Here is a 144,179-nt window from a genome sequence, read left to right on the forward strand (position 1 = left end):
CTGAACCAGCAGGAGGTGGAAGAGCTGAACCAGTAGGAGGTGGAGGAGCTGAGGAAACACCTACAGCAGGTCATTGCCCTTGGTGGCCAAGGGGGTCCCAGTACGAAGCCAAAAGACTCATCTGCCCAACATCCCAGCTCAGGCATCTATAGACTTGGGGCTGTTGGTGTTACCAGAATAGCACCTGGAAGGTGCTGCAAGTGAGGGGATGGTTGCAGCCCACTATGGGGATTTGGAGGAGGTCCATCCACAACTGCGCACAGAGCCCCTCTGAACCAGGAGAGAAGTGTCCAAGTCCTTCTTAGCTTCTGAGATCTGATGACCAGGTCATTGGAGAGGGGTGGGAAATCACTGGGTGGGGGGGGGGACACTTGTAAATGGACTTTGCTATAACCAAGAGTCAGAAGAAAAATGCTATGGAAGTCATTTGAGTCCACTCATGGGAGCCTTTTAAAAAAACTGCTTGGGAGGCCACAATCTTCTGCCAGATCATAAGACAATCAGGATGTTTACAGCTGTCTCTAAGGCAGTTGTGTGTCAACCCAGAGTTGTGGAGGAGGTAAACAGTCACCCGGAAAGTAATGCCTGGAGTTGAGAAGTGACTCAGCACTTCTAGCCTGACAACAAAGACAGCCCGTTGTGTCCTTAAGCTTCCTTTTAATAAGATCACTTGGCTGCTGATCACCTGGAGCTCTCACAGCTGCCATATACTGTTACATTCTCTGCAAAAAAAAAACCCAGTTGTTTGCTTGGAGTCCCTTATGCATCCCACACCCAGATGTGGAGGGATCGTTCCTCTTTGCTGCAGATCAGGACTGCTGTTTGAACCAGCCTCCTGACTGACCCTGTAAATCCCAAAGTTAGGAGGCAACGTTAATGGAAAACTTCATCCTCTGTGCCCTGTTGTTGGCCCTCCAGAGGTACATCAGAAGAGTCTTGCTGGGTCAGTCCCGTGGTCCATCTAATCCAGCATCTCATCTCACACAGTGGCCAACCAGTTCTTCTGGAGGTCCATTGTAAGAACACCCTGCTGCATCAGACCAGTGCTCTACCTAATCCAGCATCCTGTCTCACAAAGTGGCCAACCAGTTCTTTGGGAGGTCCAACAATGTAAAATCTCCCTGCTGAATCAAACCAGTAGCCTATCTAGTCCAGCATCCTGACTCACACAGTGGCCAACCAGTTCTTCTCAAGGTCCAGTAACCTAAGAACCAGTAGATCAAACTAATGGTCCATCTAGACTGGTTTCCTGTGTCACATAGAGGACAACCAGTTCCTTTGGAGATCTGCAACAGGGCATAGAGCCCTACACCTCTTCTCCTGAGAAGAACATAAGCCCTGTTAGATCAGACGAGTGGTCCATCTAGTTCAGCAATCTGTTTCATACAGAGACCAACCAGCTGCCATAGAGGGCCAATGAACAGGGCATAGAGGTCAAGGCCTTCCCCTGATGTTGCCTACTAACACAGGGATCTAGAGATCTGCTATCTCTGAATATGTTTCCCTTTAGTGGTCAACCAGCTGCCATGGAGGACCAACAATCAGGGCACAGAGGCTGAGCACTTACCCTGATGTATTCCCCCAGTGCTGGGATTCAGAGGTGGACTGCTTCTGAATATGGCAGCTCCCCTTAGTCGCCATGGCTAGCAGACCTATCTTCCTTGAACTTGTTGAATCCCCTTCTAAAGCCACCTATGGCCTTCAAAACATCCCCTGGGAGTGCATTCCATGTTTTATTCACCCTCTGTGTGAAGAATTTCCTTTCCCTAGAGATTTTTGGGTGGGATTTGGGGAAGGAAGAGATCCCAGTGGGATTCCAGCTTCCATGGATCCCAGCTTCCAAAGCAGCCATGTTCTTGAGGGGGCCTGATCTATGTCATTGGGACATGCTGTTATTCGGAGAGGTTGGCAAAAAGCTAAAGGCTGGCAAAGTGAGCGCACGACCATCTTTGCCCAAGCCGAAACACTAAATTTGCTCCTGGCCCGTCTGCCATGTCTGCGTGCGTGAGGCATTTCTACTGATGATCGTTCCAGAGCTCAATCGAGTGAAGTCAGGCAAGCCATCTGTTGCACATTCCCTTGCTCCATATGGACTCGGTTCTAACATATTCAAATGCCGCGTCCCTCTGCAGCCTGCGTGGTGTTGCTTGCGCAGATGGGACTCTGCTAAGCACCTTTTTCCTTTCTATGTTTGCAAAGCTGGATCCGGCCCGGCTGGTTTAGAGAGAGGGACGCAGAGCAGCACTAAACATGGCCCTTTGGATTGGGTGAGAGAGGAGAGCAGAAAGGATGGCCTCTGGGGGACAAGAAGGCAAGAGAACGGCATCCTTGGCCGGAGGAGGCGGCGGGAAGGGCTCTCAAGTTGCCCCCACATTAGGATGACCCCACAGGGCTTTGGAGGAAAGAGATCAGCCTCTGCACTGTGACCTTGGACTTCCTCGGTGGTTTCCCTTCCACATGTTAAACGTGGCCAACCCAGCTTAGCGTCTGGGATCCGAAGATGCCAGGCTAGCCTGAGCCACCTAAAGGAATGTCATGCCTACTGTCCAAAAACATTTGGTGGACTTCTACTTGGACGCATAGAACACCCCTAGAAATAAGTGGAGGCTTATTGAGAGCCCTGCTCCTTCATTGCTAGGTTGATTTCTGTTGCAGCATCTCACATATTCACAGGAATATTGTTATTGTTATGTGCGAAGTTGTGTCCTACCCATCGCGACCCCATGGACAATGATCCTCCAGGCCTTCCTGTCCTCTACTATTCCCCGGAGTCCATTTAAGTTTGCCCCGACTGCTTCAGTGACTCCATCCATCCACCTCATTCTCTGTCGTCCCCTTCTTCTTTTGCCCTCGATCGCTCCCAGCATTAGGCTCTTCTCCAGGGAGTCCTTCCTTCTCATGAGGTGGCCAAAGTATGTGAGTTTCATCTTCTGGATCTGGCCTTCTAAGGAGCAGTTAGTGCTGATCTCTTCTAGGACTGACCGGTTTGTTCGCCTTGCAGTCCAAGGGACTCGCAAGAGTCTTCTCCAGCACCAGAGTTCAAAAGCCTCAATTCTTTGACGCTCGGCCTTCCTTATGGTCCAACTTTCGTAGCCATACATTGCAACTGGGAAGACCATAGCCTTGACTAAACGCACTTTTGTTGGCAGGGTGATGTCTCTGCTTTTTAGGATGCTGTCTAGATTTGCCATAGCTCTCCTTCCCAGGAGCAAGCGTCTTTTAATTTCTTTGCTGCAGTCCCCATCTGCAGTGATCTTGGAGCCCAGGAAAATAAAATCTGTCACTATCTCCATTTCTTCCCCATCTATTCAATGGAATGGAAAACAGGAATATTACAGAGTGTCTAAGCCAGCCTTTCTCAACTTCTTGCACCACTGGGATACCCCTGAAACATTCTTCAGGCTTCGGGAACCCCCAGAAGTGATGCGATTGTGCAGAACAGGGTTGGGAATCAGAGCTGTGTACCTGCCCACCAGAGCCCCTCCCCCTCCCACCCTGTCCAGGCCCATCAGCGGCCATTTTATGTATTTATTTATTTAGATTTTTAGACCGCCCCTTCCATAGGGCTCTGGGGGGGGGGTTGTCCTGCCTGCACCCCAGCCACTGTCGCAGGAGGAATCTGTATCACAATCATTGTACCTGGGCCACCAGCTCCACTGTTGCAGGACTCTGCTCTTGCGCCATCAGCTCTACTAATTTCAGAGCACGTGGCGGCGGAGGAGGAGCCAGGGTGTGCTGAGCAAGCTCTGAGCCTTGATTGGGCGGTGCACACACTGCCCTTTCTACCTGCTGGGCCCTGAACAGAGTCTGCATCTCCCTCCAGTTCGCTGGAGTGTAGAAGGCGGCTCATGGCCTGCTGTCAAAGTAGATGGGGGCCAGATGAGGGCACTTCAGCGGACGATGCCTGAGGCCGCAGTTAGCCAGCCAGTGGAAGTTGCTCTGAAGCAAGGCAGGGACAAAACCCTGGTTGAAAAAGCCTGGTCTGAGCTTTGCTTTGAGCAACTTTGGGCACAAATTGGATGCAGGCCTGAATGTAATATGAAAATAATATTAAAGAAATAACTAATATTTTATTTACCCATCACACACTTTGGTGGGCTATTGCCTACTTCACCAGATGCTGGTGGGACCATTAATGGTGAGTCCGGGAAATCTGTGGATGGAAGGCTTATGCGGGAACTGGGTCCTCCGTGGATGAGGGCTGGGTTCGGGGGAACGCAAGGGTACAAAGGCCAATGTTCCTTTTGAAACATTGCAAAGTGTGCGAAGAAACAGTAATGCCCCCTTAGCGAACCCAGATAAATTTCTGACTAAAGTCCTGTTGGATCTCCTCATGTTCCACATACTCACTTGAACATAGCTGCACAAGGGTGTCATCTTGGAGGTCTCTTATAGAATGACGCTGTGGGGGCTAGAACAGGCTTTATCAACCAGGGTTTCATGAAATTGGGGTTTCTTGACTGCCCTGGACGGGTTGCCCACCTTGACATCTTGTCCCCGGCGTGGAATTTGGGCGTGATTCTGGATGCCTCTCTGTCTGTGGAGGCCCAGGTCATGGGAGTAGGCCACATGGCTACATGGGAAGGAAGGAAGGAAGGAAGGAAGGAAGGAAGGAAGGAAGGAAGGAAGGAAGGAGGAAAGGAGGAAAGGAAGAAGGAAGGAAGGAAGGAGGGAGGGAGGAAAGGAAGGAAGGAAGGAAGGAAGGAAGGAAGGAAGGAAGGAAGGAAGGAAGGAAGGAAGGAAGGAAGGAAGGAAGGAAGGAAGGAAGGATTTTGGGGGGGTCTTGAATACACTGTTTCATTTGCTGCAGTAGATTAAAGGAGGAAAATGATGACGCTTTAAAGACAATATTAAAATTTGAGCCTGATCAGGTTTTAGACTTTAAATGTCTGTTTTTCTTGCAACAGGAATGTTTCTCTTGCCACAGGAAAGCTGAAGTTCTGCAGTGTTTGGACGCCTCCTTTTCTTTGGCATCAGTGCCCAGAGGCTTTCTTGGTACCATGACAGATCTCTTTGTTTTGGTGTTGGTTGAGGAGCCCTTAAATTATTTACAAAGGGGGGGGGGAGCCCCTCATGATTTTCTTGCACTGTTGTTATTTCAAAAGAAAAGCACTCCAAAGGAAAGTACACAAAAGTCCTGTGCCGATTGGTGCAGAAGAAGCGGGGGTGGAGGTGAGGCCTTCTGATGAAATCTTTAAGCGTGTCTATTTAGAGGGGACTTCCAAGGATCATCTAGTCCAACCCCCTGCACAATGCAGGTGCTTGTGAATTTCCTGCATAGTGCAGGGGGTTGGACTGGATGACCCTGGAGGTCCCTTCCAACTCTATGATTCTATGACCTCTGCTCCATAGGTTTATCCAGTCCCCTCTAGAAACTGTCCGTGCTTGTAACTGCCATAAATCCCTGTGGCAGTGCCAGCCACACGTGAAATACCGTTCTTATCTGCAACTCCATGCTGGCTCCTCCATGTACATCTTCCACCTCAAATTCCCATGCGCACTACATTCTGTGCATGCAGTGCCCATTCATTACAACGGGGCCCATTCCTATCATGCAAATTATCTTTTGCAGGGGAAAATCAAATCCTTCTATCTCAATGGAAAGCAAACTTCTAAGGTGGTAGGAACCTACATGGACGTTGGGACATTTGTGTCCTCAGCAGGACACCCAGATCAGACATTTCTTCCCATTCATTACAATGGGATGCAAAGGTTTGGTGGGAGCTTGTCTCAAGGCTTGACAGCTGGCACCTCCCCCTGTAGATGTACAGGAAGTCCATAAAGATGCCCTTGCTCATTTTTTTTTTCTTTTATTGATCTCCCCCAGGATTTTACATCTGAAAAGCAGGGAGACACTGTAACTGCAGACAAGCAAGTACCGTGACTTCAATGGAATGGAAAACGCATGGAGGAAGAGACCAATTGTAATGCACTAACTTACTAATTTTTATAAATTCTCTTGTCGTGTGAAGCCGGGGAAATGCTTGCTTGGCTAGCTCCGGCAGTACCGACATTTGCTATCATTAGTATATCTGGCTGCACCCTTGATTTTGAAGACATCGCACAGATGTTCTGCCTAAGAATGGGTTCTCATCAAATAATTTTTTTTCATCTTCAAACATCTTCCCCCAGTCACTTGGAGATGGAGTTTAATTCACGCCGCTGAACGTGGGAACGGTTTAGCAGGGCTTAGATTGGACTGGCAAAAAATCAGTCTGCTCTAGTTGGTTCATGACCCTTTATTGGGTCTCTGTATCAAGTTCCCCAGCTGAAGGAGATCCGTTCATGGACGGCGAAGGGCTCTGGCCATCTAAAGGGTGGGCCCCGCAACCAGTTTTGAGTCTATTAAGCCAACAGGTGGAGTCACCTGGAATAGAAAAAGAGCTGCTATGCCCTCTGTTTAGGTGAGGATCAAACCATACACCACGTCTCTAAATGACAGGAGGGGGATTTTTTTTTAAAGAAGAGTTAGTTCTTATATGCCACTTTTCTCTACGCGAAGGAGGCTCAAAGCGGCTTCCAATCACCTTCCCTTTCCTCTCCCCACAACAGACACCCTGTGAGGGAGGTGAGGCTGAGAGAGCCCTGAGATTACAGAAGAAGAAGAGTTTGTTCTTATATGCCGCTTTTCCCTACCCGAAGGAGGCTCAAAGCGGCTCCCAGTCGCCTTCCCTTTCCTCTCCCCACAACAGACACCCTGTGAGGGAGGTGAGGATGAGAGAGCCTGAGATTACAGAAGAAGAAGAGTTGGTTCTTATATGCCACTTTTCTCTACCTGAAGGAGTCTCAGTGGCTTACATTCGCCTTCCCTTTCCTCTCCCCACAACAGACCTCCCTGTGAGGGAGGCGAGGCTGAGAGAGCCCTGAACAGAACAGTGCTGTGGCGAGCCCAAGGTCACCCAGCTGGTTGCATGTGGAGGAGCGTGGAATCAAACGTGGCTCGCCAGATTAGAAGTCCGCACTCCTAACCACTACACCAAGCTGGCACTACACCTACATTATGAATATAATTACATCACTTCTGGGTATGACGGTAGCTCTAAAAATCGCCAGTGATGGCAGTAGCTCTAGGAATTTCCGGAAACTTTATAGTAAAACCATAGAGTTTCTGGAAATTCCTAGAATGACCACCGTCACTTCCAGGTCTTCCCCAGAAGTGATCTCACACTTGGGATTCCCCTCACCTCTGCTGCTTCCCACCCTGTGCTCCTGACGGTCAAAAACAGGGGTGGGGATGGAACTAGATGGACCCCAACATTCCAGAGAAGCTGAGCGAGCCCAACCATTTGGAGTCCTTTACGAGAGGCAGTAAATTAGAAACCTGAGCTCCAAAATTGCCAGAACGTCTAGTTACCAAGGAAGCTTGTTGTGATGGCAGCTATAAATTGCCTGGGTCTTCACGCTGGGAGCTTGTGACAGTTTCTTTTTACAATTCCCCCCAAACACATTATTCTTTGCCAGTTACATCACCGCGACAACATTTCAGAGGCGGTGAGCGGAGTGGATCCGGCGCTGTCAGAGGCAGCTATAAACTGGAGAGCAATCACCGACGCAAATTGCTGTGCTCCAGCCGATCGCAGCTTAATCCCAGCGATGCAATCACGGCCCGCTCGCTATCTTATGATTAACCTCCTTCTCTGTGGGCAAACTTTTGCTCACCCAAACAAAACATTTGTTATGCGTGTGGCGAGAAGGGTGTATTTTAAGACAACCGGGGAGAAAAGGGGGGGGGATGCCTCATGCTGCCGAACGATCGGTCCACCGTCCCATGGACGGACGTGTGGGAGGGGAGCAATGGTTGAAAAGGTGCGCATAGATCCCCGAGCCGCAGTCAATATGGCGTGAAGGCATCGGGCCACAGCATCCACCCCGCCGCCCCCGGAGAAATCAGCACAATGCTATCAGCTGTCATTCTAGGCTTGAGTCTCAGAGAGGGAGCATAAAGTTCTGGGTGGACTTGTAATGTATCACTATTGATCGCTTGTGTATATTTACCTTCCTCCCCCCACACATGGAGCTACTTTAAACTGACTGAGGCTATCTGTTCATCATGGTTGGCTTGGCCTATTCACATGGCAAGTGGCTCTCCAGAGTCTGAGGCTGAAGTCTTTCACATCACCTTCTACCTGGTCCTTTTAGCTAGACCTCTTCAAGCAAAGGTTGGATACGCACTTTTCTTGGATGCTTTAGAATGCTTAGGGCTAATCCTGCACTGAGCAGGAGATGGGACTAGATGGCCTGTCTGGCCCTTTCTAACTCTATGATTCTATGATTCTATGATTCTATGAGATGCTGGGGATTGAACCTGGGACTAGGGTTGTGCGATTCGGCTGGTTCGGCGGCCGTTCCCTCCGGGCGCAGCCAGCGCCACTCCGCGCGGGGGGGAGGGCGGTGCCGGCAGCGGCGTGACAGCGGGCGCGCTGCCGGCACCGCCCTCCCCCCCGCGCGGAGTGGCGCTGGCTGCGCCCGGAGGGAACGGCCGCCGAACCAGCCGAATCGCACAACCCTACCTGGGACCTTCTGCATGCCAAGTAGATGCTCTTCTTCCAAGCCACAGTCCCTCCCATGTCTTCCTTGTTACAATGCTCCAGATATGATTTTGGATCAACATGTCTTTTGAGGGAAGCGGTGGTGACACACGTATGTCCCATCAAGTCGCAACTAAGATAACAGTGATCCCCGTGGGTGAGAGGTCAGGCATCAACTTCTTCTGCAGAGTTTTCCTTGGTGGCCTCTCATTCAAGGCTTATGGTGAATTCCCAGGAAGGGAATTTCAAAGCAGGTGAGTAGAGGTGGTTTGTCATTGCTTTCCTCTATGGAGTGTTCCTTGGTGGTCTCTCATCGAGGGTTTACGGTGACTCCGGCCAGGGGTTTTCAAGGCAAATGAGAATGAGAGGTGGTTTGCCATTCCTATACAGAGTTTTCCTTGGTGGTGTCCCATCCAAGGATTATGGTGACCCAGCATAAAGGGGCTTTCAAGACAAGTGAGAATCAGAGGTGGCTCCCTCTGCAGAGTCTTCCTTGGTGGTCTTTCATCCAAGATTTATGGTGAACCCTGCAAAGGGCTTCCCAGGCGGGTGAGATGTAGAGGTATTTTGCCATTGCCTTCCTTTGTGGTATATTCCTTGGTGGTCTCCTGTCCAAGGACCAGCCCTGCATTGCTTCCAAAGTGCTTAGGGCCAGCACATGCGGGCAACTGAATCTGGGTGTAAAAATTAAGGCTGCTGATCCCTTGGGGGATCTCTTGGAATTACTACTGGTTTCCAGGCAACAGAGAAATTCCCCTGGTGAAAACGTCCACTTTAGAGGAAAGACTCTAAGGCAGGGGTAGTCAACCTGTGGTCCTCCAGATGTCCATGGACTACAATTCCCATGATCCCTTGCCAGCCTGATCAGAGGCATGGACATGTTGGCATGACTTCCCCTTAAATAAACCAGCGTTCTCAGCCCAAAGGAAGAAGGATTTGGTCTCATTGTCCCTCGGCCATGTTAGTTTCCTACGGAAGTAGATGTCCCTTTTCTTGAACCTCACCAGGCAATTCTTCTGTCCTGGTGCCAAAGAAATGTTGTTTGTTTCCTTTCCTCCCTCCTGCTACCTAGCTCCTCACGCCAAGGCATCATTTGGGCCCCTGAATGACATCAGAATAACTTCCAACATGTTCCTAGCGAGATCTTTCTTGTTGCGCACGCAGTCTAGACGGTTCACAAAGCAGCATTCCAGCTGACAAGGTTGTTAGATGCTATCGAGATGAAGACGACAGGAAAGGACACGGCTCCATCCTACGAAATGGGAACATTTCTCCGCCCAGCGATTCTGGCAAGTCTTCCATACAAACGCTGACAGCTCCTCTCCTTTCAGATACCATTTCGGTGGTTGAAGGGAAGGGAGAAGGCTTCCAGGTGATGGTAAATTGGGGAGAAAGGTAATTAAGAAAGAACAATGCCCGTGGACACCAAAGAGATCTTAGATCATTTAGGTAATTGGGCGCAAGGATGACAAAACAGAACTCAGGATGGGTGGATGTGAGATAATGAGTCTTGGGCTTGGCATACAAAGAGGACGCATGCAAATGAGGACATTTACTTTGCATATTAAACAGCAAGGGGATCCAGGCAGGCAAGTCGGCTCAGGCTTACTTGTCCACCACTGGATTTCGGGTGGGACTTTGAACAGGCAATCTGCAGACCTGGATGCTTCCCATCCTGGTTGGGAATGACGTTTTATTCAGGGGGCTAGTGGCAAAGCCCGCGGGCCTGGGTGAGTTTTGTTGGGTGAGGTCTGGAGCTCGGAATGGACAGTGTGGTGGGGATGCCAGTCCCCAGTTGCGGCCTTGGGAATCCCCCGGTTTTAAAGCTCAGCTCCAGGTGATAGAGGACAATCTTCCTGGAGAAAACAGATATAATGCCATGAAGTTCCCCCTCCAAAGCAGCCAATTTCTCCAGGAAGACTCATTTCTGTAGCTTGGAGATGAGCTGCAAACCTGGGGGATCCCCAGGACCTGGAATCATAGAATCATAGAGTTGGAAGGGACCTCCTGGGTCATCTAGTCCAACCCCCTGCACTATGCAGGATACTCCCAACCCTATCACTCATCCACTGTAACCCCCTTGAACCTTCACTGAATCAACCACCTCAACCTATCTGGAGGCATCTGTAGATCTAACGCTGTGAAGTTCCCTCTCCAAAGCAGCCATTTTCTCCAGGAGGACTGATCTTTGTTGCCAGGGGAGACCTCTGTGATTCTGGGAGACCTCCAGGCCAAAACTGGAGACTGCCAACCCAACTGGGCTTTTTGATCGTATCTCCAGCAGTAGGGGGATGTTGGAGCCCAAGTCCTGAACTGGGTGGCTGCTCATTCCTGGTCCTTTTGCCAGCTCTGGGTTGGCATTCATAAGGGAAAATTTGGCAGATGGGCCAGAAGTGGGCAGGATTTGGGGTGCGGTGGGACCTCGGTGGAATCTACTGCTTTGAAGTCCCGTTCTCCCCCTCCAAAGCAGTCACTGACTCAAGGGGCACTCTACCATTGAGCCATGGCTCCTGACGCTCCTTCCCACCTGCTCCACTCTCCAGCTAGGCTCAACACTCCTGGTTCCACGAGCATCTTTAAAGACAGCATTGCAAGCTGTGACTGCCCCTTGGAGCTCCCCAGACTCGTGCAAGATTCATAAGGGAGTTTGGGAAGTCCTGCACAGCTTCCTGTGCCGTCCTTGATGATGTCTGGAGGTCAAGGAGATACATCGAGATGGCTTACCGTGTTAGTCTCACTTTCTCAGATAGATCAAAATGAACAACTGTGTGACACTGCCTGTGTGAGTCCTGGAGCGCCTTAAAGACTAGCAGCAACATTTGTGGCAGGGGATGAGCTTTCACGAGTTGCTGCTCACTTCTTCACATATGGCTAGAATGTGAGTCCATCATTATATTTTGGAGAGTGGAATGGTTTCAGATGCCAAATGACAATAGCAGGCATGATTGGATTAGGTGTGCTATGCAGAAAGGTCAATAGGCATGGAGAAATCAGCACTGATAATGAGACAAGAGACCTAGATCTCGATTCAGTCCAGGAGGATGCATTGCCTCGAGCTTCATCATCTATTGCAATTTTTAGCCTTGTGAATCTCCCTGGAAAATTCCTTTGTAAAAGAACTGCTCACTTTCCTTAGGTCGGCTATTGAATATCCTGGACGTGAAGCTGTTTGCCCACTCCCGGAAAGCTTTTCAATCAAGGTAGGTCGTAATAGAATGGCTCAGGTAGTAAATAGCTCAAAATGACTGTAGTTTCACTTGTTTTATGAGAACAAGACATTCCACTGTACTTTTCATCATATGCTTTATGTTCTGAGGTTTGCTTTGTTTTTGGTTCCTTTCACATTCAATATGGGCCTTGTGTTTTTTAAAAAGAAAACGTGTCTTTTATGTCAAGGTTGCAATGGCCTTTGGCTATCAGCAATAAATAAACTTGACTTCTACTCAAGTAGACGTGTAAGGCGACCCACACATGTGGGAATTGTGAATGGGCAATAGTGCTCCAGTCCAAAGCCAGCTTGGTGGAGTGGTTAGGAGTGCTGACTTCTAATCTGGCAAGCCGGGTTTGATTCCGCTTTCCCCCACATGCAGCCAGCTGGGTGACCTTGGGCTCGCCACGGCACTGATAAAGCTGTTCTGACCGAGCAGGAATATCAGGGCTCTCTCAGCCTCACCCACCTCACAGGGAGTCAGTTGAGGGGAGAGGAAAGGGAAGGGGATTGTAAGCCGCTTTGAGACTCCTTCGGGAAGAGAAAAGCGGCATATAAGAACCAACTCTTCTTCTTCCTCAGTAATATCAGGGCTGTCTCAGCCTCACCTCCCTCACAGGTTATCTGTTGTTGGGAGAGGAAGGGAAGGCAAATGTAAGTTGCCTTGAGGCTCCTTTGGGTAGATAAAAATGCCAGAGGATGCAGCGATGGCCTCAGGAATAGATGGCTTTCAAAGTGGATGAGGTATATTTGTGGACTGAGGGCGTTGTGTTTTTTAAAACACATTTTAGATGCAGTATCCACCTTTAGATGCAGTAACCCTCAATCCCAGAGCCAGGAGGAAACAACCGGGGAAGGCCTCAGCCTCTCTGCCCTGTTGTTGGCCCTCCAGAGGAACTGGTTGGCCACTGTGTGAGACAGGAGGCTGGACTAGATGGACCTCTGGTCTGACCCAGCAGGGCTCTTCTGATGTTCTTATGAAGGCCTCAGCCTGTCTGCCCTGTTGTTGGATCTTCAGAGGAACTGGTTGGCCACTGTGTGAGATGCAATGCTGGACTAGATGGACCCCTGGTGTGATCCATCAGGGCTCTTCTGAGGTTCTTCTGTTCACCTTTGAGACAAACAAGATTTTTTTTTAGGGGGGGGGTATGATCTCTCAAGAGTCAAACCTCCCTTCATCAGATACTGGCAATAAGTCTTTATTTGAGGAAGGGGGCTTAGATTCTCGAAAGCTCCTCCCCTCCCCTCCAAATTTTGTTTGTTTCTAAGGTGCTGCTGGACACGAATGGAGCCGTCCCACTGCAGACTAACACGGCTCCCCCCAAAACACATATTCATTATTGACCCTTATCTCGTAATACATCCAACATATTTGCTCATTCGATTCATGGCCTCGTTCATACCCAGCTTTTCTCCCGAGGGGGCTGACCTTGTTCTCCTCTCCTCCCTTTTATCCTCACAAGAACCCTGCAAGGGAGGGGAGGCTGAGCGTCACCCAGCCGGCTTCCCTAGCAGAGTGGGGATTCGAACTTGAATTTCTCAGCTCCTGATTCAACTTTCCTCTTTTCAGATCTAGCTCTCAGGATCCTGCCTTACCTTTGGCTTCATTTCCCACCCGCTACAGGTATCAAAATGCACAGAACGTTCCTATGAACAAGCTCTCCCACTTCCAAATATTTTTAGAGGTATAAATGGCATCACATTCTTTCATTTCCATTCCCATTTCTGTGCTGATAGAAATTGGACCTGCTTGCGGAATCTGGCTGGGGCTATTCTTGCATAGATGAACCTCATTGTATCTTTCAAAAGGGATGCACCTTTTAGCTGTTGTTGAAGGGAATCCAAAGATGCTGCCATTAAAGGCCCCTGGAACTCGTCTCAATAGCTTTGAACGTTTCCCCGCAAGTACATTCCATCTAAGTACTTGGTGTACTCACACGGCACCAGCAAACTTTGAGACTGTTTTAACATGGATTCAGGTGTGTAGGCGACTTGGTCTGAAGCAGCAGGACAAAGTCTGAGTCCAGGGGCACCGTTGAGGACAGGTGCGTCTCAGCAGAGCATAATGCCATAGATTCCAACAACCTAAGTGGCTGTTTTCTCCAGGGGAACCAATCTGTATTGCCGACTTTCTCAATAGGGGTTTCGGGAAACCCTGGGGCTTCTTATTTTATTTTCCTGGGCTCCAAGATCACTGCAGATGGGGACTGCAGCAAAGAAATGAAAAGACGCTTGCTCCTGGGGAGGAAAGCTATGGCAAATCTAGACAGCATCCTAAAAAGCAGAGACATCACCCTGCCAGCAAAAGTGCGTTTAGTCAAGGCTATGGTCTTCCCAGTTGCAATGTATGGCTGCGAAAGTTGGACCATAAGGAAGGCCGAGCGTCAAAGAATTGAGGCTTTTGAACTCTGGTGCTGGAGAAGACTCTTGCGAGTCCCTTGGACTGCAAGGCGAACAAACCGGTCAGTCCTAGAGGAGATCAGCCCTGACTGCTCTTTAGAAGGCCAGATCCTGAAGATGAAGCTCAAATACTTTGGCCACCTCATGAGAAGGAAGGACTCCCTGGAGAAGAGCCTAATGCTGGGAGCGATTGAGGGCAAAAGAAGAAGGGGACGACAGAGAATGAGGTGGCTGAAGCAGTCGGTGCAAGCTTAAATGGACTCCGGGGAATGGTAGAGGACAGGAAGGCCTGGAGGATCATTGTCCATGGGGTCGCGATGGGTCGGACACGACTTCGCAACTAACAACAACAGTATATATATATATTTAAAATTAACATATCAGGTGATAGGACCAGGTATGGTTATGTCTTCCCGCCACCCCATGGCCAGTGATGGGCCAAGGAGGGGTGGAGAGGGGAGGGGCCCTGGTCGTAAAGATCCTTGCTGTCTGAGGCTCCTTGCATCTGGTAGCAACTAGAGCCGAGAGCTAAGTTCTCCCATTTTATCTTAACTGTGTGTGTGTGTGTGGGGGGGGTGGCGGTGGGCTAGGGAAGCCGTCGGGGTGACCCTGGACCAGCCACACAAACTCAGCCTCCCCTCCCTTGTAGGGTTCTTGTGAGGATGAAAACAGTTCCTCTGTAGGTCCAGCAACAGCGCAGAGAGGTCTTGCCCTTCCCCAGACAAGAAGAAGAAGAAGAAGAAGAAGAAGAAGAAGAAGAAGAAGAAGAAGAAGAAGAAGAAGAAGACGAAGACGAAGACGAAGACGAAGACGAAGACGAAGACGAAGACGAAGACGAAGACGAAGACGAAGACGAAGAGTTGATTCTTATATGCCGCTTTTCCCTACCCGAAGGAGGCTCAAAGCGGCTTACAGTCGCCTTCCCTTTCCTCTCCCCACAACAGACACCCTGTGAGGTGGGTGAAGCTGAGAGAGCCCTGATATTACTGCTCGGTCAGAACAGCTTTATCAGTGCCGTGCTGAGCCCAAGGTCACCCAACTTGCTGCCTGTGGGGGAGCGCAGAATTGAACCTGGCTCGTCAGATTAGAAGTCCGCACTCCTAACCACTACACCAAGCTGGCTCAAGAGACCCCTGCTGGATAAGACCAATAGTCTGTCTAGTCCAGCCTCCCGTCTCACACAGTGACCAACCCGTTGCGTCTGCAGGAATTAAGGATTGAGACAAGTTGAAATCTTCCAACAGCAAGCCGAACCTCCTATTGAGAAAACTAGAAGGAACCCAGAATGCAGGTTAATACTGGCTTTGTGCTTTCCTGATATTATTCAGGTTACAAACCCCTGGTAAACTTTGCTGTTGGTTTTGAAGCATGTTTTTTTTCCTGTTGTTGTTTCCTTACGGCTGCCAGTTTAGGATTGGAAATTTCTTGAGAGCTTGGTGGAGCTCTACAGAGACAGCGTGGTGCTGTGCTTAAGGACAGCAGACTGTAATTTGGAGAACTGGGTTCGATTCCCTGATACTCCTCCGCATGTAGCCAGCTGGGAGACCTTGAGCCAGTCCCAGTCCTCTCACTCAGCCCCTCTTACCTCACAGGGTGTCTGTTGTGGAGAGAGGAAGGGAGGGTGATTGGAAGCAGCTTTGAGACACATGAGATCTATTGGGTGACCTTGGAACTGCAGAGTAACAGAGACTTTTTAATGTGCGCAGCTGTTAGTTATCTTTCTGGATTTATTTATTATGTTTATAAACCTTCTCCCCGAAGGATGAGGAACAGATCCAGATTCACAGTACTTTGAGTTTTAAAAGAGAGTAATCTTCACTGGAAAGGTTATTTACAAATATATATCATATTCATCTGCTTCAGACTTCTTACTGAAACAGAGTACAAAAGCTTAAAGAGTAGTGCCAATAGCAACACACTGCAAGCCTCTTAGGTCTAGGCTGCAGGCAGACTACATGGAGAGAGCAGAGAGCCTAATGAACTCTGCTCCTTGCTTCTTCAGAGAACACACTGATCTGCTCTTCCTGAGGAAAGAGGAAATGAGGGGGGGGGCACCTTAAACAGAACAACCCACAGCCATATGCTTAGGATTTCCTCCCTGCAACCTCAGAATGGCCATTAGGCGTCACTAGTGAGCACACAGGTACAGCTCAGCTGCTTAACAACAGCCCTTCAGGGTTGCTTTCACCCAATTACTTGCTGATTGCGATTCCAATACTTAGCAAATGTCAGAGGCTTTCCCCCCAAGAGGTGCAGGACTTTATAACCAACTCTGGATAATGAAACAATTGGCTCTGTGAACCTGATCCGTGCATCCGGAGGGGATCTCATACCGGGAGTGCCGTAAGTCTTCATTCCCAATTACTGCCCACTTAGCACTGCTTCGCCCACCTCTCTCCCCCACCCCTTCTCTCCCTCTCGCCTTCCTATTTGTTTTAAGAGCTGGGATGCTTCGTTCCTGTCCTCCTAATCAAGCTGTTAACGAGTTTCTGTGGCTGTTTGTTCCCTTACGGCAGTTTGATAGGACTCTCCTTGGATCCCACCCCCCTTCCCCTCCCATCCTCCCCGGTGGGTGTTTTCATCACCGAAACGAGATGTTCCGGGCTTTGATATACAAGAGATGAGACACAGAACAGCTGCTGTGATATCCCGTAAATACTAATACTCAATTAAAAGACGATCAAACGCTCACTTTCTTCCTTAAGTGGCATGGTTTTCTTCCTGAAAAGGGAGCACATGACGCATCTCATGAGAAACAGGGCGTGGCAAGCCATCGGTGCTTCCTTCTGCTTGAACATATGCCTCACACAGGGGGGGACCGCTGGGCTTTCCCCGGTTGTCTCTGAAAGAGTCTTGAGATCGAGTCAGCAAACCTGCTCCGGATCCCTGGCCCCAAGGAGATGAAACTGGGCTCAACTAGGGCCAGGGCTTTTTCGGTCCCGGCCCCACGCTTGGTGGAACGCTTTACCGTATGAGATCAGTGCTGTGTGGAGGCGCCTCTTGTGGGGAGAGGAAGGCGATTGCCAGCTACTTTGAAACTCCTTCTGGTAGAAAAAAGTGGGCTGTAAGAAGAAGAAGAAGAAGAAGAAGAAGAAGAAGAAGAAGAAGAAGAAGAAGAAGAAGAAGAAGAAGAAGAAGAGTTGGTTCTAATATGCAGCTTTCCACTACCCAAAGGAGCCTCAAAATGGCTGACAGTCACCTTCCCTTCCTCTCCCCACAACAGACACCCTGTGAGGTACGTGAGGTGGAGAGAGCTCTGACAGAACTGCTCTGTGAAAACAATACTAACAGGAATGTGACTAACCCAGCTTGCCAGATTAGCGTCCACCGCTCCTAACCACTTCTTCCTCTTCTAACCTGTCTGACGGCAGACCCCTGGGGGGTACAGGCTGAGGTCTTTCCCATTCACCAACTAGCTGATCTTTTTAGGTGAGGTGCCAGGGGTTGAACTTTGGTGCACCACGCAGTTTTTGCAGGGGAAAGGGAGCGTGAGATGGCCCAACCTGGTCTGCTAATGGTGGTGTCCCCGCCCCCCACTGGATGGGCCTACATGAGCTTCAGCCATGTGTTTCGAGTAAGACTTGAGGCTGAGGCTCACATCCCTCCCTTTCCTGTCTGAATACCCTCCTTTCAGTGTTGCTTCGCCTTGTTCTCACACCATGTTCAGCTTCCTTTTTCTGGGAGCCAGCTTGGGGGGGGGGGGTGAAGAGCAGCGGGAGAGACGGTCTGAATAGAGAATACAGTTCTTTATGGGTCGAGGGTCTGAGTCAGTAGAGATCGACTTCATAACCCAGGCTTACAATTGGGCTTGTCATGGTCCTGCTAGAAGCTGTTTTCATAGTGCAGTTCTCTCAGAGCTCTCTTAGCCTCCCCTACCTCACAGGGTGTCTGTTGTGGGGAGAGGAAAGGGAAGGCGATTAGAAGCCGCTTTGAGATTCCTTGGGGTAGAGAAAAGCTGCATATTAGAACCAACTCTTCTTCTTCTTCTTCTTCAGTAATATCAGGGTTCTCTCAGCCTCCCCTCCTTCACAGGGTGTCTGTTGTGGGGAGAGGAAGGGAAGGCGACTGTAAGCCGCTTTGAGACGCCTTCGGGCAGTGAAAAGTGGGGTATAAAATCCTACTCTTCTTCTTCAAAGCTAAAATAATTTCCAGCTATTTGAGGGGGAAGGAAAAGGCTGCATGATCTTTAAAGTTACACGAAAACCATTTTCATGTATATTAAAATTGTTAATGCCAGCATTAAATCAATTGGCCCATTTTAATTGTTCTACTATTTAGAACAATAAAAAGGAGGAGCTGGGTTTTTTTTGTGTGTGTGTGTGCCTTCCCTTCCTTTCCCCACAACAGTCCCCCTGAGAGGTAGGTGGGGGAGAGGGACCTCTGAGAGAACTTTTCTGTGAGATCAGCCCTGACAGGACTGTAACTGGCCCAAGGTCACACAGCCGGCTGCATGTGGGGAAGCGGGGAATCAAACCTGGCTCACCAGATTAGAGGCCGCCTCTCTTAACCACTACACCTAGCTGACTCTCAGCTAAGAAGGGAGATCACCTGCCGGGGACATTTTAAGGAGCAAACGGAGAGATTTGTTCAGTTTCGGTTACGTTGTAAGATATAATGGATTGCCACAGATAACTCACAATGATTCATCGGGTTGACCTTTGCGGGGGAAGAAAGATATATGAGCCTGACGGATTTTTGCTCATTGCGACCCACGAGAGAGAAGAAATTCCTGGAAGCGCCCTCGGAGGGAAGAACCCACAAGGGGATGGGAACGAGGCCCTTGGTCATGAAGAGTTCTGGATGCGCCAAGGGAAGTCTTTCTCCATCGGAAGCCAATAGTGAACGAGACGTGCTCATTCATAAAAGCGTAGCATTTGGACAATGTCAAAGCGCACTTAGCCGCAATTTCGTCCTCTTCACGAACCTTACAGACCTGCGGCCGTCGGCTTGGCATTATGACCCTCTGACAGCACGAGGGGTGGACTGAGACAGAAAGAAGGGCTTGCCAAGCCGTGGATGGAGAGAGATCTGGTCTTTCCTGGGTCACAGCTCAGTCTCCTGGGAAGCAAACGACAGGAGACAGCTTGGTGTAGTGGTTCAGAGAGGTGACCTCTAATCTGGAGGGATTTGATTCCCTGCTCCTCCACGTGCAGCCAGCTCGGTGACCTTGAACGAGTCGCAGTCCTGTCAGAGTTGTTCTCACAGAACAATTCTCAGACAGCTCTCTCAGCTCCACCTACCTTACAGGGAGACTGTTGTGGGGAGATGAAGGAAGAATCTTTCTTAATACCTTCTAGTTGAGGACCTTAACTGGAGATACCAGGGAATGGAACCTTGGATGTTTGACAAGCAAAGCAACTACTCTACAGAGGAGCTAACCAACAGAACATGGAAGGAGAGGCATTTTTCCCCACATGAGCAGTGATTGCAGTAGCGTGACTTTAGGCATCCAAGACATGATAAAACCAATTCAGGCTACAACAGCGTAGACCAAGCCCTTTCTCTGAGAAGCTTCACTGGAGGAGTTCTTAGATATTTTTCTAGGAGGCAAGGAAACTTTCCCCCATGGGCCACATTGTCTAGTGACTCATGTTGAACTGACTTAGACTTGAGCCACCTGATGGAACCCATGAGAAGATAAACAAAGCCATGTTGGATCTGGCCAGTGACCCACTCAGTCTAACCCTCTTGTGTCCCACAGTGGCCAAACCCAGGTGCCACCAGGAGGTTCACCGGTAGAGCCAGAACTCCAGAAGTCCTCGCACTGTTGCTCTCCAAGCACCAAGAAGACAGGGCATCCCTGCCCCACACAAAGGTGTCTTCTACTTTGTTCAGACTCCTCATGCATTTAGGTCAGTATTGTCCACTAAGAATGGTCGTGAGTCTCAGGCAAGAGGTCTTTCATACCACCTACCTGATATTTTAAATGGGAGACGTCAGAAATCGAACCTGGGCCCTTCTACATGCCAAGCAGTTGCTCTACCACTGAGCCATACGCCCATCTCTAAAATGGTGTTTGTCAGTTGCAGGACAGACAAAGGCCTTCCTACATGTAAACAAAGAATATTCCTCATCTTTTGTGCTCTCCTGCACAAGGGTCTTAGAAGCGCCTCTGTTTACAGTGGTTTCCACCCTCGTCCTTTTTTAGCGGCGTTCTTCCCCGTGCCATTTCCCTCGTACGCTTTTGCCCTTGCGATCCGGTTTCCTTTCCCTACATAGCTGCTTAATCCCATTGGCCGTCAGTTGCGTGTTCATGACCTTGCGTGGCTTTGTCGATGAGGTCACAACACTATATTTGAAAGGATGATGTCAGAGATGCTCATCATCAAAAACGGACCAATGGGAGAGAAAGTCATGTGGGAGGAAATAAGGCCAAGGTCTCTGAAGAGAAAGGGACTGGAAAACAGCGGAGGGGGGAAATCAGCAGACAGGGGAACGAAAGCATACCGAACAGCAACGAAATAAGAATTTTCAGTAATCTGTTTAGCCGAATCTCCTTCTTCTTTTTCGGGGGGGGGGGCGGCAAACATCTAAATTAACGAACAGTCCGTGCGGCTGTAAAGAAAGCGAGACGAATTCCTCAAGGGTGCTTCCTAATTACAAGACATTGGATAATGTTGATCTTTTTTTCTCCCTTAGCAGTGCTAGTAGAATGAGAATTCCTCATCAGCCGCAGTCACTCCTCCTCCTGATTGAGTTTCCTATCAGACTAGCAACTCAATAGCCTGGTGTCAATCAATCGATTGGTGGGATGGGGCTGCCCACGTACTAGGTCAGGGTTTCTGCCTATTTGTTGGATTTCTCCAAGTGTGCCAGTGTGTGTGAAAGAAAACTTGCGTTAAAAAGTAAAAAATGCTAGAATGCAGCCTAAAAGGAATAGGATATTCTTACTGAGCTGCTTTTTTGCAGGGTATCTTCTCTTTCACCTAAGAATATCAGAAGAGCTCTGCTGGATCAGATGAGTGGTTCATCTAGTCCAGCATCCTGTCTCACACAGTGGCCAAACAGCTCCTCTGGAGGGCCAACAACAGGATATGGAAGTCGAGACCTTTCCCTGGTAAGGACACAAGAAGAGCCCTTTTGGATCAGATCAGTAGTTCACTTAGGCCAGTATCCTATCTCACCCAGTGGCCAACCAGTTCCTCTGGAGAGCCAACAACAGGGCAGAGAGGCCTTCTTAAGAACATCAGGAGAGCCCTGCTGGATCAGACCAGGGGTCCATCCTGTTCAGCATCCTGTCTCACATGGTGACCAACCAGTTCCTCTGGAGGACCAACTACAGGGCATGAAAACCAAATAAGAACCTTGTTGGATCAGAATAATGGTCCATCTAGTCCAGCATCCTGTCTCACATAGTGACCAACCAGTTCCTCTGGAGGGCTAACAATGGGGCATCAAGGCTAAGGCCCTCATAAAAACAAAATATGAACCCTGCTGGATCAGACCAGTGGTCCAGCTATTTTATATATTTATGTATTAATTAAATGTCTATACTGCCTTCTCGGGTTCAGACCCATTGACAGCGTGTATTATAAAACAATCACAATCCTTTAAAAAGCCCATTACAATTTACTAAAATCATTCAAATTAGAAGAATCACAGAATCATAGAGTTGGAAGGGACCTCCTGGGTCATCTAGTCCAACCCCCTGCACTATGCAGGACACTCACATCCCAATCGCTCATCTACTGTAACCTGCCACCCCCTTGAGCCTTCACATAATCAGCCTCTCCGTCAGATGGCTCTCCAGCCTCTGTTTAGTACAATTATGAAATCCTGTATTGTAATTTACCTCCCTAGCACAATTTCTTTTTTTTTTTTTTTGCTTAGTGTGATGTTCTCTTCAGGAGTAGAGTTGGGTGGAGACGGTAAAGTGGCAGTAAGATGGTTTGGTGCGCATACCATGTTATACTCTGGTCTACCGATGTATTGTGTGTGTCCAGTATCCTGTCTCATGCATTGGCCAACCAGTTACTCTGAACAGCCAACAGAGCAGAGAGGTCAAGGCCTTCCCCAGATGTTGCCTCTTGACACCAGCTTTTAGAGGTTTAGTGCCTCTGAATGTGGAGGTTCCCCTTAGTCACCATGTCTAGTAGCCGTTGATAGACTTATCCACCACTAATCTTGTCATCTCTTTTTTAAACTGTTCAAATCTTCTGGGAGAAAATGCCACATCCCACATTCTTAGGGGATTCCCCTAGGTAGGCAGCAAATTACACTTTCTGTATAAAGTAGTATTTCCTTTCCACTTACAAACTATTTGTGCTTGCGTACCTAGGAGATTGAGCCTCTTGTGGCGCAGAGTGGTAAGGCAGCAGACATGCAGTCTGGGAGTTCGATCCCAGCAGCCGGCTCAAGGTTGACTCAGCCTTCCATCCTTCCCAGGTTGGTAAAATGAGTACCCAGCTTGCTGGGGGGTAAACGGTAATGACTGGGGAAGGCACTGGCAAACCACCCCGTATTGAGTCTGCCATGAAAACGCTGGAGGGCATCACCCCAAGGGTCAGACATGACCCGGTGCTTGCACAGGGGATACCTTTACCTTTACTTAGGAGATTTGGGAATGGCTTCTAAAGTTCTGTAGCTCCCGGAGGATGATGGACCCTTTCCCTCTATGACTATCCTAATCACAGGGCTGTTGTTAGTGCAAAATTTAGGAATAGAAGAACCAGAGATCCCATCCTGGGCTCCTTAGAGGAAGGTGGAGTGATGGGATAGTAGATGTTCCCCTGCAGGGATGAGCAGAGACTGGTTCATGAGCCAAAATTTTGCATGAACTTAATCCAGTTTGTCGCCCCCTTCCCCCGCAACTGGGGAAGGCATGTTCTCCAAACATTTACTGGACTTTTGTCTGGTTCAGCTGGGCATTTAAGCCCAGCCACTGATTAAGGTAGGTCTTCTCGTCAGCTGTTGGGTTAAAAGAACTGTGAATTTGGGCTATAACATGTTGCCTTACTTCCAGAGTCAAGCCTATGCAATTTACTCAGTTCCTTGTAAGGATCTAATAGAAATGAGCTGGAATAAACCGACTGGAGTGGAAAGTAAATACGGTTAGCATCTAGGTGTGATTCTTATCAGCTTCTTTTCTCTGGATTCGGGGCTTCAATCGAGAGACATTCCTATTTGCAAAGCAAGAACATATAATATTTTAAAACCCCTGAATGACAGGGGTTTTATAACTGTAAAAATTCACCTTTTGTCCTATATTTCTTGCATTGATCAGCCAGAGCAGATAATTTACTTTAAAACAATGCAATCATCTTGAATTCATCAGGAAAGCATGCAGGAAAGGGGAGGGAGAAGAGGAGGAATCCTCTGTAGAAATTAGACTTAAACGAATTAATTTGTAAAAAGGATTTCTCCTTCCTCCACCACAGACCTCAGGAGCTACCTCATCAAAAGATATCCATTACTATAACCCTTTGGCAGGGAAAGCACTGGAAATTTTCATCACTGGCAGCACAAAAGCCTGACCCAGAGAGTTCTGTGTTCTCATGGGCTCCAGCTGGCTGCTCCATTGGCCGGAATCCCTGGCTTGAGATATCAGGAGTTTTCAACAATCACCATGGGAACCAGGAATGATTAAAAAAAAAACCCCCAAAAACCCACACTGGAATCATCCGATTCAAAGATGGCTTGGTTACTATGGAGACCAAAAACAGCATCCAAAACCAGAGGTGTGTTTTGTGTACCAATCGGGTTTGGGGGGGGGAAACTTTCATGTTTTTTTTAAGACAACCCTATACTTAGAAACATTCGGACAAAAGCAGAAGCCGGCAGGATGGCTAGTTTATTCTAGAGACACTCACACAATCTCACCTGTCCCTACTCTTTTTTTTTTTTTTTATAATGATTTTTTTTTATTTTCATAAAGATAGAAATATAATCATCATTTGAGAATATACGACCCCACATTGACTCCACAGTGATATAAACTTTTGCCCAAGACTCTAAGAGCCATGAGTCTAAGAGCCGTCCGCATTTCCACTACATTAAAAAAAAAGAAAAAAAAAAGGCCTGTTTAGATATACAAAAGAAAGGTTATACAATCTAAGAGCTATCCTAGCAGATATTTCTAGGTTTGAGTTAGATGCTTAACATTAAACATTTCTTATAGCACAGTATGAGTTTTGGCCCTGTATCAATACCCTGATGAAGGGAGAGGAAAGTAGGGCTTTGCCTTAAAGATGTACAAAGAAAAAAAATTACAAAAGGATTTCATAATTTCTCCTTATCCTTAATACAGATACATCTACAAACCATTTATACTTGACCCATTCTAAGAGCCATCCTGAAAGGTATAAGTTGAGAGCTTTGCATTTTCTACAGATCAATATGGGCTTTGGCCCTATAACAATACACCAATAATAAAAAATAATAATAAGGGGGGAAAGCCCCATTTTATATTTCCAACGCTAACGATTATATTACCTATATGCCTACTAAGAAAAAGAAACAAGAAAGAAAAAAGGCACTGCTTCCCCTTTTTCATAAAAGTAGCAATGTAGAATATAGTATATGTTGTTAATACAGAGAATAATAAGATTTCCAGGTTTAGATTAAATGCTTAACATTAAACATAAAACAATATAAGCTTTCAGTCTTCTATAGCTTCTCCTTATCCTTGGTTCTGATACATCTACAAAACAATTTATGCTTGACCCATTCTAAGAACCATCCTAACAGATATATTTTCAGATTTAAGTTGAAAGCTTAACATTAAACATTTTCTACAAGTCAGTGTAGGCTTTAGTCCTAGGACAATACACTAATAGAAGAAAGAAAAAATAAGGGGGGAGAACCCCATTTTACATTTTCAGCACTGATGGTTATATTACCTATATGCCTACAAAAGAAAAGAGACAAAAAAAAACAAGAGAGAAAGAGACACTGCTTTCCCTTTTTCATAAAAATGGAAATATAGAATACAGTATAACATTAAACATAAGACAATATGAGCTTTCGGTCTTCTTAAGGGGGTCTCATCTCGAGGCTTGCTACATCTTGTCGTTCCCGTAAAATTATATTCTGTCCCATTGGCCTTTGGCGTAGAAAGTGCAGTTGTACTCTTTCCCGCAGAGTATGCATCGATAAATCTTGAGGCCGTTGCACCTCCTGGACTCCAGTATCAATACAATTTTTTCCCCAGAGAGATCCTTTAAATCGGTTACTTTCACTGCAGATCCATATTTCTTTTGATTGATTTTTGTACACTGTTGCTTTGAGATGGCTATATGTCTTTTTAAAAAGGGTGTCCTTATTTGGGCTGCAGAACTCCGGCATCCCATTTTCCGTCTCCAGAATTTCAGATTTCTCTTCTACTGTTGGTTTTCCACCTTGTTTAGAGCTGTCATCAGCCACTGTTATTGATCCATTATTCCTGTTAAAGACGTCTTCCTTGGCATCTTGGATCTCCTTGAAGATATGAATTTCAGATTTCTCTTCTGCTGTTGGTTTTCCACCTTGTTTAAAGCTGTCATCAGTCACTGTTATTAATCCATCATTCCTATTGAAGACTTGTTCCTTGCCATCTTGAATCTCCTTGGAGATATTTTTGATCAATCCATCTAAGAATACTTTGTAATCTTGGGTTTGTATCTCTATTAGATGAGCCAATCTTTTTAACATAGACATGATTTTGACTTTTAAAAAACCCGGCCTCAAACAATTTTACAAGTGGCCAGTAGAGGTCCTCTGTTTTATCCTCTAATGTTCCGGCACAGGCATGTGACGTATTAGAGTCAGTTAAGGCACAGAGTTCTCGTGAGATTTTCACATTCACAGCTCTTATCTTCTTATCTTCGAAAACCAAAACAATTACAATAAGAGCTTTTGCCAATTAATTCGAGTTGATTTGAGTCCTTCTTCTGCTTAGTTAGGAGAATTAGCCTGCCTCTTAACGAGGTGGCTTCAGGCAGAGCAGAGTAAGAGGAGGGGGGAAACAAAAGGCTTTGATGCAGGAAGAAAGACGAAGAAAAAAAAAACGAGAGATACTTGCAGTAAATGATGTTTTGGAACTCAGCCGATGTCCTCCCCTCAGTTCAAAGCGTTCATTTGTAGTAAATCATCATGTAGGGTTGAAGCAGATACTTTAAGATTAAAGAAAGAAAAGAAAGTCCGAGGTAGAAAATGGCAGTCGTCCTCTGGACCTGGAACGCTGACAGCCTATAATCCAGGGAGATACACTCCCTAAAGGATTGGAGACGGCCCCAAGAACTTCCTGGGTAGAAAGGTGAGGTGGGGTTTGCGTACCCCTCCTCTTTTCTGCCAATTGCTTGCACAATTGACCCCTGTCAGGCTTCAGAGATAGCAGAGCAGATGCCCTGCCACCCTCTCAGGACGACATCTTTAGCCACACCCCCACCTGTCCCTACTCTTGAACATGGAAACAGGGATACTCTCTCCAAGTTAGAGAATCTCTCCAAGAGAAGAAAGTTGTTAGACTGCATAGGATCGGAGAGTAGAATGTTTCTTCCTTTGGAAAAATGGATTGGATTCTGTTTATCCATTCTTGCTACAGTTGAAGTCCGGTTCTCCAGATTAAAGACCACTGCATTTAACCGCTACACCAAGCTGGAAGCTATGCAGGTTCAACCTGGACAGCCCCTGGAGGCACCTCAAGATCTGCCGTGACTTTGTCCTCTAAATTCAGGGAGAGGGACCCCAAAAATACTAGTAGGAGCTCTCTAGGTCCTCCTAGTTTGTGTGTATGCTACCACTCCCTTGGGGGGAAAAAATGAAGCCTTTCCTTCGGGCAAGAAGACATTTTTTTGTTATGCCCCATTTTTCACCACCCAAAGGGCCCCTAACAGCTTACAAACACCCTTCTCTCCCTCTCCCCACAACAGACACCCTGTGAGATACGTGAGAACTGAGGCCCATTCCACAAACATCGGATAATGTACTTTTGCAGCTGTATTGCAAGAGAATACTCCAACATGTGCAGAATGGGCCACAGAGAGAGTGTTGAGATAACTGGTCGGCAAGGAAAGTTCTAAGACAACTGGGACTGGTCTGAGGTCACCCACCTGGCTGCATATGGAGAAGGAGTGGGGAATCAAATCCGGTTCTCCAGCTTAGAGGCTGCCATTCTTTGACCGTTTACACACAGGAGGGCTGCAGGCTGGAGTTTTAGTCATGGCAGGTTGCCCCACCTCTTCCTGCACCCACATGGGGGAGCATTTGGCCTGGTGCACCTCATCCGCCCCCGATTTCTGCTCCTGCACGGGAGCTGGGGCAGTGAAGTTCCCAGTGCATAAACGGTCTTAGCCACAAGAGCAAGCTGAAAGTTAAGCAGGTTCAGCCCTGGCAGCCCCTGGAGGTCCAAGCCCCCCCGAGGACCTCAAGATATGTCCTCTTCTTTGGACAAGGAAGCATCAGACCCCATCCCAACGATGTTTGGGTTGTTGTGACTTTGGGAGGGACTATTCATCTCCTTGCTCACGTTCTTCAATCTGGGCTCCGTTGGCTCAGACGGACACTATTCCTGAATCCCAGACAAAGAAGCCTGACTCAGTGTGCCTCAGGTATGGTTGGTATGCAGGTAGGACCTTCATGACATCACAGCAGCGGAGCCAGAGGAGGAGACGGTGCAAGGCAGAGAAATGACAACCGAGTTCTTAGCTTGTAGAATCAGGTGTGTGTATGTTTGCATGTAGGACTAAGCTCTCCGTTCTTGCAAAAATAAATATGGACAGACATAGGTGCTCTTTTCAAGAGCTTCTGATAAACAAGGAGAAGAAGGTGAGCTGCCAGCAACAGTGCAATTCTCCTGCGTGGATCAAAGAAGACTGACATGTGTTTAAAGAGGAGTTTTAGTTCCTCCCTTCCTCCTTTGACCTAGACGGCCCAACTAGCCTGATCTCATCAGGTCTTGGAAGGTAAGCAAGGTCAGCCCTGGTTACTACTTGGTTGGGGACCACCACAGAAGTCCAGGATAATGGACCAAGGCAGATAATGGGCCTGCAAAATGGAGCTATTCTGCTGGGTCTATGGTCGAGGCCAAAAATAACATCCACCGTAGTAGCTGGCTTTCCCGCTAGGAGAGGAAGGAGAGGAGATGGAAGATCTGCTCCTTCCAAACGTCCCCCATCTAGGATTTAGTTGAGGGCATGACTGGCTGAATTAGAATATTTTAATGTTTTAACTTTGTATGTGTTTTTAAGGCTGTAGCCTGCCCTGAGCATTGGAAGGGCAGGATATAAATTCTACTACTACTACTACTACTACTACTACTACTACTACTACTACTACTACTACTACTACTACTACTGGTGGTGGTGGTGGTGGTGGTGGTAGTGGTAGTGGTGGTGGTGGTGGTAGTGGTGGTGGTGGTAGTAGTAGTAGTAGTAGTAGTATTGACTGCAACTTAATGGCAGTTTCCACCACCTCCCATTGACTATTGAGATTTTATTTGGAAGGGGGTAGGGTAGATCAAGAAACTGTGTCCCATGGACAGAATATGCAAAGCACTCAATACTGTTCTTAAAAAAACCTCATAGCTTAAAGTGGAAGATGGAACATGGCTTGTTTTCGGAGCCTACCAGCTGGTCTCCTCCATGGAACTCCGATTTGTTTGCGTGCCTTTTAATAGAGCTTTTCAATCTGCCCGAAAACATTATTTCTCTTGCCAAGAACATGATAAAACAGCAACAGAAATCAACCGCCAGCTGACTCAGCAGACCAATAAATAAGGTTTTGCCATCTTATGACTTACAGTTTTGTTCCCTTTCGGAGCAGATAATGGGGCCGTGGCACAAACACAGGGCCGAAAATGCCGATTGCGTGCGGAAGGAGATGCGTCTCAGTACCGAGGACAGCTCCACGGTTACTCTGTATCCTAGGGGTAGTCAAACTGCGGCCCTCCAGATGTCTATGGACTACAATTCCCAAATGCTGGCAGGGGCTCATGGGAATTGTAGTCCATGGACATCTGGAGGGCCGCAGTTTGAGTACCCCTGCTCTATCCCCTCTTAATCTTCCCTCTCTACAGTTTACCTTTTTTTTGCTGCGTCCATCTGCCCCTCTCCTCTCTAAACCTTGCAAATGGGGGGAGGGGGGATACCAATAAGACTAGTAGGAGCTGTCCAGGTTTCCCTATCCTGTGACTTACAGGGCACGGTATCCCTGCTGGATCAAACCAGTCTCCTGTATCACAACGCGATCAACCAGTTCTCTTGAACGTCCAACATTGTCGTCTAGGGTCTGAGTACTTCTATGTTCTATGTTCCCTCCTGGCATTGAGTTCTTCCCAATTTTCATGTAAGCCAAGCTTCTATTCCTTCAGCAGGGTGGCCAGCATGCTACAAAGCTGAAACGAGCTTTTGATATTGCAACCTCCTACTTGTCCCTGCAAATATAACCTATTTTGACAAAGCCTTTCTTTTTGTTTCTAACAATAGGAGACCCTGCTCCTCCGATTTACTCAGCAGCTGTCCTTGTTATAGTTCCTTGTGTATTTACAAGCTGCCTTTGGTGCTACAAAACTGACGACTCAGTGGCCAAGCTATTCTCGGAATAGCGGTATATAAATATAATGAATGAATGAATGAATGAATGAATGAATGAATGAATGAATGAATATACTTATTTAATCGCAACGAAGACCAGGCCTCTCCCTTCTCCCCTACCCCTTTCATCCCATCAAATACCAGTCATGGCTGCCGCTTTATGGATAGAAAGGATGGGAGTGTCTAAAGCCCTTTTGATGATCATTAATTACTTGTTATCCCTAAAGAGTTTTTATCCCCCAGCTGTACAGAGGTTTGCTCTGGAAAGGAAGTTCCGCCATTTTGAACAGATCACTTCCTGAATAGCCCTAGGTGCAGGGGTGGTCAAACTGTGGCTCTCCAGATATCTATGGACTACAATTCCCATGGGAATTGCAGTCCATAGACATCTGAAGAGCCACGGTTAGGCTACCCCTGCCCTAGTTGATATGCTAAATCTACAGGTCCCTCTCTTCTCCTTTGACCTGGATGGCCCAGCTTCGGCCTCCTTAGCTTGAAGTAACTCAGGAGCTAGTCCTATGGATAATACTCTGGTTGGTTAAAAGTTGGACTTGTCTTCTTGCCCCATCTTTTTAAATGTCAGTGAAGTTTGTGTCCAGATGATGCACCACTGTACATAGGCTTCCAGCCTAGATACTACTACTACCACTACTACTACTACTTGTAGTAGCAGCAGTAGCGGTAGTGGTAGTGGTAGTAGCAGAAGTAGTAATGTAATAGTAGTCAAATTTATTGTCCCAAGACTCTCACATTATACAAACAACCATAAAAGACCCCCCATAAAACACCATAAATAAGCATATATGTTCAAACAATTAAAACTCTATCCATATTTCCCAAGCTCAAACAGGCAAGCATATAGCATCTATGTTAAAACACATAGAACTCTACACGTGTTTCCAAAATTCAGATGGATGGACTTTTCCTGTCTCATTGGAGAAGCCATGTGCCCAACTGCAGCATCCAGGAAATGAATGGAGTCTCTCAAATCCTCTGCAAACTTCTTCTGGTACCCTCTTGCTGAGCTCAGGTTTCTGTGTATTTTAGCGCCTAGGAGCTGCTAGCTCCAAAAGATGTAAGCTGAGCAAATGCAGGTAATTTTGAACTCCAAAGCTTTTTATCTCCTTAAAAATGAACACTTTCTTTAAATAGGTGTCCCCCACTTCCCCTTTTGAAGCACCCTGCTTTATTTCCAGTAATAGCGGTTAAAGGCAGATTTCCCCCGCTTGAAACCTTCGGCAGGAGAATAGCGAAGCAGTTGCAGAGCCAGTGGGCTGCGGTGGTCCAGCTCTTGGTCTCGGATCTAAGAGAACCAGGTTTGAATCTCGCTTTGCTATAGAACCTGAATGGATTAGAAATGGATTGTTAGAAACAAAAAGAAAGGCTTTGTTATACACTTTCTGTTTAATCCAACCTTTCTCAACTGTTTTACCATTGAGAACCCCCTGAAACATTCTTCAGGCTTCAATAAACCCCAGAAGAGGCGTGATCTTGCAAAATATGGTTGGCAAAGATGCCCAACAGGTCCCCCTGTTCCCACCGCTCCGGGGCAATCATTGGTTATTTTGGGAGGGGGGAGGCAGGTTGACATGAGCATATATGGTCATATCACCCAGAAATACGTTTAACTCATTAAAATATATATTAAAAATCAATTGACTCCCACCCATTTGGGAAACCCTTCCAGGGCCATCAATGAACCCTGGGGGTTCACAAAACCCTGGTTGAGAAAGCCTGGTGCAATCTGTCATTTTGCGGATTCAAGGGAGGAGAAGAGAACCATACAAGCTGCTTTGGGTTTCTACCAGGGAGAAAATGTGGGGCCTAAATGGAGTCCCCATGTCAACATTGCTACATTTGGATCCCTCCCAAGTACTGCATGGCTTGAAGAAGAGACTGATGTGATTGGTGATGTTCTCGGAGAGGTAGACCTGAAAGACATCTTGGCTTCGTTCCCCTGTTCTTGGAATGAAGCCCTCTGAATTGAGCCAGCCACAGTATATTGATGACATCTACATGTCTCTGTTGTGATAGGGATCTGCAAATTTAATCTTCCAGGCAGAGAAAAGACAGGGCCCTGGGTTTTATGTGGAACAAAGCAGCAGGTGTTATAGATAAAAGAACAGAACCAAGGGAATGAACTGGCTAGATGAGTGAGTGTGTTTGTGTGTGTGTGTGTGTGTGTGTGTGTGAAAAAGTGCTGTCAGGTTGCAGCAAACTTATGTTAACCCCAGCAAGGGGGCTTCCAAAGCAAGTGAGAAGCCATGGTAGTTGGCCAGTGCCTTCCTCTGCAGAGCCTTCCTGCAGATGGTGGTCTTCCATCCAGGAATTATTGTGGCCCCCACCAGGGACTTTGAAGTCAAGTGATAAGGAGAGTCACTGGCAGTCTTCAAGCAAAGGTTGGATACACACTTTTCTTGGATGCTTTAGGATGCTTAGGGCTGATCCTGCGTTGAGCAGGGGGTTGGACTAGATGGCCTCTATGGCCCCTTCCAACTCTATGATCCTGTGATTCTGTGATTCCGAGAGGCAGTTTGCCATTGTCTTCCTCTACTGAGTCATCCTTGGTGGTCTCACATCAAGGTACCAACCCTGCTTAGCTTCCCAAATCTGCTGAGATTAGGCTTTGCTGTGATACCTTCCCTCCTTAGACATTCCTTTGTGGGTGAGAAGTGCTGTCAAGTCACAGCTGATATCTGGTGATCCTGACCAGGGCTTTGAAGGCAAGTGAGAAACAGAGGTGGTTGGCCATTGCTTTTCTCAACAGAATCTTCCTTGGTGGTCTCCCATTCAAGACTTATGCTGACTCCAGCAAGGGGCGTTCAAGGCAAGTGAGAAGCAGAGGGGGTTGGCCATTGTCTTCCTCTGCAGAGTCTTCCTTGTTGGTCTCCATGCTTATGATGATCTCCATCAAGGGACTTACAAGGCAAACAACAAGAAGAAGAAGAGTTGGTTCTTATATGCTGCATTTCTCTACCCGAAGGAGTCTCAAAGTGGCTTCCACTCGCCTTCCCTTTCCTCTCCCCACGACAGACACCCTGTGATGTGGGTGAGGCTGAGAGAGCCCTGATATTATTGATCGGTCAGAACAGCTTTATCAGTGCCCTGGCGAGCCCAAGGTCACCCAGCATGTGGGGGAGTGCAGAATCGAACCCGGCATGGCAGATTAGAAATCCACACTCCTAACTACTACACTGAACTGGCAATGGTTCTCCTCCTCCTCCTCCTCCTCTGAAAGTCCATTTGTACTTGCTTTGTACAATGACACTGTCCCAATTAAATTTGTTGGTTGCCACACAGAGAGCACTGAATTCCTTAGCACAAACCATGCACGCAATATGCTACATGTAGCGGATGGTGCTGGGCGTCCTCGTAAAATCCCCCTTCTTTCCCCTCTCCAAAATCCCTTCCAACTCTTGCAGGCTACCTCTTCAGGAGGCCTTTGGCTGAAAGACCGAGAAAATGATGTCACCCTTCCTGCCACACACCCGCTCTGCAGAATGATACCAACCAACCAACCAACGATAAAAAAAAAAAAGCACGGGAATATAAAAATAGAACAAGAGAGACAATTCAGGCTCGACCAGATGCTCAGATTGCTGCCACCTAGGCCGATTTAGTCCTGGCATGCTTCAACGGCGGCGGGAGTTGGGTGGGGTGGGGGAGGGGAGGGGAGGAGACAAGAAATGATTAGTGCAAGCTGGACTGCAGCCTTGGAAGACTGCAATGGTAAAATTGTGCACGAAACCAAGCAGGAAAGATCCCTGATGGGGATTTCTTTTTTTTGGTGTTGTTTGACTAAACCTCAGCTTTGTAAGCAGATGCAGAACACTTGACTTATGGCGTTTAGAACCGCGTGATGGTTGGTTTGGAATCACAGAGGTGCTTGGCGCCTACCGAATCTCATTGTGTGAGCATTTGACCGGAGACTCTTGTCTTGAACTGTGCTTATCCCTCCCCTAAGACCCCTTTGTCCAAGGGAGCCAGCTTGCTGTGGATAGTCAGTGAGTGCTGAGAAAGCCCCGTGATGACCCAGCCCTGGTGGTTGGATCTCGAGAGGGCGTAGATGGGCATTGATGCTGAAGACCTTGACAGGTGAGTGATCTTGTTTTCTCTGAACATGTGGCTGGTGAGTGAGCCATATGCTTATTAGTTACGTGCTCATGTCTCTTTTCTGCTTTGCCCAAAGCAAAACTTCGCACTAAAAAATCCATCTAGAGTCCAGGGGAGGCCAAACTGTAGCTCTCCAGATGCCCGTGGACTACAATGACCATGATCCCCTGCCTGCATAGCCAATGGGCAGGGGCTCATGGGAATGGGAGTCCATGGACATCTGAAGAGCTACAATTCGCCCACCCCTGATCTAGACTACTATCCAATTTCCTAGTGATATGTATTTATTTCACGTGAAACTGCCCTCTACTGAATCAGAGCCCTGGTCCTTCAACTTCATTGTTTCTACTCAGATTGGGAGCAGCTCTCCACGGTCTCAGGCTGAGGTCTTTCACATGACCTGCTCTCAGGTCCTTTCTAACTGGAGATACCGGGGACTGAACTGGGGACCTTCCAGATGTCTTGCAGGTGCTCTCCCACTGAGCCACAGGTAGTCCCTGTCCCAGGAAGCCCCAGGAAGGTCAAAGATGCCGTCCTGCACCTGGACTCAGTTCCCTTTCCCCAGTGGCCCTGGAGCTGGAAGATTTACCTGGCCTGATGCTTTCAGAGGGAAGGAGAGGCACCAGGGAACAGGCTGATGTTCTTACAAAGGCCTCGGCTTCCATGCCCTGTTGTTGGCCCTCCAGAGGAGCTGGTTGGCCTCTGTGTGAGACAGGAAGCTGGACTAGATGGACCCTGGTCTGACCCAGCAGGGCTCTTCTTATGTTCTTAGGAAGGCCTCGGCCTCTGTGTCCTGTTTCTGGCCTTCCAGAGGAACTGGTTGGCCTCCGTGTGAGACAAGAGGCTGGACTGGCTGGACAATTGGTCTGATACAACAGACTTCTTATGTACAGCCCCCTGCTGTGCACTTCCAGTATCCTAGTTGGTCAGATCCAGCAAGAACAGCAGAGAATAAAGGTTGTGTGTCCTTCTTAGGTATGCTGCAAGCCTTTCTGCTTTCTTCCCCTGCTCCTCTGTTCCAACCTCGGTATCCGATGGATGCCAACCAATTCCGGGTTCCCTCCTTTCCCCCATCGGGAAACAGGCCAGAGGAAAAGGTTCTATAAATAGTTGGCAACCCTGGAGTAAAAGTTGTGGTGTGAATCAATAGCTCCCGGGGAGGAAAGGGCTCCAAATTACATCTCCCCGGGACAGAGGTGTCGAAGAGAATTGATAAATGAGTTGCAAATGCCGCGCCTGTCTTGTGTGTATCTAATTAACGGAGGGTGACCGGGGATCAATAGCGGGAGAAGGAGCCGGGCTAAAAATAGAAGGCAGCCGGGTAACGCAACCTGCGGGCAGCTGCCTGGAATGAAAATGTCCCCTTGAATGATGGCCCGTTTCTGTTCAGAAGGGAGCCTTGAAGGCTAGGAGGAGGCCCAGGCCGCAAATCACTCTGCGGAGCTCCCAGGGGGGATCTTCGGCGCAGTCCCGGGGGATACGGCACAGCATGTTCCCTTATCCGAGATAATGCCATCTTCTATCTCTTGTTTTCTTCCCTGGGGGGAAAAGCGCACTGCACACCAAGAGCTGACATCTCTCCTCTTCTCTCGGCTCCTTCGGGAGCATCAGATTACCCAGCTGGGCCGAGGATATTCTCCGGAGCAAAAGGCATAGATCGATCGATCGATCGGCGTAATTGGTTAATTGCAGATTGACAACATGGGCCTCCAAGGTTCTTGATGCGGGCTGGCCTCCGTAGCGGAGGAAAGCGCTCAGTTCCCATCCCACCTTTTCCCGAAAGCTTCTCCCCTGATACACTTGATAAAGGGGCATGATGGTGCAGAATACGGTCGGGAAGCACAGGTGTGGACATGCCCGCCTGGGGCCCCTCCCCTTCCTTCCCCCTCCAGGCCTATCACTGGCTGTTTTGGGAGGGGATGTGTGTCAACATGACCATATATGGTTCTATCACTCAGCAGATGTTTAACACATTTCAAAACTATATTAAAAATTAGTTAACTCCCACCCATTCGGGAAACCCTTCCAGGGCTGTCAAGAAACCCTGGTTGAGAAAGCATAATCTATAGATAATCTATTCTAGGGCAATGCAGGAGGAGGCGGCAGAGGAGAAATATATCCCACTTTTAATCACCCCAAAGAATACCAAATTGACGAACAAACACCACTCCCCACCAAAGACACCCTGGGAGGCAGGTCAGGCTGAGAGAGCTCTAAGAGAATCGCTCTGCAAAAACAGCTCTGAGAGAACTGTGACTCAGTCAAGACCACCTGGCTGGCTGCATGTGGAGGAGGGAACAAACCCAGTTCTACAGAACCATAGAGTTGGAAGGGACCTCCTGGGTCATCTAGTCCAACCCCCTGCACTATGCAGGACACTCACAACCCTATCGTTCATCCACTGTCACCTGCCACCCCCTTGAGCCTTCACAGAATCAGCCTCTCTGTCAGATGGTTCTCCAGCCTCTGTTTTAAAATTTTCAGATTAGAGTCCATTACTCTTTAACCCCTACACCGCACTAGTTCTTAATAGAGGGGGTTGTTTCCCTGTTTCCAATTCTTTTAATTTCTCAAAGGGCATGACGGTGTAGAATGGGCTCTGTTAGTATTCAATTAAGCAGCAGTGGGAAATAAAACCCACATCCCTTGCATTTCTCCTTTGTTCTGTTCCCTGGCTTCTCAGCAATGGGGTTGCTGAACGCATGGATTAAGCGGTGCGTTAATTGTAGGGACAGCCTGACACAGGGGCAGTGAAACTGCGGCCCTCCAGATGTCCATGGACCACAATTCCCAGAAGCCCCTGCCAGCGAATGCTGGCAGGGGCTTCTGGGAATTGTGGCCCATGGACATCTGGAGGGCCGCAGTTTGACTACCCCCCTGACACTTTGGATGCTGCTCATGTAAATGGAAGAAGAAAAACCGAGGGTGGAAATTCCACCGCCTTGAATTTCGTTATCAGCAAGGGAAGCAGAGTCCCAATTCAGAGTCGACGTGTGGGGTGAGCTCTGGGGGGGGTTCGTGGGGAATCCCCCCTCGCCTAGAGGAGTGCCGTGAAAACACCCAGGAAAGATGGTGAGATCTAAGAGGGCGGATCCTTCAATTTTAATAAAGCTTGCTGACGATGCAGAGTTTTGGAGCGCAAAAAATGTCAGGATTGCTCACAGGTCTTCATCATCGACTCTAAATTCACAGGGTTAGCCAAACTGGAGCTGATGTCTAAAGAAGAGTTGGTTCTTATATGCCGCTTTTCTCTACCTGAAGGAGTCTCAAAGCGGCTTACAATCTCCTTCCCTCTCCTCTCCCCACAACAGACACCCTGTAAGATGGGTGGGGCTGAAAGAGCCCTGATATTACTGAAGAAGAAAAAGAGTTGGTTCTTATATGCCGCTTTTCTCTAGCCAAAGGAGTCTCAAAGCGGCTTCCAATCGCCTTCCCTTTCCTCTCCCCACAACAGACACCCTGTGAGATGGGTGGGGCTGAAAGAGCCCTGATATTACTGAAGAAGGAGAAGAGTTGGTTCTTATATGCCACTTTACCTGAAGTAGTCTCAAAGCGGCTTACAATCGCAGGGACTCACAGAAGCTCTTCCGCTCCTGCAATTAAGTCTTTAGGGCAGGGATTCCCAACCAGGAGGCTGTGGACATCCAGGGCTCTGTGGGAGCTCCTGAGGGGGTCTGCGGTCTTTCCCCTCCTCAATGGACTCAGCCACAGGTTAGGGAACTAGCTGGTTCCATTGCTCTCCTGCCCTCCTGAGCATGATTTCTCTCCTGGTTTCTGTGCCTGGAAGGGGATGGAGCTGGCACACCTACTCCCACTGTGAACCACCTCCCATCTCTCCCCCCTCCATTGGTGATGTCACTTCCGGAGGTGTGTGTTAGGGAGGCGTGGCCAGCTGGCACCACATCCAAGGCTCCTCGAAGGCTGAAAAATTATTTCAGGGTCTCCTCCATGTTCAAAAGGTTGAAAAAGGCCCTACTTCAAGGTGCTGCTGGCCTCTGCCTCTTTTGTGCTGCTTCAGGCATCCTAGGGTGGCTATTCCTCTTGATCACTCTGAGGAAGGCCACTACTCTGCCGGACGTTTTGTTAGTCGTTAAGCGGCTGCAGGACTCCTTGCTCTTTTCTCCTGCTACAGAACCAGGTTGGCATAGGCGTTGCAGCACTGGGTTCGGGTCTGGGTCTAAGCCATCAAGACCCAGCTTCGAATCCTTGCTCTGCTGCAGAAGCATGCTGGTTTGTCACAGATCTCTCCGGGAAGTAGGCAGCCATCAAACTGTCCTGTTTCCCAGCTGCCAGCCGTTAACCCACCGGAAGATGGAGAGGCTCCATCAAATCGGATTATTCTCTTGCAGAATAAAAAAAGGATCCAAAGCATTGTGTCCTCCTGTGGCACATCTCGCTATAAAAAATAAGTGGCAGGTTTGAAGGGAGAAGAATGGAAAAAAGCACAGTGGATTCATTGGTGTCCTTTCAGTCTCTCTGCCCATTATTTTATCCCAAATACAGTTCTGGTGGCCTTAGAAAAGTGACAAGCCAACGTCTCAAAGGTGGTTCTAGACCTAACCCCAGACTTTTTTAAAAAAAATGCGATCATCAGATTGTTAGGTAAGGAGTATCTGAAAATATCAAACTTTGAAACTATCTGACCCCCTTTACAAGCTGTTTATTCCTTGGACCATCATGACACCCTCTGGCATCTAATTCCACATTTTAATCACTCTCTGTGTAAAGTGGTATTTCCTTTTGTCTGTCCTGAACCTACTGCCCATCGGCTTCATCAGGCACCCTTGTGTTTTAGGATTTTGGGAAAGAGCGGAAATTCTCTTTTTCTACTCTCTCCACCGCATGCGTGCTTTTATAAACCTCCATCATGTCTTTCTCCCCCCCCCCCCCCAATTAATTGTCTCTTTCTGCTACTAATAGCAATTCCGCAGTTGCAGTCCTGCCAAGAAACATTTTTATTCTGGCTTTTGGATTGCATGCATTAGCTAGTCCCAGGAATACTACCACCGGTTACAGTTTTTATAAACACCCACACCCGCTTATAAAGACGCCTGGTAAAATGTTTGTGCAAAAACAATGTCTTAGAAGCATTATAAAACACTTCTCTCCCGTGAACTGTCGGCCAGTTGCAGAATTCGGCTGGGGCGTTGAAGCAGAGAGATGGAATCAGTGCAAGATAACGTTTCATTCCTGGTGCTGGGATTCAAAGGTTGACTGCCTGTGAATGTGGAGGTTCTCTTTAGTCACCAGGGCTAGTAGACCCCTCCTCCACAACTCCAGTCTTCTGCCAGCACAGGGAAGGGACCTTTCCCCTGCTTTGGGCTGCTGAAGAAGCTGGAAGGTCACAGGACAAGGAGAAATGCTCCCCGATGCAGCCATGCCTTGGGATTGGGGGGAGGGGTGGCAGGGTCTTCCCCTGCTTGGGTGTACCTGTGACTCCCACCAAAGGGCCTCTCCCTTTCTACTGTTAGGAGCCTCTTGTTTAGATATTAAGGAGAAGCTTCTAATTATGGAAAGAGAGGTGGGACTTGTTGAGAGCCACTTGTAGACAGACAGATGTATACACACACACACACACACACACAGATGGATGGATGGATGGCCAGACAGACAGATGGAAAGATAGATGGCTGAACAGATGGATGGATGGACAGATGGATGGATAGATTGGCAGATGGACAGACAGATGGATGGATGGACGGACAGACAGACAAATGGACAGATGGCTGAACAGTTGGATCGACAGACAGATAAAAAGATGGATGGATGGATGGATGGATGGATGGACGGACGGATGGGCGAACGGACAGACAGATGGACAGATAGATGGCTGAACAGATGGACAGACAGACAGATGGAGAGATAGATGGCTGAACAGATGGATGGATGGACAGATGGACAGTTAGATGGATGGACAGACAGACAGACAGACAGACAGACAGACAGATGGACAGATAGATGGCTGAACAGATGGACAGACAGACAGATGGAGAGATAGATGGCTGAACAGATGGATGGATGGACAGATGGACAGTTAGATGGATGGACAGACAGACAGACAGATGGACAGATAGATGGCTGAACAGATGGACAGACAGACAGATGGAGAGATAGATGGCTGAACAGATGGATGGACGGATGGACAGATGGACAGTTAGATGGATGGACAGACAGACAGACAGATGGAGAGATGGATGGCTGAACAGATGGATGATGGATGGATGGATGGACAAAGGGGCAGGTAAATGGAGAGGTGGACGGATGGATTGAATGATAATAGATCCAAACGGGTAGCCCCATGTTAGCCTGTGATGAGCAGAAGAAAAGGGCCAGCGTCCAGGAGCACCTGAAAGACGGTCAGAATCGGCAGAAGGAGCCAGCGTGACTCAGGGAAGCTCCTCCCCTGCCACAAATGGTGTCGCCTGGAAGGTGCTCCGGGACTCTGGCTCTTTTCCACGGCTCAGTCTATCTATAGCTCCCCACGGAGAGATGCCTGGCTAAAAATAGCTCCACGTATAGACACAGGCATATATAGGCGGAGAGAGAGCGAGAGAGAGAGATCCACGCGCCTGGGCCCACAGGGAGGTTCGCGCGCAGCCCCCCCCCCCAGTGAAACATGAAAAGCGAAGGAGGGGGCGTGGCCGCCCCAGGGGGCGGGGCCCGAGGCGGAGAGGACGAGCCAGCGAGCCGGTGGAAGACCCAGCGAGCGCCCGGGGGGGAGGCAGCTGCTAGACGCGTCCGGCTTCTTCCAGACGAGGTGGGTGGACGAGAGGCGCCGGGAGAGGGAGGGAGGGAGGGGGGGGTCTCTTGGCTTGCTCTGCCTCCGGAGCGGCTCCGGGGACCCGAGGCGGGCGGGGGGCGGTGAGGGGGCTGGGGGGGGGTCAGCGCCTCTAGACCCCCAACTAAACCCCCCAACCTCCCCAGCCCACCCCTTACCTGGGAGACCCCCTCCCCACCCAGGCGCTTGCTGGCTCGGAGGGAAGGGGAGGGGGCAGGAGATGGGGAGGGGGGCTTCTCCCCCCGCCCCTCCTGCGGGAAGCAAAGGGCGGTGAGGCTTCGGCTTGACCCCCCCCCCGCAAGCGCCCCCACCCCAGAGACAAAGCGAGCCCCTCTCCCACCCTGGGGGTCTCTCCGCCGTCTGCCTCTGCGCTGACCAAGCCAAGGCGACCCCCTCTCCCCAAATCCACCCCACCCACCCACCTGCCACCCCCCTGACTGCGCCCCGCTCTTCCTTCCTTCCCCTCCGCGCAGCCGGAATGCGAGCGAGAGACCGTCCGCTGAGCCTCGCCAGCGCCGGGAGCCGGGCGCTTCCATGCGCCGCTGCCTGCCCGGAGGGCGACGCGGCGGGCGAGCCGGCCCTTTCCAGACGGCCCCCCGAGCCAGCGGCTGACTTCGTGCGTGGCCGGGAGACGCCTCTGCCGCGCCCGCCTCCGCCTCCCGCCGGCCGGCTCCGGCCCAAGCGCTTCCCGGCGCCCGTCTCGCCGCTCCTCGAGCCCAAGCGCCGCCACGCCAGGAGCCACAGTCGCGCCCGCCTGGACACCGGAGGAGGAGGAGGAGAAGTCTGAGCATGCCGGACCCGGCTCTCCTGCCGCCGGATCGGACCCCCGGAGGGGTCTTCTGAGCGCCCACCGACGGCTGGCAAAGAACGGAGCTCTTTCTCTCTCTCTCCCCCCCCCTCCAGCCCCTAACTTTTCTCCCCCTCCCCAGGCCAAGCAATTCCCCCTCCCCCTTTGGAAGAAGTCAGCCGGTCGAGTGGAAAGCAACCAAAGTTAGCCAGCTGGCTCACTTCGCTTGCCAATCCCGTTCCCACGCCAGCAAGCGGGGCTGCTCCGGATCCGAGACTCTGCGCCGCCCCACCTCGCCTTGCCTCTTCACGCGGCCTGGCCCAGTGGATCCCTTGCCTGGCCCTGAAATTGGCTCCTGGTCTTTGGGAAGGGCCGGGAAGAGGGAGGGAGCTCCTCTCCTTGCCCAGAAGTTCTTCTTCGATCCCCTTCCCCCAAAACAGATAGCGCCCCAATAGTCTCGCAACGCAACTGATGCTGTGCCCGGATCTGGACCGACCCCCGCTGGAGAAGACCCTCCCCGGCTCTTGGGGTTTCCGTTCGGCGCGCCCTCTGCGCCTTGCCCGGAGCGCAAGGGGTGTGCCGGTCCTCTGCCCCTCGCATGGGACCCCCGCAACCTTTCCCCCCACCCGGGGTCTGAAAAGAACTCTTTCAGAAGGGTCCTAAGAAGAAAGAAGGAAGGGAAGGGAAGGAAGCAGGGTAGTGAAAGGAGACTCCAGTCCCGGCCGGCACAGTTTGGACAGGTGGCCGGCAGTTGGGTAGTGGAGGGGTGGAGAGCGTTTCGGTGGGGGGGTGGGGGGTGGGCGGGGACGGGCTCGGCTCCGGTGCCTTCCCGGAGGGGCTTGAGGAGGCGCGCGCCCCCTCCCCTGGACTCCCCCGTCGGGCAACCTCTGGCTTCCCCCCGGAGGCGCCGTTGATGGCCCTGCGCGCCGGGACCGCTTGGTTTGGGCAGGTCTGGCTTAGAGTCGGCCGGCTCCGCGGTCCCTGGTCGAGGCGCTCCAGCAGCCTCTTGTGCCTGTCCGCCGCCCAGGAGTCCGAGCAGCCCGGCGGGGAGCCGCGGCGGCCGGTTCAGCACCAAGGACAGCAGCCGCCCCGCGGGCGCCTCCGCCGCCGTCTCCCTGCCCAGCTGGCCCCTGCCGGCGGCTGCCTCCGCCGCACCCTGTCGGACCCCCAGGAGGCCTTGGGGGGACATGGTCCCCTCCGAGGGGCCTTCCTGGCGGCCATGAAGAGGCAGAACGTGCGGACCCTGTCCCTCATCGTCTGCACCTTCACCTACCTGCTGGTGGGCGCCGCCGTCTTCGACGCCCTGGAGTCCGACTACGAGCTGCGCGAGGAGGAGCAGCTGAAGGCCGAGGAGACCCGGCTCAAAGGGAAGTACAACATCACCCACGAGGATTACCAGCAGCTGGAGCTGATCATCATGCAGTCCGAGCCCCACCGGGCAGGCGTCCAGTGGAAGTTCGCCGGATCCTTCTACTTCGCCATCACGGTCATCACCACCATTGGTGAGTGGGTGCCCCCTCCAAGAGGGACCGGGGTGAGAGAGGGGGGGAGGATGGAGGGAGAGGGCTGAGGCTCAAAGTTGGGGAGGGCCTGGAAAACCCCGGGGAAAGATTCTGTGTAGACCAGAACAGATGGCCTTCAAGAGTTGGACAACTGTCGGATTTCGAGGCTGGCACGGGGGAAGGCCTGCAAGGAGCTATTCTCTCCCTCCCCCCCCATCACAGGGTGGTTGGGTTGCCGAAAGATAAGCTGTGAGCACCCATGTACCCCTCTCTAGTTGACTTTCTGGCTTTCAAGGGCTATTTGTTGGGCTCGGAGTCTCTCCTCCGGCCCCGTCGAGGTTAAACTTATAACTGCCTTGGACGGGTTCTTGAGATGGAGTGGAAGACCATGCTGAGGGCTGCACACAGGGGGAGGGGGCTGTTAAAGAAGTGTTACAAGTAGCCCTCCCCCCCAACCAGGATGCAGTCGAGTGAAAGACCAACATGGGAAGTCTCAGGGGATTGCAGTTGGCCCAGAGTCCTTGGCCTGGAAGATGCTCGCCCAGACAATGTTGAAAGGAAAAGTGCTGGCGGCAGCATGTAAGGAAACTGGACTGTCTTCTTGTGATGCTTGAGAAGGGAGGAGTGGTCCCCAGAAGTCCCCCATTCCCCGCACATTTGTGGTGTGCACATGAGCAGGCCCTTCTTCCGCCTTCCGGGCTCACAGTCCCTCCAGTTTTGGGAAGGGAAAGTAACCAGTCCGGGGAGCCCTGCAGTCATTTGTGAGCGTGGCTGTCACTTTGCTTTGACTTGAAGCTCCAGAATACTCTGGAAGATTGGCCAACAGCGCCCAAAAAGGGGAGAGCTTTTTGCAAGGAGGGGGTGATAGGGTTGCTGGCAACATTGCCAGAGTCTTCGGAGAAAGTTTTGCAGAAAAGCTGACGTTGACTGACAGGTTGTCAAATCTGACACGTCTCCCGCTTTCTCCTGAAGACCCGTCGAGGTGGGAGCAGGCAGGTAAACTTCCGAAAACGTAGGGCATCCAGATGCTAGACTGTATCTGGCCCGATGGAACAGACCTCTTCTTCCTTGGCCGGTTCGTGGGCTTTGTGTGTTTTCAAGATGCGTGGCTCGGAGAGGCTGGCGGAGCACCAAGGGTGTCACTTGGGTGAGGGAGTTGGTTGAAAATGTGAACAGAGTGTCAGAGGCCAGAAAAATGTTATCAATCGGGACAGACAAAATCTTTGGACTGCTGGGTCTTCTTACCCCCACAATGGGACCGCGGCCATATGAATGATTATTTATTTGATTTATTATATATTTGAAGATGTCAGTTCTCAGTAGAGCACCCATCCACCTTTCCTGTCCAGTGGTCAGAAGCAGGTGCGTGCAAGGGCTAGGATTCAACTGACCAGTGGCCATGTATCTCAAGAGGGCATCCGGTACTGGAAGAGACTGTGTTTTTAAACACATACCCCATACCTTACTCAAAGTTTTCTTTGTAGGCTTGAAACAAGCGCTGTGAACTTTTTTTTTGGGCGGGGGTGTCGGTGGGAGTCATTTTTAAAAAGCACATTTCTTTCCTCCCCCCTCCCCCCTTTAGCACTTTACCATTCATTTTCACCCAGCAATAACACTTAAACAACTTCATATTGTGTGTTGCCATGAACGTACGCATTCACATTTGTACGCAATAGAGTCTTAAGAGAGCTGGCATGGTGTACTAACGAAGAGCAGCAGACTCTTTTATGGAGATGCAAGTTCGATTCCCCGCTCCTCCTCCTTCACAGGAAGCCAGCTGAGTGAACTTGATTTCAGATGCTGGATGACAATACCAGGTGAATGGGAAGAGCAGGTGTGATTGGATTAGGGTGTGATATGTATGGAGAAATCAGCGATGATCGTGAGAAAGGAAACCTAAGTCTTGATTCAGTCCAGGAGGATGCATTTCCTTGAAAGCCAGTTTCGTGTAGTGGTTAAGAGCCAGGTTTGATTCCCCACTCCTCCTTCACATGCAGCCAGCAGGTGATTTGGGGCCAGTCACAGGTCTTTCAAAGCTCTCTCATCCTCATCTAAATCACAGGTGTCTGTTGTGGGGAGAGGAAAAGAAGTCAATTGTAAACTGCTTTGAGACTCCTTTGGGTTGTGAAAAGAGGGTGCAAAAAACCAGCCCCCCTCCTTCTTCTTTTTCTTCTTCAATCTCATTTGTTCCTTTGGGGGCAACTAAGCCTGTTAGGCTCCAAATGAATGGGTCTTCAAGTGCTCAACTTAGTCAGGATTGGACCCACAGCCTTTCCTTCAGCCTATTTGTCAAATGACAGGTGCCAAGCCCTGTATCAGCCTGGAATTCATTGTGGGAGGGGTAGAAACCAGCTGTGTGTCATCCACCTGTGAGAGAAATATCCTCTGTGTATGCCCAGAAGCCTTGGTCTGCTTGTGAAAGTTTTAAAAGTCCCAGGAGTTTTGAATGAAGTTGGATTTTTGGGAATCTGAGCTGTTTTTTTTTTTGTATCCTGCTTTTCACTACCAGAGGAGTCTCAAAGAGGCTTCCTCTCCCCACAACAAACACCCTGGGAGGGAGGTGAGGCTGAGAGAGCTCTGAAAGAACTGTAACTGGCCCAAGGTCATCTGCTGGCTGCGTGTGAAGGCCGCCTCTCCACATCAGAGACTGTTGCTCTTAATGACGGCACCACACTGGCCGTGGATACCGAATGCTCCCTCCGATTATATATTTTGTTGAACTTTAGTACAAAATGCATGGACAGAGCTCGTGGTGGATGTAAGAATTCCCCCAGAACTTTCAACTAAGGGCCCAGATCCTTCCAAAGTGGCTTCTGGACAAAATGCCGAAGGACCAATGACCAGATTCAGCACAGAGCAGCTTCCCCAGCATTCGGAAGAAGTTTTTTCTAGATGAGTTGCATGTAGCAAAAAATCTCAGCTTGCAAGATGGGCTTCACGGGGTCTGAACCTGCTGAGAGCGAGAGGGGAAAAGATCTCGGGGTCGTAGTGGTGAGCAGAATGAGAGTGTCCAGCCAGCGTACTGCAGCAGTGAGAAAAAGGCAAATAATTAGCAAAGGGATGGGGAAGAAACCAGCTGATACAGCAGCGTCCCTGCCTAGATCTATGAGGCAGTCTCTTGTGAAATTCTGTGTGAAATTCTGGTCAACGTTTCTCAAAAACATGGCGGAGCTGGAAGAAGGACAGAGGAGGGCATGTGAGATGATTCAGGGGTTGCAGCCCCTTCCCTCTGAGGAAAGGTGGAAGAGTCCGGGACTTTTCAATTTAGAAAGTGGGGGGGGGGGAACATAGTATAGAGATGTATTAAATTGTTGATCGGGCAAAGAGTTGACAAAGAGGACTATTTCTCCCTCTCTCATCATCCAATGACACTGCTGGGCAGTAGGCCCAGGAAATACCACTTTACGCAGAGAGCGAACAAAATGTGGAAATCACTGCCAGAGGATGCAGTGATGGCCACGGGAGTAAACAACTTGAAAAGGGGGTGAGAGAGATTTGTGGAGGAGAAGTCTACCAATGGCTGCTAGCCATGGTGACTGAGGGGAGCCTCCAGTTTCAGAGGCAGTAAATCTTTGAATCCCTGTGCCAGGAGGCAACATCAGGGGAAGGCCTCGGCCTCCATGTCCTGTTGTTGGCCCTCCAAAGGAACAGTTTGGCCACCATGTGAGACAGGAGGCTGGACGAGGTGGACCCTCACTGGTCTGATCCAGCAGGGCTCTTCTGATGTTCTTCTGAATCTGGCTCAGACTGGGGCATGACTGGCTGCCTCAAGGGTAATTTGCTTCCTGAGATATCCCCTACTCCAGGGGTAGTCAACCTCTGGTCATCCAGATGTTCATGGACTACAGTTCCCATGAGCCCCTGCCAGCAAACAGAAACGATAGGTTGAGAGACTTGGGAATGTTCAGCCTGGAGAAAAGGAGGTTGAGAGGGGACATGATAGCCCTCTTTAAGTATTTGAAAGGTTGTCACTTGGAGGAGGGCAGGATGCTGTTTCCATTGGCTGCAGAGGAGAGGACACGCAGTAATGGGTTTAAACTTCAAGTACAACGATATAGGCTAGATATCAGGAAAGAAATTTCCACAGTCCGAGTAGTTCAGCAGTGGAATAGGCTGCCTAAGGAGGTGGTGAACTCCCCCTCACTGGCAGTCTTCAAACAAAGGTTGGATACACACTTTTCTTGGATGCTTTAGGATGCTTGGGGCTGATCCTGCGTTGAGCAGGGGGTTGGACTAGATGGCCTCTATGGCCCCTTCCAACTCTATGATTCTATGATTCTGTGACTCCCCCTGCCCTACTCCACTGAGATACTTGCCCTTTCTCACAGTGTTGGGCCAGCCCATATCAGAAGATACTTTCCTGTTTTCGGTCTTGCCTGGCTGCAATTTGAAAACCTTTCGAGGATATACTGTAAGAAATGTTTCTAAAAATACAGTGACAAGGTGGGTTCCTTCTCTCACGCTGTTAGCAGTTTTTTTGCAATGCACCCGAACATTGCTGCTCGCACACTTTCTCCCGAGCATTTCTCTCCTGCGTGAATTGAGCTGATTCCACCATGCTTGGTACCTCCAGATCCTTGATGAGAGTTCTTTGCAATCTTCCCTCCCTCCTTCTGGTGAGGATAAAGGGACACAGAGACCTTCCTTCCTACTCCTGTCTGACAAGGAGATCTTGGACTCCCGGAAGCTTTGACCCTGGGGAGCCAGCTTGGTGTAACGGTTAAGTGTGGCAGCTGGTAATCTGGAGAGCTGGGTTTGATTCCCTGCTCCTCCACCTGCAGCAGGCTGGGTGACCTCAGGCTGGTCACAGTCCTGTTCTCACAGAGCAGTTCTCTCAGCGCTTTCTCGGGCCCGCCTACCTCACAGGGTGTCTGTTGTGGGGAGAGGAAGGGAAGGCAATTGTCGGCCGCTCTGAGTTACTTCGGGTAGTGAAAAGCAAAGTATGAAAAATAACTCCTCTTCTTTTTCTTTTGAAACTCTGGTCAGTCTCTAAGTTGTGTCAGGAGTCGAATCTAACACCTTCTCCTCTCTCTCTGAAAGCACCCTGGAAGAATTCACGCTTTGTGTAATGATGCACCAGATGGGCCCGGCTACAGGAGCATTAGTGGTGGGGTGCTTTGTCGTCCTTCCAAATGTGCAATCTTTACAAACTATTAAGGAAGAGCAGTTTGGTTGCTGCACTCCCCCTGGCTCATTTTTAAAAGGTTAGGACGTGAAAAAGAGTCCCCCGTGGCCAAGGCGGGGATAATTGAGGAGATCTGCAGTGACAAAGTCAAAGGAACAAGATGAGTGACTTTGTTTGGCCTGGAAGCTTGTGCAACCAGTGGCCTTCTCCTGGCCTCACCTACCTCACAGGGTTGTTGTGATGATAAAATGAAGAATAACAAGAGCTGTTTTTATAAACCCCACTTTTCATGACCCAAAGGAGTCCCAAAGTGGCTTATAAACACCTCTCCCTTCCTCTTCCCATAACAGACACCCTGTGAGGTGGGTAGGGCTAAGAGAGCTCTAGGAGAACTGCTGTTTCAGAACAGCACTAAGAGGACTGTGACTGGCCCAAGGTCACCCAGCTGGCTGCTTGTGGAGGAGGAGTGGGGAATCAAACCCGGTTCTCCAGATTATAGCTGCTCTTCACCACTCCACCATCCTGACTCTCAAGGAGGGGAGAACTGTGCATTTCTTTGAGTTCCCGAGAGGAAAGGCAGAAAAAAGTATTCATTGGGCAGCATAGGCTCAGAATTCTCTATTTGACCGTGAAGATGACTGGTTAAGTTTTGGAGATTCCCAAGAGGGTGTTAAAAATAGCCTGAATGGTATCGGCACGTCTGAAATTGCAGCTTTTTAGAATGTTCTGAGTCCAGCCTGCCTTTAGCCTTCTATGCTGTGTCCCTTTGCTCACCTCCTAACCCTTTAATGCATTTCGTGCTTTACTGTATAAATCAAAAGGGGGCAGAGATTCCTATTCTACTGAGTGGCCACAAAGTAGTGGCTAGAGTTTGGGACTGGGATCTGGGTTCAAATTCCCACACTGCCACGGGAGCTTGATGTGCAAATGTGGGCCACTCACTCTTACCCTGTTTTATTGGCTCTGCAGGGTTGTTGTGAGGGTCAAAAGGAGGGAAGAAGAATGCTGCTCTAAGCCACTTGGGGGGGGGGTAAAATGCTGTATATATAAATATATAAAGAGAAAAGGGAAACTTGGGAATGGGTCGAAGAACATAATGAGGAAAGGAGACCTGAGATAACACTTAGCTAATGGGGGAGCATATTTGCTGAGTGAGGGAAAAAGTTCTTGGGGTCATGGCCGAGCCCTCGGTGTGCTGCAGTGGTGCAAAAGGCAAAGTGTATGCTAAGAATTATTAGGAAAAGGATCAAGAATAAAATGGCCGATATTGTAATGCCCCTGTACAGATCTATGGTGCGGCCTTGGTGGGCTTCTGAGTACAGTTCTGGTCACCGTAACTCAAAACGGACTTTGCAGAACTGGGGAAAGTACAGAGGAGGACAATCAAGGGAATTTGGGGGTTGGAGCACCTTCCCTAGGAGGAGAAGCGGAAGGACATTTAGGAAAGAGACAACTAAGAGGGCACATGAGAGAGGTTTATAAAGTGATGCGTGGGGTGGAGAGAGCGGCCAAAGAATTTTTTTTCTCACTCTCCCAAAATACTTGACCTCAAGGGCATCCCATGAAGCTGATGGGCAGTAGGCTCACTAAGGGCAAAAGGAAATACTACTTACATGATGATGAGCAAATAAAATTTGCTGGCAGAGGATGTAGCAGTTGCTGGATTAAATAATTTGAAAAGGGTGTTAGATTGCTTTATGGATAAAATGCCTACTAGCCATGATGACTAAGGGGAATCTCCATATTTAGAGGTGCTGAATCTCTGAGTCCCAATGCCAGAAGATAACATAAGGGGAAGGCCTCTGCCTCTATGACCTGTTGTTGGCTGTCCAGAGGAGCTGGTTGGCCACTGTGTGAGACAGGAGGCTGGACTGGATGGACAACTAGTCTGATCCAGCAGGGTTCTTCTTACATTCTATGAAGGTCTCGGCCTCTATGCCCTGTTGTTGGCCTTCCAGAGGAACTGGTTGGCCAGTGTGTGAGACGGGATGCTGGACTAGAAGGATCTTTAGTATGATCCAGCAGGGTTCTTCTGAAGTTCTTAGGAAGGCCTCTGCCTCTATGCCCTGTTGTTGATCCTCCAAAGGAACTGGTTGTCCACTGTGTGAGACAGGATGGACCACTGGTTTTATCTAGCAGGGCTCTTGTTATGTTCTTTAAAAGAGTGAGTGTAAATGGATGCCGTTCCACACACTTGGACTTTTTGGAGGTTGGACATGATGGCTGAGGCATTAAGCAAGGACTTTATCTAGACATAGAATCATAGAGTTGGAAGGGGCCATACAGGCCATCACTTCAAGAAGGACGTCGATAAAATTGAAAGGGTACAGAGGAGAGCGACGAGGATGATCTGGGGCCAAGGGACCAAGCCCTATGAAGATAGGTTGAGGGACTTGGGAATGTTCAGCCTGGAGAAAAGGAGGTTGAGAGGGGACATGATAGCGCTCTTTAAGTATTTGAAAGGTTGTCACTTGGAGGAGGGCAGGATGCTGTTTCTGCTGGCTGCAGAGGAGAGGACACGCAGTAATGGGTTTAAACTACAAGTACAACGATATAGGCTAGATATCAGGAAAAAGAAAGTACAACAACTACAAGTACAACTACAAGCTCACCACCTCCTTGGGCAGCCCATTCCACTGCTGAAGTACTCTGACTGTGATTTTTTCCTTGATATCCAGCTGGTACCATTCTACAGGTAGCTTCATTCCAGTGGGTGCTCTCCTCTGCTGCCAACAGGAACTGCTCCCTGCCCTCCTCCAAGTGGCAACCTTTCAAGAACATCCCCAGGTCCCACAGCCTTTCCTCAGAAGGCTTGGTTCCTAGGCCCCGGATCATCCTCATTGATCTTCTCTGCACTGTCTCCATTCTGTCCTTTTCCTTTTTGAAGTGAGGCCTCCCAAACTGCGCACAGGATTCCTAAGTGTCTCAGTTCTGGTGCTGAAATGGACAGCTCCCTGTCCTCTGTCCTCTGGGTGGAACAATAAAATTAGAGTCCAGTAGCACCTTTAAGACCAACAAAGATTTATTCAAGGCGTGAGCTTTTGAGTGCAAGCACTCACTGGAATCTATGCTTCTGGATGGAAGCCTTCACAGAGGTCCTTTCAGGAGGTCCTGCAACAAGAAAGGCCGCTGTTAATTCATTTAATCGTTCGCCCAGTTCCTATGAGGATGCAAATGAAGCAGGGGAGAACCGTCAAAAGCCTTCCAAGATGAATTGCAATAATAACGCTCAGCCAACTTTGTAGATTTAAGATGACCGAACCCTGCCCATGACTTTATTATTAACACAGGAGGGCAAGATCTCCAGCACGGAGGGGAGAGGAGAGTCTGGCGAGATCTGTTCACATTGGCAGTCAGGACAGCTCTAATCTGGGCGTGAAGTATTTATTCTGCGTCCTCAGGACCTTCCCCCCTCCCTTTACTCTGAACTTGAAGGTTTTTGTTTGTTTTTTTAATTCCAGTGTATTATGTCAAGAAGTTTGTGTGGGCTGGCGTCCAAAGCGCCCTTATCACTGTACAGAAAATAAATCATCGTAGGCCACTGGCTGTACAAGAAGTGACTTCTCATGAAATTTTCATTATTTGGTGGTTCTAAGTAGATCGTGAGCGATGAAAGGGGTTTGCTGTTCAAATTTATTCTGTTTTATTTTCTTCCTGCGTGCCGTCTTCTAACCAGTCCACTCCATCCCGCTGTTTCTCTCTCTCTTTCCGAGGATGGCTGGTTTCTCCCTGGTCTCCTGCCTACCTGTCTTCATATGGTTTATTCCCACCCCCCACCTCCCCGGGGGTTTAAAGTGAATTTTCCCTAAGAATTGCCTGGCTAAATTAGACCAAATTCCACTTTTCTGTTGCAGGCAATGGGAAGTCAGATTTTTGTGGCGATGCTCATAAGCAAGGATTCATTTTCAAGACATCTAGAAACATAGAATCACTGAGCTGGAAGGGACCTCCAGGGCCATCTAGTCCAGCCCCCTGCACAATGCAGGAACTCACAACTACCTGGCCACCCACAGTGACCCCAATTTCATGCCCATCCTTCAGGTAAAGAAAAGCGGCATATAAGAACCAACTCTTCTTCTTCTTCAGTAATATCTGCGTTCTCTCAGCCTTTCCTCCCCCACAGGGTGTCTGTTGTGGGGAGAGGAAAGGGAAGGGTGTTAGTAAGCTGCTTTGAGACTCCCTTGGATAGTGAAAAGTGGGGTATAAAAGAAGAGTTGATACTTATATGCCACTTTTCTGTACCCGAAGGAGTCTCAAAACGGCTTATAGCCACCTTCCTTTTCCTCTCCCCACAACAGACACCCTGTGAGGGAGGTGAGGCTGAGAGAGCCCTGAGATTACTGAAGATGAAGAAGAGTTGCTTCTTTTATACTGCTTTTCTCTACCCAAAGGAGTCTCAAAGCGGCTTACAGTCCTCTCTCAACAACAGATGTCCTGTGAGGTTGGGAGGGCTCAGAGAGCTCTGAGAGAACTGTGTCTAGCCCAGGGTCACCAACCTAGCTGCATGTGGAGGAGGAGGGGGGAATCAGACCTGGCTCTCTAGATTAGAGGCCAGTATTCTAAACCATGACCCCATGCTGGAAGACCAGGAGAGCCTGATCTTGTCCGAAACTGGAAGCCAAATGGGGTCGGGACCTTGGGGGAGGGGGGAGGGAGACCACCGAGGAAGTCCAGGGCTGCCATGCAGAGGCTGAGAATGGCAAACCACCTCTATTCTTCTCTTGCCTTGACAACCCTATGGTCTCACTGTCAGTCCGCTGAAATTTGTTGGCTTTTGTCTTAATGGTATACATTAATGATATGCATTGCGGCACTCATGGCTGAGCAAATGTTCGTATTTTGGGACTCTTGCCAAATCTCTCATTTGAAGATGTCAAGTGAGAAACAGCTGCCAGGCAGCACAGGCTTGGAGGACTGAAAACTGGCTTCTCCAAAGGGAGAGAGAGCACTCAGGGGTGCCCATTTCTGAATAGCAAAGAATGCCCCGCGCCTCCAACACTTGAAGTGTACTGGTCTGTCTGTCTGTCTGTCTGTCTGTCTATCTATCTATCTATCCACCCATCCACCCATCCATAACTCTCTGTCTATCCCCTCTCTTTATCCCTCTCTCTGTACCTCTGTCTCTGTCTCTCTCCCTCTCCATCTGTCTGTCCATCTATCCCCCTCTCAATCAATCAATCAATCAATCAATCAATCAGTCATCTCTCTGTAGAATCACATAATGCTAGAATCCTAGAAGCCTAGAGCTGAAAGGGGCCATACAGATCATCTAGTCCAACTCCTGCTCAATGCAGGATCAGACTAAAGCATCCATTGTAAGCATCTGTCCAGCTGCTGCTTGAGGACTGCCAGCAAGAGGGAGCTTAACTACCTCCTTAGGCCACCGATTTCATGGCTAAACTACTCTGGACTGTGAATTTTGCCCCCAATATATAGCCAGTACCATTCTTACATAGATTAAAGCCACTACTGTGAGTTCTCTCCTCTGCTTTCAAAGTGACCACTTCTCAAATACTTCAAGAGAGCCATCTTGACCCCTCTCATCTATCCGTCCGTCCGTCCGCCCATTCACCCACCCACCCGCCCGCCCATCCATCCATCCATCCATCCATCCATCCATCCATCCATCCATCCATCCATCCATCCATCCATCCATCCATCCATCCAACCAACCAACCAACCAACCAACCAACCAACCAAACATCCTTGTTTCTTTGTTGTGATATTTCACAACAAAGAAGAGATAGGTGTCTTAGGCTATGAGACCTTATGCAGTGATATATGGTCATATCACCCGATAAATGTTTAACACATTTTAAAAAATATATGGAAACCCTTCCAGGGCTATCAAGAAACCTCATGCCTGGTTTGGCAAATCATGTTTTACATATAAGGCCACGGGGTTCCTCCTCAAGGTATAAACTTCCATGTGCATGCTCATGAAAGTTTCTGTCCGGAATTAAATGTTGTTAGTCTTAAAAGTGCTCCTGGGCTCAAAGTCTGTCCTGCTGCCTTAGGCCAACACGGCGACCCACCTGGATCTACCTGGAGATCAATTGTGATCCAGCAGAGCTCAAGCAATTAGGGATAAAACCAGATATAGAAAAAGAGAAACAATGTATTATTAGAGCTCAAAAATGGTTAAAACCCATAAAAGAACATCTGTTCGGCACACATAAAACATCTCAGTGTGTACACCACAAATGCTCTCATTTTGGACCTTTTTGCAGAAAAACACACAGTAGGATCCTCCAACATCCAGGGGAGGCATAGGAAATGTTTGCTGGCTGAGGATTCTGCCAGTATGAATATTTTGCAGGACCAGAAGCAGCCATATCAGACCCCGCCCCCCGCTGTGAATTGGAAAACAAATCATTATATACAACTGTGTGTATCTATATATTGAACTCTGATAAAGGTCAGTATGATCAAAATGCATCAGGTTTGAGCTAGGTGCCATTGGTGGTGTCTACACAGAGGTGTTTTCTATGTGCCCAATAGAGATGATGTTCTTTTATGGTTTTTAAAGATTTTTGAGCTCTAATTATAAATGGTGCCTGCTCTTCTATATTTGGTTTTATCCCTAAATGTTGTGGTTCTCAGCTGTTCTCCAGGTTTTTATTTCCCCTTAATGTTATTTGTTGTCATCCAGGAGGTCTCCAGCCACCCCCTGGAAGTTGTCAACCATAGGGAACCACCAGCACAGCTTTCTTTTGGAGCAAGAGAAAGAGAGAGAGACAACACACTCTCTTTTCTTCGCATTCTCTACACAGGCTTCCAGAAATATTCACTAGAGCTGGGTGGTGTTAAAACAAGTAGAGCTATCGCCTCTAAAAGCCTGAGAAATGATCAAGTGACATTCGTGGGAATGTCTTCTAATGGTGTCACTTGCCCTCTTTAGACAATGACAGCTGGTAAAAGAACGAAAACGGCGTACTTGCAACTATAAATAGATTCTTCAGCTCTCGTCTCCTGAAATATTACAAATTCCCCCAAACTGAAAGTCAAATGTTATGGGCATGGAAGCACATAGATACAGAAATCTGCAGAGTCTTCCTTGGTGGTCTCCCATCCAAGATTCATGGTGACCCCAGCAAGGGACATTCCAGGAAAGTGAGGAGCAGAGATGGTTGGCCACTGCCTTCTTCTGCAGAGTCTTCCTTGGCAGTCTCCCATCCAAGATTTATGGTGACCCCAGCAAGGGGCTTTCCAGGCAAGTGAGAAACAAAGATGGTTGGCCACTGCCTTCTTCTGCAGAGTCTTCCTTGGTGGTCTCCCATCCAAGATTTATGGCGACCCCAGCAAGGGACTTTCCAGGCAAGGGAGGAGCAGAAATGGTTTGCCACTGCCTTCTTCTGCAGAGTCTTCCTTGGTGGTCTCCCATCCAAGATTTATGGTGACCCCAGCAAGGGACTTTCCAGGCAAGTGAGAAGCAGAGATGGTTGGCCACTGCCTTCTTCTGCAGAGTCTTCCTAGGTGGTCTGGCCTGATCTCATCATATCTCAGAAACTAAGCAGGGTCAGCCCTGGTTAGTACTTGGATGGGGGACCACCACAGATGTCCAGGGTTCATCTCTTTGACTGTGTAACTCAGGCTAGTCTGATCTCATCAGATTTTGGATGCTAAGTATGGTCAGCCCTCATCATTACTTGGATGGGAGACCATCAAGAAAATCCAGGGTTGCTACATTGAGGCAGGCAATTTCAAACCAACTCTATATGCCCCTTGTCTTGAAAGCCCTATGGAATTTCCATAAATTGGTTGTGACATGATGACATTTTCTGACTGTTCAAATCTGCCTGATTCATTTTTCAAGAGATCTCATCCTGCTTGTTCATAAGGTCCACCACTTGCTGGTAACTCATCGAGAGTTACCTTGGTCTAAAGGGTCCCCTCCCAGTCTGAATGGCATTTTCATCTGCATTGTTGACTGTGTGGGCAGAAAAGGGAGTGATATTTATTCTGGATTAAATAAAGGGCGTAGTCATGAGCATGTCCTGCAGATGTCCCAGATCTGGTCTGACAAGCAGACGGACAGTCCCAAAAGGTTATGCGGCACCCCAGGAGACAGGGAGCGATGACGAGAGATCTCGTCTTTCATAATTAGAGCTGGAAGCGATCAAAGATGAGAACATGGGAAGGGTTTAGAACTCTTGAATTTATACACAGATTGAGAGCTGCCTTTCCATTCCTTCTACAGTGAAAACGCACTTAGGTTGCCCCTAGTCTTTAACCGTTGAAGAAGAAGAAGAAGAAGAAGAAGAAGAAGAAGAAGAAGAAGAAGAAGAAGAAGAAGAAGAAGAAGAACTGGTTCTTATATGCCACTTTCCTCTACCCGAAGGAGTCTCAAAGTGGCTCACATTTGCTTTCCCTTTCCTACCTCCCCTGCAAGGTGGGTGAGGCTGAGAGAGCCCTGATATTCCTGCTCGGTCAGAACAGCTTTATCAGTTCTGTGGCGAGCCCAAGGTCACCCAGCTGGCTGCATGTGGGGAAGCAGGGAATCAAACCCAGCTCGCCAGATTAGAAGTCTGCACTCCTAACCACTACACCAAGCTGGCTCACCAACCTACTCAGGTTTCCTCTAGCCAAGCAGTGGCTTGGCTATATTTCATCTGTGCCCCTCTTCCCACCCCTTCTATTAGATATTACTGGGGGACTGAAAGTTGAAGGTTGTGCTATGCCGCCATGTTCTTTGTTGGTTTCTGTGGTATGTCCGTGGAAGGGAAGGCGATTGTAAGAAGGAAAGGCGATTGTAAGACATTCTGAGACTTCTTTGGGTAGAGAAAAGTGGCATATAAGAACCAACTCTTCTTCTTCTCAAGTAATATCAGAGCTCTCTCAGCCTCACCCACCTCACAGGGTGTCTGTCGTGGGGAAAGGAAAGGCGACCGTAAGCCGCTTTGAGACACCTTTGGGTAGAGAAAAGCAATAGAACAAGAACAGACTCTTCCTCTTCCTCTTCCTCTTCCTCTTCCTCTTCCTCTTCCTCTTCCTCTTCCTCTTCCTCTTCCTCTTCCTCTTCCTCTTCCTCTTCCTCTGTTCAAACCGAGCAGCAATCTCAGGGCTCTCTCAGCCTCCCCCACCTCACAGGGTGTCCGTTGTGGGGAGAGGAAAGGGAAGGCACTTTGAGGGCAGAGAAAAGCAGCATATAAGAACCAACTCTTCTTCTTCTTCTTGCATAACCTCCGGGTGGCAAGCGTCCAAACATTAGCAAAAAGTTTATGTAATGCTGCAAAGGGGTGTGTGTGTGGGGGGAGCAATAACTCTGGGGGGAAAAAACCACACTGAGATTCTTGGAGGCATTTGCATTGCTAAGTGGAAAGAGAAGATAGTACTTTCAAAGGACCGTTTAAAAATATATCTTGCCGTATCTCTGCTGAATTGAAGTGGGTGTGAGGACGTCGGGCCAACGGGGAGACAAGAGAACCGGGTTGAAAGGGAAGCGGCACGAAAGTTCATCTTTAGAATTTCCCTCTATTGAAAGTCTCCGGTTACGCAATTCTCGGTGTGGCGGGGGCGCATGCACTAGGGAGCTCGGGCTGATGGCCAGAAGTCAGAGCCAACTCCTCTTGAGACCTGTTCAGGGGCAAGGATCAATTGCTAATTTAGCTTCATTTCTGTCACTCTGGTGTCTTCCAAATGTGGAACCCGGAATGCAGCTAGAGGTGCTCTGTGTGGGTCCTGAGCAAGTTCTTTAACGACAGCAATGCTGCCATCTCTGAATGCTGATGTGGTGAAGTGGCTAGAGCACAGGTAGTCAACCTGTGGTCCTCCAGATGTGCATGGACTGCAATTCCCATGAGCTCCTGCCAGCATTTGCTGGCAGGAGCTCATGGGAATTGCAGTCCATGAACATCTGGTAGACCACAGGTTGACTACCCCTGGGATAGAGCATGGGTCCTCAACGGGGTGCCCGTGGGTGCCATGACTTCTACAGACGCCTTTTCTGGTGCCTGTCAAGGGTTTTTCGAAAGTGGGCCGGGCCAGGTGGGGTCTGTGCACAGGAGGACATTTGATAGGCAAAGGGGCATCTGGTGGCTTGGGTGAGTTCTCTCAGAGCTCTCTCATCCCCACCTACCTCCCAGTGTGTCTGCGGTGGGGAGAGGAAGGGAATGTGATTGGAAGCCACTCTGAGACTATTTAGGGTAGTAAAATGCGAGGTACGCAAACCCCAGTGCTTCTTCTTCTTCTTGATGTAGTGTGGTGGTTAAGAGCGGCAAATTCTAATCTGGTGAGCCAGGTTTCATTCCCCAGTCCTCCGGATGCAGCCAGTTGGGTGACCTTGGGCTAGTCACAGTCCTATTAGATCTGTTCTCACAGAGCAGTTCTCTCAGCCCCACCTACCTCCCAGGGTGTCTGCTGTGGAGAGAAGGGAAGGCGAACATAAGCCGCTTGGAGACTCCTTTGAGCAGTGAAAAATGGTGGATAAAAACCAACTTTTCTTCTTCTTCTGGTGTCCCTTCATCAGCTTTTGCTCTCAAATGCTCAGGGCCTGAAAATATTGTAAGTTTCTAAGATGCTGCTAGAGTAGGAATATCTGGAAGTATTCACTGAAGTTAATAGAGGTTTATACAAATCTGCATGGAGTGTAGAGAGTTGACAAAGAGGACTTCCTCTCCTGCTCCCAAAATAGAAGAACCGGTGGGGCATCCAGGAAAGCTGATGGGCAGCCCTTTCAGGACAGATAAAACAAATTAACTTCCTTATGATTCAAATGTGGCATTTGCGCTGCTACAGAAGCACTGTGGGGTAGGCATCTTTAAAAGGGGGGATTTAGACAGATTCCCAGAGAATGGCTCTGTCAGTGGCTACTAGCCCCAATGACTAAAGAGAACCTCCATGTTCAGAGGCAGTCAATCTCTGAATCTGGGTCCTGGGAAACCGCATCGGGAGAAAGCCTCATCCTCACGGCCTTGTTGTTGGGCCTCCAGAGGAGGGCTGCTGGTTGAGACGGAATGCTGGACTCGAAGGACCACTGCTGTGACCCAGCAGGGCTCTTCTGATGCTCTCATGTTCTTAAGATGCCTCCGTATTGGGACACATTGAAAAATACGGATGGCCAGGAACAGGCCGTTCGACGCAGAGGTTCTGAGCGTGGCTGTGGTCTTTGATTCGGGGGACTATCAAAGCGGGAGATGGATTTGTTGGCCCCCCGAGCCACGCCCCTCCGCCTCCAATGCTTAAGTCCATGCAGGACCCCCGCCCCATGAGATTGAGCAAGTTCCAAGCAACAGATAGTAGCGGCAGAAAGTTCTTTTTCTCCCTCCCTTCCTCCCTCTCTCTTTCTCTTTCTGCTTTGCACAACGGACACAATTTGGTTGCAGCTGAATGCCCCAGACCAGGGGTATTCAAACTGTGGCCCTCCAGATGTCCATGGACTACAATTCCCATGAGCCCCTGCCAGCAACCACTGGCAGGGGCTCATGGGAATTGTAGTACATGGACATCTGGATGGCCGCAGTTTGATTACCCCTGCCCCAGACACCTAATTTGCATATAATATTTGGTTCTACCTCATTCCCCGGGGTGTCTTTCAGGGAAATGGGATCTCTTTAGTCAGGCAGGGGTCAGAATCAGGATCATTCTGCGGGTGGGAAATGTCCGTGAAAGGTAGAAAGACAGCTGCTCTGGAGCACAAGGATTTTGTCATGGATGGGTTTGAGGTGACCAATCTCCAGGTGGTGCCTGGAGGTCTCCCATTGCAGAGGTCAGGCCCTTCCACCTGGAGAACATGGCTGCTTTGAAATCCTGGAGGGATGGACCAGAACCAAGAGGATGAAATTAATGCAAAATAAATTCTGTCTAAATATCCGGAAGAAGTTCCTGACAGTCAGAGCGGTTTCTCAGTGGAACAAGCTTCCTCGGGAGGTGGTGGGTTCTCCATCTTTGGTGATTTTTAAACAGAGGCTGGACAGCCATCTGACAGAGAGGCTGATTCTGTGAAGGTTCAAGGGGGCGGCAGGTGACAGTCGATGAGCGATTGGGATGTGAGTGTCCTGCCTAGTGCAGGGGGTTGGACTAGATGACTCATGAGGTCCCTTCCAACTCTGTTATTCTATGATTCATGGGCAAAGGTCCGTCCAATGGATGGGACACTCAGATCGTGCAGCTAAGCAAACTCCAACCCCCAAAGCATCTTTCTCTTGTTCGTTGAACTCTTATTATTTTTGTCCAAGACACGGGCCCTGATCGCAGCTCTGATGGAGCAAAGCCAAATGTACCTGGGGTGGTTTGGAAGGCTCGGCCGAAGTATGGGCAAGCCCAGGCAATGACCCTTGGCTTACATTGTCAGGCTCTTTTCTGAGCTGTGATTAGCTGGGGAGAAGGGGAGAAGTCACACCGAGGGGCAGAGCGAACTGACGAGGCACTCAGATAACGTTCTGCCAACACCACAAACCTGAAGAGAGCCCTCTGGGACAGGGGAGCAGGAGGTGAGCAGCTAGCTTAGAACAGATAAAAGGAACTCGTTTTTGACCCAAAGAGTAATGAATCTGTGGAATTCACTGCTGCAGGAAATAGTGATGGCTACCAGCATAGACAGCTTCAAGAGGGGGTTGGAGACCTGTAAGAGCAGAGGGCCATGAGTGGAACTTAGCAACACAGTATAGATGGGACACTCTGATTGGGGCAGTGATGTTCTGGATTCTTGTTGCTTGGGGGGGCAGTGTGAGGGCTTCTGGAGTTCTGACCCCACTGGTGGACCTCCTGGTGACCCAGAGTGTTGGGCTGGATGGGCCACCGGCCTGATCCAACATGGCTTCTCTTCTATTCTTATGTTTGTATCCATGCAGGAAGTTCATAACTACCTCCCCCCCCCCCCCGTAACCCCTTCTCTAGGCCCAGAGAAACCTTCAGGATCTCTGGGCCAGTCTGGCCTGGCTGAAAATTCCTTCCTGACCCCAAATTGATGAGCGGCATGACCCTGGGCATCCAAGATACATTCACAAGAGCTGGGCTGAACTCCTCCTTTCCTCTAATTCCAGAAGATCCCCAGGTCTTACCTGGAGGCTGGCTTCCTTACTCTCACCACCAAAATCAGGGGTGGCCAAACTGTGGCTTCCCAGATGTCCACAGACTACATTTACCATGAGCCCATGCCAATTGTTGACAGGGGCTCATGGTAATTGTAGTCCATGGGCCTCTGGAGGCCGCAGACGGAGAATTCCTAACACATTGGTTCTTTGGGCCCTTAAGATCCAGGGAGAAATGGGGGTGGGAAAATGTTGGGAGACAAAGAAAGACCCTGGGGGTTCTTACCAAGGCTTGTTCCATAACCTGACAAAGTTATGAAATATTTTGATCGTATTTAAAAGGGCACAGCTTATTACTAGCAGGGAAAGCAAATGAATCCAATTATTTAATACGACCAGCCGAGTACTGTATGCTCACAAGCAAGGTACAAATTGAGATGTAAAGATTTTCATGTAACCTACCTTGAAACTTCGGAAGAAGGCAAGCTATAAATTTAATATAACAACAACAACAACAACAATAATAGTCCAGAGGTGCAAGGTGGTCAGACCTAGGGAATCCAAACTGGACCAGGGTTCCACCAAGCATAGGATCAAGAGGATAAGACAAAGGCGTATTTCAAAATGGGTTTCTTTTATGGGAAAGCCCATAAAATTTAGGACAAAACCAATCAAACCAATTTGTCAATTAACAGTTGAACCAATGGAATCTCTGTTGTTAAGGTGTCAATCAAACCAATTTGTCAATTAACAATTGAACCAATGGAATCCCTATTGTTAAGGTGGAAGGTTAGCTAGAAGACCAATCAAGGACTGGCATGAAAAAGCAGACTTCATTGTGGCCCATCCTAGAAACAGGCCCTTTCCCTATAACACCTAATTGGCAACAGCTGAAGCCAGGAGTCTTGATCTTAGCATGGCCGGCTGGTGGAGCTTCGAGGTCCCAGGTGCAAGACTTCAAGGGTAAGAAGGAAGCCATAATTACACAGCAAGGCAATTTAGAGGCCTGGCTACAGATTCTTGCTTTTAAAGCCACTACACTGCCTGCCTCACAGAGTTTATGTTGCGGGGAGAGAAAGGAAAGGTGTTTTTAAGCCACTTTGGAACTTTTTTGGGTAGTGAAAAGTGGTGTATAAACAAACAGACCTTTTCCTTCTCCTCCCCTCTTACCTGGACTTGGAGCTGGAGCAAGTTAACTGTTTTGAAGTTAATCTGCTCTCAAGAAGTTAAATGTCCCCCGTGCGACTATGTCATGATGGATGTGCTTCTATTTTTGTAAGTAAAATTTCTTTCTCTTGTTACCAGTGGAGTCAGACCACCTTTGTCATTTTGTTTGAACAGCACTTTCCTCTTGACTGGGAAATGTGGCAGATGGGGGATACTGCGTAAGGATTTTTTACTTTCAAAGCAGATGATTTCTTTTGCGTTTTTCTTTTTGTTACATCCAACCCAGTGGCTACCTGGCACACTTCAGAGAGAGCACAGCTGTTCCACAGGACACCTGAGCGATACACAAGGACAGGGGTGATTTCTTGCCTAACCTCACCCTGTGGCAATTGGCATATGCCCTGAAGCATGGGATTCAATTATCCTCCTCATTATCTTAGCTACAAATGTTATTAGGAGCCATAAAATTACCCATTAAAGCCAGAGGGATTACTTGCGTGCATCAATAAAGAGGGAGAGGGGGAGATAATTCACTAAACAGGCTTAGAGCTGAAATTCCGTCTTTAATTATTTTTATTTAAGCAGGGACGCCCATAGCGGACATCATGTCCTCACCAAACAAACATGCCATGCAGCTGTTTGTCTTAATAAATTTAGCACCTGTGCCTTTAAAAAAAAGAGAGAGAGACCAAAGGACCCTAGAAGTGAATGCTTTGCATGGAAACAGGGGCTTGTGAGTGTGTGTAAGCCTAACTACACTTAGCTTTTGTTTATATAGCACTTCAGGCTGTACCAAGTATGTCTCTTTCTAGAGGGGCAGCTGTTTGCATCGAAAATAAACTGGAGTCTCATAGTGTTTTGATCCAGGGCCTGGGAACAAGCCCTACGAGGAAAGGCCGAAGGACTTGGGGATGTTCAGCATGGAGGAGAAGAGGCTGAGGGGGGACAGGATGGCTCTTGTGAAGTCTTTGAAAGGTGGTCGCTTGGAGGAGGGCAGGAAACAGTCCCTGTGGGCAGCAGGGGAGAGGACCTGCAATAATAGGGTAAGGCAGCAGGCATTCAGTCTGAAAGCTCTGACCATGAGGCTAGGAGTTCAATCCCAGCAGTCAGCTCAAGGTTGACTCAGCCTTCCATCCTTCCGAGGTCGGTAAAATGAGTACCCAGCTTGCTTGCTGGGGGGTAAACGGTAATGACTGGGGAAGGCACTGGCAAACCACCCTGAATTGAGTCTGCCATGAAAACGCTGGAGGGCGTCACCCCAAGGATCAGACATGACCCGGTGCTTGCACAGGGGATACCTTTACCTTTACCTTTAAAACAGTACTAGCTAGATATCAAGGGTAGCTCAGCAGTGGAATTAGCTGGCTAAGGAGGTGGGGAGCTCCCCCTCAATGGTGGTCTTCAAGCAGCGGCTTGATAGATCCTGATCCTGGATGCATCAGGTTCATCCTGCACTGAGCAGGGGGTGGGACTAGATGGCCTGCAAGACCCCTTCCCACTCTAGGATTCTAGGAGTCTAGTTCAGCAGTGGAAGGGGCTGTCTGAGGAGGTGGGGAGCTCCCCCTCACTGGCAGACTTCAAGCAGAGGCTGGACAGATCCTTCTACGGGACTCTTGTCTTGTGAGGGCAGCTGCTCTCAAAGCAAACAAATCTCCAATGGCCAATCAGAACCCTTGCTGGACAAAAGCCTATCTAGCTTTGCTCACTTTCTTAAGAACACCTGGCAGGCACCCGGAAAGATCTCTGTGGGTGCTAGGGATGCCCAACTCCATGTGGGGCTTTCCAGGAATTACAGCTCATTTCCCCGATACAGAGATCAGTTTGCCTGGAGAAAATAGATGAAAATAGACGCTTTGGACTGTACCCCATGGAAGTCCCTCTTCTCCCCAGGATCCATCCCCAAATCTCCCAACCTGGAGAGGGCAGCCTCGCCCCTGAAGCCTCTTCCAAACAGGAGCATCATAAGAGCTAAGCGAAGCCATGTTGGATCAGGCCAATGGGCCATCCAGTCTGACATCCTGTGGCCAAATCCCATTGGGCCAGAACTCCAATGTGGTCTCCAAGCACCAAGGTCCCTCAGCTGGCTGTATTTGAAGGAGACTTTGAGACTCCTTCGGAGAGTGAAAGGCCAGAGTGGAGAACTTGGCAACCCACAGAGGTGCCATGGGGCCCGAAGGACCATTTGGAACCCCCTGGTCAATCTATTTTTTCATTCCTGTACCCTGCATTCAAACCTGACCTCAGTCCTTAAAACTAGCCACATCAGAGGGCAAGAAATAATAATAATAATAATAATAATAATAATAATAATAATAATAATAATAATAATAATAATAATAATAATAATAATAATAATAATAATAATAATAATAATAATAATAGCTGGTTCTTATAACTGCAGCTTTTCCTAAGGATGTTCCAGGTAGGTAGCCAGGTGGGTCTGCTGGAGGAAGCTTTCTCTCCCAACGTCTCATCCCCTGAAAGATCTGTTCATCCTTAAGGTGCAACTAGGCCTTGATTCTTGCACACCTTCCTACAGGTCCATTCTCAAAGCCAGCCCTTTGCAAGCATTTGTCTGCCTCGTTCTTTCCAAATGGGCGATCGCGTCAATCGGCAGAAATGAAACGAAGCAGGAGACCTGCAGAAAAACCCAACCCCAATTCATTCTAGCTGCAGTTGAGGCTGGAATAAACATGGTTCGTCTCGAAGGTGCCACTGGACCCCTGCTCTTATTTAGCCTCCCATACCAAATCGGGGAAAACATGTGCCTCGGCGATCGGTCATTTGGGGGAAACGTTGATCCAAAGCGGCTTTGACAGCTGCCGGCTCAGTTTTTCCCTTTGCCTTTCCGATTCCCTTGCAAGCAAGCACTGGCCTGTGAGAGACCTCTGCTCCCAGGTGAAGGGAAAAGCAAACGGAGCCCGGAGCCTGCGTGCCTTCTGCTCAGCATAACGTGCGAGGCAGCAGCTGTGCTACCGTCCCGCGGCCTCCTCTGGCTCGATCGGTTTGCATGAATGGCAAATGCAGTGAATGGGCTGTTGGGCAGCCCATTCACACCAAACGCAGGACTCTGAATCCTTTGAAGGAACAGTTGAATCGCTTAGGGGAGGGAGGAAAAAACATGAATGGGGAAATAGCTCTTCCCAGGATTGGCATAGCGTTAAACAAACATCGGAATCTTTGTGGGGAGATTCAAATGTTGTTATGTTTTGTAATCTTCTTGCAGCTGGACTAAATTTTTTTAACGCAACAGTGCCAGTATATAGAAGGGCATTTATGCAGGTTAGGCTAAATGCTTTCCGTCATTGGTTACTGAGGGCCATGATGTGGGTTTTCCGTAATTGGATAGAAGATGTGAGTGCAGAAACAAGTCATATTGAGTCAGATGAAGACCCTGAAACTATTTTGCTGTTTTTTTGTTTGGGGGAGGATTTGAGGAAGAAATAGGCAGAGTTCTACATCTGGGTCACACAAATGAGAAGCAGGCATACTGGATGGGAGGGACACCTCTGGGTAGCAGTATGTGTGAACGTGATTTTGGGGTACTTGTGGACAGTAAGCTAAATCTGAGCAGACCATGTGATGTGGCAATAAAGAAGGCAAATGAAGTCTTGGGCTGTATCAACCGAGGCCTCACATCAAAATGCATTCATTCATTCATTCATTCATTCATTCATTCATTCATTCATTCATTCATTCATTCATTCATTCATTCATTCATTCATTCATTCATTCATTCATATACCACCCTCCCCTTGTGGCTCAGGGAGGTTTGCATAGAGCATAGGAGAACATGAAGATAAGTACATTATAATTCAGAACATCAAATGAACAACAGTAGTAACCGTTGTTCTACTGACATGACTGGCATGATATAACGAACCTAGCAAGATTAACATATTAACTATGACCCCAAAGGTTGGTCAGTTCAGGATTCAGTTCTGGGGGGGTCCAGTAGACGGTGTTGATTCAGTCTACCTCAGCCAAATGCAGGCCCTGAGGAACTGGACTAGCTCTGGCAGGTAGAGATGGACAAGGGCCAACTCATGGGCCTCTGCGAACCCAAGAAATTGAGTCATTCATGGTTTGAGAACTGGGCTCATATGGCCATGCCCCTGATGATGACAAATGACCACATACAGGTCTTACCTTTCTGTGTGCATTTGTAGGCTTCTTCAGGGGTAGAGTTTCCTCCCTTGGCCCACACATGTTGAGCGTGTGAAGCACGCAAAAATCTCTCTTCTGGCATAGACGGACGGGGCTTGGGAGGGTTGTCTTTTGGGTTACGTGGCTATTCTAATGATTACCCGTTTAGCTTCTCTTATGCCTAAGGCAGTGATACCTTGCATTCTTAGTGCTTAGGGCAGTATGGTAGGAAGACCTCAGGGTTCTGGCCCTGCTGGTGGACTTCCTGGAGGCACCTGGGTTTTGGCCATTGTGTGACACAAAGTGTTGGACTGGATGGGCTACTGGCATGATTCAACATGGCTCCTCTTATGCCTGGAGCAGTGATGCTTCTGTATTCTTGGTGCTTGGGGGTCAACAGCAGGAGGACTTCTGGAGGTCTGGATCTACTGGTTGATCTCCTGAAGACACCTGGGTTTTTCCCACTGTGTAACATGGAGTGTTGGATTGGGTATGCCATTGGCCAGATTCAACATGGCTTCTCTTATGTCTAAGGCAGTGATACCTTGCATTCTTAGTGCTTAGGGCAGTACGGTAGGAAGATAGGGTTCTGGCCCTGCTGGTGGACTTCCTGCTGGCCCTTGGGCTTTGGCCATTGTGTGACACAGAGTGGTGGACTGGATGGTATGATTCAACATGGCTCCTCTTACGTTCTTATGCCTGGAGCAGTGATGCTTCTGTATTCTTGGTGCTTGGGGGTCAACTGCAGGAGGGCCTCTGGAGGTCTGGCCCTACTGGTTGATCTCCTGAAGACCCCCAGGTTTTGGCCACTGTGCGAGACAGAGTTTTGGGCTGGAGGGGCCATTGGCTTGAGCCAACACAGCTTTTCCTATGTTCTTATGTCTGGAGCACGGTTCCTCTGTATTCTCTGGCACTGGAATCCACTTGGGCCTATCTCTTAAGGACAGTGCCTGGATCCCAGGATGGAAGAAAAGGTGGAATCCGAAGGGCAACAAAATGTTTCCTGAAAACGTTGTCCCCTAGAAAAGGCACGGTCTTGCCTAGCATTTGTTGACAGCAGTCCGGGACAGGTTTGCAGCTGTCTCCTGTCGTGGTGTTTTTATCTTGTTTAATTAAAATAATTAATGTGTCAATGACTAGTGCTTAATAAACAAATCTCAACCCACACAGCCTTTTAGGTGTCTAAATGAAAGCTGATTGCTTCTGAGAGGGGGGAGAAAGTGTGTCTCGGATTCAAGTGCCAATAATTAAAAAAAAAAGTTCTTTGAAAATCCTCTCCAAGAAACCCGAGTGATTAAAAACAGCAACGCTCCAGGGCAGAGCCGGTCTCTAAAAAAGGGACACCCACCTGTGCATCTCACGCTTTGAGAAGTGAAAGGAACCTTATTAGGATTCTAAATTGAGCGTGTCACTAGGTGGTCTGAGAACACCCGGCCTTTTCAGGGGGCCGAATTGACTTCTCCTGATGTGCTGATTTATTAACATAACCCACTAGTAGCTCGGTAGGGTTGCAAGACCTATTTCAGTGCTTGAAAACTGGGATTTTTAGGACCTGGATGGCAGAAAGTGCGATCAAGTTGAAGTTGACTTATGGCAATCCTGTAGGGTTTTCAAGACCCAGAGACTAATCGAGGTAGTTAACCACTGACTACTCTGAGTAGCAACCTGGGACTTCCTTAGTGGGGATGGTCCTGCTTACCTTTTGTGATCTGGTGAGACTGAGCTAGCCTAGACCAATGGTCCCCAGCTCCCTCTCCCCGCAGGGCTGCAGCAGACTGCACATGTTCGTTTGTGCCATGCGCGGCTGCAAATACGCATGCACAGCACTCCAGCTGGGTCGTGCATGCGCGTTTGCGCCATGCGATCGCCTTCCCTACCGCCGCCGGTCCGCAGCCTGAAGAAGGTTGTGGACCACTGGCCTAGACCATCCCACGTTTTGCACACGTTAGATAATGCGCTTTCAATGCGCTTTAGAAGTAGGTTATCCTGTTCTGCACAGGAAAATCTAGCTGCAAAAGCACATTGAAATTGCATTATCCAATGTAAGCAGAATGGGCACAGAGGTCAGTGCTTGGAGGATGTTATCATTCCTTTACTAGTGGCCAGCCCTTCTCTATAGTCAGGACCATGGACAGCTCACAACAGATACCAGCGGGGAAGGAGGCATCTTGAAATTATTATTCAAGATGATGACTAAAGATTTAGGGTGCAGTTCCATCCAGTTCCTCTGGATGTTCAACTACATTGGGTAGAGGTTGAGACCTTCATAAGAACATCAGAAGAGCCCTGCTGGATCAGACCAGTGAGGGTCCACCTCGTCCAGCCTCCTGTCTCACATGGTGGCCAAACTGTTCCTTTGGAGGGCCAACAACAGGGCATGGAGGCCGAGACCTTCCCCTGATGTTGCCTCCTGGCACAGGGATTCAAAGATTTACTGCCTCTGAAACTGGAGGCTCCCCTCAGTCACCATGGCTAGCAGCCATTGGTAGACTTCTCCTCCACAAATCTCTCTCACCCCCTTTTCAAGTTGTTTACTCCCGTGGCCATCACTGCATCCTCTGGCAGTGATTTCCACATTTTGTTCGCTCTCTGCGTAAAGTGGTATTTCCTGGGCCTACTGCCCAGCAGTGTCATTGGATGATGAGAAAGGGAGAAATAGTCCTCTTTGTCAACTCTTTGCCCGATCAACAATACACTGTGGCCAGCCAGTTCCTCTGGAGGGCCAACAAGAAGGCATGGAGACTGAGAACTTCTACTGAGATTGCCTCCCAGGACGTTCTCCTCCATTCCCTTAACTGCTAGCCATTGTTAACCTATAATCCATGAATCTGTTTACTCCTCTTTTAAAGCCATCTAAGCCTTTGGCCATCACAACCTATGCTGAGAGTGAATTCCACCTTGAAATCACTCTCTGTGTAAACTACTCATCAAGTTTGCTGATGACACCAAATTGGGAGGACTCGCAAATACTCCAGAAGATAGAGACAGAGTTCAACGAGATCTGAACACAATGGGAAAATGGGCAAATGAGAACAAGATGCAGTTTAATAAAGATAAGTGTAAAGTTCTGCATCTGGGTCAGAAAAATGAAAATCATGCTTACTGGATGGGGGATACACTTCTAGGTAACACTGTGTGTGAACGAGACCTTGGGGTACTTGTGGATTGTAAACTAAACATGAGCAGTCAGTGTGATGCAGCGGTAAAAAAGGCAAATGCCATTTTGGGCTGTATCAACAGGGGCATCACATCAAAATCACAAGATGTCATAGTCCCCTTGTATACGGCACTGGTCAGACCACACCTGGAGTACTGTGTGCAGTTCTGGAGGCCTCACTTCAAGAAGGACGTAGATAAAATTGAAAGGGTACAGAGGAGAGCGATGAGGATGATCTGGGGCCAAGGGACCAAGCCCTATGAAGATAGGTTGAGGGACTTGGGAATGTTCAGCCTGGAGAAAAGGAGGTTGAGAGGGGACATGATAGCCCTCTTTAAGTATTTGAAAGGTTGTCACTTGGAGGAGGGCAGGGTGCTGTTTCCGTTGGCTGCAGAGGAGAGGACACACAGCAATGGGTTTAAACTACAAGTACAACGATATAGGCTAGATATCAGGAAAAAAAATTCACACTCAGAGTAGTCCAGCAGTGGAATAGGCTGCCTAAGGAGGTGGTGAACTCCCCCTCACTGGCAGTCTTCAAGCAAAGGTTGGATACACACTTTTCTTGGATGCTTTAGGATGCTTAGGGCTGATCCTGCATTGAGCAGGGGGTTGGACTAGATGGCCTGTATGGCCCCTTCCAGTTCTATGATTCTATGATTCTATAAAGCAGTCTTTCCTTTTGTCCATCTTGAACCTCTTGCCTATCTGCTTCACTGGAATGCCCTTGAGTGCTGGTATTTTTTTTGGAGGGGGGAAATCTTCCTTCCTTCCTTCCTTCCTTCCTTCCTTCCTTCCTTCCTTCCTTCCTTCCTTCCTTCCTTCCTTCCTTCCTTCCTTCCTTCCTTCCTTCCTTCCTTCCTTCCTTCCTTTTCGATTTATATACCGCCATTCCCTGATGGGCTCATGGCAGTTTCCAACAATAAAATGCTCCCTACCCCCATGCACAATTCTGTAAACCTCTAATGTGTTTCTCCGTTGTTGCCTCTTTTCTAAACAGGAAAGTCCCAGACCCTTCCTCCATTCAGCATCACAAGAGTAAATGAAAGTGATCAGGAGTTGGCTTCTTTGTGCTTCCTTTCCTGCCCCCTCCCTGCCCACCCCGGATCCAGCCTTCGCTCTTCTGGCCAGTGCCTTCTGTTCCTTTGTGTAATTTGTTGCATCCGAATTCGGCCACTCTGGAAGGGAGTCCCAGTGACGTATTTCATTCGATCCGGCCTCACCTGTTCCACAAGCTTCGGGGGAGCCTCCCCTCCCCACCCACGTCCTGCTGGGTATCGACGCCTTTGCCAAAAAGGACCGCCCGTAAAAGAACAGTCAGTTCCTCCATGGGGTATAATCTAATGAACCAAGAGGAAGGAGAAAATTATAGATTAAAACATTCGGCTCCTTCAGACCTCCACGCTCCTCCGCATCAGAGTCTATCGCTAGGGCCAGACGGGGGTAGAGCGGCAATTCTGCCTAGCTTCATGCCCATGTAGATGGCCACCTGGGCTTCTAAAAACGGCTGGCATGCATGGCTATTCAGGGGGCCTGCATGAAATCCGCTGCCTCTTTTTAGCAAGTGCCTAAGGCGGCCTTTCCCTACCCTTTTCCCGTTGAGAACCCCCTGGAACACTCTCCGGCCTTTGAGAACCCCCGGAAATGAAGTTGGCAGGCTGCAGCTTCCTACCATGACCCCAGAAGTCACGCATCATGAGAAGTAACCTCCCCCAGATGCCCCCCAGTTGTTCTTCCAGCACATGGGTGGACGAGGAAGGAATGTGGGGCTACTTTGTAATGGCTAAGCTGTGTAGAATTGGTAACTCTTATTTGTTCATCTAGCACAGGGGTAGTCAAACTGCGGCCCTCCAGATGTCCATGGACTACAATTCCCAGGAGCCCCTGCCAGCGAACGCTGGCAGGGGCTCCTGGGAATTGTAGTCCATGGACATCTGGAGGGCCGCAGTTTGACTACCCCTGATCTAGCACATGCTACTGTCCCCACACTTCAAGGGGCTCCACGTGGTCCCCCCCCCCATGGATCAGGGCCATAGGCGCTCTTCTTCCCCCTTGTTCCTCTTTAAGGACACTTGGAATGATACCCCTTTCCATTGGGGGGAGGGCCCCTCCACCACGGCAATTGTATTCTTCCAGGGCTCTGCAAATCCTTAAGCCACTTCGGCTATTCTTCACTGTCTTGGAGAACAATTTGAACATTTGCAGGCCAAACCACCTCTGCTTCTCCTTTGCCTTAGGATCCCCTTGCCGGGGGAAGCTCTGCAGGGTCAGGACTTGGATGAGAGACCACCAAGGAAGACTCTGTAGAGGAGGTCAATAGCAAACCACCTCTGCTTCTCCTTTGCCTTAGGATCCCCTTGCCGGGGGAAGCTCTGCAGGGTCAGGACTTGGATGAGAGACCACCAAGGAAGACTCTGTAGAGGAGGTCAATGGCAAACCACCTCTGCTTCTCCTTTGCCTTAGGATCCCCTTGGCGGGGGAAGCTCTGCAGGGTCAGGACTTGGATGAGAGACCACCAAGGAAGACTCTGTAGAGGAGGTCAATGGCAAACCACCTCTGCTTCTCCTTTGCCTTAGGATCCCCTTGCCGGGGGAAGCTCTGCAGGGTCAGGACTTGGATGAGAGACCACCAAGGAAGACTCTGTAGAGGAAGTCAATGGCAAACCACCTCTGCTTCTCCCTTACCTTAGAAGCCCCCAGCTGGGATTGCCAAAAGTCAGCTGCACCTTGATGACACAGACCCAAACGCAGACACACGGGGATGGTTGGGCATGGCTGCTCCATATCAAGGAGTGCGCTTTAGATGCATTTCAAGCACGCCCAGAGGCGTCTCGTAACACGTGGCAACTAATGACCGACTATCCGTGTCTTCTGAAGGCAGAGATGGTTTTCCTTTGTGCTTTTATAGAAGAAAGCCTATTTTAACAACAGCAGCAAAACCACTGCTTTTATGAACTGTTCAAGAAGAGAAAGAAGGGGAAGGGAAGATTTATAGCTAATAAACTCTCTTTGGTTGAAACATCAAAGCTCTCGTGTGGATTTGAAGGGGGGGGATAGAATATGATGTGAAAGTTCTCCCCCAGGGAAGGAACTATGATTATAGAGCTCCCTCTAGGGGCTGCAAGGAGAATTGGCACAGCTAAACAGACCTGTCGGAACACCTGTCCCCAAAGGTTTAACGCAGGGGTAGTCAAACTGCGGCCCTCCAGATGTCCACGGACAGCGAATGCTGGCAGGGGCTCGTGGGAATTGTAGTCCATGGACATCTGGAGGGCCGCAGTTTGACTACCCCTGGTTTAACGGGATAAAAGCCACATGCAATGAGATTGCACATTCTCACAGAGGCAAATCCCACTGGATTCAACAGGAGTTCTTCCCAAGTGATTCCAGAACCATCCTGTCATGTTGCTTGACTGAAGGGAATCTTCAGAGGCACTAATTTTCTGAATCCCAGAACCATGAGGCAACATGAGGAGAAGGCCTTGGCCTCTATACCCTGTTGCTGGCTCTCCAGAGGCCCTGACTAGTCATGAGACAGGATGCTAGACTAGATGGACCACCGGTCTGACCCAGAAGTGCCCTTCTGTTGTTCTTATGAAGGTCTTGGCCTCTCTGCCCTGTTGTTGGCCCTCCAGAGGAACTGGTTGGCCACTGTGTGAGACAGGATGCTGGACTAGATGGACCCCTGGTCTGATCCAGCAGGGCTCTTCTTATGGAGACTTTGGCCTCTCTGCCCTGTGATTGGCCTTCCAGAGGAGCTGGTTGGCCACTGTGTGAGGCAGGATGCTGAACTGGATGGACCACTAGTCTGGCCCAGCAGGGCTCTTCTGATGTTCTTATCAGGGGATGATCTCAGTTCTATGCCCTGTCATTGGCCCTCTGGAGGAACTGGTTGGCCACTGTGATGGACAGGGTGCTGAACTGGATGGACCACCGGTCTGATCCAGCAGGGCTAGTCTGATGTGCTTATAAAGGCCTGTCTTTCTGCCCTGTTGCTGGCCCTACAGAGGAACTGGCACCGAATTGGTCCCCACAGGCACCGAATCGCAAATTCCTGATCTCCCCATCTTTGATTCTTATTTTGGGTTGATTATTACTGATTTGATTGATTGACTTGGCAGATGGTTTCTTTTTATTGCATTTCGCCTCGTAAGGCATTGTCAGCCGATGGTGTAAAAACAAACAGTGAAACGAAAGAAAATAAATTAAGAGACCCACCGAATCGGAAGACTTCCGTACTCCGTTTATTGCACGGAGGAGGAAAAATAATAATTGTCAAACCACAAAGCGACAGACGAGACAGTTTATTTTTGATCTTTTAAAAATTCCCCTCTAATTAGGTCAGATTGCCTAAGAAAAGAAAGTTCCAAAATAAGCTTTGATGGGTGCTATTTTAAGACTCAAGACAGTATTATTGCCTGCCCTTCCCCCACCCCACCCTTCCTGAGATGAATTAAATTCTGCTACAGAGCCCTTCATCTGGAGGATAAGAAGAGGAGGAGGAAGGAGGAAGGAGAGTTGGTTCTTGTATGCCGCTTTTCCCTACCCGAAGGAGGCTCAAAGCGGCTTCCAGTCACCTTCCCTTTCTTCTCCCCACAACAGACACCCTGTGGGGTGGGTGAGGCTGAGAAAGCCCTGATATCACAGCTCGGTAAGAACAGTTTTATCAGTGCTGTGGTGAGCCCAAGGTCCCCCAGTTGGCTGCATGTGGGGGAGCTCAGAATCGAACCTGGCATGCCAGATTGGAAGTCCACACTCCTAACCACTACACCAAACTAGAGCAGATCTTCAGTGGAACATGCTTCCTCAGGAGGTGGTGGGTTCTCCTTTGGAAGCTTTTAAGCAGAGGCTGGATAGTCTGTGATTCTGTGAACTTAGGCAGATTGTGAGTGGGTGAGCAGAAGGGACTGTGTCCATGCTTGGCTCTGGTGGCCCTTCCTTGCATGCCCAGGGAAATGCCAATCGCCATTTTGAGATTGGGAGGTGAATTTCTTCCAGGCTGGACTGGCCAAGGATTCTGTTATTTTTTGGGGGGTGGGAGCATCATCTGGGCCTGGAATTAGGGTCACTGTGGGTGGGCAGGTAGATATGAGTTTCCTGCCTTTTGCAGGCGGTTGGACTAGATGACCCTGGAGGTCCCTTCCAATTCTAAGATTCTATGATTTGTCCCTTCATCAGAAGATGCCGGCCACTCCCCTCCTATTATTGACATGATTTGACTATGCCGCAAATGACATCATGGAGTTGTAATTGGAACAGAGATCATTCTTGTGTGGTTCAAAGTCTAGCTGGGAAATATCACGCAGATGTCGTCAGTGGGTGAAGCATAAATAGAAGCTTCTTGTCCCCTGGAGGGGATGAGCCAAGTGTAGTTACAAGAGAGAGGAGGAAATATATGGATTTAATAAGGCACATTTGGACGGCGTGTTGCAACCATCTTGCCTGCTCTTGGTCCTCTGAATATTTAACAGATGCCTGACAGACCGTTGCTTTGGACGATTCATGGCCCCATCTGATGAACTGTTGTTCCTGCGAACAGCTGAGCCACAACAACCACAAGCGTTAAAGCCTCTTAAATCACTTTCGTAATTCAATTAAACGAGATGGAATTGGGCCCTGTGCCACTGAAGGCCACAGGGATCCACGAAGCTGCCTGAATCAGAACCTTGGCCCATTGAGGACAAAATTGTCTGTTCACACTGGTTGCAGATCTTTAGGTCTTTCACCTGGAGATGCCGGGAATTGAACTGGCAACGTTCTACATGCCAAGTAGATGTTCTACCACTGAAAGACAGTCCCTCCCCCACCAAGGAAAGGACGCGCAGTAATGGGTTTAAACTACAAGTACAACGATATAGGCTAGATATCAGGAAAAAAATTTCACAGTGAGAGTAGTTCAGCAGTGGAATAGGCTTCCTAAGGAGGTGGTGAGCTCCCCCTCACTGGCAGTCTTCAAGCAAAGGTTGGATACACACTTTTCTTGGATGCTTTAGGATGCTTAGGGCTGATCCTGCATTGAGCAGGGGGTTGGACTAGATGGCCTGTGTGGCCCCTTTCAACTCTATGATTCTATGATTCTATGTCCATGGACCAGGCCATCACTGGCAGTCTTCAAGCAAAGGTTGGATGCACACTTTTCTTGGATGCTTTAGGATGCTTTGGGCTGATCCTGCATTGAGCAGGGGGTTGGACTAGATGGCCTGTGTGGACCCTTCCAACTCTATGATTCTAATTGCTGGGGTGGAACCATGTTTAAGGCCCTTCGCGGTCTAGGACCCATGTGTCTGAGGGACCATTTGTCACCCTATGCCCCCTTCCCGCAGGGCTTTGCGCTCGGTGGGTTCCAACTTACTGGTCGTTCCTGGCCTTAGGGAGACTTGCCTGGCCTCGACCAGAGCCAGGGCCTTTTCGGTCCTGGCCCCGACCTGGTGGAATGAGCTCCCAGCAGACCTGCAGGCCCTGGGAGAGCTCTCAGCTTTTCCCAGGACCATCTAAACGGAGCTCTTCTGCCAGGTCTATAGTTGAGGCCAGTGCTGGCCCATGATCAAATGGGGCTCCTCCCCTGGAAGATATTCTCCCACGCTGGTCCAGCTATTGGCATGGCTGGTTGTCACACCCCTCCCCTAGCCTCCCCGGATGTTAGGGGGGGCTGTTAAGATGGTCTGTTATTGTTTCCGCCATATTTTTGTAATTTTATGGACACGAGCCAGCGTGTCCAAGGGTGGCAGGCAATAAATCAAACAACACCACGAATAATAATAATAATAATAATAATAATAATAATAATAATAATGGTAAAAGAGTTGAGAAAGTCTGCTCCAGGTTTTCTTTCAAGTCCCGATTATTTTCCTGGTGCCACTTTTGCCGCTTGCTCCTTACACCACTTTCATCAGGCCGCTCCTCGGGAGTCAGCCGTCCGACTGCGTGGACCACGGCTTCAGGGTTGCAAGCATGCGATGCCGATCTTGCGTGGGGGATTGACAAATCAATACACATCACGGGAGAAAGCAGATGCCTCTCTTCCCAAGGGGCACCGCTCATTTCTGCCCCGCAGAAAGATTTGGATGTGTCTTTTGATGGAGACAGGAAGGCACATTTCCATCCAGATTGTCGGTAGAAAGTCCTGTCAGGTCACAGCTGACATGACGACCCTGTGGGATATTTTTGTAGTGTGCATGATTCAGCAATGTCTGAACACTCTCCGACAGGGCGCATCGGGGGAGATGTGCAGTTAGGATATTTCGATTAGGAATTTCATGCTTTTTTTTTTTTCAAATCATCTCCTCCTGAATCCCGATAGGCTCGTTTGGAGACTTCCTGCTTCCTTAAGCACACTTCCTCCCTGCTTGCCCCCAGAACAGTTAATCAGCCAGACCGTTCGGATCGCTCTCTTCTTTACATGGCTGTTTTGCTTCTCAATGAACCTGCTTGTTCTTTAAGCAGCCAGTGCTGTGCTCCTCCTATGCAGCCCTTAGGCAGTTTCTATTATCTTTAAGATCTGGTCTATATTTCCCTGCCTGCCTCCTTCTATTTCACCATCCATCAGTTGTGCAACTAAGAAATCTGGTGGCCTAGGACAGGGGTAGTCAACCTGTGGTCCTCCAGATGTGCATGGACTACAATTCCCATGAGCCCCTGCCAGCGTTCATGGAGGACCACAGGTTGACTACCCCTAGCCTAGGATGCAAGCGGTTGATTTTTTCCTAACGTTTTCAGTTTGCTTTTATTGTCCTCTTTTGGAAAGAACATGGGATTAGATCTGCCCTTAAATTTCATCTCTGGTGGAGGAGATCAGACTCAGAACATTCACCAGGCGGTTTCAGAGACGATAAGTCCAAACATGTTTGGGAAGGAGACAGCCTTTGAGCCTGTACGTCTTAACTCGGCATCAAAAACCCTGTACTCAAATATGCAGTGACGTTTTGGGTTGGCTGGGGGTGCATTAATGAAGTCGATGGGATGCTTGTGATTCTTTCGACGGCTTTTGATGAATTTCAGAAGATGCTTGGCTGTCGGAAGTCCAGAAGCATTTTTTACATTATGGTCACATCTCAATAGATGTCCTGAAAAGGGAGTTGGTTTATCAAGATAGACCACATCAAATTCTCATTTTTGGCACAGGCTTTGGTTTTTTTTAGGGTATTTCCCCCCTTTCAGACTTTGAATGTGCCAACATCAGAAGAGCCCTTCTGAGCCAGGCCAGTAGTTGTTCATCTAGTCCCACATCCCATCTTACACAGCGGCTAACCAGTTCCTCTGTATGATCAACAACAGGGCATAGAGGCCCTTCATAAGAATGTAAGAGTCGGCTGGATCAGGCTAACAGTCCATCTAATCTAGCACCAATGGACAACCAGGTCCTCTGTATGGCCAGCGTGGTCACCTTGGGCTAGGCACAGTTCTGTTAGATCTCTTCTCACAGAGCAGTTTTCCCAGAGCTCTCTCAGTCTCATTTACCTAACTATTGTGGGGAGAGGAAGGGAAGATAACTGGAAGCCATTGTGAGACTCCTTTGGGTGGTGAAAAGCAAGGTATAAAAATCAACTCTTCTTCCTCCTCCTCCCAAAAACCTAAGAGCCCTGCTGGAACAGACTGACAGTCTATCTAGCACTGCATCCTGTTTCACACAGTTCCTCTGGACAGCCAACAACAGGGCATAAAGACCAAGGCCTTCCCCTGATGTTTCTCCCTGACTCCAGTATTCAGAGGATTAGTGCCTCTGAATGTGGAAGTTCTCCTCAACCACTATGCCCAGCAGCCACTGATAGACTTCTCCTCAAGGAATCCATCTAATCCCCTTCTAAAGCTTGTCACAGTTCTGTCACCTGCCTTATCAGGTGTGGGAAGATGACAGGAAGGGGACAGTATGTTGCTTTGAAACTCCTAAAGGTACAGAAAAGTGGGGTATAACAATAAACTCTTAACACAATAAAGGGCTTCTTAGAGATGCTTTACACCAGAGATGGCCAAATTGGGGTTCTCCAGATGTCTGTATGCTGGCAGGGGCTCATGGGAATTGTAGTCCATGGACATCTGGAGAAACCCCAGTTTGGCCACCTCTGCTTTACACAAAAGGGAAGGATAGAGGTGTGCAGTTGCTAGTAATCTATCAGTGAACCCTACCCAGATGTGTGACAGTGCACTAAAACAATTACACAAGGTCCTTCTGTGTGTATCTATTACTCGTTGTTCCAGGTGAATAGCCATGTTGGTCAGTAGTAAGCGACAAAATGGACTTTGACTCAGAAAAGCTAATACTGCGAATTACGGAGAAAGGAGTTAATTCAAAAAAAGCAAAAATCTGCACACTTACTGATGCTGGTTTTTCAAATATCGGGGGTTATATCCACTTTTAGATATCGCGGGGGTATGGTAGGGTCACTCCGGATCACTCATGTGTGTTGCAGAGGGAAAATTTAAAGTGCCCAAAATCAAAATAGAAATCTAATTCAGTGTAGATGGGAGGGATTTATTTGAGCTGGGACTGGGTAAAAAGCCCTGTGCAGACTACACCCAGCTTTATTTAGGACTAAGTCCAAGCTCTCCTCCCCTCCTTTACGTTCAGGGCACAGTCACTGAGAATTTCTAGAAACTCCATCTCTTTCTTCTGACTTGAACATGTATCGATCAACGTGGGGCTAGTTAAAATCACCCATTAGGACACGGTTATTTCCTCCACCTGCTTTTGTGAATTCTTTTGTTGGAGAGCCACCCCAGCCTAAATAAACTGCGCTGACTTTGATAGACCAGTGATTCTGTATTATGACAGTTTCATGCGCTCACAAAGAATGTCATGCACATCGAAGCGGATCTTCCTCTAGTACGACCCAGCAGTGTTCACTCCCCTCTTTGTACAACGATGCTTTTATGCCTTCTCCCCAGCTGCTTCATCATCTCTTGTTGTACATCCCTCTCGGTGTCAGGCAGAACTTTCATCTCCCTGGTGTGGGGCCAGAGTTGGAGCCCACCATTTCCCCGACTCTTTCAAGATGCTTTTGATCCAGACCTTCCCAGAAGGTCTCGGAGCGGCTTAGCAATTGCTGGCAAGAGGAGAAACAGAGCCAGGGATGTTTAAAACAGTGGTTAAGAGGCAGGGAACAAACAATAGGAGGGCAAGTTCAATTCTCAGCGTGATCAGAGGTTAATAGAAAGACACCCACAGGGATCAGCGTAGGCACCGGGAAGATGAGACAATAAATCTCAAGAACTGCCGGCATGGTGGCCGATGAATTTCAACCTCACCGAGCGCGAGGAAGTACGAAGGGAAAGGAGCAACTGGAGCCATGTGAGCATAGCGGCACACGCTTGCGTTGTGCATTGGGTTGCCAGCCTCCAGGTGGGGCCTGGAGATCTCCCAGAATTACAATTGGTCTTCGGATAACAGCAATCGGTTACCCGAGAGGAAACGACTAGCTTATGGTGTAGACCAGGGGTAGTCAACCTGTGGTCCTCCAGATGTTCATAGACTACAATTCCCATGAGCCCCTGCATTTGCTGGCAGGGGCTTATGGGAATTGTAGTCCATGAACATCTGGAGGGCCACAGGTTGACTACCCCTGGTGTAGACTCTATGGCAGGTCGGCCAAACTGTGGCTGTCTAGATGTCCACGGGGGAGGACCGGCATCTGTATCGAGCTTCCTCTTGCCTTCTGTTGTGGTAGTTCCTAAATTCTTGATGGAACTTGTGGATGACGGACTTTCAGCCCTGGGCAATCCAGATAGATCCTGTTTTTATGGATAGCTTTACCCCCTCTGATGACATTCCCAATTAACACCATAGCCACCTCTTTGAAGCTTTTGGTGTAATCTAGATCAGTGGTTCTCAACCTTCCTAATGCTGTGACCCTTTAATGCAGTTCCTCCTGTTGTGGTAACCCCCAACCATAAAATTACTCAAGTGTTCTTTCACAGAAATTAAACCGAAACTGACCAATGGCGTGAAGATCCATGATTGTATATAAACTGTTTTTTTCCCCCCTGGGGTTTCTCAGTTCAGTTCTGCCTCTTGTCCCACCAGGCCGATCTTGCTCTTTTCCGCTGCTCCAGACGGACAGACGCTCTATCTCGATCTACCCCACAAGGCTGTTGTGTGGATGTCCCCCCCCCAGCCAAGCTGCTTGCCCTGCCACAACCCTGATGAAAGGGTTGTTCAACTCCCAAAGGGGTCCCGACCCCCAAGTTGAGAACTACTGATCTAGAGCAGGGGTAGTCAACCTGTGGTCCTCCAGATGTCCATGGACTACAATTCCCATGAGCCCCTGCCAGCATTTGCTGGCAGGGGCTCATGGGAATTGTAGTCCATGGACATCTGGAGGACCACAGGTTGACTACCCCTGCTCTAGAGTATCTAGGAAGAAAAGGGTATTTTAAGTTGGTGGTTGAGGATTTTCTCGGCTGTGCGGTCATAGTCTGGTAGTTTTAGTTCCTGATACTTCGTCAGTAACTGTGGCTGACATCTTCTGAGCTTGGACACAGCAAGATGGGAATCTCTCCATGCCAAAGTGTGTCCTCTGAAGATGCCAGCAGAAGGAGAGTCGGTTTAGTGTAGTGGTTAAGAGCAGCAGCCTCTAATACGGACAGCCAGGTTTGTCTCCCTGCCCTTCCTCCATATGCAGCCAGCTGGGTGGCCTTGGGCTAGTCACAGTCCTGTTAGAGCTGTTCTCACAGAGCAGTTCTGTCAGGGTTCTCCCAGCCTCACCGCCCTCGCAGGGTGTCTGTTGTGGGGAGAGGAAGGGAAGGCGATTGGAAGCCTCTTTGAGACTCCTTCAAGCGGTGTAAAGCAGGGTACAAAAACCCACTCTTCTACTACTGGAGAAACACCAGGGACTAGATCATGGCCACACAACCCAGAAAACCCCCAGCAACTGGTTGACTGGCTGTGAAAGCCTTCGACAATGCATTTAATGTTATTTTTCTTTTAATTTAAATCTTTTGGCTTTCCAGTTAACTGTTGTCCAAACGACTTGCTTGGGTATCTTCTTTTTAAATTTGGTTTTATGATCTCTAAGATGTTGCCAGGAGTGATTTCAGAGGTTACCTGAGGTTAAGGAAAAAGGGTGGGGGGGGGGATTCTCTGAAAGGGAACAGCTGTTGAGGATGCTTGCTAAGCAATGCTTGGGCAGAGTTTGGTGACAGTGTATTTGTCTGCCTGAAGTCTTCCCTCCTCCCTCTGCTTTGTTAGTCAGGCTGCACTAATGTCCTCAGCCACCATGAAGCCAGTGTCTGTGCTTCCTGCGGAGTCGGTACAGCTTACAAACACCTTTTCTTTCCTCTCCCCTTAGCAGACACCCTGGGGAGGTCGGTGGGGCTGAGAGAGCCCTGACAGAACTGCCTTGTGAGAGCAGCTCTAAGAGAACTGTGACTAGCACAAGGTCACCCACCAGGCCACATGTGGAGGTAGAGTGGGGAATCAAACCCAGCTCTCCAGATTAGAGTCCACTGCACTTAACCACTATACCATGCTGGCCACCACACTGGCTTTCTTCAGACAAAAATTACTGGGGTCATGTTTTGTCCTTCTCTTAGTGTGGCCAGAGTAAAGAGCCCAGGGTCAGTTGGCTGTATAGCACAGTCCGGATTGTGGCTATGAATTTCTCCTTCTCCTTCTCCTCCTTCTCCTTCTCCTTCTCCTTCTCTTCCTCCTCCTCCTCCTCCTCCTCCTCCTTCTCCCTCTCCTCCTTCTCCTCCTTCCTCCTTCCTCCTTCTTCCTTCTTCCACTCCTGAGGCTGGCTCGTGGCGGGTTACAACGTCCGATAAACCCCCCATTAAATAAAACCCTTTTGCCCCTCACAGTCCAGTTTGTGGCTCTCCGTACTTGAGCCGTTCACCATCAAGGACCAAAGTAGCAAAGTCATAGAACCGGCATTACTGTCGGACTAATTGCCAGTGTGTAGGGGAAGAGCTGGAACGAGCATCTTTCCAAGACGATGGCTCACTCACCTGCCAAGCCCCCGAGCCCAGCTTCCTAGGATCATGAAGCTGCGTGTGTACCGCTCGTGATTCAAAGCATTTTGGGGAGGTGTGAGGGACAGTAAGCAGTAGATGCCATTTTAATGTGAGCTAATGTCAAATAGTCCGTCAGGTACAGCGCCGGGCCGTCTGTTTCTCCAAGCAGCCGCATAATGAGCCAGCTGGTATAGGGGATTTATCGGCTATTTATGGCAGCTTATACGACAAGAGGAGAATTCGGGTTTGATGGACGTGAAGCATTACTGTTCTGTCGTAGAATGGGTTGATGCGCGTGTTGCTCCCCCTGGTCACGTTGCCTGCAGCATAATGCGGCCCTTTCCCCTCGCTCGGGCGTCGATGTTCAAGAATACAGTGCATGCACATATTTTAAAGGATACGGGACCCAGGAATTGTTTTATTTGGATGCCTGTCATGAAAACGATATTGCTTTTAGCTCAGGCGGGAATTCGTTCCCTTCTGAATTTTATACCGAGGGCTCACCGCGAGGGCCGTAGTGTGGGATGCGGTTTTCGGATAGTGCTCCCGTAAAAGATTAAGAACGTAAGGACCTCGGGAGAGGCCTGCTGGATCTGATCAAGGGTCCAGCATCCATTCTTACACAGTGGTCAACTAGGTGAGAAACATCTTCATTAGGCTAAACTTAGGCAGATTGTAGGTGGGTTGGGCAGGAAGGGTTGTTGCTTGGCTCTTGTGGCCCTTTCTTGTATGCCCAGGGCAGTGCCAATCACCACCTTGGGATCAGGAAGTGAATTTCTTCCAGGCAAGCCTGGCCAGGGATCTTGGTTTGGGATGGACATCATCTGGGCATGGAATTGGGGTCACTGTGGGTGGGCAGGTAGTTGTGAATTTCCTGCATCTCTTCTGGGGTTTTACCATAGAGGTTCTGATAATTCCTAGAGAGGCATGACATCACTTCTGGGCCTAACCATAGAGTTTCTGACAATTCCTAGAGAGGGATGGCATCACTTCTGGGTTTGACCATGGATTTCCTGACCATTCCTTAAGAATTGGGGCCACTGTGGGTGGGCGGGTAGTTGTGAATTTCCTGCATTCTGCAGCAGGTTGGACTCGATGACCCTGGAGGACTCTTCCAACTCTATGGGCCTTTACGCACGGGGATCTTTGTTGCAAATTGTTTGCGGAATGAAAAATCGCCATTTAAAATAGTGGAATTCGTCGTTATGCATACCTGCCTTTGTAGTGGAATCAGTTGCGTTTTTTAGCGTTTCCCACAGGCTTCCGGTCTCGGCAGAAATCGCTAGAAAGGAAGCGCTATTGCCAAGCTCGTCCCGCCCCTGGCCGTCAAGCAGCCAATGGGCAGCCGTTAGCATGCTCCCAAACAGCCCCTTTCCCTTTAAGAAAGGTTTAAAAAAAAAAACAACAGACCCATAGCAACGAATCTAGGTAGATTCGTTGCAACGGAGAGACCCATCCAGCTGCCTAATGTGAGCTGTCGTTTGGTCATATGATCGTTGCCACGCTGCCTCGAGTGATAAAAAAAAAATCCCCCCCCTCTCACGGGCCCGATTTTCGGCTGAATTAATGTGTAAAAAATAAAGGGACTTTATTTCAGCAAACGGGCTTTTATGTGGTTTGTGCTTAGTGACTAAAGGTAAAGGACTGAAGCCAGGGAAGCCTCTAAACAGAAAGAGGCTCGCTGGTGCGTTTATCCCTGCTCGCTCGGAGAAAAAAAAATGGCGATCGCTTCGCCGGAAGTTTGGAGGACAGGCTCAGGAGGAGGGACTTTGAAGAAACCGCAACAATGGTAACGCACAGGTCTTTATCGCTAGTGTTACAGATTGTTTGCAAGAGTGTAGCGCTTTCCAGAGGGTGAATCCACTTTTTGGGATTCCCCTGAAAGCGCTACAACGAAGCGCTTTTTGCTGATCGGTTTCAGGAGTGTTGCAGATTGTCTACGACGTCGTGCGTTAAGGCAAATCAATAGCGTTTCCAATTAGCAACCATTGTGCGATTTTGAAGCCGTGCAAAAAGCCCCTATGATTCTGTGCTGCATATTTGTTGGATATTTTCATGATGCTCCTTATTAATTTACTGCTAAGTTACACTCTCCTTATATTTGCACTCTGATGACTCCTATTCCATTGTCCGAGGAAGTGTGCATGCACATGAAAGCTCACGCCTGGAATACCACTTGGTTGGTCTCAAAGGTGCCTTTGGACTGAAATTCAGTGGCCAACCAGGTCCTCTGGAGTGGACAACCAACAACAGAGGATAGAGGTTGAGGCCTTCCCCTGATGTTGCCTCCTGGCTTTGAGATTTAGTGCCCTTTACATTCCCTTGTAGCTAGTAGCCATTAATAAGACGTCCTCCGTGAATCAATCTAATCCCCTTTTAAAGCTATTAGACCTGCATTGTCTGTTGTTCCAGGTTAATAGACCTCAATGGCTAGGAATCCATCATAAAGATAAGGACATCATCATACAAATAAAGTCTGCAGTACTGAATTTGAATAGAGTCAATATTTGATTGGGGGCACAACAGAGCTCCTCTCTCTTGTGCTCCTCTGAGCGACTTCAAGGCCCTAACGATCCCTCATTATAAAAGAGCATTTATGCTTCTTCAGTTCAATTCTTTCCCCTCGGCCATAGAAGTAACCAATTTGCAGGCGTTGTGCATTTAGGCAGAGTTTGTAGCTGTAGATTGGGTCAGCTTGAGTCCTTAGAAGGAATTTTATTGTAATGTACAAGCTGGTCTGATTTGAGAGACAGAGATTTGTCCACCCATTTGTCAGAGTTCAGAGTTTAATTTATCAATCGTCCATTTCAAACAGATTAGAAAGGAATACACAGAATCGATCAAGAGCAGGGGTAGTCAACCTGTGGTCCTCCAGATGTTCATGGACCACAATTCCCATGAGCCCCTGCCAGCAAACGCTGGCAGGGGCTCTTGGGAATTGTAGTCCATGAACATCTGGAGGTCCACAGGTTGACTACCCCTAGCATATAGAATTTATAAGACAAGGAAAATTGAAATAAATTTCTTACAAGATAAAGTAAGATCGTGTACATAAAACCACAGAAAATATAAGATCCTCCTCCCTCTTAATGCATTCCGCAAATTCATCATCTCAACCAACTGGCCAGTTTCTCTTTGTAGGCCAGAAAACCACCTTAAGGGTTGGCTAAATATTAGGCTGCACAGATTGCCTGCAAGTGGATGGAATCACAGAATCATAGAGTGGGAAGGGGCCATGCAAGGCCATCTAGTCCAACCCCCTGCTCAATGCAGGATCAGCCAAAGCATCCTCAAGATCTTGTATTGTTCAAGGCCTTTGGGTCAGGAGAACAGTCAGATAAGAAGAAGATGATCCCAAGTTAATGTTCTTGGGCAGAATTCACAAATCTCTCTGGTGGACTTTCTGATGGCACCTGGGTTTTGGCCACTGTATGACACAGTGTTAGACTGGAAGGGCCACGGGCCTGATCCAACATGGCTTCTCTTATGTTCTGGTCTCTCTGGTGGACCTCCTGATGGCACCTGGGTTTGGGCCACTGGGTGACACAGGGTGTTGGAATGGATGGTCCACTGGCCTGTCCCAACATGGCTTCACATAGAAGAGAATAGAAGTTTATTTAAATGGTCATAGTCCAGAGCAACATGGCTTCTCTTATGTTCTTATGTCTGCAGCTGTGATGCTCAAGAAAGAGCTTGGTGTTTGGGGGACTCTGGCCTGATGCAACATATATTCTCTTGTGTCCTTATGTGGTGGGATTTTCCCCTGTTGGGTTATCCCTGGTTAGTAACTGGATGGGTGACTGTCAAGGCAGTCCAGGTTTTCAACCCAGGGGCAGGCCATGGCAAGTCATCTCACCTCAAGCCTTGAAAGCCCTATGGGGGTCACCAGAAGCTTGGTGGTTAAAAAACAAAAAGGACCACTTCTCTTTAAAAAAAAAGAAGAAGAGCCTTATGCATAACCCACTGGCTCCTGCCCTTGCTTCCCCCAGAGATTTTCACAGCTGCTTGGGGCCATTTGTCTTCAAGGGAATGGCAGAATGAAGTCTGGGAATTCTACCAGGAAACTGCAGCTGAGCTTTAACAGCTATGTTTAGGATGCAAAAGAGGCTGTTGTTTCTCTTCCTTTCTTTAATTATTGCAGTTTATTGACATAGCAATAATCCTGATTGCTTTGTGTCACTGTCAGACACAATGGGTTTGGGCAGAATGCCTAAGTCACTGGCTTCTAGCATGGTAGACATTGGCTGCTACTAATGCTCCTGGGTTTTTCGCTCAGCTTCCTTACTACCACTACTACCACCACTACTACTAGTACTACCACCACCATCACTACTACTACAGCTTTACTATAGCTTAATCCAGGACTTCATCAAGCGTGGGGATGCCACCCTGGAGGGTGTGCAATTAGAGACTGCACACATGGCCAGGAACTTGGGGGGTGATACTGGTGATACTGGCAGTCTTCAAGCAAAGGTTGGATGCACACTTTTCTTGGATGCTTTAGGATGCTTAGGGCTAATCCTGCGTAGAGCAGGGGGTTGGACTAGATGGCCTGTATGGCCCCTTCCAACTCTATGATTCTATGATTCTATGATTAAGTTGACCAGATTTTAACATTGGTAACGTGGGGCATCATTGACTGGGGGGGGGGTTCCTTGATTAAAATTTTGGTCTATATGGAGCAACAAAAATGTTCATAGAACTCTTTTTTTCCCAAGCTCCCTCCTGGCTGTCATTTCCAGTCTCCTCCTTGGTTTGCAGGCTCCCTTGGGGTTGAGCTTCAGTCGTGGTCAAAGTGACCGAGGCTGTAACTCATCTAGGGAAGGGAGCCTGGGGGAAGATCTATTGATGGTGGCCTGTGGGGCGAATTTCCAGTTTCTCTCTCTCCCCCCCCCCACTTTTATGAGGGTGACTCAGCTAGGATCCAGCTGATGGGCAGGAGAGTTATCTGAGAGTGACGAATGACTCAGCACTCTTGGGTCAGGCATGGCTCACCCTGGCCGCAGCCCGGACTAGACACCTGCTCCTCAGCTGGCGGAGAAGTTATTTTTATCTCCAAAACAGGGGCACCGGTTCAAGGCTTTGGGGGGGGGGGGTAGGGAGGGAGCAAGGAAGGATTTTTGGACAGCTTGAATGGCCTACAGTTGATGAGGATGAAAATGGGGGCGGGAAAAAAAAAGCAGCGCATTGTAAGAGGATTTGATTTCACTTTCCTTTTTTAGATCTCTGAATTACTGCAGCAACTAGGTTCATGTAGGTCGCTGTGTTGGTCTGAAGCAGCAGAACAAGGTTTGAGTCCAGCAGCACCATAGAATCATAGAGCTGGAAGGGACCTCTGGGGTCATCTAGTCCAACCCGCTGCACAATGCAGGAACTCACAACTACCTGCCTACCCACAATGACCCCAATTTCTTGCCCAAGTGATCTCCCTGAACAAAAATCTCCAGAATCCAGCCTGGCCTGGAGGGAATTTGCCTACCTTCCCACCGTGACGTTCAGCATTTCCCTGGGTATGCAAGGAAGGGCCACAAGAGACAAGCCTTTAAGGCCAACCAAGTTTTATTCAAGGTATACCCTTTCAAATGGAGGTGTACTTCTGATGAAGTGCATTTGCACACAAAAGCTTATAGCTTGAATAAAACTTTGTTGGTCTTAAAACGTGCCAGGCTCAGACCTTGTTCTATAGCAACTAAGTCATCAATCCTAGAGAGGACTGATGTGGCTTTGGTTTTACCATAGTGTTTCTGATGTTTCCTAGAGAGGAATGACATGACATCACTTCTGGGGTTTTACCATAGAGGTTCTGACAATTCCTAGAGAGGCATGACATCACTTCTGGGTTTTACCATAGAGTTTCTGACAATTCCTAGAGAGGCATGACATCACTTCTGGGTTTTACCATAGAGTTTCTGACAATTCCTAGAGAGGGATGGCATCACTTCTGGGTTTGACCATGGATTTCCTGACAATTCCTTAAGAGGTATGGCATCACTTGGGGAGTTTTGCCCAGAAATGATGTCACATTGTTGCTGACAGCTCCCCCCAGGCTTGGCAACCCAAATAGCAGCATCATTTATTAATTTGTCCATTGAAATATTTCTATCTTGTCTTTTCCTCCATCCAATACATTCCTGGTTCTCTACTCTCCTTTTAAAAACAAAAGGCTAAGTATATATGGTTATCAATAGGGTTGCCAGCTCTGGGTTGGGTAGTTCCTGGAGTCTTCCCTCCCAAGCAACCATTTTCTCCAAAAGAACTCATTCCTGTTGTCTGGAGATCACCTGAAATCACCTGGAGGCCAGTAGTTCTCCCAGAATTACAACAGGTCTCCAGTTCCCCTGGAGAAAATTTCAGCTTTGGAGGGTGTGGTCTCCGTGGCATCTCCATCATCTCCATCAAAGTCCATTTTCCTAAACTCTGCTCTTCGAAGCTATTGCCCGAAATCGCCATTAATTTTCCCAGTTGGAGCTAGCAACCCCAGAGGTCTGTCTTTTGCCTGATAATCATATTCTTTTAACATCAGAGCCCTGGGATATCCTGTCCTGTTTTGTTTTAGGTTGACCAAAAGACAGACATTTCTCCTTTTGGCTGCCGGAAAACTGTAGAAGTGCATCTGTCAAGCTTTCAAGCCCCTGGCAACCACATGGTAGGGGGTATATTTGGCCTATTTGAGCTGAAGAAATATCCAAAAATAATGTATTGGTATTTCTTTGGATATTTTTTCAGCTGGATTTAGATCGGACTGAATTCAGCTATCTATAATGGCCAAGGCTGAAAATCCTGAAAATATTCAGGATTTTTGGGGAGCACAGAATAGCTGTGGTTAAAATGCATTTAATAGGATTGCAGTCCTTCTGGGTGAATTCTCAACATGGAGAAAGCATTTAAAGGGATGGCACAGCCTTTAAAGGTGTTCAGAGTTCACTCCAAGCTAAAATAATGGCTTAGAGAAGGCCTTTAATGGAATCATGAGCCCTTTAAACACCTTCTGAGTTCACTCCAAGCTAAGCTGCAGCTTGGAGAAGGCATTTAAAGGGACCATATACTCACTAAATATAGAAAGTGACAGGAGTAGCTCTGAGAGCCATCAGAAACTCTATGGTTTTATCACAGAGCTTCCAGTGATTCTTAGATTAACCTCCAAGGTAGCTGTAGCAGCTACCTTTGCCATTTCCTTGGCATTGAATACACAAGGCTGTATTTTTAAAACTTTTTGCTGGGGTCCTATGTCCTCCAAACTGTCCACCAGTTGTAGTTTTGGTGCCATGACTGAAAAGGCCCTCTTCCAAGTTGTAGCTGGTCTATTCTCAGAAACCTAGGGCACATGAAGAAAATTATAGTCAAACAGGGCGTAGTGTTGCCAGCTCTGAGTTTGAAAATAACTGGAGATTTTGGGAATGGAGACTGGATAGGGTGGGGTCTGGAGACAGGAGGGTCCACTGCAGATTATACTGACATGACGTCGTTCCCAGGGGTAGTCAAACTGCGGCCCTCCAGATGTCCATGGACTACAATTCCCAGGAGCCCCCTGCCAGCATTTGCTGGCAGGGGGCTCCTGGGAATTGTAGTCCATGGACATCTGGAGGGCCGCAGTTTGACTACCCCTAAGCAACTATTTTCTCAAGGAGAACTGATTTGTCATGTGAGGATCAATTGTTTTAGCAGAATTGCTCAGGGTACCAGCTGGAAGTTGGCAACCTTGGCTTTGGTGGGTTCATAAGGGACTAGGCAGTCCTTCAGGTCTGTGGGTTCCAAACCATATAAGTCTTTGAAGGGCAATGCTAGCACCTTTTATTGGGCCCAGAAGCAAGAGGGCCAGTGTAAATGGGCCAAGACTGGAGTTATACAGTCCCTACCACCCACCCCGCTCCACATCCTGGCTGTGGTATTCCATAGTAAATGATACTGCTGGACATTTTTAGGGGCAGCCCCACGCTGAGTGCATTGCAGTAGTCTAATCTAGATGTAACCAAGGCGTCAAGCCACAGTGGCTGGACCATACGCGTGGAGATAAGGAGCTAAGTATATAGAGAAGAGAAACAGCTTCCTCACTTCATTTCTTCATTTCCTTCATTACTCATCAAATTTTGATGTTGAAATTCAAGGCAGATTACAGAGTTATCAAAATGGTGCAATAAAGACCTGTAGAATACAGCTAATGAATAATGTAAGAAAATTGGCTGCCACAACTGGAGAACAATGACGCTATAATACATCCAAATAGACATATAGGGGGTGGCAAGAAAGAATAACCTGCCTAAAATTTTTATGTGCCGTTAAAATTAGAACCCAAGTACCATTCCAGAAAGTGCCTTCTTGAATGACTGTGTTTCATAAGACCTCTATTCCCTTTTGTTAAAATGCACCCCTGAACACAGCTCTATTTTATACATTCTGCAGAAGAGTGTGTGTGTTTCTGTGTGTGTACGTGGACTTTCCTGAACTTGTCAGGCAAACCACAAAACGCTTAGGGGAGGACAGAGTTGCTACCGTTGGATTGGGAAATACCTGGGGGGTTTTTTTGCGGGGGGAAGGAACCTGGGGAGGGGGAGGTTTGGCGAGGGGAGAGAGTTTTGCCAAAGAGCCACAGTGTTGCCTCCCAATTTTCCCCGTGTGCCAACTCACTTCTGGGTCATAGAATCATAGAATCATAGAGTTGGAAGGGGCCATACAGGCCATCTAGTCCATCCCCCTGCTCAACGCAGGATCAGCCCGAAGCATCAAAGGGTCATGTCAGCATGCTATGGCATTCCTCCTTGCTTCTGGAAATTGCCCCTTACTGGTTTTCCAGCAGGAAAAATGGGTTAAAAATGCACTAGGTGTACAGACAGACAAGACAGCAGAGATAGACAGACTAGTGACAGCCCTCAATTTTGACAGTTTAAAGTTCTGAATTTTGCGTTGCTTTCTGCACCTAATTTTGCCCTTCCAGCTGCAGACCCGAATTGCAGGCTCACTTATCTTGCTGTTAATGACTCCTCCAGTGCAGTGATGTCATTTTAAAAGGCAGATTCTAATGTGGGTCTGCCCAATGGGGAAATCCTTGCATTTGGAGTTTTTTGTTTTTGTTTTTTGTTTACCCTGGAGGCCATTTTGAGTTGTTTGTGCACAACTCCCTTCCACACAACCCTCTTTCCATCCCTCCAGAGGTTGGGTGGGGGTTTGGGGAGTTTAAGGTATTACCTTGTTGGTCTGTTCTGTTACGATTTTGTTGTCCATTTTTAATGGGGGTTTTACTGAGGTTTTTAGTGGACATTCTGTAACCAGACACGTGGTCTCGGGAGTGGTAGGAAATAAATTGTATAATAACAATAACAATAACAAAAATAAAACATTTTTGATACACTTCAAATCATTAATGTTATTCAAAACCGTATTGGATAGCTGTAGACCGGTCATAAGATGGCTGCATCTCTCCAGCAATTCCTTCTTCGGGCACTTCTAAATGGGGGCCTTTCTGATAGATAGATGGATAGATGGATGGATGGATGGATGGATGGATGGATGGATGGATGGATAGATAGATGGATAGAAAGATGGATGGATGGATGGATGGATGGATGGATGGATGGATAGATGGATAGATGGATAGATGGATAGATAATGTGCACAGGAGAGTTAATCCACTCCAGGTGTGTCGTTTTGTCAATTGACATGGAGTGGCTAGGAAAGCAGAGATATTTCATAACGTTGCTGCTAAAATTCAGAACTCAGCATGTTTCTGGATTGTTTGAGCCCAAAACTCCCAGGGATGAGCCAAGCTACCTGTTTGCCTCATCTCCTTCTTGATTTTTGCCTGCCCTCTGTTTTTGTTCGCCACAATTGCATTGTTGTCCCTGATTTTGTTTTGCCTTTGTCATGCCTTTTATGCTGTTGTACGGTATTTTTGCCACGTGCCTTTCTTAATGACGTCGATAGAAAAATATCATGGAAAAATGAATTCATCATTTGGTAGCAAACTTGCAGCCCGGAGGAAAAAGGAATAGCATGAAAACAGGGACTGAGAGGATTTTCAAAGTACTGCTATTCCAACGGAAGCAGGGAACGTTCACATTTCAACCTCATCCCTATTGGGGCATTTGGTTAATACAGCAGAGTTCTGCCTGCTCACAGAAGCGTGATGCTGAATGCAGTAAATACATTTTCCAAGGAATATATTGCAAAAAGGGTAAACATACATTTGTTCAGGTAGCTCTAGCTAACATTCAGCTTGCAGCTGCAAGGAGAGAGAAAAAAACTGATCTAAAGAGATCTTTCCCTATCACATCAGGTGTGTGGAAGAATGAGGGTATTGTCCCGACAAGTATGGTCTGCAGAGAGGTGTGTCTCTATGGAAGGCCATGGAAGGAGAAGGAAAGGACAAAGAAAGAGAAGTGGGGTCACAGGGCAGCTTCCAGGTTAAGACAAAGAGAGGCATCCTTTTCAAGGCGATAACATCTATGCACCCTTAGAATGCTATAGCATCCCCCCCCCCTCCCATGTCCAGGCATGCTGAGTTGTTCACTCCGACAGTCCCTATGACATTTTCCACCTGATAACTCCCAGACCTGTTATGAGCTGAGCCCTCCTCTTGCTGAAATGTAAGCCCTCTGTGTACTTCCCCGGCTCTATAACATTCTGCCACCAGTCTCTCCTTTCCCCAGACCTTTAAAAAAAGTTATTATCAAGTTTTAGACCCTGCTTTTCTACTGGGTGGGCCTTTGAGGTAGCTTGCAAATAAGTTTCAGCAAAGAAGTTAAAGAAAAGCACCAGAGAACCACAATTGTTAACCATCCATCCAACATGTGTGCATGCTCACATTTTTTCCATAGAGTTTTTGGTAAATACTAGAGCGCCCCCTGTGTCACTAGGAAGTGACGCCATGGGATCCACCTTCCAAAGTGGTCATTTCCTCTGGGCGAACTGGTCTCTGCCCCCTGGATATCCGCTGTGGTAATGGAAGACCTCCAGCCCCCACCTGGAGATTCTTGTATCGTTTCTACGTTTTATGCATACTGCCCTGAGACTCTGGGGAGGGTGGTATATAAATATAATAAATAAATATATGCAAGAGCCTCTTGTGGCGCAGAGTGGTAAGGCAGCAGACATGCAGTCCGAAAGCTCCGCCCATAAGGCTGGGAGTTCGATCCCAGCAGCCGGCTCAACGTTGACTCAGCCTTCCATCCTTCCGAGGTCGGTAAAATGAGTACCCAGCTTGCTGCGGGGGGGTAAATGGTCATGACTGGGGAAGGCACTGGCAAACCACCCCGTATTGAGTCTGCCATGAAAACGCTGGAGGGCGTCACCCCAAGGGTCAGACATGACTCGGTGCTTGCACAGGGGATACCTTTACCTTTTACCTTTAAATATATACAGGCAAGAGAATTCTTTTCCTGCAGTCCCACCCTTTTCAGATGATGCCAAGGGGACAAGCACTGCCTCCCATAGCAGACGGGTCTCTTTCTGAATGCATCGAAATGCCTTTGATATCGCAGGGACTTCCTTTGGGCAGAAGCCCATGGTTTTGAGGAGAGAGAGTCTTGCAGCAGAGAGGAAGACGCACACCCCAAGATGGCAGCTCATGAGGACAGCTCAGTTCTAATGGCACATAAGTGCAGTACTTTTGCTTGGCCATTATCACCTCCGGAAAAGATGGGGGTCAGGACCATAAGTGCTTAAATAACAGGTAGAAAAATGTGTTGGAGAAGGGCTTGGAGGCAGAGGTGCATTGGAATTCTTGCTCTCCCTTGATGGCTGAGGATCTGCATTGTAATAGAGCAGGATTTGCAAGGAAAGCTTGTGAAATCCCCCTTTGTTTCTGGGCCAGACAATGAGCACTAGAAATAGTTCATTAGCTCATTATGACTTTGAAGTTCAAACAGTTTCACTCCCGGAGGTTAACGTCATTCCTCTCTGCTGCCATCTCTACATTAGCACTCTGCTAATTTCCTTCGACAATATTTTCACATCTGCTTTAAGTGCTGTATTATTAGGAATGATCTCTGAGACAACATGACCTGTCGAGTCCCGGAGGGACATTGGCCCACATGGCATCGAAGATGGTCCAGCTGTTCTCCAGAAGGCTTGCAACAGCTGCGGTGTGTTGCTTGTTTGAAACCCATGTTTGTGGAAACTCCCCTGATATGATACTTTAGGTTTGCCAGTTCCTTGGTGTTGGGATTTTTTACTTGGCTGGGTCCCGAGCCCCTCCAGGGAAATAGACCTACAGAGTAACAGAGCATGTTGAAAGTTTGCAGTTATTAGTTGCCCTTATGGAGGGTAACAGATCCAGATTCACAGTGATTTGAGGTTTAAAAGAGAGATAAATCTTTACTGGAAAAATAATTTACAGAAATATATCATATTCATCTGCTTCTGTCTCCTTACTGAAGCAGACTACAAAAGCTTGCAAGATGGTTACAAACGCATGGCAAGCCCCCATGGCTGGCTCAAGCCGACTACATGCCTACACATCTGCAGAGAGCCTTAATGGAGAATGCGGCTCCTTGTTACAGAGCACCCACACTGATCTCTTCCTGAATAGGCTGCCTAAGGAGGTGGTGAGCTCCCCCTCACTGGCAGTCTTCAAGCAAAGGTTGGATACACACTTTTCTTGGATGCTTTAGGATGCTTAGGGCTAATCCTGCGTCGAGCAGGGGGTTGGACTAGATGGCCTGTAAGACCCCTTCCAACTCTATGATTCTATGATTCTAAGAAAGAGAAAGTGGGCAGGAGCCCACCTTAAACAAAACAATGTCCAGGACATGTGCTCGGAGTTTTTTCAATTGCAACTTCACCTGTGACCACTTGACACACTAGTGAGCACACAGCTACAGCTCAACGCTCAAACAGCTTAACAACAGCCCTTCAAGGCTGACTTCACCAAATCACTTGCTGATTGCAATTCCATCACTTGAAAGATTCCTGAAGATCCGGGGGCAGATCCTGAAAGGAGGAGGGAACCTGAACAGAGAAGTGGTCCTATCAGCTCCACCCTCCAAAGCAGCCACTCCTTGAAGGGGAAATCATTGCTGTAGTCTGGAGGTCAGTTCTAATTAGGGTTGAGAGATTTTGGGAGTGGAAAGGAGGGTTTGGGGATGGGAGGGACCTCAGCCAGGTCCAAACCTCAGCCATAGAGTCCACCCACAGCTGAAGGTTCCTGCCAAGGCTTGTGGTTGCCCCCAAGCAGAGCCCCCTCATTGGACACAGACAACAGCCAATAGTAGGCTAGATCCTGCATGCCAGCTGATGTCAATTATACATCCCTGATGCTCGCGGTTTCTCAGTGGAACAGGCATCCTTGGGAGGTGGTGGGTTCTCCATCTTTGGAGGTTTTTAAACAGAGGCTGGAGAGCCATCTGACGGAGAGGCTGATTCTGTGAAGCTTCAAGGGGGTGGCAGGTGACAGTGGATGAGCGAGAGGGTTGTGAGTGTCCTGCATAGACTAGATGACCCAGGAGGTCCCTTCCAGCTCTATGATTCTATGTACATAGCTCTGCTTCTCATCCATATTCTGCACAATCACACCAGTTCTGGGGCTTCTTGAAGTCTGAAGACTGTTTCAGGGCTTTCTCAACCATAAAAAAGTTGAGAAAGGCTGAGATAGAGAATATCCCAACATTCCAAAGGAGAAATGCCTTTGTATTGGTAGCCAAGAGAAAATTAACCAGATTGGATGTTATATCTCAAATTGTTCCCTGTATAATAGGCTAAGTGCCAGGTTTTTGAAAGATATCCTTGACAGCTGTGATGGAGTGAAAGGAACAGACAAGATTTGTCTTTTGCTGCGTGCTCAGGATAAATGCAATCCTTACTGAGTCTTTTATTGTTTGCCTTGGCAGCTTTTCAGATCCATTATAAACTTGTTTAATCAATTGCTGCTCCTGGCCATTGAGACGATGTAATGTAATTATTACTGTGGAGTTGACCCGAGTGTAGTTTAATCTGAATATTGTCTGGTTGACCGTTTCTACCTTGGAAGAATCCGTTCTGTTTCTGTGATATTGCATTTATGGTTTTTAAACAAATTCATGTGAGCCAATAGACCCATTCCTGGGCCTAAAGGGACCTAAATCTAGTTATCAGATTGTAGACATCAAGCAGTGTCAATCCTGGTTAATAGCTGGATGGGAGACCATCAAAAATGTCCCAGGCTTGCTACATAGATGTTGAAGGTGGCAAAACACTTGCCTTGAAAATCCTATGGGACTGACTTGACTCTGCAGACTTGATGGTGGGTTCCAGAAGCAAGATCTTACGATCTTCTGTTAATACCCCATCTCCTTCCTTTCAGCAGTACTGGTGTAGAATTCTCAGGACTACTAGCTATTTAGGCACCAGCCAGTATAACATGGGAAAATGATACTCTATCTTCTTGGTGCTTGATGGCCAACAGTGGTGAACCTCACTGGTGGACCTCCTGATGACACCTGAGCTATGGCCACTGTTGAACTGGATAGGTCATTGACCTGATCCAACATGGCTTGTCTTATGTTCTTGTGTCTGGGGCAGTGATGCTCTGTATTCTTGGTTCTTGGTGGCAACAGTGGGAGGGCTTCTGGAGTCCTGGCCCTGCTGGTGGACCTCCTGATGGCACCTGGGTTTTGGCCACTGAGGGACACAGAGTGTTGGAATATTTGGGCCCACTGGCCTGATCCAACATGGCTTCTCTCACGTTCTTATGTATGGAGAGTGATGCTCTGTATTCTTGGTGCTGGGGGAAAAAGAGTGGATGTGATTCTGGAGTTCTGGCCCCACTGGTGGACCTCCCCAGGGCCCCTGGTTTTGTCTACTGTGTGACACAGAGTGTTGGACTGGACTGATCCAACATGACCTCTTATTTTCCTGTGCCTGGGGCAGTGATACTCGAGATTCTTGATGCTGGGGGGGGGGGCAAGAGTGGGAGGGTTTCTGGAATTCTAGCCCTGTTGGTGGACCTCTTGATGGTCCCTGGGTTTTGGCCACTGTGTGACACAGAGTGTTCAACTGGGTGGGCCGTTGTCCTGATCCAACATGGCTTCTCTTATGTCCTTATGTTAGTTGCGAGGTGATTAGAGCCTTGGAATAGAATCGAGGAGACCATAATCCAGAGGTGGTAGGTGCTGGTCCATGGATATCTGGAGAGCTAGAGTTTGGCCTCCCCTGCCAGAATCCATATCCTCATGCCTCTTTCAGTCTGACCTACCCACAGGGCTGTTGTTAGGATAATCCCCAACCCTTCCCCCTCCTCAGGCACCAATCTTAATATCTCCAGGAGTTTCACAACCCAAGGCCAGCTACCAGCTGCTACACAAAAGGCAAGCACGCACAGAGAGGTTCATTTTCAAAGACCCCTTTCTACTGAGTCATTTCCTGGCAGCAAGGGGTCGGCATGCAGAACTTGCCTAAGGCATGAGATAATGAGTCTTTGGACGGCACTGCTAATTCCGGGGAAGGAGAGATGTGTGGGCACACAGCTAAGGGTAATGGGGTAAATGGAGCAGAGAATGCAATGTGGGCTGTGTGGAAGGAAGATTTCCTAGCGGCAGGTGATGCGAGGAAGCAGAATAGATTTCCCTGAGGACTATGTTGAGGACTGCCATTAGAAGGAGAAGAGTCGGTTCTTATATCCCACTTTTCCCTACACGAAGGAGTCTCAAAGCGGCTTACAATAGCCTTCCCTTTCCTCTCCCCCCAACAGAGGCCCCCTGTGAGGGAGGGGAGGCTGAGAGAGCCCTGAGATTACTGAAGAAGAAGAAGAGTTGGTTCTTAGATGCCGCTTTTCTCTACCCAAAGGAGTCTCAAAGCGGCTTCTATTTGCCTTCCCTTTCCTCTCCCCACAACAGACACCCTGTAAGGGAGGTGAGGCTGAGAGAGCCCTGAGATTACTGAAGAAGAAGAAGAAGAGTTGGTTCTTAGATGCCGCTTTTCTCTACCCAAAGGAGTCTCAAAGCGGCTTACATTCGCCTTCCCTTTCCTCTCCCCACAACAGACACCCTGTGAGGTGGGTGAGGCTGAGAGAGCCCTGAGATTACTGAAGAAGAAGAAGAGTTGGTTCTTATATGCCACTTTTCCCTATGTGAAGGAGTCTCAAAACGGTTTACAGCCGCCTTCCCTTTCCTCTCCCCCCAACAGAGACCCCTGTGAAGTGGGTGAGGCTGAGAGAGCCCTGATATCACTGCTCGGTCAGAACAGTTTTATCAGTGCCATGGTGAGCCCAAGCTGCATGTGGCTGCATGTGGGGGAGTGCAGAATCGAACCCATCTTGCCAGATTAGAAATCCACACTCGTAACAACTGCACCAAGTATACCAAGGATTACCCCTGGCAAGGGCTCATGGTAGTTGTATTCCAGGGACATTTGGAGAGCTGTAGTTTGGCCAACCTTGGCACAGACCCAGGCTGGAAACCTCGAATGGGAGATCCATCCCATCTGCATTGACTCTTCTGGGCCCAATCGTGTTTTTCCCCAGACGCTGAGTGAGAAAATTCATTTAAAAAATTGAATTAATTTAAAAGCAGATTTGATCTGCCAGTTCCTTCGGATGCCTCCGTAGCTTACCTCATCAAAAAAAGTGGAGAAAGGAAATTTGTGCATGCAGAGAGATCCCGTTTTTGCTCGAGACCTAGTCCTCGTGGTCAAAGTTAGATTGCCAACGGTGGGCTCGGAAATTCCTGGAGCATTTGGGGGTGGAACAGAGTTGCAAGGTCCTGCCTGGCCATCAGGGGCAGTAGGGGGTAGGGTTGCCAGTGGGCTAGAGCAGGGGTAGTCAACCTGTGGTCCTCCAGAGGTTCATGGACTACAATTCCCATGAGCCCCTGCCAGCAAACGCTAGCAGGGGTTTATGGGAATTGTAGTCCATGAACCTCTGGAGGACCACAGGTTGACTACCCCTGGCCTAGAGGCCTACCAATGCTTCACGCCACTTGTTGCTACTGCTGGCTGAATTTCGCCCCACACCGCGGCCAGCAGCATGAGGCTGGAGTGGCCTGGCTCAGCCACTCTGGACCTTGGCAGGTGGATAGGCAGGCAGGCTAGAGGCCTACCCCAGCCTCTAAAGCAGGGGTGGGCAAGCTGTGGCCCTACAGATGTCTATGGACTACAATTCCCATGAGCCCCTGCCAGCATTCGCTGGCAGGGGCTCATGGGAATTGTAGTCCATGGACACCTGGAGTGGAGGGCCACAGTTTGCCCACCCCTGCCTCTAAAGCAGCAGTTTTCTCCAGTGGGAGTGTCTTGGTGATGTCACTTCTGCTGACATGTCACTTCTAGGAGGTGTGGCAGGGAGGCGTGGCCAGATGATATCACTTCCTGGTATCTTGAAGGCTGGAGACTATTTCAGCGCTACCTCCAAGGTCAAAAGGCTGAGAAAGGATGACGTGACCCAGGCTTTCTCGATGGCCCTGGAAGGGCTTCCCAAACAGCTGGGAGTTAATTAATTTTACACATTTTACGAAAAATGACCATATATGGCTATGTTGACTCGTTGCCTCCTTCCAAAAGGGCCTGGAGGAATGGAACGGGGAGGGGCCTTGGGTGGGCGTGTCCACAGCTCTGCTTCCCAACCATCTTCCTCACGATGACGCCACTTCTGGGGTTTCTGGAAGCCTGGGGAATGTTTCTGGGGTCTCTCAATGGAAAAACAAATCGAAGAAAGGTTGATCTAACCACTAGACCACAGATAACGCAAACCTCTTTCACACAGCAAACAATACGAATCTTGCACTATAATCCTTATGCTGTAACTGGCATGGCCAAAATGCAGATGCAAGCAATTATGGCTTCCAGAGTCACGTTCGCTCTGGTTCACACTGGCCTTCTATTTCTGCTCCTGCAGAGGCCTTTCCCTGCCCTGTGCTCTTCATTAGACAAGAATTGTGCTACAAGAAGTTTTGCTGACTCTGTGGGCCTCGACTCTATCTCTGCTGAGGCCTCCGGCTCTGCCTCTTTGCTCCTGTCTGCTTGGCTTGCCGAAAGGCATTTCCCAAAGTCAGTTTGCTTTGCTTCCAGGCCTCCCCATGCTGGGAGGGGGGGGGCAGTGGGGAGGATGGTGCATTTCAGGTGGAGGCAACCGACCTTCTTGTGACTCATGCTGCTGGGCCAAGAAGGAGCCTGGCCGTTGAGCCGTTAGAATCAAAAAGCTACGACCAGCGCCTGACTCCGCAGAGGGAAGAGCTGCAGCTCCTGCCATTGGTCCTCTAGACTAGAGAGAAGTTCTGTCCAGTTGAGGGCTAACTGAAACTTCATTTGGATCGGCTGGCGTGACCCCATGACTTGGCTAGGGAGGCTAAGACTATTCATTCCTGAAATCTGTCGACCTGTGCATCAACCAAAAGAGAGACTGCAGAGGTCTGTGAGGGGCTATTAGCCACAATGTACTGATGGGACACATTGTTTGAAGCAGTAATGCTCTGTCTTCTTGGTCCTTAGGGGGCAACAGTGGGTGGGCTTCTGGAGTTCTGGCCCTGCTGGTGGACCCCCAGTGGTCACCTGGGTTTTGGACACTGTGTGACACAAGTGTTCAACGGGGTGGGCCATTGTCCTGATCCAACATGGCTTCTCTTATATTCTTACGTTAGTCATTGGTCTGGGTGGGCTGCTGGATTGATACAACATGGCTTTTCTTAAGTTCTTATGTCTGTGGCAGTGATGTTTAATATTTTTGATGCTTGGGGTGGGGGTGGGAAAACAGCGTGAGGGCTTCTGGAGTTCTGGCCCCACTGGTGGACCTCCTGACGGTACATGGGTTTTGGCCACTGAGTGACACAGAGTGATGGTCTACTTGGGTCATAGGCCTGATCCAAGCCACAAATTTCAGATGGTTGGAAGCGGGGAGCAGGGAGTGGGGACCAGGCGTGGGGGCCAGAGAATCATCTCTGACATCTCTGATATGATGACTTCATTTGATATCAGCACATTGGGGAATTCCCCAAATCCATGCCCCCTGTTGCCAGACTGATTCTACCTGGCACCCTCTGTAGTAGACAGGGTTTGAAGAAGGGTGGGACCAATGGGGTTAAATGTGTTGAGACTTTTGGGCTTGGCTGGGTCCTGGGTCCCTCCAGAGAAACAGAGCTGCAGAATAACAGAGCATATGAAAGTATTCAGGCATTAGTTACTTTTGTGGATGAGGCACAGATCCAGATTCACGGCATTTTGAGGTTTAAAAGAGAAAATCTTTACTCAGAAAGATTATATACAAGAAAATATATTAATCTGCTTCAGTCTTCTTCTTGAAGCAGAGTGCAATAACTTAAAACGTAGCTACAAAGAAAACAGATTGCAATCCCCTATGGTTGGCTCAGGCAGACTACATGCCTACACATCAGCAGAATGGAAAGAGCAGAGAGCCTAAATGGCTGCTCCTTGCTTGCTTTACAGCACCCACTGAACTGCTCTTCTTCCTGAAGAAAGTGTCAGTGGGTGGTGGCCCCACTTAAACAGAGAGAGCTCCCAGGCATGTGCTTGGGATTTTTCCACTGACCACTGGCACCACTAGTGAGCACACAGGTATAGTTCAGCTACTTAAGCAGCTTAATAACAGCCCTTCAGGGCTGACTTCACCAAATTCCTTGTTGTTTGCAATTCTGACACAACAGCATAAAGCCCATCCACCATTTTCTGTCGACTCTGACGACTGCAGATCAGCTGAAAAAGCAGGCAACCTTCAGGCCCCACCTGGAGGTTGACCACCCTGTATAAGGCCGTTCCTCTCCAGCCACGGTGTTTCTCATCTGACCACATACTGGAACTTCACAATGCAGTGAAGCAGGGCGGTGTTTTCTGCCTGAGCAGATAGGAGGGCCTTCGCTGCTGAGTTGCAAAGAGACAATCGGATTATTCTGCATTGTGCTGCTGGTTCGTGTTTATCCGAGCTGGAGGCACATCAACACTATCCAGAGGGAGAGAAGCCTTATTCTGAGAGTCAAAGGACAGCAGGCAGGAAAAGAAGATTGTTTCATGTGTGACAAAGACCCCCTCTGAGGCTCGTCAGCCTTTAGGTGAGCAGGTCGGACCTGCTGCTGCATTCGATCTGCCAGGGACAGAGATCAGATCTGCCTTGGCTGCTTTGGAGGGGGGCTGTCACACCATTGTACCATGCGGAAGTCCCAGCCCTGCCCAAAGCATGCCCTCCCCAGGCTTCATCTCTCTCAAATCTCCAGGTGTTTCCTCCCCCAAAGCTTGTAACCCACCCCTCTCCTCTCTTGGCAAAAAGTGATTTCTTTTTGTACTTTCTAGCCAGGTTTTCCAACTGGATTCAAAACGCTGAAAGTGGATTCTGTCTCCAGCAGGGGGGCAGTAAGATAAAGGCTCTGCAGGGAATTGTGGGAGGAAGGAGATTAATTGGAAAACCCTCCCATATGTGAACAATCTCTCTTTCATACCGGATTTTTATAAATTCAACATTTGAGGAGGCTAATCCCAACCGTCCTCTCTTTTGGCAGAGTTCAAATATGCAAAGGAATGTTGCAGCACTGGCTGCTTAAAGAATTAAATAGCTTTATGCAGAATTGAAGCAACTTTATAACGGAGAGGGGGGAGAGAGAGAGAGAGAGACTCTTAGCAGTCTAACTGTCTAACTGTTTTTCGTCTGTAGGCAAACGGGGAGGAGGTGTGATCCAAGGATCAGGAAGTCCCCCACTGAGCTAATCAAGACACATGGGGAGATTATTTGAAAAAAAAGAAACCAAGAAAGTTTCTAATCTAGATATGTTAACTATGCATTCCTGATGACCCCTGTAATATATTCTTCATATGCTGTTAAATCATGCATGCTACAGATCTTGTAGATTCCAGCACTCTCCTGCCAATATTTGGGCTGTATCAACAGGGGCATCACATCAAAATCACAAGATGTCATAGTCCCATTGTATAAGGCACTGATCAGACCACACCTGGAGTACTGTGTGCAGTTCTGGAGGCCTCACTTCAAGAAGGACGTAGATAAAATTGAAAGGGTACAGAGGAGAGCGACGAGGATGATCTGGGGCCAAGGGACCAAGCCCTATGAAGATAGGTTGAGGGACTTGGGAATGTTCAGCCTGGAGAAAAGGAGGTTGAGAGGGGACATGATAGCCCTCTTTAAGTATTTGAAAGGTTGTCACTTGTAGGAGGGCAGGGTGCTGTTTCTGTTGGCTGCAGAGGAGAGGATATGCAGTAATGGGTTTAAACTTCAAGTACAACGATATAGGCTAGATATCAGGAAAAAAAGTTTTCCCAGTCAGAGTAGTTCAGCAGTGGAATAGGCTGCCTAGAGGTGGTGAGCTCCCCCTCACTGGCAGTCTTCAAGCAAAGGTTGGATACACACTTGTCTTGGATGCTTTAGGATGTTTAGGGCTGATCCTGCGTTGAGCAGGGGGTTGGACTAGATGGCCTGTATGGTCCCTTCCAACTCTATGATTCTATGATTCTATTCACCGTGCATTTTGGAGCATATTCACATATTCCTGCCTTTTATTCCCCTGTTTTGGGAGCTTTTATTGAATAATGATGATGATGATGATTTGATTTATTCCCTGCCACTCCCTGGCAGGCTCGTGGCGGGTTACAACATCTTATAAAATCCCCATTAAAACACCCATTAAAGCATAAAAACCCCACATGGCGGGAAACCCACTCCCAACCCCCACTGCTAGCGGGATGGAGAATAATAATTTCTGCAAATGCAATGAGTTCCCCCGTAGAAACCCCTACTCTGTCCGCTCAGTTTTGCTCTGTCTATGATTGACACAGAGAGCTACCTTTACGACTGGCTGTCGTTCTCGTATCCTGCTTTACAGGTGTCTTGTTAAAAGTTTATGGGGATAATGTGGGCAAATAGCTCGGTCTGCACTTGGGGTCGTTGAACTGAGCTTGTAAAGGTCTGAAAAGATTTGCTCCCAGATTGGCCTTGGGACAAGATTAGCAGAGCCACGTTTGAAGTAAGATGGAGTAGTTGTTTGAAGGACTAGGCGCAGGGGTGGCCAAACTGACACTCAGATGTCCAGGGATTACAGTTACCATGAGCCCTAGGAGAATGTCTCCACTGATCAGACACGTTTTGGTGTTACTGCCTTCATCAATGGTCAGCCATCAAATAAAACCAGCATGTGTGAAATATGCAATCAATACAAGAGGTTATAGCCAGTTAGGTGCTTTACATAAAAAAGATATATTCAGGACATTATGGATCTCTAGTCCATAGCCAGCTTGATGTAGTGGTTAGTGTGGACTTCTAATCCTCGTTCACATGCAGCCAGCTGGGTAACCTTGGGCTCACCACGGCACTGATAAAGCTGCTCTGACTGAGCAGTAAAATCAGGGCTCTCTCAGCCTCACCTCCCTCACAGGGTATCTGTTGCGGGGAGAGGAATGGGAAGGTGATTGGAAACCGCTTTGGGGAGAGAAAAGCAGCATATAAGAACCAACTCTTCTTCTTCAATTCTGTGAACCAGAAGGCCAGATAAAACTATTTGAGTCCTCCAACGTTTCAAAAACAGGCCCTTGTCAAGGCAAGCACTTTCAGCGTCTAATAAGTGTGTTGTTATCGGAAGCTAACCTTCATCCCGAGTTCGTTGCGGGTGAGGTTAGCTCTCCATTGAGTAAGGAGTTTCTGGATCAGCTTCATGCTCAATGTCACCCTGGCAGAACATCACATTGATTCAGATTTCCTTGCTAGCCTCTGTTACTAACTTCTCTTGTCTCTTTTGCCCCCAGGCTATGGGCATGCTGCCCCCGGGACCAACGCCGGGAAGGCCTTCTGCATGTGCTACGCTGCCTTGGGCATCCCTCTGACGCTGGTGATGTTCCAGAGCCTGGGTGAACGCATGAACACCTTCGTCAAATATCTCTTGCAACGGATGAAGAAGTGCTGCCGCATGCGGAGCACGGACGTCTCCATGGAGAACATGGTGGCCGTTGGGTTCTTCTCCTGCATCGGGACCCTGTGCATTGGGGCGGCCGCCTTTTCCCAGTGCGAGGAGTGGACTTTCTTCCAGGCCTTCTATTACTGCTTTATCACATTGACTACCATCGGGTTTGGGGATTATGTGGCCCTTCAGTCGAAAGGCGCTCTCCAGAAGAAGCCGCTCTACGTGGCCTTTAGCTTTATGTACATCCTGGTGGGGTTGACCGTCATCGGGGCCTTTCTCAATCTGGTTGTTCTCAGGTTGTTTATGAACATTGAGGAAGAGCGCCGGGAGGCCGAGGAACGGGCTTCCCTGGCCGGCAATCACAACAGCATGGTCATCCACATACAGGAGGAATCCCAGCACAGCCGGCCGCAGTACAAAGCGGAGGTGACGGACCTCCAGTCTGACTGTTCTTGCATGTGCTACCGGTCCCATGAATACACCAGCCGGGTGGTGTCCCACCAAAACTCCTTCAGCTCCAAGCTGAACCTCCAGTACTTTCACTCCATCTCCTACAAGATCGAGGAGATCTCGCCGAGCACATTAAAAAACAGCCTTTTCCCGTCTCCCGTCAGCTCAATCTCTCCTGGTTTGCACAGCTTTACAGACCGCCGGAGACTCATGAGACGGCGCAAGTCCATTTGAGGAGTCACTGGTCTTGGCGGGGGTTTTCTTGGTCTTTTTCTTTCCTGAGGTTGTTTTTAAAGGAATCCCTCGAGTGACCTCCAGTGAGGTTCACAAGGATCAAACCTAACGGGGGGATGGGAAAATAGAGACACTCCTCCTCTGAGACTCAACTCTGGAGCATGACGCATGGATGAACCCTATTTCCAGCAACGTATGCCTTACATTGATCCCCCCCTCGGTAGTCGGTAGATTCGAGGTGACGGGAAGTGGGTATCCAAATTCCAAAGTTGGGAGCCTTCATATGCCACATGGCACGCCTCCCTAATCAACTCCATCCCTGCCCCACCCCCCACCAGCAGGTCTCTCTGTGTGTGTGAGCAGGAGTGTGTATGTGTGGGTGGAGTGTGTGGGTGTGGGTGCGCACGCACAATGCCACAACTGGTGCCATGTGACTGACACAAGTCTTGATTGGAGCGTTGGGTGTTGGGTTTAATTTCTCTTTCTTTTTCTTCTGTCCATTTTTCCCCAGTCTGCTTTCTGGCTTCCAAAAGAAGGGGGGAGGGAGAGCTGCAATCACCATTACCATTATTATTATTATTATTATTATTATTATTATTGGTTTGCTGAATCAAGCATGCGCTATAAACAATCAATAGGCTGAGTATATCATGAGGACATTTTTTTTATGCTAGATTTTATTCGATTGTATTAACACGAAGGGGAGGAAAAAAAGGTGAAGCCAGGAAAGAATGACTCCTTTTGCTTGCCAGGTCAAGTCCTTCGAAAATATATGATAAACACCGCATGCATTTTTTTTGTAAAAACTGGTATGCATTTTGAAAACTCACAAAAGGGACATAAGGAAACGAGCAGTGGAAACTGGTGTGGGAGGGGTGGGGACAAGCAAATATTGTGGGTTTTTAAAAAACACAGTTGCTTTAACCCAGGTGTAGTCAACCTGTGGTCCTCCAGATGTCCATGTACTACAATTCCCATGAGCCCCTGCCAGCAGTTGCTGGCAGGGGCTCATGGGAATTGTAGTCCATGGACATCTGGAGGACCACAGGTTGACTACCCCTGCTTTAACCCTTTTTTTACGATTTTGACGATTTGCCACAATCGTAGAGATGTTTAGGGGGACAGGGGATGGCTGCGATCAAAGTGTGTCTTTTTGCTATTTCTTGGCTACACTTTCTGACGACAGTCCTAGTTTATTTTTGTTTCTGAGTGAGCGAGCATGTGTGTATGTTTGAGTGGGGAGCAACTACCTGCATAGGCAGTCGGGTTGCCAGCCTCCAGGTGGGACCTGGAGATCTCCCACAATTCTGACTGATCCCCAGGTGACAGGGATGTGTTGCCCTGGAGAAAACAGCTACTTGGGAAGGGGGAACTTTAGAGTAGGGGTCCCCAACCTTTTTGGACCCTGCCATCCTGATGCAGCACGATGGCTGCGGCCACAAAATGGCTGCTCCAAAATGGCTTTCGTGGGAGGAGGAGCCATTGACAAAATGGCTGCCGCGGTTTCCTTTCAGTCGCCTTGTATTGTGGTTGTGGCTGCTGCTAAAGCAAGGTTTAAAATCTGCACGGTTCGTCTATTCTCCAGTGGCCAATCAAAAGCCTTCCTGGTAAAAACTCCACGTGGCCCCACCCATGTTCTAGAAACTCTTTGTGGGCAGATGCTATAGGGCCCATGGGCACCCTTTTGGGGATCCCTGCTCTCAAGCATTGTATCATGCCGAAATCTCTCCCGTTTATAAGCTCCACCCTCCCTAGGCTCCGCCTCCCATTTATCCAGGAATTTCCCAACCTGGAGATGGCAACCTTAATGAACAGGATTCCTATTTCTGGAGGAATACTTGGATAAACCTGGCCTAAAGAGGTGGATGTATGTCTTTTTCCTTTACTTTTATAAACAAAGACAGGGCATTCTGTGTTTTCAGCTCTCAATCTTGGAATGGTCCCTAAATGCTTTTAATTTGTAAATAACGGGAAGCCTTTGTTGGTCTCAGGAAGAATTTGAGATGTCTGTTTTTTATGCTTTGGCCTTCTGGGAACTTAGGTACTTCTGGCTTTTTTTTTTTTTTTTTGCTTTGGCTGACATGGTTCTTGGAAGCAATGTCCAAACTTGTTCTGCTCCACCGTTTTGAAATGAGCTTGCTTTAACTAGAAGAGCACCAAACAGTAGCATCTCTCGTGGGTTTGTTTAGGGGGATTTTGTGTTTGGCCACATTCTGTTCAAGAAACAGGGAGTCTTTGCAGCACAGACTTAAGACTGAGTCGTCCCTTTCATGCAAGGATTGCCCAACCGTGGGAAAGGGCAAACAAGGTTTCTTTTAAAAGGTCTCCAGTGAGTCCTTGGGACCTCGCAGGCTGTGCACTGTGTCTCTGTCACTCCCTTTCTTCTTCTAATCAGCCTCGGCTGGAGACCATGCTAAAATTAGCAGGTTTGATGCAGCCAAACAAATGATCTCACCAAAAGCCAAGCAGCGATGTAATTTGGATGCTGCTCGTCGGCCTTCCGTCTCCCAGATGGCTGCTTCTTCTTGGCCCCCTTTTCTTTCTTGCCTTCGCTGTCCTGAACCTCAGTTGCCTGCACTGTCATTTGCCCTTAGTACTCTTGCCTCTTGCTGCATACCATCGAGATGTCCTATGTGGTTCGTTTACAAGCGTCCATGACTCTGGACAACCTTACGCAAAGGCAGAGAAGAAAATTGGTTTGTTTCCTCCTTCTGTTGATGGCCATCTGGAGTATCTTTAGCTGCTAGATAAAATCAGAGTCCGGTAGCACCTTGAAGACAAACAAAGATTTATTCAAGGCGTGAGGTTTTGAGTGCTTCCTCGGGAGGTGGTGGGTTCTCCATCTTTGGAAATTTTTAAACAGAGGCTGGATAGCCATCTGACGGAGAGGCTGATTCTGTGGAGGCTCAAGGGGGTGGCAGGTTACAGTGGAGGAGCGAGAGGGTTGTGAGTGTCCTGCATTGTGCAGGGGGTTGGACTAGATGACCCAGCAGGTCCCTTCCAACTCTATGATTCTAAGATGGGAATCTCTGTGTGCCAAAGTATGACATGTGTGAACAGTGCTGCACCACTCCCTCCCCCACAGAAGTAAATAAAATGCCCAGCAGCTCTTCACACAGTCCTCACTTTGGTAAGGAGAGTTTCACATCTTGCCATGTCCTACCTCTGCAGATGCTAGCCTCAGTGACTGGTGAAATGTCAGGGAGTAAAATAGGCATGTCAACCTCCAGGTGGGGCCTGGGGATCCCCTGGAATTCCAGCTCCTCTCCAGACTGCAGAGATCAGTTCCCCTGGAAGAAAGGGCTGCTTGGGAGGGGGAACTCTGTGGCCTTGGGCCCCACTGAGGGTCAGGGGTGCCAGCCTCCAGGGGGGGCCTGGGGATCCCCTGGAATTCCAGCTCCTCTCCAGACTGCAGAGATCAGTTCCCCTGGAGGAAAGGGCTGCTTGGGAGGGGGGACTCTGTGGCCTTGGGCCCCACTGAGGGTCAGGGATGCCAGCCTCCAGGTGGGGCCTGGGCATCCCCTGGAATTCCAGCTCCTCTCCAGACTGCAGAGATAAGTTCCCCTGGAGAAGAGGACTGCTTGGGAGGGGGGACTCTGTGGCCTTGGACCCCACTGAGGGTCAGGGATGCCAGCCTCCAGGTGGGGCCTGGGGATCCCCTGGAATTCCAGCTCCTCTCCAGACTGCAGAGATCAGTTCCCCTGGAGGAAAGGGCTGCTTTGACTTTGTGGCATTGTATCTTTTAGATCGGTGGGTTCAGAGACCAGGTCACTGAGAGTTCATTGTGACCCCAGCTCTAAGGTGCAAGAGGCCAAACTCAACTAGTCAACCCACGCAAACCCCAGATTTATATACATGACAGGACAAGAGGATCTTCCTTCCAGCATTTCAGTGGTCAGTTTCACTTTAAACTCACTGGATCCGGCAGATGGGATCCAGCCTCATGCTGGCCAATCACACGCTCAGGATTACGATCCTGCCTTGGACCTCAAGCTCAGTCTTTGGCAGGTCTACAACCCTAACAGTATCATGCTGAGGTTCAGGGATGCCAGCCTCCAGGTGGGGCCTGGGGGTCCCCTGGAATGACGGCTCATCTCCAGACTACAGAAATCCGTTCCCCTGGACAAAATGGGTGCTTCAGAGAGGACTATCGTGTCTTGTCCCGATGCCTCGACCCAAGGCTCTTGATTGGCCAGGGCTGATCCCCTTTCAAGGGAGGGGGAGGAGATGGCAGCAGCCAGGGCTCCGGCTGCGTTTATAATAATCGCCTTCTTAGGTGAATTGCTGCAAACGGCACCGTTTCTCCAAGATCAAGTGAGAGGTTACAATAATTCACTTTTTAAAAGGTTCCAAGAGAAACTGCCAGCTTTGGCTGACTGCTCACTGGGCAACTATAAAAGAAGCACGGAAAGTTGGAATGAACCTTGTATTTAAAATGAAGGAATCATTTCCAGGCCAGGAGATTCTGTTCAGAAATCAACATGGGCTCATTGAGCGGGGAAAATTGATATCACGAGTCTTGTTGTTTTTCAACTGTTCAGCATCCAATAGCGGAGGTGTGTGAATATTGGAGATTTCGGCTGATATTTCTGCTGCCTTGCTGTCAGGTGCCTAGTTCTTGCAGGGGGTGTGTAGTGAAGGGGGTACCAAGGCTGTATATGTGTAGGGATGAGCCCCCAGGGAGGGCGGTATATAAATATAATAAATAAATAAAATCAATAAATGTAGGAGGGGATCATGTGGCTGAACAGTGGTCGGGGCAAAAACGCCCCTCCTGTAGAAACGTAGCAAGTTTAATTCCAGGTGTATGCCTGGGGAGCTACTTTTCTCTGTGTGGGGATTTTCTTTTGGTAAGGAGGGACATTGAATTAGGCAAGCCCTAGGAGTAATTTCCTGCAATAGAGCCATGGCACCTTAGGTTGCCAACCTCCAAGAGGGAATTGGAGACCTCCCAGAATTACATTTGGGTTGATTCTACATTCCCCTTTTTCTGTGTGTTATCTGAGTTGTCGATCTACTTACCGTAGTCTTTCTCGACTTTTTTCAAGAAACCCTAGAAGTGGCGCGATCGTGCAGAATATGGTTTGGTAGCATAGCTGTGTACATATACACCTGGGGGCCTTTTCCTTCCCACCCCCTCCAGGCCCATCATTGGCCATTTTGAGAGGGGGAGGCGGGTCAGCATGACCATATATGGTCATACCGGATAAAAGTTTAACCCCTGATTGTATTGAGCACGAGATTGGACGAAATGGCCTGTCTGGCCCCTTCCAACTCCATGATTCTGAGCAGAAGGAAGAAAAGGTTGGAAATCTTGTTGGGGGGGGGGCGGGCAGAAATGCTCTTTGTATGACTGGAAGAAGGCTAAAAAGTCAACCCCCTGGTTCTAAGACTAATCATATCTGTTTCGTTATGTCGATGTTTTCTGATTTCATTACATTTAGGACATTTGTCATTCTGCCTTTCTGCTTGGCCAAAAGCATCCAAGTTGGCTTACGGTCAGGAAACTGCTCTTTGTCATCAGTCAAAATGTCAGCAATTAAAGTCGTGACGAACAGGCCTCAGTCATAAAACATCAAATCAGAGGCAGTCAGAACCAAGGAGCCCTTGCCCCTCAGCAAAGGCTTCTGGGAACAAGGACGTCTTCGCTTTCCACTGGAAGGCTAAGAGGAAGGCAGCAAACCGAATCTCAATTGGGAAAGCTTTCCATGAGCTCCCATGACGGGGAACACCTTGCTGTGTTTTCTTGGCATCTTCGAACATTTGTAGAATCCTAGAATCCTAGAGTTGGAAGGGACCTCCTGGGTCATCTAGTCCAACCCCCTGCACTCACAACCCTATTGCTCCACTGTCACCTGCCATCCCCTTGACCCTTCACAGAATCAGCCTCTCCAACAGATGGCTCTCCAGCCTCTGTTCAAAAATCTCTAAAGATGGAGAAGCCACAACTTCCTGAGGAAGCCTGTTTCACTGAGAAACCGCTCTAACTGTCAGGAACTTCTTCCGGATGTTTAGACAAACATTTTGGAGGCAAGCAGGGAGGAAGTGAGGTCAAAGAGGCAGGAAGTCTCCAAATGAACCAATCAGATTCTAAATGAACCAAACACAGGAGGAGAGGATTTGAAAAATATCATGAAGTTCCTAATCTAAATATGCTTAACTACACATCTCTTCCAGGGTCCCCTGTAGGATATTCTTCATTTGCTTTTGAATCATCCACACTGCGGATCTTGCAGATTCCAGCAGAGTCCCCGTGATCTATATTTCTTACAAGAAACCTCTGGGTGCCTGGAAAGAATGAAAACTCAAAGTGGTTATAATTAACTAGAAAGATCGATGAGAAGAGACAGCGTGGAGATGAGGGGAATTGTGTCCAGCTATTAAAACCATAGAGGCTGGCAGAAAAATTATGAGGGAAATAGACCAGATCTGAGGTTTATGGCATAATTTTACTTTGCATAACATTCTTCCTAATATCCAGGGTCTAATTAAGACATTCATTTAAAACCTTTTACTTGGGAATGGCAAACAGGGAGGGGTGCTGGAAAAAGTCCAGAGCACTAATGTTATGGACTTTTTAATATCGCTTTTAATGAGGTTCTCTTGCTGACTGGGATATTACGCAAATTTAAATCAAACCGTTGCTAATTTCGGTAATGTGGAACACAATATAATTTCAGTATTTGAAGGGAGGGGGGAAGAGAGAAATTGCCCATAGAATAGTAGCCAGTTAAAATATCAGCCTTGTTATTGGAAATTAAAGGAAGGAAACTTTGCAGGAGGCAGGAGGGGAGCGATAGAGACAGGCCGCAGAAAAACTGATTAAAAATTGAATAGACTCTGAACCCTTAGCTATTTTAGCCTGAATATTGCAAAGTATATCCTCATTATACTCTGACCTGGATGGCCTAGGCCAGGGGTAGTCAACCTGTTTGCTGGCAGGGGCTGATGGGAATTGTAGTCCATGAACATCTGGAGGACCACAGGTTGACTTCCCCTGGCCTAGGCTAGCCAGATCTTGTCAGATCTCAGAAGCTAAGCAGGGTCGGTCCTCGTTAGTGTTTGGATGGGAGTCCGCAAGGGAATACCAGTGCCATGACTCAAAGGCAGACCGTCTCTACGTGTCTCTTACCTTGAAAACTCTATTGCAGAGGTGGCCAAAGTGTGGCTCTCCAGGGTGTAGTCTGCATGGGGCTTTTTATCTACTCCCAGCCCAAATGATTCCCTCCCGTCTACAATGAATTCGATTTCCATTTTGATTTTGGGCCAGCGAATGCTGGCAGGGGCTTCTGGGAATTGTAGTCCATGGGCATCTGGAGGGCCGCAGTTTGACTACCCCTGTTTTAGCTTCTAGGGAGAGTTGATTCATTTTAGCTTCTAGGAAGTGGCTTGATTTGGTTTTGAACTCACTTCATGGAATCTGTAAAACTCTTCTCTGATGATCCATTTCAAAGGAATTGACTTTTTCCTGTAGCTGCAGCTGCAATATTCAGTGAAAAAGCAGACCAGTTGTTTTTTTTTAAAGCTCATGATACTGATTAGGAGATCAATTTCCAGCTGTCATTTGAAATGCAGTGTGTTACTAGTCCTCACGCTTTTAGAGGAAACTGGAAACAAGCATTTCCAAATTTTCTTGCATGAAAAATAGAAGAGTTTATTTGTGTACCCCTCTTTTCACTACCCAAGGGAGTCTCAAAGCGGCTTACTTTTGCCTTCCCTTTCCTCTCCCCACAACAGACACCCTGTGAGGCAGGTAAGGCCTGAGAGAGCGTAAAGAGAGCTCTAAGAGAATTGTGACTGGCCCAAGGTCATTTAGCTGGCTGCATGTGGAGGAGTGGGGAATGGAACCTGGTTCTACAGATTAGAAGCTGCAGCTCTGAACTACTACACCATATTGGAATTCAACAGAAGAAAAAGACCACTTCAAATCTAGAAAGAGAAGTAGAAATATCCTCTGTTGAGAATTGCAGCCTCTCTATACACCCTTTTCTCTGCTCCGTTTCCTTACGTCGATGATGATGAATGGAGTTGGTAATTAACCAAGATCTCATCTCTGCGCGTTTCATTTTTTGCTTAATTATTATGTCAACCTGTTTCCACCTTGTGAGCAGCTCATAGGTGGGTGACGCCCACATCAGATATTTCTCTCTGGAGACAGAGCGAGGGAGAGGCAGAAGGACCTAAACAGAGATTAATGGCGCGGTCGCCAGGGCGATTTAATATTCACTGTCGCAAGCCGTGTCGTCCGGGCTTCATTGGAGAAAGCAGATCCCATCCGGCGGAATGATGGGCTTTATCGTTGCTGGCTGCCAGGGAATTGATAGAGTTTGCGCCTTCTGTAATTGAAAATGCCTCCTGAAATGCATATTTCCCCTGCCCCCCCGACCACATGACTTTGGATGGTACTAGTCTGGTTGCTTTGATAAATACCCCATTCCGGCATGTGGAAGAACTGGTGGAAGGGTGTCCATGGGAAGCATAGGAAAGCCAAAACCAGATCCCTTTAATTAGGATACCTGATTGTTGCTTGGTTCTCCTATGGTGATTTTCTATTATTATTATATTATTATTATTATATCCCTCCACTTTCCGAAGACTCATGGTGGGTTACATCAGGGGTAGTCAACCTGTGGTCCTCCAGATGTCCATGGACTACAATTCCCATGAGCCCCTGCCAACAAATGCTGGCAGGGGCTCATGGGAACTGTAGTCCATGAACATCTGGAGGACCACAGGTTGACTACCCCTGGGTTACACAAAGACAGAATTAAAACCAATTAAAATAAATCATAATCCCCGATACCATTAAACCCATAAAATGGCATCATAATCCCCAGTCCTTCCCCAACTTACAGTCAAACCACCACAGGTTACAGGGATTGCAGTGTGGAATAGCGCTGCCCAGAGGAGTGACCCCAGTTTTCCCTGGAACCTGGCCTCAACCAAAGACCTGGCGGAAGAGCTCCAATTTATAGGCTCTGCAGAAGTGAGACAACTCCATCAGGGCCCTCAGATCTTCCGGGAGCTCATTCATCCAGGTCAGGACCAGGACCAGGACCGAAAAAGCCATCATGCCAAGCGCATGCTCTACCACTGAGCCACAGCCCCTGTTGACTTCCTTTTTAAATGTACAGTATTTGCTGGCGTATAAGACTACTTTCCCCCCCTGAAAAACATGCCTCCAAGTGGGGGGGTCGTCCTATATGCCGGGTGCACTTCAGTTGGGATAGACATAGCTGCCCATAGTGGCCCATAGTACTGTATTTTGAGTGGAAACGTTGGGGGGTCGTCTTATACGCCCAGTCGTCTTATACGCCGGCAAATACGGTACCCCTTTCCTTTCTCAAAAAGCAATGCAACTCACAGGGCAGTCCTGAGCTGCCAAAGCACATTGAAAGTGCATTATCCCATGTGTGCGGAATTGGCCCTAGATAGAGTGAGTCCGTTCGACACCTCTTGATTTCTGTGGGAGCCGCTCAGCTGAGGGGTTCCAAATATTGAATGCAACCCTTTGTAGATTAGAAACCTGGCAAAAAAAATCTTTAAAAACGCAAAGACAACACAAAAGCAGCCCAGTCCGAGGGCAGGACATTATTTCTTCATGGGATGCACAAAGGCAAATCAGTTAAAAGCTCGTCTAAAATAAAAGGCTTTGGAAATTCACAAGAGGAGGGGAGGATCTTCTAACGGCCCCTGTAGGAGACTGCCAGAGGGCTAGGAGGAACTCCTTGACTGGCACGTTTTGACAACCTTTTGCAGTGATGGAACAAAAAGATATCCTTGTTGGCTTGACCAGAATTGACATGTTGGCTCATAGCAGTAGAGGTGTTCTTGATCCACCGTTCAGCCTATAAAACAGCCTTTCTCAACATTTTTATGGTTGAGAGACTGCTGAAACATTCTTCAGGCATCAAGAAACCCCAGAAGGGCGCAATGGTACATATAGCTGTAGACCATGCCCACCTGGGGCTCCTCCCGTTCAGACCCATCATTGGCTATTTTGGGAGAGGGGAGGGGGTCAACCTGATCATATAGGGTCATATTCGCCTGATAAATGTTTAACAAATTCAGGAAACCCTTCCAGGAGTGTCAAGAAACCCCAGGATAGAATTAAGTGGGTAGCTGTGTTGATCTGAAGTAGCACAAAATCAGAGTCCAGGAGCACCTTTAAGACCAACAAAGATTTATTCAAGGCGTGAGCTTTCGAGTGCAAGCACTCTTTCTTAGACTGAGGAAGAGTGCTTGCACTCGAAAGCTCACACCTTGAATAAATCTTTGTTGGTCTTAAAGGTGCTCCTGGACTCTGATTTTGTTAAGAAACCCCAGGGTTTGACGAAATCCTGGTCGAGAAAGACTACTATAAGGAAATATATTTTATCATCAGTCCAAAGCAGTGACATGACCTCCACCTCCCCATCCAGCAGGAGGTTCCAGAATTTTATTCCAAGGGCAATATGCATGAATTTTCTCAAATGTTCCCCTCCAAAGAAACCTATGAGATAGCCCTTACGTCCTCATCATTACCTCATGTTTGCACCTGGTGCTTCCTGTCTTTGAACGTTACCCGGAATGAGCTCCAGAGGGAGAAGAACTTTCTGTGTGGGACCTTTTCGTTCAAGTCTTCAAGGGTTTCAGAGCAGCAAACCTGGTTCTCCTTTCCCCATTTGGTCTTCGGAACAGTTTTGCATGGTATGCTAGGTTTCCAGAGTGATGATTATGAAGTTAGCTATTCAGCTGTGTCCGACTTTTGGTGATCCTATGGCACAATGTTTCCTACATTTTTCGATCCTGTCCCACTTCTTTTGGTTGCATACAGCTCTGGCTGACCAGCCCGGGCATTATTGCTCTCTCCATTGAGTTGGATCGTATGATACGGCCGAATGAGTTGGATCGTATGATACGGCCGAATGAGTTGGATCGTATGATATGAGGCAGAGCTTTGTGATTTTGCCTTCCAGTGATAGATCCGGCTTCAGGTGATCTAGTATTTCCTCGTTTGTGGCTTTTGCTGTCCATGTAACCTGCAGAAGCCTCCTCCAGCACCAGAGTTCAGACAAATCAACTCTCCTCCTTCCTGATTTCTTCATTGTCCAACTTTCACAGCCATAAACGACTATTCGAAATGTGAAAGATTGAACTAATCTATGAATGGTAATCAGGCTTATCTCCTTGCTTTTTCATGCTTGGTTCAAGCTTATTTTTTCTGAGCAACCCAGAGCAATCCAACATTTAATTTCCAAGAGTCGGTGGCCCAAACGTTGCAACTAGGATTGTGCGATTTGGTATCCGAAGCGGCTGTTCGGATGCCGAATCGCACAACCCTAGCTGCAACAGAACAGTAATTCAAATGTGACTCAGCTCTGAATCCAGCACTGTAACTGCGGTATCAACCTGGTTATCATGAAATTAGAGAATTTTGAACGTTATACGTGAAAAATGATGAATATCTAAGGAAAGCTCTGAAACCACTCAAGCTGATCAAACATTCGGCAAACTTAGTGACACAGATATGAAGCTGTGGGTGGGCTTGTAAGAAAAGAGAAGTGTTCCATTTGGAAGACCACTAACTGCAGAGAACTGAAACCAAAGGCTGAAATCACCTTTCCACACAAACAGCCCCCAAATTTGGCAAGGTAAGACTTCAGCATGCAAATGTAGGCTTCAGTGAGACTCAAGATCAGTCTATATATAGGGGTAGTCAAGCAGTGGCTTTCTACGTGTCCATGGGCCATATATGGTCATATCACCTGATAAGGCCAATCACACTTCTTTGGGGCCAGAGTCAACCAGCAAGTTGGAGATTGTGGAATGCAATGATTGGCAGTGGGTCCCTCAGGTACGCAGGTCCCAGACCACGTAAAGCCTTGAAGGCTAGGGCCAATACCTTCTCTCTCTTACCTGGGCTTGGAGCTGTAGCAAGTTAATCTTGATCAAGTTAATCCCTTTGCAATAAGTTAAAGCTTCCTACATGAATATATCCTGTAAGATATGCTCCTTTTTTTAAAAAGTAAAATTTCTTTCACTTATTGCCATTGGAACCAGACCATCTTTGTAATGTATTTGAACAGCACTTTCCCCTTAAAGCTCCTGTGCTTCCAAGGCAAACGATTTCTTTTTGTCTTTAACTTAACTTAGCGTAGCTTCTCAACTCTTGTTATCGTTATATACTGGCGGGAAGGCTAATGATTTGGAATATTGGTGGTCAATATGGCATTTACTGGGAAGTAGTTTCCAGGAGGCCAAAAGCATGGGAGATAGCATCTCTTTAAGGTGCAATTTGTCCTTTCTGTTTACTGTTGTCTCTACAAGAAGCAGGGATTACAAAGTGCTCCAACTGTGCCGCCATGAGCTTTATACACACCTTCTCGGATCCCTTCCAAAACAAACACACAAATGGATCGGGATATGTCTGGCTGCCTGCAAGGATTCCACGTGTGGTGTGCAAGGGTGCGTTTGCGTGTGCGCATGGGTGCATGGGTGCGCTGATGCTGTCTCTCTTGGGTGCATCGTTTGTCCTTCCGGCAAAACGGGCATGGAAGGCGTCATTAGAAAATGCAGTCTTGAATCACATATCAGAACCTGAGTGGTAAATGTTTGGCACATCACGTAGGCCAGGAGAAGAAAAATATGTGAGATCATGAACGGGGTGGGAAATCTCAACCCAGGAACACGTTTCAGAAGGGTAATGGTCTTAGATCTAGGCTACTCACAGGGTTGGCCGTGAAAATGGCTTTTCCTGCATTCTCCTTCCTTTCCCCGCACTCAGCATGGATCAAAGCCTTCCCTTCAGCGCAACAGACAATGACACGGGGCAAGGGTGGGGAAACTTGAATACATGTTGCTGCCTTATACCGAGTCAGACCACTGGACCCACCGATTTTGTCTCCTTTGTCTCATAATATCTCTCCAGGGGGGCCTCAGGTCTTTCCCAGCACCTGAGATCCTTTGATGGAGATGCCATCAATGGAGCCTGTGGCCTTCCATGACCGAGAGCATGCGCTCTACCAACCAAGCCACAGCTGCACCTCACAAAGCTTGCACCACGATGGCTCTAATCCATGTGGCAGATGCTCCTAGATGTTGCAGTGGGAAGCACCTGCCAACAGGACTGCCAGTTTCGGTCGCTTCCCCATGACACCTGTCTCCTGTAGCCTAGTTCTTCTCTTGGGAAGCAAATACAGCAGAAGACTTCTTGTCCTTGAAAGACAAAACAAATTCGTTGTGGTGGAAGCTCTTGAGGGCTATTGCAAACAGCATTCCATGCACTGGAAAGCTGTTGCTGAATTTCGCCCACATCCAAATTTTGCGGTGAATGGGGAATCTTTTGCTCTGGCATCTCCCCTTGACGTATCTTTGGGTTGCAGCTGAGTTTTGACGGAGATGGAACTCCAAGGCAAAAGGCGGCGAATCCCTCTCCAAGGCAGCATCCAGAGATTTGAAAAAGAGGTAGAGGAGAGGGAAAGGTTAAAACAGATGATTCAAATTCTGAGGGTGATTCTGCAGACCCACGTAGCTCACGGACACTGCCACCACACTGAAATTGTTAGTCTTTGAGATGCCACCAGGACTCTCAGGTGGGTTTGTCTTCCAAGGAAGCAAACCAGTTGAAGAGAGAGATCCAGGGTTTGTTTATTTGGGGCATTCTTAAAGACAGATATGGAGGCGAGCCTTCCTGTGTTGGAGAATCAGGTCAGATGCACTCAACTGCAATAAGTGGAATCACGTTAGCAGCATGTGAACCAAATCCAAGAATCCTAACCTTCTCGATTTCATTTCCTTTCCTGGTCTTCTCCCTGGCGGGAGACGGGCCTGCCCACATGGCCTTTTGAACGCCGTACTTGATTCAGCAGAGTGGCTTAACGGGCGGACAAAAATGCAAAACGATGCATTGCAGCTTAGCTAAAGAATGAAAACTGTACCACACCAATGTTTACAAGCAGACAGCAACCCCCTGTAAACTATATGTAATTTATGCAAGGGATTGCCTCTTTCTTTCTTTGTTTTTTTTGTAACGAATGCACTAAGCAACCCTGTATATATTTTACAATGTCTTTACAAAAATGAGGAAAAAAATACTATACAGAGAGAGAATCATTTACTGTAGCGTTGTAAAATAAATGCACTTTTTCTAAATTTTTCATTAAAAATCCTATGGCACGTTTTCAAATGGATATGTTTTCTTTTGTAAAACAGACGGGAGTGTGTGTGTGTGTGTGTGGGAGACCTTGGGAGACATAGTTCAAGAACAGTCTTTCCGTGGTGAGCCGACGTTTATGGGCTGGATCTAGCCACGAGCAAAAGACAGTGCAAACTTGGGGTTCAAAGGGTAACAATCTAAGACCTGGGGACTGGGCCAAGAGATTTGGTTTCTCCATCCAGCATCCCCTGAAGAGAGACGGTGACCTTTTCAACATTTTATTCCGGGCATAAGCTTTTGTGTGCACACAATACACAGACCCACTGAAACAGAAGTCACTGACCAGCACCTATAGACAGACTGCCCAAAAATGCATAGATAAGTTTGAGGTTCAAACTTACTTTGAGGTTCAAACTGTTGCTCTGCAGTTCTATTTCTCTGGAGGGGTTCAGGACCAAACCAAGTCCAAAATTCCCAACAGAAATATTAAACAACAGCCAAGTTACAAAGAGATGCCTTGATTTATCTTCAGAGAGAAATGAAAGATAAATCCCTCTTTAAAAAAAAGAAAACACGAGAATAAAGGACTCAATGGCTATGTTTGAAACAGCACATTTTGGAAAAAAGAAATTCCCTTCCCCATCATAACAATCCATGATTCTATGATCTTGACAGGCTGGAAAACTGGGCTAAAATGAATTTCAATAGTTAAAAATGTAAAGTTCTGCATTTAGGTAAGAAAAATCACATGCATCACTATAGGATGGGTGAGACTTGTCTTGGCAGTAGTACGTGTGAAAAGGATTTGGGGGTCTTAGCAGACCAGATGCTGAACATGAGTCAGCAGTGTGACTTGGTAGCTAAAGAGGCAAATGGGATTTGGGGCTGTATTAAAAGAAGTATAGAGTCCAGATCATGCAAGGTGATGTTACTTCATTCAGCTCTAGTTAGAGTTCACTTGGAGTATTGTGTTCAGTTTTGGGCACCACAACTGAAGAAAGATGTAGAGAAATTGGAATGTGTTCAACTAATTTAAAAAAATGTGTAAAAAATTAACTTCCACCTTTAGACAAACTGGAGCGTGTCCGGAGGAGGGCTACAAAGATGGTGAGGGGTTTGGAGACCAAGTCGTATGAGGAAAGGTTGAGAGAACTTGGTCTGTTTAGCCTGGAGAGAAATCAACTAAGAGGTGATAGGATAACCTTCATTGCTTTAGGATGCTTTGGGCTGATCCTGCGTTGAGCAGGGGGTTGGACTAGATGGCCTGTATGGCCCCTTCCAACTCTATGATAATATGATTCTATACTTGAAGGGCTGTCATAGGTAAGATGGAGCAGAGTTGTTTCCTGTTGCCCCAGAGGGTCAGACCAGAACCAATGGGTTTAAATTAATTCAAAAGAATTTTTGTCTAAACATCTGGAAGAAGCTCCTGACCGTGGTTCCTCAGTGGAACAGGCTTCTTTGGGAGGTGGTAGGTTCTCCTTCTTTGAATGTTTTTAAGTAGAGGCTAGATAATCATGTCACAAATGTTGATTTTATGAACTTAGGCAGATGGTGAGTGAGTGGGCAGGAAGGGATGTGGCAGTCTCTCGTGGCCCTTCCTTGCACACCCAGGGAATTTCTAATTGCTACTTTGTATGATAGGTGAATTTTCTTCAGGCTGAATTCTGGAGATTTTCGTACAGGGATCACTTGGGCATGAAATTGGGGTCACCATGGGTGGGCAGGTAGTTGTGAGTTCCTGCATTGTGCAGGGGGTTGGATTAGAAGACCATGGAGTTCCCTTCCAACTCTATGATTCTATTATTTTAATGTTGCCATTAGAAGCTCACCCATGCTGGCTGAGCTGAATGGAGACCCAGAGGTGACAATGGGAAACTTCTATTCATGGTATCTCTGAATCTGCTCATACCAGCTTGTTCTTCTCAAACATCTTGGCGCTGATCCTATGTTTCTCGTCTTCAGCTTGCTCAGTTCACCCTCAGTGGTCCAGGTCATGACAAATGCTTATTCCTAACTCTAGTTCCTCCAGAAGACTAAAGTCAGGCTGTGATGTCACACCTCTTCCTGTCCCGTGGCTGTGATGGCACATCACTTCCTGTCACGTGCTTTCAGCTTGGTGGGTCCTTCACCGTTGCCTGGGCCTTTGCTGGCTGCCAAACCGTGCTCTGCAATGAGAAGTTTACCAGTTCTGATTGGTTGCGGCACCATTTGAAAAGAAAAAAATGACTTTTTCCTCCTACGAGCAAGTGAGTCATCTTGGCGATGAGATGATATCTCCAAGGGCTAATTCAGCGTGAGGCAATGTCAGAGCTTGATGAGTGAGTGGGAGGGGGGGAGATGGAGAATTCCAGCCCTTTCCCCCCATCCAGCCTCCCTCCTTTAGTTCTTCCATCCTTACTCATCGAATGTCAAAAGAAGATTTCTTCTGTCATCAATGCCCCAGCTTGAAGGATGCTTACAATCCTCTTGGCCACATATGAATAAAGTTTATCCACCAGCTTTTATCCCTGTACCTAATGATGCATCTTGAAGGAACCTGTTGGGTTAGGTGGTTTTAAGACCACTGTACCATGGAAAGAATTTCCAAATATGACCTATTTAATCCGAGGAGCGATATCAAATATATGTATATTATAAAATTAAGGAACTGAGAAAGTTCATTTCTATGACAGTTTGATCCCACTTTGTGACACTGGTATTTATGAAAATCACTATCAACCAGCTTAAAAAGACATAATCTTCAGAACAATAATTAAGCATCTAAAAGAACGTTTCTCGATTTTTAAAATATTCTTGAGAAACCATCTTTAGCCATTTGGGGGATAGGGGGAAGATGGGTCAACATGACCACCAGTGGACATATCCAGTAAAAGTTAAACAAATTTTAAAAAATGTATAAAAAAATTAATTCTCACCCATCCCCTCCAGGGCTGTCAAGAAACCCCAGGGTTTCACGACATTGAGAAAGCCTGATCTTGGACAACCACCAACACATAATCATTCATGTCCTGTTGTACTTAGAATCATAGAATCATAGAATCATAGAGTTGGAAGGGGCCATACAGGCCATCTAGTCCAACCCCCTGCTCAACGCAGGATCAGCCCTAAGCATCCTAAAGCATCCAAGAAAAGTGTGTATCCAACCTTTGCTTGAAGACTGCCAGTGAGGGGGGAGCTCACCACCTCCTTAGGCAGCCTATTCCACTGCAGCCTATTCCATTACTTGAGCAGAGCAGGGTTACCATCTTGTTTCTAACTAGTCTAGGGTAGCCAGACCCCCTGATTTGGGCGCACTTTCGCCCCCAAAACTGGAAGAACGCCACTGAGAATCATGGGAATTGTAGTCCATGGACATCCGAAGAGCCACAGTTTGGCCACTTCAGCACTGGAACATTTAAACCAGGGGTAGTCAAACTGCGGCCCTCCAGATGTCCGTGGACTACAATTCCCAGGAGCCCCTGCCAGCATTCGCTGGCAGGGGCTCCTGGGAATTGTAGTCCACAGACATCTGGAGGGCCGCAGTTTGACTACCCCTGGTTTAAACATTCACGCTGCTTGGATTTCAGCCGTCCATTAGGCAGTTTAGTTTCAGCTTCATAGGTCCAACTCGGGAATGAAGCCAGCCCCCTTGCTAACTTTGCCATAGTTCTTCCCAAACCGCAGTTAACGGGAGCTTTTCATGTGCCCTCGCATGTGCCCATGCCCCATTGGGATTCATGCGTTTTGCCTGCCACACTTTGCCTGCAGCACTGAGGCCTCCTAGGGAGTGTTATGCTTTGACTCTTGTAAGCATGGGGAGACATTAATCATTCAAGACTGCCGAGAGACAGACGACTGAGCATTCGGGGACTTTCTGGGCTTTTGTTCTTGCAGGAACCGCCAATGATCGCTTGTCGTGGCATTCAGGACGTGTTGATTATTAGGCTTGTTGTTTGATTACAATGGACGCTGTGCTATGCGGTTGCAGCTGGCACCCGGAGGATAACAAAAGCCTTTAATCGGGAGCGGGATGGACAAGATGTCTTGCAGTCCAGCATGCTGCCTCTGGCCTGATGGAGATGATGGAGGCGGCTCGGGCTTAGCATGCAGAAGGTCCCAGGTTCGATCCCTGGCAGCTCCAGTTGAGTGGAATCTGATCAGCTGATGACAGGGTTATGGGAGGGAGAGTGACACTCTGGGTTTTAGGCAAAACTCTCTGGTTAAGAGCCAGTTTGGTGTGGTGGTTAGGAGTGCGGACTTCTAATCTGGCGAGCCAGGTTCGATTCTGCGCTCCCCCACATGCAACCAACTAGGTGACCTTGGGCTCGCCACGGCACTGATAAAACTGTTCTGACTGAGCAGTGATATCAGGGATCTCTCAGCCTCACCCACCCACAGGGTGTCTGTTGTGGGGAGAGGAAAGGGAAGGTGACTGTAAGCCGCTTTTAGCCTCCTTCGGGTAGGGAAAAGCGGCATATAAGAACCAACTCTTCTTCTTCTTCTTCTTCTTCTTCTTCTTCTTCTTCTTCTTCTTCTTCTTCTTCTTCTTCTTCTTCTTCTTCTAATAGGTCTCATCCAGCAGGGCTCTGCTTAGGTTCGGAGTCCTCAGCATCTCCAAAGAAAAGGATCAAGTGGTTGATGATGTGGAAGACCCTGAGACCCTGGAGAACCACTGCCAGTCTGAGTAGACAATATTCATGGCCTGATTAGCCACCTTCATGTAATGTGTTCAGAGAAGTCCAATCAATGATGTCGTGTTTCCCATTTCATGCATTGGGACACAGTTCTTTCCTGAATGGCATACTTCCGAATACTGTATGTTTTGTTCACATACCTCTGCCCAGGACCCTAGAGTATGGATTCCCCATCAGCGTCCATGAATCCCCATGGGTCTGGAACTCCAAAGGCCCTGAGAACTGTCTCGCTCTACGCCTTTGAGTCTTTTTCCTAACTGTCTGCAGAGACTCCGTAATGAGGTCAATCCCCAATCCCCATAGCCCCAACTAAAAGCCTGCCAGAAGAGCTCCGTCTTTCAGGCCCTGCATAATGGCACCAATTCCCCGGATGTGCTCTTGCAGATCATTCCACCAGGTAGGGGCCAGGATGAAAAATGTCCTGGCCTCGGTTGGGGTCAGACATACCTCTTGGGGAACAGGGAACCATAATCTGACTGGTGTTCGAAGAATGTAATATTCTTCTGGGGGTGTAGATGTCAACCGCTCTGAGCCTGCTCTGCAGGGAGGGCGCGGTCTACAAATCAAATACATAAATAATCAATCAATAATAAATAAATAAATAATCAATGATGCTCTGGCTCTGGCTGAGAGAGACCTTGTGGCTAACAGCCACTCGTGACCCTCTGCTATATATGTTTGTTTGTTTGTTTATTTATTTATTTATTATATTTATATACCGCCCTCCCTGGGGGCTCAGGGCGGTTTACATAAGAACAACAACAGTACATAAAACAATCTATAAACATGTGAATAACCGTATAACAATGTAACAGTATAAATAATATAGGCAGTACAACAATGCAACAATACAAACAGGTCCAGAGCATGTTGGTGGACTTCTGAGGGGGGGGCAGGGGGGGAGCAGGGGCTTTCCAGTCGTTGTTGATTGTGTCTGGTCTCAACCAAATGCCTGGTGGAAGAGCTCCTTTTTGCAGGCCCTGCGGAACTGTTTAAGCTCCGTCAGGGCCCTGATCTCCTCCGGGAGCTCGCTCCACCAGGTGGGGGCCAGGACAGAGAAGGCTGTGGCCCTGGTTGAGACCAGGCGGACTTCTTTAGGACCAGGGATCCTAAACTGGTTGGTGGCAGTGGAGCGCAGAGCTCTTTGGGGGGCATAGGCGGGAAGGCAAGTCATCCAGTCCCCGCTCGAAACGGTCTGTACAGGTATCTGCTGCTAGTTCTTACGGCAGTGAAGTCTATGCTTGTATTGCCTCAGACTGAAATGCACCCAAAACTATGGATAGATCATTCAGAGGGGGAAAAATAATCCTGAATTCGGAGGCAGAAGACAGGAGGAGAATAGATGCTTTCGAATTATGGTGTTGGAGACAAATGCTGCAAATCCCATGGACAGCCAGAGTTACCAACAAGATGGTTTTGGAGAGGAGCAAACCAACTATGTCATTGGAAGGGAAGATATTTCGGCTGAAGCTCACTTACTTTGGACACATCATGTGATCAAACTTGTTAGAAAAATCATTAATGCTCAGCATGGTCAGCGGCCAAAGGAAACGTGGTCGCCAAAGGATCCGCTGGCTCCACATGATCAAAGCCGATACAGGGAAGACCATGAACCAACTGAAAGAAGCAGTCAGAGACAGGGGCGCATGGTGAAGACTTTCCTATAGAATCGCCGAGGGTCGGACACGACTGAATGGATAGCATCATCATGAGCATTCCCCTGAAAAATTTGGAGACAGAAAGCTTCTACGAGCATTCCCCTGGAAAATAAGGACAGCAAGTTTGCTTTTATTTCCCGATTACGTTGGTTTCCATGGCGATGTCCCAGTGTGGTACCGAGAACAGATGCTGGAGAAAGAAATATTAACTAGTTTCTTCGGAGTAATGAAAATGTAACAACAAGATCTACACGACAAAGTTAAAGAAATCATACTGCGGTGGGGGAGCACTTCCCGCGAATGATTTGCAGTAAGAGATTTGGAAAGCACGCACTATTTCCGACAAGGCTATTAGTTATTTTTGCTCCCAGAGAAATCATACCTGAGATTGTTGATGTGATCAATCCTAAGAGTGGGATCTTGCAGCTAAAAATACGTAGAGCTGCCTTATACAGAGAGAGACGTACAGAACAGGTCTATCAAGAAAAGCCTGGTGGAGCCTCCATATTCGAAAGCAGTATGCTTCCAAATAAGAGAGGCTGTGGAAATCAACAATAGGCTGAGAGAGTTCTGGGAGAGCTGTGCCTCGCTCCAGGTCAGACCATCAAGGTTTCATGTGGAGCCTCTGGCAAACTTTCTGGCAACTTTCTCCTCCCAAGAGCTGGAATGTTTGTGAACATTCCATACCCTCACGCCGCTCAGGCAATTGAGGTCAAAAGCTTCATCGCCACAGTGCCCGCACACCTGGCACATTGCAATGACAGCTCTCTCAGCACGACTAATGTGGGCTTTTAGCATGAATTAACATAGTCAATGCTTCATCTCCTCCCCCCCTCCCCTGCCCCACGACTAGTCCTGTTGCTTTTAGAAGCACTGAAATCGCCCTGCTTTCAACAGCTCTGGAGAGAGCTCTTTCTGTCTCCCAGTTTAGACGGAAGGGGCAACGCTTTCCGAGAGCCCCTGAAGGAACTAACCTCAGCCGACGGAGTCAGGCAGACAACATGAAAAGTGAGGCAGAGCGAGATTGTTCTATAAAAAGGCAGCGCACTGGAAGATGGCTCGTACGGTCTACGTGGCATGCGGAGAACTGAGCGGGAGGCTGCAGAGGGGGGAAAACACACACTGGGAGTTAAAATTGGACTGGGGTGGAGGAGAGCAGGTTTGTCACTGGCCTTCGCTGCAGGCTTTCAAGAAATCAGTACTCATAACATTATCCCGCATTGGGGCGAAGCGCAATAGATTAAAATAAAATTCTCATTCCAAATACAACAGTGGGGATTGCTTACGGTTGTGCTTCATTCCGGGACGTGCATGAAAGATGGAGGAGGGGGTGGGTTCGGAGAGGGCTCAAAAAGTCTTCCGGTCTTGCACAGAGGATGGGCGACTGCAAAGACGGATGTGAAATTTCGTCTCGCCTCTCCTCCACATAGGGATGCCAGCCTCCAGGTGGGACCTGGGGATCCCCGATTTTCATCTCATCTCCAGGCGACAGAGATCCGTTACCCTGGAGAAAATGGCTGCTTTGGAGGGTGGGTTTCATAGTGTTATGCTCCATTTCTCCCCACCATGAAACCTGCCTACGCCTAGTTCCACTCCCAAGTCTCCAGGGATTTCCCTACCCAAAGATGGCAACCTACCCTCACAGAAAGGGTTGCCAAGTCCCTTTTGGAAATCAGTGAAGGATGGGGGGACACCAGGAGTGGAAGGGAGACCCAAGCCATGTCATCTCTGATGCAGTTTCGTCATTTCCTTCTTGCCCTGGAAGTGATGTCATCATGCTGTGATGTCATGGTGAGGCTCACATATTAGGCAAAAGCTCTGTGTTAAAAATAGCTTCTAGCATATAGTTTATGCCAAAATACCAGACACATGAGGCCTGCTGGGTGACCTTGGGCCAGTCACAGTTCTCTCAGAACTCTCTCACCCCCCACCTACCTCACAGGATGTCTGTTGTGGGGAACAGAAGGGTAGGAGTTCGTAAATTGCTTTGTAACGCAATCCCACCTTTATGATTTTTTTTTTAAGTCCCACCGTCACGAAACACAGCAGAACCTCTCTGGCCCAGCTGGAGGCAGTAATCCGGAATGGACTGGGTCTGGTGCAGAAAATCTTCCCCATCTGGACCCAGGAAGTGGCGGGGCTGGCAGCTCTATCTCAAAGAACCAGAGGCATCCCGAAGCAGCAGGTCCACTGAGAAATGGGTCATTGTCACACTCTACAAAGTGTCCCCAACCTGAAAATATTCAGGAAGAAAGTTCTGGGCTGTGGCAAAGCTCCAATGCATTTGGGGGGTGGTGAGATTCCACAGAACAGTCCCCTTTCAGCTGTGGGATTGTTAGTCCACAGGGTTTTTGGTCTAGCTGGACTTCTGAACGGTGTTAACATTTCACCTCTCTCACAGAAAAGTGTTGTTTGCAGCTGTCTGTGTTTTCCTTTGAGTTTTTCTTGTGGTTTCCCCCCCTCCTCCCCAAAACCATCTTTGTAATAGCTTGGAAAAAACAAGGGTAGACTTAAAAAAAAAAAAAACAGAACTCTAAAACAGCAGAGCAACGGGCAAACAGTACTGCCCGTAAAAGCGGTGCAGCTAAAAAGCCGAGTTGCGTCAAAATGCGTAGAAAAAGCCTCAGGTCATCGGCTTCACTGACATTTTCCTGTTCAAATAGATCTCTTCTCTTCCTGCAAATAGCAAAATGGTCATGTGGCCAGTGAGACCTGACTGCAAGCAGAACTAACGCCAGGCAAACTAAGAAATATTTTCTGTGGTTGTCAATATAGTTTTCGTATCTGCCTCTTTTGAAAATCCCTTAAGGATTTAAAAAAATACCCTGTGGAGGAGGAGGAGGAGGAGGAGAGCTGTTCTTTTTGTCCTCTGCTTCTTACTATCTGAAGGGGGTTCCAAAGCAGCCTACCGTTTTTCTCCCCACAACAGACACCCGGTGATGTTGGTGGGACGGAGAGAGCTCTGAGAGAACTGCTCTGAGAAAAAATCCCTAAGAGAACTGTCACTGGCCCAAGGTCAGCCATCTGGCTGCTTGTGGAGAAGTGGGGAATCAAACCTGGTATCTTCAGATTTCAAGCTACTGCTCATTAAAAATAAAACAATTACTGACATCCTGACTCCCAGGGGGTATGTGGGACACATATCTGCTCTGGGGCTACTTGGTCAGGTCCTTTTCCCTCCCTGGTAAACACATACACACACACACAGACACTCTGTCCTTCCTCCCCATTTCCCCACTTACTTGTTGGTTTGCCAACCTCCTCCTTGGTTCTACCCCATTCCATCCCTTGCAAACACACACAAACACATTCCCCCTCCATCCCTCATAAACACATAAGCACACACCCATACCCACACACAGAAACACAGTTTTCTCCCCGTTAACTGATTGCTGTAGCCTGAAAATCAGGTGTAACAGCAGAGGAACTCCAGCTGCCACCTGGATGTTGGCAACCCTAGTAGGGGAAGGGAAGAAATGCATAATCCAGAAAGGACACCCATCAGGTGTCAAAATGGCAGACTGGAATTTGCAAACCGTTCTTTATTTGAAAATGTCCCGACGCTCAAAATAAAGCCGGGATAAAAATAACTCCTGCTCAAAAATGACATCTCCTCTAAAGTTTAAAGAAAATTGCTTTGGAGAGAGAAGGAAAAAAAAGATAACCCCCAAACCCTTTGTCAGTGAGAAATATTAGTTCTTGTAATTGTAGGTAACCTTTCAGAACTCATCAACTGGACTGAAAAGATTGCAATTTAAGTCACAGAAAATAATACTAATAACAGCAACGCTAGTGCTCAGAATATAATGAATATATCTAAGTAAAAAGTTGCATCAAAGAAAATGTAATTTAAGGGCAGATTTTGCCCTGCACATCTGCGGTAAAAATAGCTAAGGCCGGCCATGTGCATTGAATTCAGTACACCCTGTCAAGGCCGTGACATCTCTGAGAGATGCTTCAGAGCATATTATTGTCCTACACTCCTTTTTAACTTTTAACGGCCCACCAGTAGCCCATAAAAGTTACCTTATAGAACCAATAACCCAGTGACTGTACATGATTTGTTTAGTGCAACTCCTACTGTTTTCTAAACTGCCCCTGGCAACCTCAGTCAGCCCCTCCTACGTCGAAAATTTGATTGTTCACGGGGGAGGTTTGAAAATCTCAGCTCCTTCTTTCCACAGGAGTTGCTATTTGCTCTTTTATGTTTCTGTTATGTTTCTTTTCCAGTTCTGAAGTTTGCGTTTTTAGGTGTAGCAATTGATTCTTCTGACTGTCTCTTGCTCTTTTAAAAGAGGGATTTCTCTGTGAAGAGAAACCCAGGCAATCTTTTATAATTTCAGCTCTTGCTATCCAGGGCCCCCCCCAGGACAGAGGCAGGGGATGGGGGGGGGTAGCATTGCTGGAATCAGTTTGGGAAACTCTTGGAGATCTGAGTATGGAGCCCATGGAAAACAGGGACCTCAGGGGGGGGGTGCAGTGTCACTCTCCAACACATCCAAGAGTTAGTCTAACAGGAGGAAGCGGAAGATTTGGAAGACATAGAATGACTTTGAGCATCTACTTAGTGCAATTTTGCCTTTTGCAGAACTCCAGGGAAACTGAAGATTTACTCAATATCTTCATTATCTCTATTTTGATCTCCACTGTGCCCAGCGCAGTATAATTGAAGGAGAGATAATTTCTCTAAATCAGCCTTTCTCAGGTTTTTTTTAAACCACTGAGAACCCCCTGGAACATTTTTCAGGCTCCAAGAAACACCAGAGGTGGTGTGACCATGCAGAATATGGTTGTACCGTGGACATGCCCATCTGGAGCTCCTCCCCTTCCCACCTCCTCCAGGTCCATCACTGGCCATTTTGGGATGGTGGGGAGTGGGTTGACATGGCCTTGGGCCCACTGGGTGGGAAAGAGCAGGCCACGGTTCCAATAAATAAGCATAGCTCTCCTAATTGGCTACCTAGTGTCACAATGCAATTCCTTCCAGCTACGAATCTGCTGAGTGGCCAAGGAGCATCCATTTGTGTAATCCAGGATGAAGAAAGGAACTGCAAAAAGTGAAAAGACATTGGAGCTGAAATAGCGAAGGGGGGATGATGGTATCGAAAGAAAACAGTCTAGCAGTTCTAGTATTCTCTGTCCTGCATCTCATTAAGACACAGCTTAGATTTGTGGGCCAGGACGATGGTTCAGGCAAGAGAAGGAAGTAGTTTGATATAAATTACAGCAAGCCTTTGTTTTGACAGTTCCAGGTGCTATCCCATGGTCGGGTGGCAATTAGAATGACATTGTATTTACAGAAGGTCGTGCCCCACCAATTCTTAAAAACACGGGATAAATAAAGAAATAATTAAGCCTGGGTAAATTTAATCTAGATGGCAACCTTGGAGGGTTTTTGTAATTGGGAAAAGATCCCCAGATTAATGGTCGTTGTGACAAATGGCCGCTTCGTTGCACGGAAGGAAATTGGGTTGATACTGCAGGGTTAGATCCTGCTCCGATGTCAATATCTTGGCGGTCACCATTCTCCAGTGCAATCGTAGGCAGATTTAGGCCGGTCTAAGCTGATTGAAGTCAAAAGGGTGAAGAGCGGAGTAATTCCGCTCAGGATCGGACTGTTTCTCTTACGAAGATTAGTTCCCCAAACAATTTAGACGAGATATTCTCCTTGGGAGGTCTTGATGCTCAGTCTGATGAAAGGGGATGTACTCTCTCCACCAATGTATATTAATAAGGGATTTGGTTATTTACCTCCCCCCACTTTTAAATATTTATAGGAAAAATGTTTAGGGATTTCAATTGATGATAAGACCTGGATAAAGATTTATGATTTGATTAGACTCCCTCTCCCTTCTCCTGAGGGAAGACAAATCTATGTTGCTCTGGTACTCTAATTTGACTATCGTACAGACAAATTACATTTTACATATTTACAGGTTCAAGTCCACTCTATATCAAAGGGATTTCCCCCCCCACTTTTCTGAGGAATTCTATTGTATTTAATCTTACAAGTTTCAGATGCTGGATGTCATTTCTTAAATACCTAATGGCCATTTATGGGCAGGTAGATTGTGCTATTCTATGTTGTTTGAGTTTGTGGTCTACTCTTTTCCAAGGAAAAATAAAGAATAATGTAATTATGAAGAAGAGTGGGCTACAAGCAAAAAATAGCATGAAACAGTACAATCTATCTGCCTGTAAACCAGTGGTTCTCAACCTGGAGGTCAGGATCCCTTTGGGGGTCGAATGACCCTTTCACAGGGGTTGTGGCAGAACAAGCAGCTTGGCCATGGGGGGGGGCACCATCCACACAACAGCCTTATGATGACCCCAGCAAGGGGCTTTCAAGTAAAGTGAGAAGGAAAGGGGGTTTGCCATCACCTTCCTCTACAGAGCTTTCATTGGTGGTCTCCCATCCAACACCCAACAGAGCCTTCCTTGGTGGTCTCCCTTCTAAGTACTGACTCTGCTTAGCTTTCAGTATGTGATGAAATTGGGCTATACAATGCTGCCTTCCCTTCCCTTTTAACCAAAAAGTTTCCCAGTCAACAGGAAAAATGTACAGGTTTCTGTTTTCCAAGAAGCTATTTGCATAACTCAGGGGTAGTCAAACTGCGGACCTCCAGATGACCATGGACTACAATTCATGGGCAAGGGCTGGCAGAGGCTCATGGGAATTGTAGTCCATGGACATCTGGAGGGCCGCATCTTGTTTAGACGAGAAAAGTAATCTCTGGATGGGAATTATCTCTGGATGAGAATATTGACTTTCTACCATAGCCTACATTTGATATCAGATTAGTATGACGCCTTCCCACCAATGGAACATGAATTTTGCGGCTTCTGTTAACGAGCATGACTTTGTTCTCCGTTTAGTTCCGACGCCACCTCATGTTACACATCTGTCTAAGAAGCTGTGGGAGTTTCCCACCAGATGTCCTTCCCTCACTGCTTTCCAGAGAGTCAAAAGTCTTTTGTTCCCTCTAGCAGCAGACTGACTTAATAATTAATACTTACCACATGTACAAACATTAGCTAATTAATCCTCACAACACTCCGAAGGGTTTACCCTCTCTCTTAATGGAGGCTGGGACTTAGGGATACAATGAGCCATATTAGCGTTATCACCAATACAGTTCTACTATGACAGACTCAAAATGCCCCAAACAGGTTAACTCCCACAGGGTTACAAGATGGCAGCATTCAACTGGGAATTGAGAAACTTGCACAAGCATTACCTCAGAACCACTGGGGTTATGCCGTAATAAACAACAACGACAACAACAACTACCTCAGAACCACAACAACTGGAAAACTTCAAGTGGGTCGCCGTGGTGGTCTGAAGCAGCACAACAGAATCAGAGTCCAGTGACACCTTTAAGACCAACAAAGATTTATTCAGGGCGTGAGCTTTCGAGTGCAAACACTCGAAAGCTCACGCCTTGAATAAATCTTTGTTGGTCTTAAAGGTGCTTCTGGACTCTGATTTTGTTGAACTGGAAAACTGTAGCTGTCAATCGCTTGTCAGGAAAAGGGTCAAGATCCGCTGACGGGGGCCACACAGAGCTCTCTCCGTCATGAAGGAGGGGAGGCATAGTTGGAACTGTGGAAACATAGAATGCAGAATCATCTGCTCAGGCTGGCAGCAGTTCTCCAGGGTCTTAGGCAAAAGGCTATTACATCATGCACTGCCTGCTCCTTTTGACGGGATTTGCTGGAGATTGAGCGAAGGACTTCCTTCAGGCATAGCAGAGGTCCTATAGGTAAATATCTATTTTTATCTCCTTGTGAAGGCCTTTAGAATCACAGAATCATAGAGTTGGAAGGGGCCACACAGGCCATCTAGTCCAACCCCCTGCTCAACGCAGGATCAGCCCAGAGCATCCTAAAGCATCCAAGAAAAGTGTGCATCCAACCTTTGCTTGAAGACTGCCAGTGAGGGGGAGCTCACCACCTCCTTAGGCAGCCTATTCCACTGCTGAACTACTCTGGCTGTGAAAATTTTCCCCTCTGATATCTAGACTTTGGCAAATACAATAAAATCTGCCTGTCAGTCAAATAATTAAAAAGGTTTCTAGGATAGCCCTCACCTGCTCACCCCCCCTCTCAGCCCGGCTCAGACATGAGGCAGTGGCAAAAACTCCCGTATATTATCACAGCCTTTCCAAATGGTCATTTCTCCCCAGTCTTCCTTCGGGTGGACTCAGGTGACCTAAAACGCTCCATGATCTTGCTGTTCCCTGTCATTCTACGTGATAAACCAGCTGCTGATTCACTGTGCCCCGAGATCTCTGTGTGTGTCTGGCAGTGGAAGGAACACGACTCTTTCAAAAATTCCCTCCGATCTATCAAGATGGAGCAACATTTCGGCTCTCTCTCGGGCGACGTGATTGGCTCTTCCCTCTGCTGCTTCAACCATCGCTGCTCCTCTGAGCCCTTTCCTTTTCCACCGTCAAAAGGCAGGGTGATAATACATCTGGACAAAGAAATTCAGTAAACAAGCTGGCAGTTGCCTTTTGTCAGGTGCAAAGAAAGGGGAAAGGTTTTCAGCATAGAGGCTGGAGCTATCTTTCCTTTTGGTCCGCATTGGATTCTCTGATATGAAAAAAAGAGCCACAGCAGGCTGGGGGAACAGGTGTGTATTCCACAGACCCTTTCCTCCTGTATCTAATCAATCATCATTTTTTGGCCCTATTTCCTTTTGTCTCCTTTGTGCTCAGGACGGTCCTTCAGCGCTGCCCTTTCGGAGTCACCCGGCTCCTCCCCTGAGTTCAAGGACACCCACCTTTCCCTGTGATTTTTTATCTCCCCGTCTTTGCCCCAGACGCAGGGGGACTTTACAAATTCTAATCCTATTTGAAAGCAATACTTATGAAAAGCCAGTCTGCGATGATTTTCAGTTTATAATCCCCTGGATTCCATCAAAACAGCTGAGGCATTAGACTCAAAGTATGGCTTAAATCGTTCCCGGATTTTACACTGCAGTCTCCCTAGGTTTCTTTTTTTAAAAAATTGGGGAAGCCGACTCATATGTACAGAATTGCCCTTCATTGTGTGATTTCGGTTGTCTGTGAAGCTGCTAGACCCCTAACTGCTGTTCTTCAAACGATTTCTTTCAGCGATACGGTCTACTTTGCACACAAATCGTTATACCAAACTGAGGCGGCTGCAGGAGGAGACTGAATAAAAATGAAGTTTGGCAGTAACTAGACCCTAGGCTAGCCTTTCTCAGTCCTTTTAGTATTGAGAAACCCCTGAGACATTCTTCAGGCTTCAAGAATCCCCAGAATCATGCAGAATATGGTTGGGAAGCAGAGCTGTGGACATGTCCACCTGGGGCCCCTCTCCTTCCTACCTTCTTCAGACCCATCACTGGCCATTATGGAAGGGGAGGGTGGGTCAACATATATGGTCTTTTGTTGTTGTTGTTAGGTGCAAAGTCGTGTCCGACCCATCGTGACCCCCTGGACAATGATCCTCCAGGCCTTCCTGTCCTCTACCATTCCCCAGAGTCCATTTAAGTTTGCACCGACTGCTTCAGTGACTCCATCCAGCCACCTCATTCTCTGTCGTCCCCTTCTTCTTTTGCCCTCGATCGCTCCCAGCATTAGGCTCTTCTCCAGGGAGTCCTTCCTTCCTTCTCATGAGGTGGCCAAAGTATTTGAGTTTCATCTTCAGGATCTGGCCTTCTAAGGAGCAGGCAGGGCTGATCTCCTCTAGGACTGACCGGTTTGTTCGCCTTGCAGTCCAAAGGACTCATCAACCAATAAATGTTAAACAAATTATACCAAAAACATGCAAAATTAATTCCCCCCCCCCCCCCACATTAGGGAAACCCTTCCGGGACCGGCTAAAAAACCCCAGCGTTTCACAAAACTCTGGTTGAGAAAGCTTGCCTTGGGCTCTAAGCTTTGTTATGTCTAGGATTAGGTTGTATTAATTCCCCGAAGATTGAAAAATCTTCAAATGTTGGTAACAAGTTAAATGTGTGCTTTCCCCAGGTCTTTTCTTCAGACACTTTTACCCCAAAATTGAATGAATTTATGAGGTAAATTTGAATTTCTCCTCTCACTAACTATTTAACTGGACAGACATGGCAGAATTGGAGGCAAAACAATCCACGTTATTCAAAAATAACCCCCTCCCTTCAAGATTTCCAAAATAGTGTTTCATACGGGGAAAAAAATGAGAAAAAAAATCCTCTCAGCTGCAATCCAGCAGTTACAACCTTTGTCCTGAGGGATTTAATATGTTGTAACTGGGCCAATGTGCAATAAATAAACACCGAGGTGAGATTTTTTTCTTCTTTCTCCTTTTCCACAGAACATTTTACTCCGTTTAGGTGGCTTAGATTACCAAATGCAGGTTCCCTCAGAAATGTAGGTTTCTTTTACGCCCTAATTTCTGGTTCTCAGCAACTGCCAAGGCAGATTTCTGTGCTTCTGGCTGGATGCTTATTTATCACCTAAAAATAAGTTTTCTTCCCTAAGCCTACCCACATTTTACCTAAAAGCCAAATAAAAATCCTAGTTGCTCATATTGAGAACTCAAAATTCCCTGTGTGAGGGAAGAAGTCTCTTCCCCCCCTTTTAAACTGAGGCTGGCTCAGCCCCGCCCATCCCGTTGCATTCCCTGGGCTCTGGTTGGCTGAAAATCACTCTGATTTGCATTAAGATCTCACGGATTGGTTCAGAACCCTGGAGGAAATGCAGGACTTTTGCGGGTGATTGGCTGACCAAGACCCAATCCTGGGTCTTTCTGCATCAGTATTCCTTGGACCAACAAGCAGCATTCAGACCTGTGAGTCCTCAAGGTTATCTGTGTACAAGAAATCAGAGCTTGGTAAACTATATGAAGGTTTATTAAATACTTTAAGAAATGGGATATCATTAGGCAATGCAATATCTACGCTCAAGCAGCAAAAAAAAGAAAAAAAGAAAAGCTCTAATACTTCAATACCTGCTATTAGATGGCACACCCTTTAGAATATTCCAGACTAGAGTCCAGACTAGAGGTTTAAGCATGGTCTATGCAGCAGTTTTAGAGCCTCTTGTGGCGCAGAGTGGTAAGGCAGCCGTCTGAAAGCTTTGCCCATGAGGCTGGGAGTTCAATCCCAGCAGCCGGCTCAAGGTTGACTCAGCCTTCCATCCTTCCGAGGTCGGTAAAATGAGTACCCAGCTTGCTGCTGGGGGGTAAACGGTAATGACTGGGGAAGGCACTGGCAAACCACCCCGTATTGAGTCTGCCATGAAAACGCTAGAGGGCGTCACCCCAAGGGTCAGACATGACTCGGTGCTTGCACAGGGGATACCTTTACCGTTACCTTTATGCAGCAGTTTATTGCGATGGGGACTCAGCATAGGTAGAACCACTGCCCAGTCAAAAAAATGAATTTAGCATGGCTTAATTATAACCTTTTGCCATCTGGCACCAGGTGGTCTTTCCAACCCAATCGCTGAAGAATCACTGGAAGAAATGTTTTGCTGGGGTGAGAAGCACCTGTGTTTGGGCCCAGCCCTGGTTGTAATGACAAGAATTGCTTGCAGTGCTCGGAGCTGTTGGGGTTGATCATGTAGTGTGGGTAGATGCATCTGGCTGTGTATAAATGGCTACCGGCAATCATAAGGCAAGCCACGCAAGGGAATGCTGTTTCTCCCCATCAAAGCTATGTCTGCTGGCAGAAATGCACCAGTCAACACAGGTTCTTCTCATCTTGCTCTCCGAGCCCATTGGAAATGGCAGAGACAAATAGTCGGGGGATGGAAAGTTTTCTGAGTCCCCACCTTCACACGGTGTCTACAGTTCCTAGCCCCCTCCCCCAGGCAGTCTGGCTGACATGAATATCTGAGACATATTGGAAAGATAGTTCCCCCACCCCCTCGTTCTTGGAGTTAAAGAGGGATGAGCAATACAGGCTGCGGAAAATAGCCCAAGCACCCAAGCACCATCTGCACAAATAATAATTTTAGAACTGTCATGTCACAGCTTGGCTTCTCCTCCTTTCACAATAGTGATTGTTTCAGCGATTGGAGTGCACGGTTAACAATAATTACGGGCAAGGTTTGTGCGGGGTAGGGGAGCGAGGCGGCCGGCAAGTCCTCAGGGCAGGGGAGATAGGGCCGCCCTGGAGCACATGGAGTCACAGGCAGACATGCCCGCTGGAGAAGAGAAATACTCTAGAGCAGGGGTAGTCAACCTGTGGTCCTCCAGATGTCCATGGACTACAATTCCCATGAGCTCATGGAAATTGTAGTCCATGAACATCTGGAGGACCACAGGTTGATTACACCTGCTCTAGAGTCCTCGAGTGAAGATCTAGGTCTCTTCTGTTGGGAGTTCTAGAGTCACCCTGGCCACCGGACCTGAGACAGGGCTCTGCTCTCATACCATGTTGTACAGTGGTTTCCACCAACAGTTGATCATATAGCTGGGCATTTTTCTCTCTGAGGCAGGAAGTCTTAGCTTTCATGTCAGGAAACTTCTGTAAAAGGATCTTTAGGTCGTAGGTGCTGGAAAATGTCTTCTCAAAAGAATGTTCGGCTCAAGATCCGGAAAAAGGTTCCTGATAGTTATAGCGGTTCCTCAGTGGAACAGGCTTCCTCATGTGGTGGTGGGTTCTCCTTCTTTGGAGGCTTTTAAGCAAAGGCTAGATAGTCATCTGACAGAAATGTTGATTTTATGAACATGGGCAGATTGTGAGTGGGTGTGCAGGAAGGGATGTGCCAGTGTTTGTCTCTTGTGGCCCTTCTTTGCATACCCAAGAAACCGCTGATCACTACTTTGGGATGGTAGGTGAATTTCCTCCAGGCCAGGTTGAATTCTGGATATTATTGTTGTTGGTGGAGGTTCACTTGGGCCTCAGATTGGGGTTAGCGTGGGTGGGTAGGTAGTTGTGAGTTCCTGCCTTTTGTAGTGGGTTGGATTAGATGACCAGGGAGGTCCCTTCCAACTCTATGTTTCTGCTGGTGAGTACAAAACTTAGGGTTGCTATGGGGAGGGGTGGTGATTGCAATTCTGGCTGTGGCTTCTTGCCACCTCTGGATAAACACCACCAACAAAAGTGACATAGGTAGCTCTAGGAATTACTGGAAACTCTATGGCAAACCACAGAGTTTCTGAAGATTCCTAGACCTACTACATGTCACTTCCCTTTTTTTAACAGAAGTTCTAGGTGAGAGCAGGAGCCAGGGGTTCCTCACTCAAAATGTGGGGCTTGGAAGCCCAAAGACAACTGACTTATATGGACCAATGGAGTGAATCTATATAAAATGGATTTATATGGCCTACTTCACAATGCTTTGAGGTTTAAAAGAGAGAATCTTTACTGTATGATTATCAAAATCATATAGCAATCTATCATAATCATCTGTTTCAGTCTCCTTACTGAAGCAGAGTACAAAAGCTTAAAAGGCAGTTACAAAATAAACACATTGCAAGCCTCTACGTCTAGGCTGCAGGCAGGACTAAATCCTACACATCAGCAGATGGAGAGAGCTGAGAGCTTAATGGCTGTTCCTTGCCTCAGCAAAGGACATACTGATCTTCTTCTCCCTGAAGAAAGAAGAAGTGGGCAAAGGAATCCTTTGGACTTACGCTAGGGGATTTTCCATTGCAACCTAACATGTGACTGCTTGATGCACTAGGGTGCACACAGGTACAGCTCAGCGGCTTAACAACAGCCCTTCAAGGCTGACCTCACCATATCACTTGCTGATTGCAATTCCAACTACCAGTCATGAAAAAGTGCATTAAAAATCACTGGGCACAGTCACTGCCTCCTTCCTCCATTTTGGTCATTCTCCTCTAGCAAAACAGGAGCAGCTTTTCCTTTAGACAAGCTCCATTTGCGTGTCAGGAAGAGCAGTAGAGGAGAATACTGTATGGAGGGTTGAGGGATAATTTTATTCATTGTGACAGAATGTGTGTGCAGGATTTGGAGCCATGCCTCGGGGAGAAGAAAAGGGACTTTAATTACGGTATGGCTTTTGCGAGTTTAATGAGAAGGACGAGAGATCAGCCCGGGGAAGTCCCCAGGCTAAAGACTGTCTCTGGGTGGGAGAGAAGCTTCAAACACAAGGCACACCTGGGCTTGAACCGGCCAGAAATTTTCTACTACGAGGATAAAGAGCTACCTCTGCTACCCTGAGTTACTTAGAGCAGTGGTCCCCAACCTTTTTATCACCGGGGACCACTCAACGCTTGACAATTTTACTGAGGCCCGGTGGGGGGGGGGAGGGTAGTTTACTCCTCTACTCTCAACCACTGTCCTAACGCTCTCTGATCACTATGGTAATGTTTAAACGTCCCTTCAAAATAAGATACAGACACGCCACAACAATGAAGTGTGTTGTAAAGGGCCGGGGGGGGGGGGGAAGAAGGCGTCCTTCGCAGCCCACCTCCAATTAGTCGACGGGCCACATGTGGTCCACGACCCACAGGTTGGGGATCGCTAGCTTAGAGGAAAGGTGGCATCAAACTGTGACCCAGGGTCCTTGACTAACCTTGGCCCTGTCAGTGGGTCTAGGCAGGCTTCCAACCAGGATTTCATGAAACCCTGGGGTTTCTTGACAGACATGGAAGGGTTTCTCAAATGGCTGGGATTTCATTAACTTTTTAATATATTTAATTGTTAAACATTTATCAGGTGACATGAACATATATAGCCATGCTCCAAAATGGCTGATGATGGGCCTGGAAGGGTGGGAAGGGGAGGGGCCCCAGGTGGGCATGTCCACAGCTGTGCTTCCCAACCATATTCTGCATCATATCCTGCCATTTCTGGGGATTCGAGAAGCCTGAAGAATGTTTCAGGGGTTTTACAATGGTAAGAAGGCTTGGAAGGGCTGGTCTAGGGGGTTAGGGGGAAATGGTGAGGCTGACCATGAGGCTTGAGGGCCTCTACAGCTGTGCAGGGTCACTGGCCCCTTCCTGGCCAATCAGACTTTTCCTGGCTGACTGGGGACCGGAGGGGGGGGGAGCACTGGGGCCAGATCCATTGGTGGAGGGACAAGGCAGCCTGTGTTCCAGTTTTCCCACATCTGGAGAATTCCTAAAGGGAACCTAGGTTTAGTTTCTTAATTTATTTACTTCATTTATACCCCACTTTCCTCCCCAACCCCATTTTTTGCTGGAAAAATAAGTGGCTTTCTTGAGATGGGAAGCAACATTGTAAAGAGAGAGGAGAGAGAGAAACTCCTAACAGTCTAACTGACAAACTGTTGTTCTTCATTCATTCATTCTGTAAGCCCGTGAGGAGGAAGAGTGCTGAGAAAGGGGGAGATTATTGGAAAAATACCAGAAAGTTCCTATTCTAACTATGCTAACTAACCATCTCCTCTGATGCCCCTTGTAGGGAATTCTTCTTATACTCTGGAATATGCACATAACAGATCTTCCATATCCTGAAATTTAGAGATTTGGCTCCTCCCCTCATTCACTGGCAGAGGCTTCCAAAAAGCTCCTGTGGCGAAAGCCAACCATCATGCATCACTAAAGATGTTACAGGTCATCATTTTAATAGACGCTGCTCTCCTGTCATTGTGTTCTCCAGTATTTATAGTTTTATTTTCTGCCCACAGATTCAATGATTTTTTTTTTGTCTGTGACAAACAGTTCACACGATCATAAATTAGCTCGTTTTTCAAGCTCATTCTGACACCTGAGGTTTAGTCGTCCGTGCCTAGAAACAGACCTTGGCAGCTATTCTGCAGTGGAAAAATAACTCCCAACAGGTCGGTCTACATGGTCCAGTGTTGAGTTTGCAATCGCTGGGCAATGCTAGAAGAGGTGAAGGTGGTAAGGGCCGTGAGGTCACAGCCAACTTATGGTGAGGTGGGTTTGCCATTGCCTGTCTCTGTGCAGCAACCCTGGATTTGCTTGGTGGCCTCCAATCCAAATATTCACCAGGGCTGACCCTGCTAAGTTCTGTGATAGGATGAGATTGGGCTATTTTAGGCCATTCAGGTCAAGGCAAGAGACATTCAGAGGTATTTCCCCATTGCCTGCCTCTGCCTTGGTGGTCTCCCATCCAGGTATTCACCAAGGCTGACCCTTCTTAGCTTCTGAGATCTGACAAGATGAAGCTAGGGTAGACCACTCTAGAAGTACAATAGAGTAAATGGGGAAAGTTTTATAGTTGGAGCTGCAAGAAACCTGGAGGAATTTTTATTATTACTGTTGTGATGATGATGATGATGATGATGATAATTCCCCCCAGGTTTAACTATAAAACTATAGTTAACTATAAAACTTATTTTTATAGCATGCCTTTCTCAGGCTGAGTCATTTGATCATAGATTCCCCCCCACCAGATCTGTGCATTTTCAATTCACATTCTGAAGTTACAAGTACACAGAGAGCCTTTTTGGGACTGAGCGAAAGAGCTAGGCTTGTCACCCTCCAGGTGGGGAAACAAATTTGATATTAATATTAATAATACATTTATTTTTATAGCCACCCTTTTCTGGTTGATTCCTTTGAGCATGGATTTTTTTTCTTTTTCCTCTCTCCAGAGCTGTACATTTTGAATTCACATTCCGAAGTTACAAGTACACAGAGAGCCTTATTAGGGCTGAGAGAAAGAGCTAGAGTTGTCAACCTCCAGGTGGGGCCAAGGGATCTTCCAGAATTCCAGATTATCTCCACCTGACAGGTGGAGAGAATGGCTACCTTGGCATTGTATTCTGTGCTCCCCAGGCTCCTCCCGAAATCTCCAAGAATTTCTGAACCTGGATCGGGCAACCATAGAAAGAGCTGATGTATTCTAGCACAGGGGTAGTCAACCTGTGGTCCTCCAGATGTCCATGGACTACAATCCCCATGAGCCCCTGCCAGCAAATGCTGGCAGGGGCTCATGGGGATTGTAGTCCATGGACATCTGGAGGACCACAGGTTGACTACCCCTGTTCTAGCATGTTCTTTCCAATTGTCCTTGTGAGAAGAAGTCCATGGAGGCAAGAGGGTTTCTTCCCTTATTTTCATTTATCATTCATAGCTGGGGATACATCATGAATCTATATATTTCCCTTTAGCGCAAATGAAATCTGCAGGCACAACTGCACCTTGGGAAAGGCCTCTCTCTTCCTTCTCCTGGACCCACTGCCCATTTCAGTGGCAGCCCCCAAACTTTACTATTATGAGGTTGCATCTCTCGGCAACCCACTGCAAACCTCTGTTTGTGAATCAAGGTAACAAAGTGGAAATACGCACCGTGGGATGCTGGGGAAAAACCCGGGTGGTTCAATAAATCTTGCAGTTAACAGAAGAATCCCTCTGTTCCGACTAGAGGTTAACATTAAGGATGAAGCGAAGTTCTTGTCTTCGGAGACTTTGATACCATCGGAACAAGACTAGACTCTCAGGTAACGTCTAGTTTCGTCGTGAGACTTCCTTAGCTTTGTAATAAGAATTGCACGCGACCCAAAACTTCAAACAGAGCTCAGGGTCTCTTGGGAACAGGATAGAGATCGATCCGAGAAGTCTAGTCTTGTTTTGATATTAAAGACTCTGAAGACAAGAACGTCTCTTCGTGTTGGATGTTAACCTCTAGTAGGAACATAGGGATTCTTCTGTTAACTGCAAGATTTATTGAGACAACATGTAATCCCCCTCCCCCCCGCTTATAAACCTCTGCTTGGGGCCTGGAGAAGTCCCAAAATGACAACTGACCCCCCAGATCACACAGATCAGCCCCCCTAGAGAAAAGAACCGCTTTGGAGGGTAGATCCTATGGAATTCTACCCCATTGAGGTTCTTCCACTTCCCAAAGTACTCCATCGCCAGGCGGCACCCCCAAAATCTCCAGGAATTTCCCAGAACAGAGATGGCAACCCTATTCAGCAGAGTTACCTGCCCCACTGACCCTACAAGGCATCCTGCAAGG

The 144,179-nt window shown here is 48.0% G+C and overlaps 1 protein-coding gene across 1 annotated transcript; it reads left to right on the top strand.

The window, feature by feature from the left end:
* The first annotated feature begins 42,215 nt into the window (after positions 1–42,215).
* On the top strand, positions 42,216–106,750 carry KCNK9 (potassium two pore domain channel subfamily K member 9). Its single transcript, XM_077351143.1, has 2 exons — positions 42,216–42,825; positions 104,989–106,750. The coding sequence occupies exons 1-2, from the start codon at positions 42,237–42,239 to the stop codon at positions 105,825–105,827; spliced, it is 1,428 nt and encodes a 475-aa protein (XP_077207258.1). The 5' UTR covers positions 42,216–42,236; the 3' UTR covers positions 105,828–106,750.
* Positions 106,751–144,179: the final 37,429 nt, after the last annotated feature.

Source organism: Paroedura picta, chromosome 9 (genome assembly GCF_049243985.1).
Source record: "Paroedura picta isolate Pp20150507F chromosome 9, Ppicta_v3.0, whole genome shotgun sequence".
Taxonomy (NCBI): Eukaryota; Metazoa; Chordata; class Lepidosauria; order Squamata; family Gekkonidae; genus Paroedura; species Paroedura picta.

Excerpts from the sequence above, each read along its gene's own strand:
- KCNK9 (XM_077351143.1), top strand. The coding sequence starts at position 42,237 with ATGGCCCTGCGCGCCGGGACCGCTTGGTTTGGGCAGGTCTGGCTTAGA. Across the intron at positions 42,826-104,988 it reads CACGGTCATCACCACCATTG|GCTATGGGCATGCTGCCCCC; the intron begins GTGAGTGGGTGC and ends TTTTGCCCCCAG.